The sequence below is a fragment of the Plectropomus leopardus genome, chromosome 19 (genome assembly GCF_008729295.1).
Source record: "Plectropomus leopardus isolate mb chromosome 19, YSFRI_Pleo_2.0, whole genome shotgun sequence".
Classification (NCBI taxonomy): domain Eukaryota; kingdom Metazoa; phylum Chordata; class Actinopteri; order Perciformes; family Serranidae; genus Plectropomus; species Plectropomus leopardus.
Window position 1 is genome coordinate 12,495,000 of NC_056481.1, and position 117,994 is coordinate 12,612,993.

At 38.2% G+C, this 117,994-nt stretch overlaps 3 protein-coding genes across 4 annotated transcripts; all 3 read left to right on the top strand.

Annotated features, from left to right (window-relative positions):
- Positions 1–1,902: 1,902 nt before the first annotated feature.
- LOC121958625 (ras-related protein Rab-5C-like) lies at positions 1,903–8,631 on the top strand. The gene is made up of 6 exons (XM_042507681.1): positions 1,903–2,032; positions 3,442–3,772; positions 4,471–4,622; positions 5,873–5,995; positions 6,119–6,212; positions 7,495–8,631. Exons 2-6 carry the CDS (start codon positions 3,604–3,606, stop codon positions 7,620–7,622), a joined length of 666 nt encoding a protein of 221 aa, XP_042363615.1. The 5' UTR covers positions 1,903–2,032; positions 3,442–3,603; the 3' UTR covers positions 7,623–8,631.
- A 9,503-nt stretch (positions 8,632–18,134) lies between these two features.
- Positions 18,135–100,774, top strand: LOC121958382 (zinc finger protein 385B-like). 2 transcript variants are annotated; one of them, XM_042507275.1, is made up of 9 exons: positions 18,135–18,269; positions 50,105–50,380; positions 86,408–86,562; positions 87,446–87,553; positions 93,291–93,468; positions 97,242–97,619; positions 97,708–97,910; positions 98,119–98,217; positions 99,408–100,774. In XM_042507275.1, the coding sequence occupies exons 1-9, from the start codon at positions 18,227–18,229 to the stop codon at positions 99,636–99,638; spliced, it is 1,671 nt and encodes a 556-aa protein (XP_042363209.1). In that variant the 5' UTR covers positions 18,135–18,226; the 3' UTR covers positions 99,639–100,774. The 2 variants fall into 2 exon arrangements, with proteins under 2 accessions (XP_042363209.1, XP_042363210.1); XM_042507276.1 differs by lacking the exons at positions 18,135–18,269; positions 50,105–50,380 and adding an exon at positions 65,456–65,527.
- A 2,431-nt stretch (positions 100,775–103,205) lies between these two features.
- LOC121958590 (dnaJ homolog subfamily C member 7-like) lies at positions 103,206–113,511 on the top strand. Its single transcript, XM_042507624.1, has 14 exons — positions 103,206–103,284; positions 107,797–107,885; positions 108,376–108,500; positions 108,629–108,742; positions 108,900–108,974; positions 109,361–109,479; positions 109,604–109,757; positions 110,271–110,435; positions 110,583–110,674; positions 110,768–110,841; positions 110,946–111,092; positions 111,192–111,347; positions 111,793–111,873; positions 111,987–113,511. Exons 1-14 carry the CDS (start codon positions 103,214–103,216, stop codon positions 112,022–112,024), a joined length of 1,500 nt encoding a protein of 499 aa, XP_042363558.1. The 5' UTR covers positions 103,206–103,213; the 3' UTR covers positions 112,025–113,511.
- The last annotated feature ends 4,483 nt before the right edge of the window (positions 113,512–117,994 follow it).

The window sequence follows — 117,994 nt, forward strand, 5'->3', positions numbered from 1 at the left end:
TGGCAGCTTCTTTGCCCTGTTGTGCTGTAGCAACTGTACAGCTGATACTTACGGGACATGGGAAAGCGAACGCTGGCGCAGACATTGTTTGGATCACGACAGGTCTCTGTACGGCCCGAACATGTCTTTGAGCCTCCACACCAACACGTCAAGGCTTCACCTGGAAAAAAAAGAAAAAATGTGCTCAGATATTGTAAACAAACTACAAGGCCCTACTGCATTATCACTGCAACAGCTGATTTCCCTTTAGCTCTAAAATCTTATCACAGCAGACACACTGGAAACATAATCATAATTTACATTTATTATTTATCAGCTGCAGATTCTTGCTGCTGGTTTTTAGGGTTGTTGTCTTTCCTGGACATTAACTCACCCTGACTGACAACCAGCAACACCACAAGAGCAAGAATCAAAGTCTTCATGTTTTCACTTGTCTGTTCACTGATCTCTGAATGAATAAAGAAAAGATGGAAAAGTTTTAGAAATCAAATGCAGTACGAAGCTGTGAGCACTTCCATTATACACATATGGAAACCTCTTAAAGATCTCACCTGATGAATTGTCCCTCTGGTGTGTTGACTCCTCACTGTGTTCTGCAATCTGCGAGCTTTCGTTTTTATACAGACTTGTTGTGCAATCCGGGGAAATCCAGCTTATCCACGCTGATATTTTATCTGGGTTTCACTTAAAGGAATTCACAGAGACAGACATTGATCCTGGAAAAACCCAGAATGACACCACTAATTCACTAGGAGAAAATATGCAGTATTATAGTGAAGTATTATATTAAAAAAAAAGAGACAACAACAAAAGAAAAACCTGAGTCACCGTTAATATAAGCTTTAAGTAGTCTGAGCAATTAAGCTGTAAAATTTGTTATGCACTTTTATTATAGGGTTGGCTAATAAACTTATTAAAGTCCTTCCAGTTGGATTGTGCTTTTAAAGTCATTTATATTCTTCTGTAATATGTGTATATACATTCAGTTTGAAAGACAATATTGATCCACTTGAGTAGCATTGAGTGCATTTCACTGAAATCTTTAACTGTTTTGGTCTAGTTTTGCATTTCACCCTTCACGTATTGTATTTCACTGAAATTGTATTTTGTGATTCATGGCTTTTATGCTTTTCTGACAAACCTGCGGCCGCTGCGGCTAGGACACAGCCTCTGTACATGGGGCACCTGTTCTAGCCACTGAACCGCCGAATGCCCTGAAATATTTTTTGGATACTGTGTCGATTCTCAAACTCTCAGTTTTTAAGTGATGAGAACAGGATTGGTCATCGTGCTTTTTACTTTCACTTGAACCTCTATAAATCTGCATCCTTAACCCTTTGACACATTAGCAAATCAACTTGATTTCTTTCACAAACAAAGGAACATGGGCAACAAGGAACATAACAAGAAATGGGCCCCAAAAATAGCAAGAAATAAGTAAAAAGTTACAAGAAAATGGCCTAAAAACAAATGTTTAAAAATAAAAAAAGGCAAACACACACACACAAAGGAAAGAAAAAAAAAAGCAAATAACTTCAAGAAAATGCTACAAAAATGATTTATTTATTTTTCTATATAAAATGTAATCAACAAAAATAGCAATAAGCTCAGTCACTTTTCCATCTAGATAGTTTTGGTCATCCTTTTTAAAGGATATACAGTGGTTAGAAAGCGTGGAAATTTTGTGATGAATACTGTATAAATAACAAGCTTACAGTGTAAAGTGCAATATATTAGACAGGATTTAATGCTTGTCTTTAAAAGATTAAATTTAAACGTTAAATTGAGTATAAATGTTGCAGTGACTTGGCCTCTTTGCTCAGCCTCTGACGTTTCACTATTCGACTATTTGATTGGTTGTTTTGTTGCATCACATGACGGCTGAAACCAGGAAGTATTTTAGTTACACAAGGCGGAAGCGTATTTTTTTATTGAACCCGAAAGTGTTTTAGGAGAAAACGTTGCTAAAGAGTAGCAACACGGTTATAAGTCACTATCCACAGGGTGGAGTGGATATTGTATTTCGTTGTTGGTAAGAACGACAGCGTGTTACTTCTTTCCTTTCAGTGTTTTTTCTTGTTAGCCGATGTTAGCATTGCTAACGAGCGTTAGCCTCGCAGCTAACTCACAGTAGGTTTTGTTTTTATCTGGTTATTCGGTCAAAGTTGACATCCACAGCTTTTTTGATGTAATCATGTCGTTTAGAGGCTCTTAATGTTGTTCGTTAAAGTTGAATAAATGTGTATGATTTAAATTTTGTTTACTGGACTGTGATGTGGACTCCAAAAACATGTCGAGGAAATAAAACAAAAACTGTCCAGTCAGATATAATAAACTTTTAAATCTTGTTAAGTAACTGAACTTAAAATAACAGCTTTCCCCATTTTCACTCTGTGCACAGTCAGTGTTGTGTGGGGACTTGGTCATCTAACTCTTAGTTAAATAGTGTTAAAATATTATTACTAATAGGCAGTGGTGAAAAGTGCATAAACTCAAGTGTGTACCCAAGAACACATTTGAGGTACTTATACTTTCATTGAGCGTTTCTATCATCTGCCTCCTCATACCTCTACTGACCTATATCTCAGAGACAAATTCCACTATATTTATCTGCATATCTATATTAGGCGATACAAAATATAGTCAATAAATAAATTCACCTATAAATCAGATAAGTAGTGATTTCCGATTCCAGTTTCTTAAATGTGAATATTTTCTGATTTTTTTACTCCTCTATGGCAGTAAATTGAATACATTCGGGTTGTGGACAAAACAAAACATTTGAGGATGTCATCTTGGAATTTGAAACACTGATTGGCTTTTTTTTTTTTTTTTTTTTTTAGCTTTTTCTGACATTTTCAGACGAAAAAAAGAATAGGTTATTCAAGAAAATAATCGACAGGTTAATCGTTAATAAAAATAATCAGTTGTTGCAACTCCTGAAATTAACAGTTATTTATCCGTAGTTCCATATACAACACAGAAAAGCAGCAAATCCTCACATATGAGAAACTGCGTTTCTTTTGAAATGAGTGAAATTATTAGATGTTGTGACAATTTTCTGTCAATCCACTAATTTTTTAACCAGTTAATATTTTATGCTTAAATTTTATTTAAAAATAAAATTCCAAATGAGCTTTTCTTTGTCTTATATGATCAACTGAATATCTTTCAGTTTAAAACAATTGTTCAAAACAACAAGGATTAGTCGCTTATTGAAGATAAGCAAAGAGCAGCAAAGAGGATAGTTCAAAAATATAGAAAGTATTTAGCAAATATATAAATAATGAAAAAATAAAGTTTTGGCTCAATAGTTACAAAACAGAAACTATCTGTAATGTATTTCTTTGATCTGTAACGTGAAAAACTTCATAAATGATTATTATGTATGTGTCCGCATAAGTAGATTCACTAATTTTGCTTATGCTTTTATTTTTTAAGGTAGCCCGGGTCACTACATTGCTGCCCGCCTGATCTGGTTCCTCCCAGCAGGAGTTTGGCCTCTAACCTTGCTCACCATCAGTGCCTGTGCATCCAGACTCGGCTTCCCTGTTAAGCTGTAGTTTCAGCACATCACATCTGTACCAGTCTCTGTCTCTGTCGATGGCTGGGCGCGGTGGAGGATCAACCAGGCCAAATGGTGCCGCAGCAGCAAACAAAATCTGCCAGTTCAAACTGGTGCTGCTGGGGGAGTCAGCGGTGGGCAAGTCCAGCTTAGTGCTGCGCTTTGTCAAAGGCCAGTTTCATGAGTTCCAGGAAAGTACCATCGGAGGTAAGAGAATGATTTATTTTTATTTTGATTTTATTTATTTATTTTATTTTTTTTTTCAAAAAAAGGCTCTAAGTATGTCAGTAGGTAGATTGTGTTGTTGTGCGTATGTAAGAGATGAATGTTAAATTATAAAGACATTTTCATTTACTGAAATAAGCCAAAGTTCTCAAATTTAAATACAAGCAGTGTTAGCCCAAAAAAACTATTGGAGTTTGCTAAAAAAAAAAAAAAAAATTGATTAAAATCAGAAACAGCTTCATGAAGGAAAAAGTGAAGAAGATTAACGATACACTTGATGCTTGGTGTTACACACACATTTGGTTGATACCAAAAAAGTACTGAAGTTCGAATTCTCGTTATTGTAGGTGTAGTTCACTTAACAAAGAACTGAATCCAATATTTTCCATGTTAGGGGCTTCTACTTCAACAACTTCAGCATTACACTAATACCAAAAGCAGCAGCACTGATGCTGATGGTCTGCGAAGGTTTTGGTCTTTGAATTTTCTTTTTAGAAACAGAACGGAAAAACAATAATGATTCAGTTTTCATTTCAAAATCCGAAAATAAAAAACAAACCTTAATTTCCTTTTTTTTCCTATCAAAAAATATGTAAACTACCAAGTTTCTTTGTTTTTTTTTGTTACATGATCCTAAAACATTATCATTCCACTGATCCTTGTCCTCCTGCTCTCCTCAGCCGCCTTCCTCACTCAGACTGTTTGTCTGGACGACACCACTGTGAAGTTTGAGATCTGGGACACAGCCGGTCAGGAGCGCTACCACAGCCTGGCTCCGATGTACTACAGAGGCGCTCAGGCGGCCATCGTGGTTTACGACATTACCAACACAGTAGGTTTCACCAGCAGGGCCACAATGGGGGACAGAGTCAGTGACAGTTATGATTGGGCGATATATTGAATGTACTTGATGCATTGCGGCTTGTTACACATGGGATTTATAGAATAACTGGTGTGTATATTTGTATCTTCAGGGCTTCACGCGGCGACTATCCAGTTGTATTTTGCGACCATGAAGCACCACTGTGACTTAAAAATATTATTACTATTTGACCTGAGTGAAGTTAGTTTATTTCCTGCTCACACTGAATACATTTCAACGTTTTATGTTGCCACTTTAGCAGTTTCACTTTGAATGAGCTTAACGATAGTGTGAGCAGATAAGGCGTCTGTTTTTATATCTGCAAAGCTTCGATGGTGACCATTTAGTCACATTTTGCAACCATGGAGCACCAGTGGGACTATATTAATATTTGTAATATATGAACTGGAGAGCTATCAGCTTGTTTCCCACTAACAGTGAATAAATCTTCACATTTGAAGGCACAGCAGTAGCATTTTAATTCGGTGCTAACTGCTTACTATTGACCAGAAGCTTCAAGTCCACAGCAAAAACCTTTTTTCCACATTTCTGGCTCGATACGAGCCCGGTGTTTCAAAATAATAGCAGCAGTGATTCTGCTGTGATTTATTCCATTACAACAATACTTAATTTAACTTTATTATAACAGTATGTTATTTAACCTTGTTCAAAAAAACAGTAGCTATGTTATTGAACATCTTTGTGACTGTAGTTCATTTAATCATTTTATATTTTAGTGGTCTTTAGTACTTTCGGGGAGATTTCAAAGTCTTAAGACATCTTGCCTAAAAAAAATTGCAATTTTATTTTTGAGCCATATCAACCAGCCCTCGTCCTTAAGCAGTTTTGTTGCTACTTTTAGTTTTACTTCAGTGTTTTTTCTGTCTTTTTGTTTGTCAAATGTATGGATGTCTCTATTGCTACAAAAGTGACTGTAAAAAAAAAAAACAGCTAAATTCAGAAGTTTTAAGCAAAACTATGTTGATAATCAGAAGTAAATGTGATTTTTAGAATTTCTTATGGAGGTGTATTGGGTTTAATTGGATACATATCACACAGTAGAGCAATACCGCAAGATGCAAAACACCCCAATTTTAGGTGATCTCAGTCTAAAATTAGACCTGTAGGTGTTCAGACGTCACACGTAAGTGTTCATACTGTACGTGTTATGTGAATATATTGGGTGAGAGTGACATTAATAAAGATTGTTGCTCAATCAGGACACCTTTGCACGAGCGAAGAACTGGGTGAAGGAGCTGCAGAGACAAGCAAGTCCCAACATAGTGATCGCTCTGGCTGGTAACAAGGCGGATATCGCAAACAAGAGAGCTGTAGAGCTTCAGGTATGAAGATGTACAGCAAAATGATTCCAGATACTCAGAGCTTTTCCTGTATCATATCATACAGCTACATTAAACTCATCAGTGCGGCGAATATTATCCTCATTTTATAAATGATGTTCTCAGGAGGCACAAACGTACGCTGATGACAACAGTCTACTCTTCATGGAGACCTCAGCCAAGACTGCGATGAACGTCAATGAAATTTTCATGGCTATCGGTAAGCGCATTATTCTGTTGGGTCAAATGTCCACTCCAACTTCTCCCACAGGTGAATATTTCAGCCAACACTCAAATTTATTTGTGCAGCAAAATTGAATTACACATCTCAAAACTGACACAGCTTCCCCGACCTGACTTGAATTGAATGGGTACTGGTCAGATGGATGGATTTACAGAACTCAGCACGACTTCTCTTTTCCCTCAGCATCAGTTTGAGGAGTTTGAGTCGTGCGGTGGATAATTGATCAGTCAGTTCACTCAGAGCTGATTAGATCAGTGGATGAGAGGAGCAGCTGCTGCAGAAACATTTAGACCCAGAGTAGGGTTGAAATGGTATGGTTAATATGGAACAGCTGCAGTGTGGATTTCAAAGCATATAGAACATTTACTAAATTTAATGAATTTGCTTGTGACAGTGTGACTTTGTTTTCCGTATTGATGTCTTCTTGTGTGTGTGTGTGTGTGTGTGTGTGTGTTTTTAGAGTGTTCTTTTTGTTAGATCAAGGTGTGTATGGGGAATAAGCATGTGTGTATTTAGGTATTTATATGTATGTGTATATGTTTGTGTATTTGCGTGTATGTATGTACTTGCATGGATGTGTTTGTATATATATATTTACTTCCCACCAACTCCTTTTCACAAATGAAATACTTATGTTTGTTTTCTGAATATGTTTGATGGGCATTCTGATGTTTTTTTTTTATTAATTATTTATATTTAATTTTTGTCGTATTTTATTTGCCATGGTCGACATAAAGATCTAACTAACTAACTAATTTCCACGGTACAATAACTGTCTCAGAAAATATCGCAGTTTCATGGTATTACAGAATTATTATTATTATCTGTTGGACAGACCCTTAAAGGAATGAAAACAGAAAGAATAGCTCAGCTGAACAAATATTTTAATACTTTAATGAAGACTTGAAACTTTTTTAATGCAAGAATATGGGTTAAGTCTCCCTTTTGAAAATAACTAAAATAAAGGTGAGATACTCCATCCAGTTGCAATTTTTTTAAACCTCATAGATAAAAAAAAAAAGTACAAAATAACACACACTATGCACTCCTGTAACTTTCAACAGAAAAAATAAATAAATAAATAAAGATTGCACCGTAGGTTGACTGGGGTACCGCTGCACCAGTGCAAATGACTCTTTCCCCTCTCTACTCCATATAATACTGTTTTTTCCCAGTGACCAAAGTTTTAACAAATAGATAAATGTAACTTTTTGTTTGAATTTTCTGTATTCAAACCCCTGTGATCCTGTCCCTGCAGCGAAGAAGCTACCGAAGAGCGATCCTCAAGCTGGAGCTGGACAAGGGGGGCGGACCAGGACGGGAGTGGATCTACAAGAAGCCGCTCCTCCGAGCCGCAGCAGCCAGTGCTGCGGTGCCGGCAATTAGCAAGTACAACACAATGAACTTAGTGAGCGAGCCCTGAACATCATTTTAAGGACAGCACGTAGCTAAAAACCCAGAGAGGCAGGAGAGGGCAGAGCCACTCGCCACCCCTGTGCTTAAACTGAGATTACAAATGAGATTATCTGGATCCTCTTTGATTAAAGGAGCATTTTTTTAAAGAATCATAAGCTAGAGGGAATTACCAAGAGCCCTCATTACTTCTCTGTCTTTCCCCAGTGTCTCTATCTACCTCCCTGTCCATCTTCAGCCTGTTGATTCTATCTTAAATGATTTTTCGGGGGATTTTTTTTGAAGGGTGATGTTGAGGTTGTTTGCCATTTTCCCTTTTTGTTTGAGCGTGTGTGTGTGTGTCTGTTATGTATGTGTATGTATATAGTACATACACATACATGTTCTGTTGGCAGTTTTCTACTTTCGTCATTTCCCTCTACATTGATCATCATTATGAAAGATGCAAACACCCAACTACTAATGCTGACGTTGCAAACGATAGAGCAATTAATCTTAAAGGTTTTTCTCTTATGGCAATTCAGACCACAGCATTCTCCTCTTGTTAGGGACCCGGACATGACACAGTTATGAGAAAAGCTCTAGACTTTGCTTTTTGAAGCAGGTCATGATTTAATAGGCTACACATCTGAAGATGTTTCCGAACTGTGCAACAAATGCAGTTGTTTGCATTGATCGTGTATTGATAACTGTAACACCACGGAGTTGTTAGCCTTTTTTAAAAGAAATGTGAAAATAACTTGTAAATCTAAAAAAAAAGTAATAAATAACATGCAAGATTCATTTTGTTTGGAGTGGTTTTGCAGTGGTGTTGGAGGAGGGTTTTTTGCACATTTTTTTGCATGTATGTGTGTTTGTAGTATGTTGGCAGTGCTCATACCATAATGGTCTGGTTTGGTGTAAGAACCAGTACAGCCTACCTAAACATGTTTTTTTTAGATTTGTGACACACTGAATTAGCCCAAACATATGACTTTTTTTGTGAAAACTACACGTAAAAAAGCAGAGACTATGACATGATGTGCTCAGCAGTCCTTTTCTCTCTTAAAGCTAATTCTCTTTTTGACTATAAATTGAAATCATCATCATCAAACTATATTTAAAATGATCAGTTACATATTTAAATTTAGGTCAAACAATTACAATTTTAAGCACTTTTTCCAGGTTATTTCCTTGATTTATTTATTTTTTAAATTTACTTTTGTCGCTCATTGCCTTCTTCCCATGTTTTGAAAGTAATCAAGCCACTTTGCTCAGGTTTCACAGGGTTAATAAGATCAATTGTTTTACTAAATACATATTTGATGCGATAAAATGCTCTTGATTGGCAGTAGAAATATGTCCCTCTTTGCCGTCTCCTCAAAGTTAGTCTTCAGTAACTTTCAGTAACCTTAGTCAGGTACTGTACTTAAGTACAAATTTGAAGTACTTTATTTTTACTTTTGACACACCAAGTAGGCCTACGTTTTTTTCTGATAATACTTACATTCTTTTACTTAAATAAAGGTTTTGAATGCAGAAGCTCTACTTCTAAGAATTTTCAGAATGTGGTATTTGTACTTGAGTGAGGGATCTGAATACCTTTTTTTTACCACAGCCCGTCTCACATTTTCTGAACTACCACGAACACAAAGGGCCTTTCACATTGTAGACGTTGACAAAATTTGTCACTGCTTGAAATAATTAGACAGCAGAAACAGCACCAGTAAACATTTACAACCACTAGATGGCAGCATTACACTTTGCTCTAGATTCATTTGTCACAAATGGGTCCTTTTGATGCGTTTTTGGCCTTTAACCCTTTGAAACCTGAGCAATTTGGCTTGAATTCTTAAAAAGAAAACATGGGAAGAAGGCAGTGAGCAACAAAAGAAGAAATGACCCAAACATTAGGGGACAAGTAGGGCACCCAGTAGCTCAGTTGGTAGAGCAGGCACCCCATAAACAGAGGCAATGTCCTCACTGCAGCGGCTGTGGGTTTGATTCCAGTCTTTAAAAAAAGGCAAACATTATTTGGGAAAAGTGCTTTAAAATACTATAATAATTCTGTAACATAATTTTAAATATGTAATTATTGCAATTATAAATATGGTTTTTCCCTAGCTTTTTTAAATTACAATTATAAATATGTTTTTCCCTGGCTTTTTTAAATTACTAGTATTTCTTATCTAGTTTCTCATTGCTTTTTTCCCCTTGTTTACGCAAGAAATAACACCAGTTTGCCCTGGGTTTTCAAAGGGTTCATTTAAATGTGGTCCGTATTTCCTAATAATGAAAATAAGCAAATGGTAGACATTAAAATATATAAAATGAAAATAAATAATATGTAATCAACAATTAAATAAAGTGATATAAAATTAGATGGCCACTAATTTGATAATGGATTCATTGTGTATGTGTGTGCGTGTGTGTGTTACCATGTTTAAGTGAACGAAAGGACTAACTCTTAACCACAATTCAGTAGCTTGAAGAAATTTAGCACAAAGTGAGCATTCGCATTTGTATGCACAGCCATGTGTGTTTAAGTGTGAAAGTGGACAGTATGTAGATTGGCCATACAAAAAGCCATTACTAGCAGAGTGAGAATATAAAAGCTGTCTTGCAGAGGATTGGCAGAGTAGTGGTGTGCTTCATTTATTCTCACCTGATTATACCACAGCTCATTTTAAAGCAGGGATTCTCTGGGTTAATGCAGCAGTTCACTTTGTTGTGATAAACGGTGGCCTTTTAATAGAGGTCCCTGAAGCTCTTTGAGGTTTTAAGTCTATTAGCTAAAGAAATTGTAGTATATAATAAATGGCATGCATGCAGATGAGGTGCTCTGAGTCTGTAAAGGATTTAGAAATATATGAGAATGCAAAGAACAGCTTGAACTAGTGAAAATTCAGTTAATATACACCTGCTATTGTGAGTTTATTTGGCTCAGCTTGCAAAAACTAATGCACTATGCACTAATGCAACAAATCCTCCCTGTATGGAGGTTATTATGTTCAGTTATTGTTGACACAGTTTTAGAAGTTTTTTCCTGGAAAGATGATATTTTCATAAAACTGTGCTGTAGAAAGACACAAATACTCTTAAGATTTGTGCTATATGACTGAGAAAACAGAGATAAAGGGCTGTGGCATTCACTTTTGCTCAAAAGGTAGGACACCTACAGCTACCGAAATACACTGCACAGCATGTGACCTGCCATGGAATGAGTCCTAGAATGAGGAAATGAATTTGCATTTCAGCAGTCTCGGTTACCTCATCTGGATGTAAATAGTATTTTTGATTTTAATATTTAAGACTACAGGACGAGTGTAGTATAGTTTGTTTATAGCCTAATGTTAGCTTTTTACTTTTGGTGATTGCCTTTAGGCTTCAAAAATCATAAAAGTAGTGCCCATTTGTGAAGATTATCTCCCTGAACAAATCCTGACAATATCATAAATGTTTGTTTACCACAGAGCTTATTTTCCAACAATCCAAAATCCAGTGGAAAAATCCTGTAGGCTTTTTACGAGGGGAACCATTGTGGCATTAACTTCCGCATCGACCTACAGAAAAACGTCATCCCTGGGGCATTCTATGCCATGCCTCTTTATTTCAGTTAAATAGTAAGATAAAATATGTTTCAGAAGACATTTTAGTAGAGAAAGAGGCAACACAGTAACAGAGTCTTGGTTCGTATTTTATCTGCACTACCTTTTTACAATTTCATCTCTGTTTGTCTTCATTTTTACAATAGAGGAAATATTATGGTGCCTGCTTTGTGTTCACAGCTTCTCGTATTACAGCCAAACAGTGTGCTAAAATACATTTCTGAACAACTATCAAGTTGTGGCTAACTAGTGTCTTTAATCTGTCCTGTTGGTTTCACGGTTTCCGTTTTTGATTGATAAATATAGATTACCGCCACCTGCTGGTATGGAAGGTTATTTCCTCTCATGCAGGCACAGAATTTGCGTGGTAGTTGGCCACTGGCTATAGTCTTTGCGGTATGTTCAAGAGCAACTTTTTGGCCGAGACACAAGAGTCATGGGGGGGATGCAACAGTCAGCCTTCGTTGCCACTAGTTCTTTGATGTCATTTTGGTGTGTCTGGGCTTCAAACCTAACTTATGTAACTTTGTTAACTATGTATCTTTATGTTTAGTTTGTAACTTATATGTGGGGCACTAATTTGCAAAATATCTTATGAGGATATGTTGGTCGTGTAACTGACATTACTGAGTGTATCCACTGACTTGGTGACTCTTCTCTACTTGTGCCACTTACACTTTGTCTTAAGAATTTTATCATTAAGTCCATTCTGTTGTTGTTACTCTCCATTTAAACCTGAACAAAAAAAAGATCCAATTGTGTAAAGATTTTTACACCAGAAAATTGTGTAAACTGTGTTATAGGCAGACAGGCCTGCTATTCTGGTTGTGATGCCTCAAACCTAACATTAAATCCACTTTTAAAACCATTTGAACACACACACACGCACACACACACACACACACACACACACACACACACAGTGGCACAAACTCGCCTCAGAGACAGGCACCATCTCTGCCAAAAGTAGGCAGCCGCTCTGTTCACAGTAAATGATTTCTCATTTGTTGAGCTGTCAATCAAGATGTGTTCCGTCAAAAACGAAACTCATTTCATACTTGGCCTCTGTGAATCATAATGCTGTGAGAGCTGGACTGAAATTGACTGCGTTTAGAGGAGGAAATTTGCAGAGTAAAGGAAATGTGCCCTGAAAATAAATGCAACCTTTTACGCGTTCACAGAATTTGTTGTTTCTTTTTTGTTTGTGCGAGAAATGGGACCGGTAAAACGACCAAAACGTAGTTTTAGCATGTCATGGTTGCGATAACAGTAAGGATTTTCATATTTGCTTCAGTACTGTGTTGTTATACATTTTTGCTTGAGAAGCCAGCGGCCCAATTTATAGCAAAAAGACAGAAAACAGTCAAACGTGTCCAAATGCTCGCTCTGATGGATTCCTCTATCTTCCTGGACAGAAAGAAATGTCATTAAATACCAAGGGCACAGGCACATGGTATCTCGATTGCATTCTGTGGTTTGAGATTTCTGCTGATAGCGATAGTATGTGTAACGCAGGACAATAATTGTCTCTTATCTGAAATGAAACATCTGATTGTGTTGCCCCCAGATAGGATGCTGGTGAGGAAGGAACCAGCATGAAGAACAATGAACAGTTTTAGAATGGTTAGTAATTTTTTTTAAATAGCTTACGCAGTTTTACAGCCTGGTAGAAGTTGCAACGTGATTATAGTGTGTTTCGTTTTAGCCCAGCAGTGGCTTTTTACTTCTAGCGATTATATTTAGGCTTCAAAAATCCTGAAAGCGGTGTACATTTATGAAAATTATCTGGCTGAACAAAATGTGTATATATATAAAAAATGGGTTTATCACAGAGCTTATTTTCTGCAGTTATCCAAAATCCAATGTAAAAATCCCATAGGCTTTTTGACAAGGGAACCAGGGCGAAGAAAAACATCATCCCTCAAAGTAGTATCTAGCCTGCCAAAAATGTTTCTAGCACTCTCCTGGAGTTTGAAAAGCATTCAGCCTTCGTAATAGTGACTCACAAACTTAAACCACAGAAGAAAAAACATATAAATGACTTCAGCGGTGAAATTTAATTCTTATGTTTCAGAATTGATTGTCTTCCCTTTGGCACTTTCTCTTCAAGGAATCATCTAGAGCGTTGTTTTATCACTGAGAAAAATCAAGTGGACATCAGTGCCATGGACCCTCAGTGACAGAGGGGGGTGATAGAAAAATGATGCACAGTCAAGGAGCACATCCATCCCCGGATGCATTGTGAAATCTTGTCGTTTTTATCACTTATCTGAGAAGATCAAGTTGTCATTCAATCTTGCTTTTTAGGTCTGTCGCGTAATTGTGTTGTTGCTTAAATGCTCAGATTTTTTTTTCCACTCTGAAAACGTCCTCACAAGATGCAGGTTCTTATTACTCAGTGTCCACGAGGAGTAAAGTAATGCATATTAAATGAGCACTGGGACACTTTGCCTGGCCTTGATGACTTCATGAGTGGTTTTCCAAAGTAAAGAGAAGGTCAGGCAAAGTCATGTAGATAAACAAGCTAATCTTAAAAAAACTGAATTGATGGATCATTTACATGTCAATAATGTTTATAGTAATCATCCAAAATAACCAGTAAGGCTTTAAAATATGTTGATTAATGTGCACTGTCCTAATTCAATAAAGTAATTAATTAATTCACTAAAACCAGTTAAAGCTTATAAGTTGTACTTTCACATCATAACTCAATGTCCCCTTTGATATTTTTCCAATTTTATATATTTTTACTAGAAAGCATATTGTATATGTGTCATTTACATAAATATTAAGACAAAAAACACTCTTAAGTCATAATTGTATTGTTAATTTTCATTGATACACGTAATGAGACAGAAAAACAAACCATCAATGGGTTAAAAGCAAATAAAAATTAACCTTTTTTTTTCAAAGTACAAGTAAATAATATGACAGTAAAGATTGAAACACCATTAAAATCATTCAGAAGACCTTTGACTTCTGAGAAAGGACAAAACATTTTGCAAAGGTCCATTTCATGACGTGTCGTGTCGCATTAGGCAGAAAGGATGCATTTTAAATCTATAGGCATCTTTAAAGAGTTGATAATTTGATGTAAATTCAATCAGGACCAAGATTGTCTTCTGCTGAATACATGATGAAAATACTACACGCTTCAGCCCTTATAGTGGATGAATAACTAGATGTACTGTATGTCAAATAAAGTCTGGAGTTTATTATTGTAGTCACGCTCAGATACTCTTTATTGCAGAGGGTTACGCCGTTTGATGCTGTTAACTGCAGTCATTATATGACTCCCGCTTTCCCAATGGGGCTATTCTTTTCCTCCACATTCTCGCTCCATCTTTTATTCTTTCAAAGTATCATCTCAATCAAACTTTGAAGTCAAAGAGCGTTGCCATAGAGACCATATTAAACTAAAATGTGCAGCAGGGTTTCATGATAATTTGGGGACCAGAGGAATAAAATTGTCCTTTAATGAAAGCACTCAAGATGATGATGGAGCCGAGTGTTGCTATTATCTTCGACGTTTGATTGGACCTCATGGATGTGGAGCAACCACATAAACCTTATAAATCCAACCAACCAAAGTTACATAAATCTGTTCAGTAAGACCTCCGAAACTATAACATGTCGAATAAATACATCCACCTTTAAAAATCCCACCACACAGCCCTCATGTCTGGTGAGATTATTCTTGTTACTAACTTCCTGAAACAGGTCAACTGAAAAGGCCTCCCATTTAAAGACACAGTGACACCTAGTGGAAGTTTTTAGCATAACAGACCTAAACTAAATGGTAGAGATAGCTCAGTCAGGTTCATTCATTCATTCATTCAACCTTTATTTAAATCCTGTGGAATCATTGAGGACAAGCCCACATTTTCAATTATGTCAAAAGCACAGAAAACGAAAGAACAACAGGCCAATCACCATTAAAGACAGTTACATTCAAAAGCAGAGTAATTGGTAATCATAGCTTTAAACTGGCCCACAGTAACAACTGTGTTGAGTTTGAGTGTATATTGTAAGATGTCCCAGGTAGATGCAGCAGAAAAACTAAAAGCAGTATTTTCAAATTCAATATTTGTCCGGGGAACACTGAGTATTAAGCAATTGCTTCAACGTGTAGAATAATTACTATGTGACAGTTTAATAAAGTGCTGAGGTATGGTGGCATGTTGCCTTTCAAGACCAGGTTGAGTTGAATTCAACACATTTTTCATTAATGTTTTCAGGTGCTCCGTCCATTCCAATGGACATAACTTTTCTAGGATGTCTAGTCTATGTTTACTGTCATCTGACCCCACTATATGGGATCTATAAATCATATTGTTAAAGTACATAACTAGTGTTCAGTTTCATGCCTTTTTTTTTTACTTAAACATTTCAAGGATTTTGAGCATTTCTTCAAAAATGTCTGTCCATTGGAATGGATGGTGCATCTGAGTGTCACCTGAAAACAATTAAAGAAACACTATTCTAACTTTATTTTCTCATGATACAGTAAGTTTCTAGGATATTTTGATGATGATTTTTATGATGAAAAATACAGTACAATACATGTATGCAAAGCATCACTTTAGTCATTGATATGAGCTTACCAGTCTTGAAAAATAAATAATCTCACATTTTTTGTTCAAAAAGTCTGTTTAGACCATTTATTGTCATTTTTACTGTTAAGGGACTTTTGCGTAAAGATCCTTTGTCTATTGGAATGGGCAAAAATTACGCATGATAAAGTATTTTCTTTTTTTTTAGCTGGTTGTTAAACGAATATAACAATGATAATCTGATGGTAATGAAACAACAGTGAACCATTCCTTTAACAATAGAAGGCTGGTTCTACTATTGTGGGAGCCTCCAGTTTAAACTATGTTTGTGTGTTGTTTTCTATTGTATCCACACGCACAAGCAGAGACGTCACTTGATGAGCTGTGATATCTTACACCCTCGTCTCTGCTTGTATGCGTGCACAAGCACATGTGCACCTTTATTTTTAGGGTGGTTGCTTGTGGCAGGGGTCAAGCAGGGTGCCAGAGGACTTCAATGAGAAGGACATAGCTCAAACTCCAAGTATGTTTCCACCGAGCATCCATCATTGTTCGGCTGACAGCTGACCCAGACGCACACTACCACAGCAAATTCAGGCATGTGCTTGTGTCACTGTACTCCTGAGCTCATCTGCAGGCATCTGCTTTTGAACATAGCTCAACAATGTTAATGAGGGGCTCTAAACGGGGTGAGAGTGGGGAGTGATGGCTGCTGATAGACCCCCCCCCCCCAAGCAAACCAACAGGACCCAATGTTGGAGAGGATTTGACATGTCAGAGTGAAACAACATGTTCCTTTGGCCTCTCCGCCAATTTATCTTACACTTGTGTCGTAGGTGGCTCTTGTTGTAGTAAGTTTTTAATAGACATTGGGATAGACATTAGCATTGTTACAAGGCTGTAAAAATGCCAGTAGGTGTTCAAGACATTGAGTGGTGTCATAATAAACTGTGCTTTCACTGGACAGAATTTTAAATAAATAGAATAGCTATCTTTACACTTAAAGCTCTAGCTTTTAGGACAGCAGAAAATGGAAAATTTAAAATTTCCCTTATGCTTTGGGGCCTGGGCATGTGCCTGGTAGGCCCATTGAGTAATACTTTCATTGGATGGCCATTATGTTCAGGCAACTAATCTACTTGATTAAGGTTAGGAAAAAAATCATGGTTGATATTAGTCACGTCAGTCAACGCGCATGAGACAATAACACTGGTTTCCTGGGTGAAAGTCCTGTGTTTGTTGGATCCATCCATCTAATGGCGGAGCTTCCTTTTAGCGACATAACCCAGATGGGGGCTACAAATTACAAATATTTTATTTATTTATCTCTGACATTCAAAAAATTTCACATAAGGGAAATGAGTAAGAGAAATTGAAAAGGCCACCCGGGCAAAAATCAAAACTACTACTACTACTATATTATACTACTGTATTACTACTAGTACTGTATTCCTTTACTGTTTGTTATTCATAATTGATTTTCATCAGTTATGTTGAATTAAAAAAAAATAATGATAACAACAACAACAATAATAATAACAACAATGATAATTATTATGAATATTATAATTTTGCCATGCACTTTGCACACTTTACACTTCATCATTGTCTCTGAACATCCAATAATGATATGGATGGGTTTACGTTGAGTTTACCAGTTTTTTGAAATCTGGGTGTGGCTCAAAAAGGCACTAAAGCGTGCATTTTGAATCCTTATATGACAGGATGGTGGCTGAGGGCCACAGCATTTTTTGATGACCTGGAAGTGACACCAGGCTGTACATTTTAGGTATTTAGTGGCCTTCCTATAGGTCTGACCTTAAAGATGAGCCCTGCTAATTTCCCACATCACTGAAGTGGCCAATCAGGATACCTTGGAGGTGGAGGATCTCAATGCAGGGGTGCATCCTGGGAGGTTTCTGTCAGTCAAAGCTACAACTGAGTGACTGAGTGAGCAGCCAATTGAAATGCAACAGAGGAGCTGAACATTTAGGCCATGGTGATACACTAATTCTATACCCTTTGTATTTTAAGTAATCCACATACAAGGATACAAGCTCTCTAAGTATTTTTGTTAAACATTCCATCTTATTGGTTTTCTGTCCTGCAAAATGCAAATCACAAAATAGCTTAGGCTTCTTAAAAGTAATTTAATTAATACATTTAAATAAAATACTGTCCATCTCTCTCACTCTTTTTTGTTCTTTACATTTCATACTGTGCTACCTTTGCTTCAGCTCTGTTTACTTACACCGACTGATTTCATTTGTCCTCTCCCCCTCTCTCATCCTCGCGCGCAGCGATTTGGTATCTCAGTCGCGCAGGCGGCAGTGGCACAGCGCGCGCACATTGTCCGCGTGGTTTATCTTTTCTTGACTTGCTCGCGGGACTGAAACGCCTGCAGCTGAGCTCGCGCTGCAATCTGTGAAAACTGGAAATGGACAGCAACAACGGAGGAGCCGTGAAACCGTCTTACACAGGTAGGAAAACGGTTTTAATGTGCACGTGTCGAAGCTGTTTTCTCTGTTTGCTTGGCGTTTTAGAAACGTGCGGAGTGCTCTCGTGTGTCGACTAAATGTTTCTAGAAATGTTTGCAAACGCTTCTCTGTGTCATGAGGTCAAATGCATTTTTTGGCTAAAGCTGTCAAAAACAGGATATTAGCTTTGTTTGCAACGCTACACAAGGACAACAGTGTCTCTGTAGTGTCTTACTTTTCTAACATCAACACAATATTTCCTTCCTCCACCGATACTTGTCTTGTGACAGCTGTAGCTACTTTCTTAGTTTAAATCAAGTTTCCAGCAACGTTTATTTTATTTACTTAGAAATAGTTTACATTTTCTAAAGCGGTAAGTGTTCAGAGGCACAAACATAACGTTATTTTAGTGGGGTTCTTTTAAATCCTGATTTGTGGACAGCTGAGGTCCTCCTGTTGATGGAAATGATGTGTCCCCATTTTCCCATACTGTAGCCTTTGTGTTTGTGCAGTTGCTTTTGTGTGTCATCTGGTCTAAGTATGTTCAAGAAGTTTGAAATCAGAGATTTTAAATGTAGGCACCAACAAGAAAATGCAGAATTTGTGTCCATATTAACATTTCCCCGTCTTCCCATTTGCTGGTTTGTTTTCAATGTTTCTATTATCTCTTGTGAAGCAGTGTCATCTTGGCTCTTTTGAGAATATTCGTAGTCCTTTTAAAACTTTTTTTTTGCAAACGACTAGATCATTCTAGAGCATGTTGCTCATTAATAGTGTGTTATGTTATGTGCAAAAATGCAAATAGGTCCATAATGTCAACCCAAGAAGAAAAAAGGTGAACTCAGTGATTGGTGGTTATTTATCACATAGCGCTTTGAAGTTGATCTTAACAGACAGATTCATGTTTTTCTAATAAGATTATTATCCATATCTTAGCTGACTTAAAGTGTAAACGTGATAGAGACGATACAAACTTTTATGAAGCGTATTTAAAGGTCCAGGGTGTAGGATTTTAGGGGGTATATTGGCAGAAATTGAATAACATGTCTCCTTTAGTGTATAATCACCTGAAAATAAGTATTGTTGTGTTTTTCTAATAGAATGAGCTGTTTATATCGACATAGGGAGCGGTTCCTCGCCTATTGTTGCACTGCATCATGTTTCTACAGAAGCCCAGAACAGACAAAGCAAGCACTGACTCTACAGGGGATTATTTGCATTTTCATGTTTTTGCAACAGCCAAAGATAGCGCTGAAAAAACACAATTTTTTTTTAAACGTGAAACTCCTATTCAGTGTTTTCACACGTTTAAATCACCGGTTTTGTTTGTTTTGGTAAAGGAAGGGACCTCTGTGGATAATTTTGGCCCCTGGTAAAAACCTTCCGAACAATTAACACTGAAGGAAGTCTGATTGGGAGAAGTTTCGACTGGTTGCATTCAGCAATCCACACCCATAGATGCTACTGAATTCCCCTAAATCTTAAATACTGTTCCTTTATTTACATTTTAGAGACAATATTTGGCATTTTGCAGAAAAAAATAATGATTTAAGTGCTTATTCGAATATTAAAGTAGTTGCTGATTCATTTTCTAATCAACTTATAGTCTCAAATACATCATTGACTTTGTTGAAACACCTCATGTTTCAACCTTGCTGGTCATATTTCAATCCAGTTGTGTTTCTTCCTGTGTGTCTCACACTGTCATCACTGTGAGTGTTGCCATGGCATACTCTGCGACTACTCAATTCAAGCAGGGTAGACCCACTTAAACACCCAGCACTGGCCACATCATCTTCTGCATCCTCTTTAAATGACCTTGCACTCCTCCGTCCCCCTCTGCGTCAGCTTCAAACCTAAATGGCTCCAAATGACGCCCGCCTGCCTGCCAAGCACCGCCGCATCGCTGAAGAGATGTTCTTTCCAACTGCATGCAAGCAGTCATTTTCGCAGTGAACAAAAGGTCCTTGATTCATCAAATCCCGCACCTCCTACTGCCCACTCTCCGGAGAGATGCTGTAATTTTCACTAGCACTCCTCCTGTGTGAGGCTGGGAGAGTTCATAGCGTTTTTGTCGCACCTTGTGTGATTCTGTTGGGCTTTTAGGTGTGTACACAGCTGGGCCAGGCTCACCCTCCAGGCAGTATGAAGAAATGAGCTTCCTAACATAAGACAAAGCCAACATGTGCAAGATAAACTCACTTTGTGCCTTATTATGTTAAATACACACGTTAAATTAAACATGTTAAGAAAGCAGACTGGTAACAGCTACAGTATAACTGAACTGCAGTTGTTGTGAGGCTGCTTTTAAAGGAAGTGGCAGTCTGAGCACATCTCAAGTCTTCAAAAAGGCAATTTTGGCAAAAGGAACCATAAAAAAGGCAGTTTCACAAGACCAGGACTAAATGACCAGAAAGGTTTTGAAATTGTGGTGCAAGGCCACCAGTACTTTGTGGGCAAAAAAAAAAGAGCCAACCTTACCTGCAGTACCTGTGAAAAATATATACTCTGACTTCTCCCGCCTCGCTGTACGCTTTTCTTTTGCACCTCCTGAAGAAGTAAATCTTATGATTAGGGATGTCAGTTTTAGTTAGTTTGACTTTTGATAGTCCAACACCCATTAACTTGCAACTAACCAGTTAATTTTTAAGGTGTAAAACTGGAAAATGACGTGAAATTCAAGACAAGCCTTTCCTTTTAGACCGACACTCCATTGACTCAGTGAGCTTTAGTGCTGCGTTTTAAAGTTATCCATGAAAAGGTGGTGAAATTTTAATGTTTTGTGATATAATTGTCTTGTCTTTGAAAATTTTTCTTTGACAGACAGCCGGCTAGCAGCAATAACAAAAGCATGCACCTATTGTCTTCACTAATTCGCTTGCTTTAGCTCTGTGTACCACCAGAGTTTGGTGGGATCTAGTTGAAACAAAGTCTCCGATCAGTCCCGGTTGGTGCACAGTGCAGTAAATTAAATTGAAATCTCATAGACTTATATGTGTAAATAGTCAAACATATTCTTGTTTATTAGGAAATTAATGGTTAACTGTTGACATCCATAGTCAAGAATATACAAATTGTGGGGGGTGTTTTCAGCTACAGATTTGTTGCTCTAGTGTAGTGGTTTTCAACTGGTGGATCACGGTCCAAAAGTTGGACGTGGGTCCATTCTGAATGGAATCATGTTGAGTTTGTGAAAAACACACTTTATTTTAAAGTACAGTGAATTTGCATCACCGAGCTTCAATTTTGAAGCGGTTTCCTGCTGTAGAGTGAGACAGGGTTGTTTTTTGTTTATAGCTGTTTCATTGCCCTGTTCTTGTCATTATGTGGCCTTTTTTTCTTTCAAAATAAGGGACTCTTCTTTATTTATCAGAGAAGAGGGGTGGCTGTTTGGGTTTTTTTGTTGTTTTTTTTACCCTCCCCAAAGCTACACATATTTTTCCTTGAGCCTGAATGACTTGGGACAAATTCGTGCAATGGTCCTCCTACTTGATTTGTTCAAGAAACGAAATTTGAAAATCCAATGAAAATTTAAGATTTTACAGTTTCTGGCTGTGATGTCATCTTTGGTGATTTTTATTTTGTTGGGCCCAAAGGTTTGGAAGGCATGTTTTCTTTAAAGAAATAACCAACAATTTTAAAAGAAAATTATAATATTTAGAAAAAACAAAATGTTTTTTAGAATAGAAAGCCAAAAAGTTTAAAATAAAAAAAAAAAAGAAGAAGAAAAAGAAAAAAAGTAAAGAAAACATGCCTTCCAGACCCACAGGTTTGGAAGGCATTTTCTTAGTTTCAGCTGCAGGACAGTGTATATAGAATAGACTTGATTTTCTTTGCTTTATCCTTGTTTCTACCTGCAACAACAACATTTAGCTTCACATAAAGCCAGGCGTGTACTGTTGGACCTGAGATCTAGCAGCGTCCTGCATCCCTCGCCATCCTGCACCAGGCAATAGGTCACATTCACTTATACCTTCTATCCCAAACACTGGTGATCAAGTTGAGTGACCAGCCTATCTTTATTTCTCCCTGTCTAACTTTCTCCACCACCTCAGAGCGCTCTGCTCTGCACTTTGGCATTTGGCCGCTGCCGTCTGTCTCAGTAAAAACCATCGGCTGTGAAATTGAGAATAATCATGTGGAACGAGATTGGGACGGGAGCAGCTTGAGCTCAGGCCCTTTGCTGTGAATGGACTCATGGCTCCTGCTGATAAAGTCCAGCAGGGATTGAACAATCACCCTCACTTTTTTTGTGTGAGTAAGGAATATTACTTTTTTTGATTGGTGTGATGTATTGCAAATTTTTCTGCAAGTGTCGTCACTCAAAGGCCTTAAGTCAATTACCTAGAGCTGTTTTCTTTTTCTGTTTTAAATAGACACTAAGGAGATATCCCATAAGTATATAATACTACAGCTGGATGTGTCCTTATCTGAAGAGCCTCTGGATAGTTTGCAAGATAAAATGCAATTAAACCAGGACTATACAAACCATAAAATATTGTACTGAAACCACATAAAAAAAATAAAAAAGCAGATATAAAGAGACAATAGGATAAAGTGTGAGGATCCCATTATCTGTGCTGTACTTTGTCACATAATTACATGCTAACTTAAAACATATTATAATTACACAAAATAGTTTATTATATAGATAAAAGAGTTTAATATGTAAAGATTATAAAAATATGTTGTCAAAGTCCCAGTAGGAATAATGTGTCTAGAATACTATACAAGGCTTGAAATAAAAGAATAATTAAATGCTGTGCTCAGGAATTAAAACTGTTTTTATACCCTGTCAAGTCAAATCAAACACAGCCTCTTATTTTGTCTCTGCAATAACCTTGTCTTTAATTCCTAAATAACGCAAGCCAAATTAAAGAGAGCAGACAACATGGAGGTCACAGGTCTGAATAAAATTAAAGTTTAAGCACAGTTAGTGGCACACATCTGTGCTGCCTCCTAAATACAGAACACTAACTAAATTAAATAGGACACCTCAGAGACGGAGATGCTTTTTATTGTATTGTATTTTTAATGTTCTTACAGTTGGCTTTGTTTTTATGCACTATTTAGTTTTTACATACTTTTCAACACAGCTATTATTTTTATCTAAATAAATACTGACATTGCAACTTTTACACACATGAATAGTCACATATAGGAATACATTGCAGCTCTGTTTAAAAAAAACATTTAAGTGTAATTTAACAAATTTTCTTGTATATTAACAATAAACCACAGATTAAAAATGTTAACATCCTGCTGTAAAATTACAATACTTTACAGTGTGTGTGTGTATTGGCAGATGACAAACCAGCAATTTGCATACTGCCACCTAATGTATCGGACTCATGTGCACTTGGGCACAGATCGACATTAGTAATGAGAGAGAAAGGGAAAGGGGACTAATAGCGTCTGGGCACATTATAAAACAACCGTGCTTAATGTGAAAACACTTACACGACACCCTGTGCAGTTGAAGCTGCTTTCTCAAAATATATGTGACATTAAAACATGCTTAGTTTTTGTTAGAATAATTTACGATGGTATATTTCACTGTAGATGTGTGACTTTTGGGTTTCTCAAAGGATGTGAAATATTTCATCATGTTTGAGATATTTGCCTCTTATGCAGTAAATTGTTTTTCTACAGATATTGCCTATAGTAGGTTTCCAGCCTCTTAAAGGTGCAGATGGAGTGTACCACCTGCTCTGTGGCATTTCAGACCACAGGTCTTAAATCAGTCAGGACGGTACACCAGTAGCATCATCTCACCATGGTGACCTCAGTCTGTTTGATGTAGGGGTGGGCGATACATCGAATATACTCGAGGTATCGCAGCTTGTTCCAGGTGTGATATATTAAATGACTATATCCCAAACATTGAGTGTAAATTGTTACGTCGTTTTTATAAGCCACCGGCATTTTGGTTCTCTTGCTCTCTCCTGCAGCTCTCTGCCTCTCGCAGATATACACACAAAGCAGGGCTTTTGCAGAGCTCTAGACTCTGACTATTCAGTCACATTTTGCATTTTGCAACCTTAATGAGTGATAGTGGCAGTAATGTGAGCAGGTGAGGAGGAAGACGGGGGAAGAGATGAATGAAGTACACCTCCGCCACATTATTTTGAAAATGAAATTTAAGGTTTTGCACACTGATATCCAATCACGAATCTCTTCCTATCTCTCTCCATATTGCTCTGTGTGCTCATAGACAACCCACAAACGCTGAAGTGCGATTTTATATAACTGTTTTGGCTAGCTAGTCAATCAACGTTTTTAGACTCCCCTGGATGAGTCATCAAACATTTGAAACTGTTTTAACCTGGTTTTAAAGAAAGGGAAAAGACAGGGATTTTAATTTAAAAGTACCCTTCTACTGATTTTTTTTTACTGATTTTTATTTTTAAGTGATAAATGATCAGTTGGCAAAGGGACACTGGGTTAATACAGGGAAATGTATTTTTTATTTCTTGGGGACTTTAAAAAACACCCTACCTACAAAAATAATATGTTGTATTATGCCTTTGCTTATAAATAATATTTATGTGAAAAGCACTGATTGATTTTTTTTACATGAATTATCTCTTTAATTTTCACTTAACTAATTAAGCATTTTGTCGCTTAGAATTATTAATTTCACAAACAGGGAAAAACAGAAAATTCTCGCTTTTCAGAAGCTGGAACCATAAAATGTGTCATATCTGTTAATCGAAAATTGTTTCAGTTCTATTGAATATTTCTTTATATTTACATTGGCAAAATACTAAGGACACTGATATAAAATAGGGGTAAGAAAATGGTGCAAATGATCAACACTGTCAAAGCCAAAGCCCTCCGGTCTCAAATTCACCAGAGTGCTCCACAGCAGCCATTTTCTACCCAGGATTGTATTGTTGCACCCCCTGCCTGTGTTGTCAGCACACATTTCCTCTGCAGATGTCCGATAGTAACACGTAAAAAGTGACAATTAAGACGACAAATGTTTAGACAAAATCCCTCTTTCTTCTTTCTGTGTGGCTAATCTGGGAAAAAAACATGCTATCTAGCATCAATGATGGTTTTGAACGGACTGTCGGTGAAATTACAAACCACGGTCACCCTCGGAGGAAGCAGTAAATGTGCAGCCTTATCACAACAGACCCAAAACAGATTGCTCTCCGCAACCCCCCCCCCCCTAACCCCACACACACTGAAATGGATTTCAGTTTACGTCTCCCATCAAAGATGTAATGGCTCTCGGCTTGTGTCATTACAAGTCAGATGACAGTCTCCTTCACACAGCGGCGGCTTAAACCTGCCTCTGGACTGATAACTGTGATCTTTATTTGGCTGCTCAGAAGTGAAGACAGGGTCAAGCCACCTCTCCGACTCTCCACTGACCCCCTCCTAACAAATGTCTGTCAGCTGGAGCTGAGGGTGGAAAAACAATACTTCAGGGTGCTGCGAGAATATCAAAATGCCCACAGAAGATCAATAGGATACATGTAATGACAACACAGGCGAGTCAATACTTGGCTGTAATAAAGTGAAAAGTGAAGAGAGGCAGGCTTTCTGTCAATAAGTTAAATGTTTGATCACACCTACTGTAAGTAGTTTTCACAGCTCGTATATCACTACATCGACAGTGTGAATCATCTGTGCTGAGGTCGAATCATCAGCCTTACTGTTTGGAGAAACAGAAAAAGTGTTTTTGTGGCTGCTGGACTGTTGATCCTGACAAGGCACAAACTTAACACACACAGACACTGTCTCTCCTCGGTCTCACACACAAAACTCCTCGGTGTAAAAAAAGGGCTTCTTCCTGTCATGCCTGAAATTAGGCATATCGACAAAAAATCCAGTATCGTGCATATATACACATTATATTACAGAATCTAATGATTTATCCACCTCTGTATTTTTCCAAAATGCTGGTGGTTAGGTTAGCTCAACCAAAAATGCTGTTTTGCATATTTAATTTGGGCCGATGGCAGTCAGTCATCGAGCACTGAGTCCGCTATAGTGTTTTAAAAGTCCCGTCTGTCTGTGCTTCCACACCAACACCAGGGTGCGTGTTTGCAGCAGCATTAATTAATTGCATGCTTAAAACGTAACAATTCCAATGTATCCACCATCCAAGAGGCATCTTTTTAGCAACCAAATTTGCTGCCGCTATCGTGAAGATTAGTCACTGTCACTGATCAGCAAAGGGCTGCTTGATTATGGCCAAAATCATTGTCATGTGGTGACCCACATTATAGACATTCACCAGAGACTGTTGCTTCTTTAAGGGGCAGAGTTTAGAGTTGACAGAAGGGGATTCTGGGAAATGCAGTCTTGGGGAGTGTTTTTGATGGCATGGGTTTAAAGGCAGGTGATCTGGAGCTTGTTTTGGCATGTGTTGTTGCTGTTTCGAAGTGAGAGTAACCTGCTCGATTAGTCTCTTCGTCTTGTCATTCCTGCACTCCCACAGGCATGATTATTTGTTGAATATTGAGATCACAATCATTTATTGATTTTAGGGATAAAATATTTTTGCAGTACTTTCACGTTTAAATAATCACAGCGCTGCTTTTACCTCCATGTTTTCCTACATTCCTGGTAATGTACAAATCTTTGCATCAAAATGAGGCTTCTTAGTTTAGTTTATTTAAGAAGGGACAGTGCAAATTAATAAATACACATTGTGTAAAAATGCCAGAATCAACCAGGAGGCTATTTTTCATCTGGCCAAGATTTTAACACAAGGCTCCCTAATTACAACCAAGTAAAAGAGCAAAGAAGTAGGGCATACTGTTTAAGAGGCTTCTTTAAACACATCACATTCCCGTGGACATTGCCATATGTAATTTGGATGGTATCACCAAACCCTAGTGTATGTCAGTTTTTTTCCTGCATTTACTGCATAAATGCTTTGGAATAATAAAGTCTATTTGGATGCCTACTTTGCCTTATACACAACAGCCCTGATGGATAGTTGCTCTTTGAGTCCCCGTCATTTGGACAGAGGGATGGGCAGACACCTTGAGGGCTGTGTGGGAAGCTGAATTTCCTACGGTCCATTACCCCTCCATTCCCTTGTGGCTGCATTGCAGGTGCAGATTCAACACAGCAGGCAGCAGTGGGAAAGTGTCTGTCTTTGTGTGTGTGTGTGCGTGCGTGTGTGTGTTCAGTATAAAGGTGTGTACGCCCACATATGTGTGTAATTATTTGTTGTCTGTATGTGCTACAGGGAGGATTTATGACTTTGACATAACCATAAAGAACATGACCTTTATAGGAGACACTGAAAAAACTCCTCAGAAAGAGTATTATGTAGGCTTATACGATTTTGATGCTTTTTATCTTGATTTTGACTTAAAATTTGATCGCAAGACATGATGCGTCAGGATATTAGGGACTTACTTTATCACCTCCGCTTATCAATTTTCTGCGGCAGACTGAAAACTTTAGGTGTCTTTAAGACAGAATTGTAAGTTTGAACAAAAAAGTTAACTTTCCAAGTACTACAGTATTTCCACGTTTAAAGAAAAAAACTGTCAGAGAAACAATTCATCAGCTTTTTAGGGTTGGGAATCTTTGGGAATCTCAAACTGTGCTCTTATTCCAAATCTTGGGGCATTATTCAATTCAGAATCAATTCTTATTTTAGTAAATAGAAAAGGAGGTACTATTTTTTAGTTTAGGAATTGTCTGAAAATGTATAAAGTGGTGGTGCAGTTGTGTTGGTTGGTGGGCTACTTTCCTAGTCCTGGAAATTGGCACTTCATTTCGTCTGCACTTTATAGCACACAAAGTTTTCACAAAATAGTTCATCTTGCAAAACTAATCGTTAAATTCTAAAACTGAAAATGTCCCCAAATCCCTTTTTTGTTTTGTCAACATAAAATTAGATTTTTGCTTTTTGAATCAATCCAGAATTGAAGAGGCTTTTGCTCATTTTAGGGAATTTCTCCCCATTATAGAACCATCTTTGACCATTTCTGATCTGCTACACCACTGATGGTGTCCCATGTTATCCCCCTCTATTTAAGACAACACCTCAGATACTCCTTATACCAAAAAATAAACCTAGCACAGAAATACCGGTGGCACTTTGACTGTAGTTTGCAGTCAAAGACTTTTTCCCCTCCTCTGAATACTTTTCGCCTACAGTATGCCATCATGTCCAGAAGGACAATATTTAAACAGGTGTGGTGTGTGATTTTCTGCAGTGTAAGTTGGATAATCAGCAAGTGATGAGTAGACAGCATCCAACAAAACAAAACAAAAGCTGATAAATTTGATATAGTAATGCATAACACAATCTCATCTATCTGAAATAAATAAAGGTTATAGATATCCTTAAGACATCGTGAGAAAACAGTCATCATACTCTGACTTATAGCAGAAAACCTCAACAGTTAAACTAGATGCATGTCACATAGCGGGCGACATCAGAAGTCAGATTTATTTTCAAAGAAAGGAAGCATCACAGCCATTTAGAAACAATTTCTGTCCTCCTCAGGTTTCCTCTGATCAAATAGCTTTTGTTTGCACCTGATTTGTCATGCAGACTTTTGTTCTAAAATTTTGCTCTTTGTTCCTCCATTAAATGGCGTGTTATATTCTCTCTGGTGGCCATTACTACTCAACACAAAAAAACAGTCAAGCAGGCCAAATTAAATGGTCGTTAATTGAAGGAGCCATTATAGCGTGGCCCAGCTGCTCGTCTAGTGCCGTCTGTTTTAGTCATTACTGAATCACAGGGAGCTGAAGGTGAAGCCTCTGGACTGTTATTTCCACTAACAATTATGATTATTGGTCATCTTACTGAGATGACTCAGTATGATCACTTATTGTTGTATACCCCTATTGGTGTGATTTACATTTTGTTTCTGTTAGGGCTGATTAATATACAAAAAAAAAAAAACCCGTCACATTGAAATTATTTTGATATTTGCATTTCATTTTCAATGAAAAAAGAAAGAAATTACAAAAAATGATTTTTGTTGGGGTCTTTGCCAAACAAGCATGTCTGGAATATAATTTATAGGCCAGGATGGATATTGCACGTGGCCATGTTGCAATTTTGATAATATTTCAATTAGTTGTGCAGCCCTACTACCTGTTTAGTGGAGAAAATATTTTGTTTGTATTTAGCAAGAAGTGAAGTCTCCTGCTCCTTTACTCAGACCAATTTATGTCAGTACTACACTCCACTACTCTGCTGAAGTACTTTCAGCGTCTGGTCTGTTCTTTTCTATATTATTGTAGGAACAGCCCGGTATCACTGCTGGATGGGCAGACACACACACACACACACACACACACACACACACACACACACACACACAGAAAGACAGCAGATTAGCTGTGTGTGTGTGTGTGTGTGTGTGTGTGTGTGTGTCTTAAGTGCAGGAGCAAAGGCTATTACATCAACCCTCAGTCTTTTTTTCATAACAATAGTGTTGATAGTGCGGTCTAATTGTAAAATTTGTTGTTGACGTGTAGTTTTAGCAGTTGCAATTTTAGTGTAAATTGTATCTGTATTGGTGTTTTATTTTAATGATTGCTGATAAAATGAATAAATTAAGTACAAAGAAAATGTTGGCATTGGAGGAACTTTTACTTTGTAAAACCCCAGGGAGCTATTTTTATTTATTTTTTTATTTAAATTTTCACTTGATTTTATAGACAAAGTTGCTAGGAAGTTGCTGTATTTGTTGTTGAAAGTTTAAGTTTTGATTATTTATTTGCTAAAGGCATTTTAAACAAAGTTTTGAATTGGAGTTTGTTATATTCCAAATTTGAAATATTGACAGAAAGATTTTTATTTTTAAATGCATATCGGTTATTGGTCTCATTAACTACCGATAATTGGTATCGGTATCAGCCCTGAAAAACAAATATCAGTCAACCACTAGTTCAAATGCAATGTTTCAATGTTTCTGCTACATAAAATGCAAATATAAGGCATCCATGGTTTGCAGAAACTTTTGGTTTCAAAATTTCTTCTGGCTATTGGATTGGTTTTCGAGCCTGATACATATTTGATTCAAACAGTTGACTGGCACTCAGAGTGGTTTATATGTTGAAAAAGCTATCCAGTGTTTCTCTATGTCTAACCACCTTAAGGAGCCAGTGCGATAATTCAGGTAATTAAACTCATTTTACCTGGGGAGTGCACCTAATTAAAAGTCAATCCAATTTAGCCTGTCAGGTTTCCAATACAAGTCAGCACAGATAAGAACTTGGAGGCTGAATAATTAGATCTTATCTGCAATTGTGTGGGATGATTTTCTCCAGAAATAAAACACTTTTGAATTTCTTCACCAGGTGACTAGATACCTCAGCAATTCTCACAGAAGTGAAAAGCAAAAGTCTGGCTGCATGATTACTAATTCAGATAGCCAAGAATCAGCATAATAACACAGAGATCAATCTTGCACATTGGAAGCAGTGTCACTACTGATGTCTCCTGCCACAGGGGTTGATTGGCACTGGGACTTTAGGTGCACTTTTTGTAAGCTGGTGACCACATTTGCAGCAATGATTTTTATTTACAACAGGAGATCAGTTGTGCTTAAAAAGTGCTTAAAAATTATAATAATTCTGTATCATAATTTTAATTATGTATTTAGTATATTTATGAATCTGTTTCTCTCTTTTTTTCTGTCTTTCTCTCTCTTTCTTTTTTTTTCAGTGAGACATTTTTCTTCATCTTTTTTATGTATCCTTAAAAAACAAATGCTTTTCAACGAACTATCCCTTCTGACCGGTCGCTTCAAGAACCCACCTTTCGAGCCTAAAAAGCTGATGGAAACACAGCAATGACTCACTAAAATGCAACCCTTCTTGTTATTTGTTGGTCTTGACCATTGGTCTGCAGTTTGGGAACCACCTTGGCAAGCTAAAGGAGGTTTGTTTTCTTTGATTTTTGTGTTGTGGTGGCAAAGACCTTACTAGTGGAAACACTGTGGTGCACCAGGCTGTCCTCCGTATTGCTGCTGTCCAAAATAGACGGCTCTTTTCTTCCATTGTGGCAGTTTTGGCAGTGCTTTTCCCCTTGCACTGTGCTAAGTACGATAGCACCACCTCATCTGCATAATGCCGCAGTTGCAGTTACAAATGACAGAAAACCACAAGCTTGTTAGAAAATAGTGTTTTCCATTATGACACCCATTGAAGTTTTCTGGAGAGGTGGAGGCGGGTCAAAATGGGACGGAGGCGGCTGCCCTGTAATTCTCGATGCAGGAAAAACCCTGCAACACAGGGGTCTCACTCCCAACTCCACACAATGTATATTTATCAACTGATAAAGCTAGACATGGGCTAGACAAATGACATGGAAAACCACCTTGAACACATCTCTTAGTCATCCTCATTACTCATCCTTGCCTCCATGCTTCCCTCCTCCCACCTCCTGCTATCACTTCACATGGAAATCATACGTTTCCTCTCCAAATGGAAGTATTTCTACTTGGCACGTCATCAGTTTACATAAACATATTTAGTATTTTGCTTAAGTTCTAGAGACAGTGAGAGAGTAACTTGGTGCCACAGCTGAAAAAGCACTTAAACAGGGCGGCAGGGAGACGGATTGGGATATGGTGCATGTCTCTGTGACGGAGATGTAACAAGTCCCTACTTCAGCTTGTGTTATCAGTGTCATGTAGTGACTGATCTGAGAGCTGTCAAGAGCACCAAGCCCAAAGGGAGAACAGGCAGGAAGTGGCTTAACCATGCTCTGCCCCGGGGTCCTCTACAAATGCAGACGTGTTTACACGCGTGTGTCGGTGACAAGAGAAATTAAAAGTCCTCAGCTGAAGTTTTTCAAATGGCTACCACGATTATTTATTTATATTCCAGAGTTTGAGCAGCTAAAGATATACTTGTAGGAGATAAAGTTGTTCAATCAGACATCATAGCACTTGTGAAGACAACTGAATGTTAGAAACTGAGACCTCTGACTAATGACTTCGTCGTTATAAATGGCACTTGACCCTGATTTGACATTGCCCGTCACCATGATGTCACAGCATGCACAAAGCAGCATGGCCTTCATGTTTAGGCAACAGCGTGGACTGTCACAAGGCTTAGAATTAGGCAACAAACTCATGGTTAGGTTTAAGCAAAAGAGGCACATGGTAAGGTTTAGAAAAAAAATACACATCCTCACTGGAAGCAAACTCCTCACTCCTGCACGAAAATCGGTTGTCTGTGAGACCCATACACCTCCTCACTTGCCTGCGCTGTAAGTGCAGTTGAGCTCCTTATATCACGACATCACTGGCAGCACTATTACCTGACGTTGTCCTTCTGCGTTTTGTGCACACATGACCTGTTCCGTCCGGCCGCGTTCTCACGTGACGCCGCCTGTGCGCGTTGCCTGCGGACGTGCCCAGTGCCTTCTGGCTGTCTGCCAGCATACAATAACAACATCACCGGTTCTGTCTGACCACGTTCTGATCTGACGCCGTCCAGCCGGGTTCTGGTTGGACGCGGAAGATGGCTTTTGGCGTCACACTTCAGCATCTAAAGCACTGACAAAGCAGCGCTATGTGTTGAGTTTGGAGTGAGAACAGGCTGCTTCTACATGCACGCTTTTACAGTTAATGAAAGAAATTTACTGTTCTTGGCTGAACCGCAGAAATATGATGTTAAATATAGCACATTGATGTTTCCTCTACACTATCTTCCAAAAAGTTTCTCAGCAGGATTTAAATTCAATCTTCAGCAGATAAATAATACTGAATTCTCCAAATAGCCAGTATGTTTATTTCCTTGTCATTAACAGGATGGATAGCATGGGACACATAACAGCTTGATTTTACAATTTCACACCTTTTTTTTTTGGGCAACACTTAGACATGCTAATTCTTCCAATAAACACCATTTGTTAAATGAATCTAAAACTATTAAAGAGAATTTAGGTCAATTCTTGAGTGTGGAAGGAAGGAAGAGGAGGATTACAGCTGACTTCAACAGCCCACATCTCCTGTCAGAGAGGAGAACAGCACAGTTGTCTCAACTAATCCATCTCATTATAATCAGCACTCCCGCCACATTTTTATGTCCCTCAACCTGCCTGAAAGATTTGTGAAACTCGCAATATATATTTAGTCCATTTAAAGCATATGCTGACATGTAGTGTGTTTTTAGTCCTGGGACTGAGCAGTGAAAGCTCACAGAGGTGATTTGTCAAAGTTGTTTATCAAAAGCTTAGATATGCAGCAACAAATGGCTTTGCATTCTTATCTTGGCTGTTTTTATTTATTTTGTATTCTTTCCTCGTTGAAACATCAGCCTTAATTTGTTTGTGGGGGATGTTAAAATTTTCAAAGTATGATTTAATATGTTGTAATATCCTGACTTTGTACATTAGTACAGTAGAAAAAAGAAGTGCTTCACTAGACAAGGCAATGCAGCTTTATTTGTATGCACATTTCATAAAACAAGGCAATTCAAAGTACAGAGTAATAAATATAACACATAGCTAAGTATACAGAAAAGATATTGAAAGGTAGAATTAATTACTGAATGATTTACAATTTTTTAAAAATAAAAATCATTAAAAAATAGCAAAAGTGCAGACAAGAGGTTCAAAGGTAAAACATCATTTAAAACGATTTAAAATCAAGTTTAAAAATAAGCTTGCAGTCGTTAGTGGGTGGAGAAGGAAGTGTAGAAAATAGTAGTTTTTTAGCTTTGACTTAAAAGTGGTCGGAGTCAGGGCTTCTCTAACATCGGCTGGGAAATTGTTGCAGGTTTGTGCAATTATGAAATTATGAAATTTGGTTGTCCTGATGGCTGAGAGCTTAAAAAATGCTCCACATATCTGGTACAATTTAGGTCAAGGACGTTTATCTTATGTCATTGCTCTTTCTGCCCTACTCTCTTAATCCTGTTCTGTCTCTTGCTGTCATACTATTGAGATTTATTTTTAAAGTCAAGCTGTTTTCCCAGAAGAAGTCCAGACATTGTCTGGAATTACTCTTTCACACATGTAGCACACAACAGGATATTGTCAGTGTCAGATGCATCCTCGCCTACTGGAAATACCACCTTAAGATGAGGTGTGGTCCCTGTTCAGTGTGTATTTTAATTTGTGCCTATTTTCCATATAGAGTTTGAGAGTTTGAACAGAATTTGGCAGGATGTCCAGGGTCACAGCAACATGAAATAATTTTAGTTAAGTTAAAGTTCACCCTGCAATCTAGCTTTGCAGTAGTTAATCGGTTTCAAGTATGAAAATTGACTGTTATTAAGGATGCATGATATATTTTTTTTTAAAGATTTTTTTGCCTTTTTTTGATAGGACAGGAGATTCCTAGTCCTAGCGCAAAAGGGGAAGAGAGAGGGGATGACATGCAGCAAAGGGCCACATGCTGGAATCGAACCCATGGCCGCTGTAGCAACGACACCCCCTTAATACATGGGGCGCCTGCTCTATCCACTGAGCTACCTGACACCTCAAGAGTGCGCGATAATATCGGCACATCACCAATAACCTGATGACATTGCATGCTATCATGTTTTGAACTTAACAGCTTTTGGACTGTTTGACTCACCAGATAAAATCACCAATCATCAACAAAAAAATTTATTGAATGCTGCGCTGTGATTATTTGAATGAATGAATTCTAATTTTTAAAAATTAAGGCACTTTTTTCCTCTGCTTGCATTTGACTGTGAGCACTGTTAGTTTTCCAGTACACTACTGTCATTCATGCACAGGTCACATTTGCTTTGGTCCCCACTGCAGCCTAAGGGCTCTCCCAGATGGCCGATGACAGATGCCCACAATTGCTGTTGCCCTTGGTTTGAGTGCAGTTTCTCCCTCCAGTTAAAAAAAACTGTACTTACCAATTTCCCCGAAACGCCCCAATTCTCCCATTTGTCCCAGCCTGATTTATTTTCCATCATGTTCTGTCTCTTGTGTGTAGGTCTGTATGTCTACTGCATTTGCCTCATGAAATAGCTCAGAACGGGAGAGCACCTCTATCCCATATAGGTTTTCCCAACATCCTCTCCTCTCCCACTGCACCATTCTTTGTCCTTGGCTTGATCCCATGTCCTCTGCTCCCTTTTTATCATGGAGCTGGATGCTTACCAAGGGCTTTAGTCACAACGAGGTGTCCATTCTTATATTCTTAATGTCCTAGCGCAGGCTAAAAAACATGGCAGAGACTCATCTTGTTAATTTCCCTGTCGAATGTGCAAGTGCAAATGTGGTAGTAAACGTCTGTTTACAGTAATATCTGCAGTGAAAAAAGTATACCAAATTAGCACTACAGGGTCAAAGCAGTGGTTTTGCATGTTTTTAATTTCTGTGACATTACAAAAACAACAAGGTTTTAAAGAGATACAATTGGTTTCCAATGTTTTTGTCATTTTTTTCAGCATGGTATAAAGATAAACATAGAAAATTGAAGTTAACATCTGTTCTTGTCAAAACTATCTTACTGTGGTGTAGTGTGGTCATGTAACGCAGAATTTACACATAAAACTTACTCTACAACAACATTACTCCACAATTCTAAGATTTTTTTATTATAAAATAATGTAGCTTTGACAACCCCCCCCCAAAAAAAAACAGACAAACAGGCATAATGTTCACTGTGATGAAATGCTTAAGCAAGTTTCAAATCTCACCAAGTTGATTTGAAGAAATAAATAAATGGAAACTGGGGCACCCAGTAGCCCACCTGGTAAAGCAGGCGCTCTCTTTGCAGAGGCTGCTGTCCTTGCCACACCGGCCGCGTTCACATTGGCCGTCCTTCTTTCAGTGTCCATGTTAAACCAGTGAGACTGTTCAAACTGGACACGCTGGACACGTCTGTTATGAACAGCATAAATAATATATTCGATATTATGATTATGATAACTAACAAAATAAGCCTCCCATGCTTCCACATATTTGTCCGAGAGACAAATACACACACACGCGCACACACACACACACACACACACACACACACACACACACACACACACACACACACACACACACACACACACACACACACAAGCAGACAGAGACAGGGCTCTATGTGTGATTGCAAAAGAGCAGAGGAGCAGAATCGCTTGCTGACCAGTGCAGAAAAATGCACTTCTGGTGTGAAAAGTCCGGCCACAGCTGAAGAGTGACTGAGTGAAAGTTGGCATATCGTGGCACTTCCATGTCTCTTCCTATTCCAAAATCTTTAACATTGTCATGGGCTTTTGATGAGTGATGTGCAGTGATATTCAAAGTATAGAATATATAATGTTTTATAATAAATGAGCTAAAACATGCATAAAAAGTAAAAAACACTGCAGTTAATTATAGCAGCTATCTGGTAAAACTAAAAGTGTCCGGTGCAAATTCTGCTCTTTGTGTGTGGTATTTTTTCTGCCTCTTTATGACAGTTAGTCCAGCCACATGCTAGAAGACACTTCAGTTTAAGAGACTCTACCTGCGGGAATGAGATTACATTTAGTCATTCTTGACGTTGGCCTGCCTCAGCAGTGTTTATATAGCACAAAGCACCTTTAAGTGAATGTGTCAGGGTGTGTGCTGAAAGAAGATGAAGTGCAAGGACAGGGATTTATTCTAAATACGCATAGGTTTCTCCAATTATGAAACAGTTTGTGTCGAAATGTTGCTATATTTTCATTGCTTCTAGTTTCCTCCACCCAAGAAATGACATTTAAAGGAATACTTCACCACCATAATCACCATATATATATCAGTAACCCCATGTTATGTTAAATTCAGGGACAAATTATCAGTTTTCTTCTTTTATAAAACAATTAATTAAGTTAATTAATTAAGTTTCCAGTAGCTAAAAGTCTGCAGACAATATATATAAAATAAAACATACAAAAATCATTCATAAGTATTCATTTAACATACAAAAATGTAACTAACTTAAAACTGCAATGACTACGACAGCCATAAACGACACATCGAGCAGATTGTTCTCTAAAGTCAACATCAAAGAGGGGCACTTGCTAGCTCACACTGTTCTGTCGTTAAATTTTGACACACTTTTTGTGTGACCACCACTGACAGGAAGGCATCACATAATCTTGCACATATGTCGGCAGCTGCCAGCATCTCATTTCAATCATTATATGGCAGCCTGTTAGGATCAAACATGCATGAATTCAACATAACAGGCTGATCGTGTGGTGTGTCGGTGCATGATGGTTTCTGTAGATATAGGTGTTTGTGAAACTACTACTGACACCAAGCCATCATCAAAATAACTGTTTCCCAATTACTGAACTGCTACAGTTACAGGCTGAACAGCCAGCTCCAATGAACCCGATAATGATAATTATTTGAAAGCAAAATCATACCGTTACAGTACGCAAGCGAGACTTGCGTACTGTAACTGGGCTGACAGATGCTGCAGACATAGACTAAAATAGAAATTTATTATAGGTCATGGAAAAGTTTTGAAATTTTGTCCATAAAAATGTATGGCAACCATCATTCATATATCTGGTGATGATATAATGGATTGTATAATTCGGTAAGCTTGTTGGATTGTTTGAGTAGCCTGTACTGGCAAATACTGCACAATACTTTGCCAAAGAGGTGGCATGCGGCTCTGTCTGATCCTGTGGAGCCTCCCAACACATCAGAGAAGGTGACAGCTGATTGGCTGCTTCACTTCCTGTCGGGCTGTCGCACCGTCTTACTGTGACAAACAGACACACACTTCGCTAGGGTGGGTGTGTGTGTGGTCAAAATGAACATGTTTGACACAGTGTATTTGCTTATTGTTCTTGATTCTGTAGCGCTTCTGACAGCCGCTGTGTGTGTGTGTGTGTGTGTGTGTGTGTGTTTTATCTGGTGATTGTTGTGAGGTGACTACAAGATCGATGCCAAACCGGTACAGACATGTGTTTGGAACTCAGCCAAGTTATCCCAGAGGACAGTCTTTGTGTGTGTGTGTGTACATGCCATGGTTGTGCATTTTCCCATGAATTTCCCGTGCTCCTGGTGCTCCACGACATCTTGTGTTGTCATTATTACATTAGATATTTATGTGTTTTGCTAATTATTCTGGCTTTGATCGTGAGATAGCTTAACATGAGATGCACTAAAACATTTCCTGTTACAGCACGTTTTTGTGTTATGGGAAAACAATGCTGATTTTTTTCCAGTAAAAAAAAAAAAAAAAATCAAAACGTAATTTGTAATTGCAACCATCAGTGTTTTAGGGTGTTTTTATATTGGATGCAATTGATTTGTACTCTCCACTCCCCCACCGCTCAGCTTTCACATAACATTCTGTACCTCAGTGCGCCTGCGTCATCATATGGGACATTTTTGTTGTGCTACAGTGTAGAAAAGCTCTGCAGACAGACTGCTGCCCCCGGGACCGTCATCAGTAGGGACCAGCGGAGCAGTGAGGTGAAGCTTTGCTAGGCCACAGAGCTTTCCGCCTCTTGCCCTGACACAACAAGCTGTTGGCCGCCGTCGGTCAATGGTGGCCCTTGTCGGCCCTAGTAGGCTTTTTTTCAGCTGATTCAGCATGTTGAATCAGCATCGGACTCAGCGGAGCCAGTCGGTAACTGAAATCACTTTAATTGGCGGTTCAGGTGAGCTTATGAGAAGAGAAACAGAACTAAGGAAAGCAAACAGAGATCAAAACAAAGTTGTCTGAAAAAGACTGTCTTTCTTTAGCCATTGAGACGTTAATAGAAACATTTCATGATGATTTGTGTTATTGTTCACCGGCGTCGGTAAATACGCTTTGTTCTTTTTACATTGTATTATGTTATTAATGTGCGTAATGTGCATGTAACTAGTGTCATGTCAGTTTTCTGGTTTCCCATTTTGAAGGATGATTATAGACGACTGCTGTATGCTGGTATGGAGTATTTCCTTTTAATACAGGCACAGAATGGTCATAGTAGTTGGCAGTTGGTTGTAGTCTTTGCACTGTGTTTATGTGAAACTTTTTTCTTGCCGCTACTTCATTGATGTCGGTTTGGTTTGTTTGAGCCTGTAAGGTCAATTCACAGTTTCCGTGCTTGCATATCCTCGAGAGCCTGCTTTGGTTCGTGTTACATAAATCTCTTCATTCACCTATGTCTGTAAGAGTCTACAAGCACTCCTGTGCAGACGTCTGCATGCAGCAGATTTTTTGTGACTGCATGGATTGTATAGCAAGCATATCATCGCAAGCACACCGGCGACATGCATGCTCTCATCTCTTGCTCTACACTTTAGTTGAGTCCAAAACACCTCTGTCAAGTCAGCTGAGGCTGACCAAAAAAAACAAGGTGCAGTTACTTTTAAGTTGGATATTTGAGATTTAAATGCAGCAGTAAAACTGGGTGTGTCTGTGGTGTGCCAGGCTGTCATCTGATATAGAAAAATCAGTACAATATTGAGACTTTTTTTGTTTTCAGAACCGATTTTAAAAACTCCTCGTAGTTGTGTAAAATAGCAGTCCATTTCCATGTTTTGGGACAGTTAGTGTTCACGCATGATGCATACTGTTCTGGAGTGCACATGAGCCGCATGCAAAATGATCTTTTGAAGTGGACTCAAGTAGGGATTGACGTACCAGTGGCCCGGTACAGTAATGAGTATTTAAACTAAACAAACGAACACGCCTCTCGTCTTCATTGAATCTAATTCTGTGAAGAACACTGCAAGACCCTCTCAAAGCGGTTTTAAGACCATGACTGCTCTTGAGTACAATAACACTGGTTGCCATATGTACAATTTTCGATATTATTATCACTTAACAACAGATTGAACTCAAACCAACCAAGGGCTACACCCTATTCTGCTTTATTTTTATATCTACTGCGTATCATCTGTCCAATAATTTATGCAGGCACTGAGAAACTCGTTTTTAGGTGTTCAAGCAAAAGTCTTATATGCTGTTTGATTACAACTACTTTTGGAGGTCTAATTTATGTTTTTTTTAAATCAAATTCTTTTTCACCATATAAACATTTTAACATCATAAACACATATGTTTGTTGACAAGGTCAAAAGATGGCTGCGGTCATGTTCTAGTTTCACTTACAGGGCACATTTTACATAGAGGATAGCCTACATGTGTCGCTGCCTTTATGTTACGTACATCCATACGCACATACACAGCATTGTCGTCCCATGTTCCCAGTTGAGTCCAAGGGAAATGTAGAGACTAAAAATATGCACCCTCTTAACACTCCCACTCACTTACCTAACAGAGTGAATCACTGCTTTATATGAGTGGAACATTTGCAAGTGACCTTGTCACAGAGATCTGACATGCAAAATACCACTCGCGCTGTGGGATTATGTATGCCAACACAGTTGTGACTGTACGGTATATACAGTGTGTGTGCATGCGGTGTGTGTTGTTCTGAGGGTCGTGGACTTTGTTTGTGAATGTTAATGCCTTGAATGCACCTGTGTGTCTCTGCATGTGTCTCACTTGTGTGCGTTTATACTTCATTGAGCCCTCAAGGTGAGTCATGCTTCTCCTTGGGCTCCTTTTGTGATCAAGAGCTGCGTGTCATCTTTATTCTAAACTTGCCACAGAGAGAAACATCTTTACACAGCTAAGACAGTTTTTTTTACCTTAGCATTTTCTAATAAGGTGTTTTTTAAGAGTTTATAAGGTGGTTATTAAATTGATTTATTAACCCATTTATAACTTGCAAGCACATCGAAAAAAACATTCATCGATACAAAACTAGGGAGGTACTTCGAATCAAAATATGTTGTTTGAGAATGCACAGAATACGTGGAGATGGGTAAACACAGATACTTTAAAAACATTTTGTAAGTGCTTAAGATGACCATGTACACAAAAAAAATGGACGAAAGAAAAATCTCAACTGTAGTCAGTGCTGTCTGTACAAGTTTAACACCCACAGTATGTAATTTCTGCGGTTCCTTAATCAACACAATAACAAAAGACGGACTTTGTTGATGTTGTTAAGTAACGTGGGTTCATTTTCTCCCAAAGAAAATCAATCTGACATGACTAAAGCAGAAATCGTGTTTATGGAAGATGAAATGTATGAAAGGTTTATTCAGTTACATTAGCCAATCACATTAACTTGCTTACTTACCTTTAGCATTAAATGAGTCAGCTACTGTAATGTTGTGTTGCACTGTTATCTGTGGTCAAAACAATCATACAAAAAATGACTTAATGAGCATCTTTTATCGTAACTAATGGTGACGTTACAGTTTTGTTTCCACTCTTGTCTTCTTCTCATTAATGGTGGGTGGCAACTGGCTTTTAAGGTGCATTACCGCCCCCTTCTACAGGGATATGGTGGTTTAGTTATATGAAGGATTTATTAAAAATATGTTTAAGATCTATATCAAGAAAAGTATATCGAGGTAATTATTGTTAGCGTTTTATCGCCCAGCACTAGGATGTAACTTGGTAATGTTGTATATAGCATTTGTATTTGTGTATTTGGGACAGTCAGCGACACAGTTGTAAGACGTAAGGAGGAAACTGGCTGAAAATGGTGAGCAAATGTGGAAATTGCACTATGAGCCACACCTGGCGACGTCTTGTCCTAATGTAATTCATCGTTGTTTCAGTGCAGAGATTAATATGTCCTCTGTCATCATCGGACTTAAATCTTAGAGTTCACTCACCTCCAGCTCTCTGCAGACTCCACAGTCTGTGTCGCCCACGTTTCTTCATCCAGTCTTCAGTAAAATGTGGCCCTTTTGTCCATTTCTTTGCCTTCTCTGCACAAATTACACCATAATTGAGCTGCAATTTGTGTGAAAAGGGTTCCAATTCAAGTTTTTGCTGGATGTGTGCGGTTGCCTAGCAACACAATCGTAATTGTAGTCCACCTGTCGTTCAGTTGTTCAGTATTCATTTTGACTGTCAGGACTGAAATGAAATGTATAGGTGTTGGCGTTTTGTATGGGGTGTCCGTAAATAATCTCCATCTGACTTAATTGCACCCATCATCACTCTGTAAATAGATCCTACGTCGTGATTATTAGAAACACCAATAATATTACTCATATTCCTCCACTGTCTAGTTTTTCCATGTCAGGCTTTATCTGCTGTCGTCTGCTGTCGATGTAATGGAACAGTGATGACAGGTGTTGCAACAAGGGAACTCATCTTGGCCCGAGTGTCTGGAACAATGCCATTTTTAAAAGAGCATATGCCGACACATCCCATTTACAACTGCTGTGCACATAAACGCTAAAGGCCTCGTTCCACCTCTTTAAACATCTGGATTAAACCTTGTCATTCCAGGAAGTTTCCTAGATCGCAGACCAGAAAGCCTGGAGGGGTGTTGGATTTCTCACGTCTTAATTCTTAAAAGCCAGTCTAAACAGAGGACTTGGTTCTCTGAAATGTATTCATGGGCCGCCTTGTAGCTGTGTGTGATTATTATGGATTCAGCAGGCGTTGACTGTATAGAGACAAATGGGCGTGTACAATTAACCCTTTGAAAGCTGAGCACATTGGCTTCATTTCTTTCAAAAAGGAAAGGTTAGTAACAAGTTATGAGCTGCAAGAAAGTTACCTGAAATTTAGCAGAAAAAAAGAAAAATGTTATGAAAAATGATAAAAGATAAATAAATATATGGATAAAATAAGTAATAATGATAATAATAATAATAATAATAATAATAAAAATATTGTTTTCTGGATATTTTTTTCACCTTATTCACTGAATCTTTTTTTTTCTCTTTTTCTTTTCCTAACTCATTGCAATATGCAGCACATTTCTTTTCAAGTTGCTCGTTAGCTTTTTAGCCATGTTTTAAAAAGAAATCAAACCAGTTTACTTAGGTTTCAATGGTTTAAATGCCTGTGAAAGGCACCTGAAAGCAGCACAACAAAACTGATGTTGTTCCAGGTTTCAGGTTAAGGCACAGAAAATAAATAAATAAAAATTGCAATAAGCCTTTTTACTAAAATATAAATACAGTTGCAGGAAATCAAGTGCAGCTAAATGTAGAGAAGAGCCATGCTGTACTGAGTCCCCTTGAGATAATGTAGGACAGGACAATGATCTACATGCTGACAAGTGGTTTTATCATCCAAATATTGTACTGGAACAAGATGCTTTTTACAAAATTGAACAGAGGTCAGGATGAATAGCTCTCCTGATCTCTATAGATCAGCTGTAAAGTTTGTAATAATTTTACATTTGTATCTTCCTTAAGAAAATCTGATATCTCCCCAACTCTGATAGTGTTTAATTCCAAATAATTTCTTTACACTTCACAGTGCCAAAGTTTTTCTTCCCCTAATTTGTCAGAGCTCAGTAATAAACAAATTCGCCCCCGGTGTGAAACTAGAGCACATCAAGGCGGGCAGCACATCATACAGATGGGGAGAGCAGCTTGGAGGAAACAGCCTGAACAGGCTGCCAGTTTTATAGCTGCCTGTCAGCACAGTATCCACCTGTTTGGACTGTTAACCTTTATCCACTCTGCCACATTGCCAGATTAGCAGTAAGAAGACCTTTGTGGAAACACTGATGAAGAATCATATTTAGGTATAATGGCTGTAACTTCTTATTTTATCTAATGACAATTTTACACACTATCTCAGCTATTCTAAATCAAAGCATATAAGGGTGTAAGCATACAGGCTAATAGCTTAGACTACGCGTAGGCAGCCTATACAGTTTTCTGTAGTAACAAGGTAATTGTGTACACTGTGTACTTACATGTGTAGTGCGGGAATTTTCACAAGGTCGTGTCATCTCAAAGTAAACATGGCTGTTGCATACTTGCAGGAAATGATGACGATATGATGATGATGATTTTTGGCCGCTTTTCTTCTCCTGCTTAATGAACTGCAGCAGTTATTCGCTGATATTTGATGAACAATTTTCAATCAGTACATTGCATGATATTCTTTCTTTTTTCTGTTTTTTTGCTGACTTAAAGGGATAGTTCGGGATTTTTGACGTGGTGCTGTATGAGGTACTTATGTATGGTCAGCGTGCTCCCGGTTTGTGTACCCCACAGCTCAGCATTACCATACTGTATAGAGGGGTTGACCTAATAAATACAATGTCAGTCTAAGTGGTCACTGTGTTGAGAGTGTTCTCAACATGAAGTTTTGTTTCAGTCGGCGGCGTAACAGCTTTTCTAACCCAAACAGCTGACCGGTGGCGGATGAGAAATGTAGTGCCAGAGCTGTGTGACGGCGAGGTAAAGCACTGAAAATACTCGACGTCGGCTTTCCAGCTTTTGGGTGCTTTTGCCTCCTGTCTAAACACGGGGTTCTTTGCAGATGCACTGTCAGGTACTGAAATATGGCACAGATGGATTTAGCATGAATTGGTACTCGGTAGTACCAGTGTAATTCGGTTCGAACCCTTAAAGCACTGAGTTCTGTACTCAGCCCTTAACCCCTTGCACACCAACACAGGCGATTTTACTTACTTTACATGATTGGAGCTCTCAGCTGTCAGTGTGCAGGGCATTTAAAGACAACTTTAAAATAACGTCCCTTCCTCTTTGCAAATGATGTTGTGTACTAATGTGTACTACCAAATAAATTAACACACTCTTTTTTTCAGAAAGGACACTACAACTGTGCATTACATCAAGTTTTGGCAGTCAAATCTACCACAAAAACAATGGGTTCAACCAGGGACCAGTAAAGAGCCATATACATGTCAACAAACAAAATTAATGATTCCTCATTTATGTAGGCACCCATGTGGAGACCATTTCAATGTAACTCCAAGTGAGTCCCTTGATAGAGTAGTTTATGAAGTTGACAGGTCATTTCCATGCAGCTGTCTCGGGCCATAAAGCAAAGATGTGGAGAACGCGGTTGGCAGGGAGAGTTGGAAGTGTTACACAGAGAGATGAGACTGACGGGCAGGTGAACTTTTATATGTGAGGTCTTGACTGTGGACACAAATTGTTATTTGGAATCCTTTAACAAGATGCAAATGCAGGATGTCATACCGCTGAATATTTTGGACACTTTCTACTCTGCAGAGTCGTGATAATAGCGCTAAATAGCAGTTTCAGATGCATGAGTTTTAAAAGTAATATTTCTCTCTCTTTGCATTCTGTGTATTTATAATGCCACAGTGTCAGTTTGGGTTGTAAAGAATCACAGTACTGGGTGTAATTTTTTTGTTTGTTTGTTTTTTAATGGCTCAGTGATTTTTAGCGCATTACCATGAATAAGAAGTTGTCCACTGTTTACCATGTGTCTTGCTGATTTGTTTATGATTTCAACTTTAAAAGCGGCATCAGGTCAGACAGAGAGAGAGAGAGAGAGTACATAAAGCAGTGTTTATGACCTTTGCTTTATATTCTTGTCCTTGTCTTTCCTTATCGTGGACCAGCAGCCACACAGGCTGATGAGTGCTGGTATTTAAAGAGCTGCAGAGGCTAGATAGCATCACTATTAAGAGGACAGCACAACAGATGCTGTGCTAACAGATAAAGGTAGGCTACTGAGTTTCTCTCACATAGCTTTCTGTATCATAGTTCCATGAAACACGGAGGTCGTACTGCGAGCTCACTGGGATTCATCTCCAACGTCAGAGTCTGTAGACTTAGCTAATGTCTCCCACATGGATAATACTAACAGTAAGTAACTCATTCCGCTTTACTGTATGTCAGAAATATGTTCTAGAGACGATAGTATTGCGATTTCACACCATACGTGATGATAACTCTTATCCCTTTAATGTCCTCATTAAATCCAGTTTCAGTTAACATGTATTGACATTTCAACACTGACAGAAGTGAACAGTTTCAAACTTACTCCTGCCCCCTGCTATGTGTTAGGTTGTCTGTAAAAATACTTGTGACCCACTAAATTTGTCAATGGAGGACTCAGAAATAGATACAGAACAGTGTAGTTTTTACCTCTTTTTCAGCATTGAAGTGCTGGAAATCTGCAACATACAATTTTGTATAAATGACAGTCTAATCTTGTTAGTAATAGTTGGATTTCAATTACATAATGTAACATACTTTTTATCATTTGTGAATTGGCTTGGGACTTGATGTCACTATTTTGAATGTACGTAGTGATATAATGAATTTGGTATGAGACACTAATTCATTATCAAACCTTGTGCTGATGCTTGTTAAAATCATTTTTACCTCTCAAGTTAACCTATGTTATCAATGATAACATTTCTCTTACTATAGAAAAAAAACATGTCTTTGAGCAGCATTTATCTTTCCATATTAAGATCAACCTTAAATCTCTATGTGATAACTCGACATAATAACACAATCAGAAAAAAACACAGTCTGCTATTATTTTTTGAGACAAAAAACGAGTGAGTGCTGCCAATTGCTTGCACATCGCAATCAAATCACATTACCATTTTTGTCAATTATAATGCTTGAAAGAACAAGAAAACTGCACATTGTCAATCACTTGGTCTCTCTTTATTTTTAAACATAAATGATTGGATTTTTGAATTTCAGAAAATTGCAGTCAGAGCTGAAGTAGTCATTATAAAAAACAAAATGCATCAGTTCCTTACACCTCAGCATAACATTTGGTACATTACAGATCTAAACAGGCAATTTTGAAGGATGTTATATTAAGTTAAAACGCACTACACCCTGTACTGGTCAACTGCAACACTGGTGAAAATTAAAGGTTAAAATATTACATTGAAAATAGCCGTAGTATCTTTCAGTGAAAGGGTTTTCTCACATCTAAATGTACTGTCAGCTGCAGGTGCAGCAGCTTTCTCTGTGAAGCACCAGCAACTTATGCCATTTGGTCGGCAGCAGAGGACTGGGCTTTTCCCAGCTGCCCACTCAGGTGCCAGACAGGCAGAGAGGCCCTGGCTGTGATACAGAGTACCAGCACAAACCAGCAGCTGCTGGCCAGCCGGCCCGCAACCTGTTAAAAGTCGTTTTGTAATGGGGCTGTCAGGTGCCAGCTCTAGCTGACCACATAAAGATTAGTGAATTGAGCAACTCAGGTGGCTCCAGCAAGACGGAAAGTTTTTACCAAAACTAGTAACATCGGCATGCTGCAAGGTCCTTGACTCGGAAGAAAAACATAATATTTTTTGTCCTATATTTCAAGTGTGGACATCACAAATTGTTTTTACACAAGAGCAAAGCACAAGATTCACGTAAATGTTTAATAAGGTGCTAACACTAATGTTTTAACACAACTCCTTCTCAATTAGAGTCAAACTTGTCAAACCAACACAGTGTGCATTGAAACCTTAGTCATTTGCATTTACAAGCTCCAGTATCTTCTTTGGGTGCAGTCCTTGCAAAGTGGCCTATTGAATTGTTTATTTCATATAGCTAATCTGAACATTTTACTTATCTTGTGTGGCACCTGGGATCATTGTCTTTTAAAAACTACATGGCCCCTGTACACCACAGGATCTGTAATACTATGCTTTTATAGTACATTTTAAAATGTAAATTAATATTGCCACATGCACAGAAACTTCACACCGTATGTGCTGGCAAGCTATTTTTATACCTGTTATATGGTTTCGATAAAAGTTTCACATCTAGCAGACACTAAAAGCAATGTGTTAAACATTTCATATATTTGGGGATCATGCGTTTGGTTGTTACCTTAAAGACATCATAGGATTACTTCAACAGCTAACTTGTGATAAACCCAATACACACAAAAAGAAGACAACGCCAATAAAAAATTAAAAAAGGGAAATGTCACAAGAGTGTACAGGACAGCATCAGAAGATGACTAAACTGACTCCTGGTAGTTTTACCTTCCATTTCGTCCCTGAATAGAGGGACCTTGTCGATGCAAACCACAGCCCACACCTCCCTCTGACTGACCCTGTGAGCTGTCGACACATCGATACTGTTCTGAGGTGGCAAAACATTTACTAACAAAGGACTTTGGAGAGAAAGTAAAAGTCTGAGCTCTTATTCAGCTCTATATGACACATTTTTCAGACAGTCGGAGCAGCAGCATATTTCTGCATCAGCCTGGGGCTTGTTTGGGCAGGAAATGATCAAGTTGTCTAATTGCCAACTAATCTGGTAATTTTTTAGAGAAAAAAAGTCATAATTCTCTGTTTCCAGCTTCTTTTATATGAAAACTGAACATTTTTGGATTGTGGACAAAATAATGGAATTTAATTAGTTTTTTTTAACCATTTTTCAAAAAAGTAGTTGATTTATCGAGAAAATAATTAGCACATTTGGAGCCAGTGAAAATAATTGTAAGTTACAGGCTTAGTTTATACCCAGTATTAACATGATTCGTGATCTGAAGTGGATTGACGCATCACCGTCTCCAGTTGATCACTTGTGCTCAAATTTTGTAATTGCCTATGTCACTATGTCCACACTTTCTGCAGTCAAATTAGCAGTTGTGTTGGTACAGCTGGCGAAATCGCTGACAACTGTCTTTTTACATGTACCTTTACACCTGCAGTTGGCTGTTGGCAAATTGTAAATTGACATAATTGACTCTAATAACCATAATGATATTCCTGCAATAAACATGCCTCTGGAGATGACTGCATGTAACTAAATGTGGCCAAAAAATACCTTAAAAAGGTCTTTAAAAACATTAAGTTCACATTTAAGTGTCTGATATCCATAGACACATGATTGGCTTAGAGAGAGATTTGTCTTCCTAACTGATCTGACAATCAACTGAAAATTGAATTTCTTTTTTTGAACCATTGGATGAAAAACAATAACAATTTGAAGACATCAACTTCTGTGCAGAGTGGGGCTGAAAATCTGAATTTTCAAAGAAAGTACAGCTCAGTTTTATTACTCAGTTATGTCAGTAGGAACCGTTATCCAGTCAGCATTATATTTCCCTCAAAACATATTTGCTGTTGCATATTAAAGTGGTTGTACATCAAAATAAAAGGCTTTTTTTTTCTCCTTACACCTGTCTGTGTTGAAACGCTGCTTATTCCATTGTCATCTTCACCAGCAGTCACTTATGTCTCTATCCAGACTGCCAGACTGTAGTACAACATCATTCACATAATCATGGTGATGGGCTGCCGCTTTGAAGTCCGTGTTGCTGGTCGGCAGCTGATGAATTCCAGTGAACACATTTCCCAGCCACTTTCATCTCACCGCCAGTCAAATTGAATTTTCAGAAGATTTTTACAAGCGATGGTTTCTGTTTGGTCGGGGTTGCACTTATTCAGCAAGGCGGGAGGATAAAATGTCCAAAACCACGAGGGCTTAATTGATGCTATTATCATGTGAGCGGCACCAAAACAAAGAATTCAGTTAGACTTTGGGTGACATTTCCACATTCGCAGCAGAGCTTGCGTTATAGCTGATTTATGCTGTCAGTCTGCCGCAGTTGCTCAGCCATTACAGTTATTAAGGCGGTGTGCTCACACAAGGAAACATGTCGCTTTGTGTACCCCGGGAATTGGCTTTATTATCTGGTAAATAGAGAGTAGCTGGAACAAGATACTTATCTAGACACTGTACATGTCTGTGTTGTAATGTTGTGATGTGTGTCAGAGATAGGCCATTTTCTCCAGCTAATGCATGTCTCAGAGCTGGGGTTATTCTAGAAAAGACAGGCTGTACTGTCGCCTTAATTTGAGCTGTAGAATGGGATTCCATGTAAAAAAGTGTGTATGCTGACAGTGAACACTAGTGTCAAAGAATGTAGATAAATCCAAGTGATAAGCATCCTGTCTGCTTGTAAAATTGCTCTGTTTGGTTTGCACTATAATGACGGTGCACATAAAATTGCAATTTGAATCACACTAAAGAAAAAGACTCGGCTCTGAATGGAGCCATGCTGCTCTGTTGCCCCCTTGTGGAGACTTTAAAAACATACATTTTGAATGAAATGTCTCACATGGGGACTGTACTGTATCTGCTTCACACGAATTATCAACACTTCTCATTAATGAGCTTTTTCTCTCTTCAGATTTGAAGCGTCCAAAGAGCCCCAACTGGCTGGACAGCAGCCCTCCTCCCAAGAGTCAGGAGGGACAGGGGGGGGAAGAAGAAGAGGAAGATGAGGAGGAGAAGAAGGTGGCGGCAGTGCACAAGGCGAAACGAGAACGCCGTCAAGGCAGCAGCAGTGCCACTATGTGCCAGGTGTGCAACATACAGCTGAACTCCAGCGCCCAGGCCCAGATCCACTACAGAGGGAAGACGCACCAGAGGAGGCTGCGTCGACTGGCAAAGGCTGTCAGCACAGGTAAGGAAGCACCATAGAAATAGAATGAGTAGAACAGACATTCCCATTCAAATTAATGATGCAGGACTGTCAGAGTGGCAGCTATTTTTATATGAACCATTGCCATTGCAAGTGTTGCAGCTGGCTAACTAACATACAACACCTCTTATAGCGAGTGAGTAAACTCTCACAGATGGAGTGCAAAAAATTGTCCAGATACACTATGAGGGCCACAAGGGTGTAGGTTCTGTTTAAACATACCTAACAGGGGTTTGGGGGTCCTTAACTAGACCATCTTGAGCATCAAACACTTAAATTCTTGCATTCTTGTTAATTATTTTTATGCAGCTTTGAGCCTTTTCTGCATCAATTTATAGCGCAGATGTCTCGTGGTTAAAATAAAAGTCCTCCTGTCTTTTTATGTTTTCATAGCGAAATTTCAATGAATTTGGCACACAGGCTTGATTTTGTTCATGGATGAACCGATTTGATTTTGGTGGTCAAAGATCAAGGTCATGGCGACCTTGACCTTTGTCTTATTTTTGTAAAAGGGATATCTCAGGAGCACTTTGAGGGAATTTCTTCAAATTTGACACAAACATTCACTTGGACTCAACAATGAGCTGATTAGAATTTAGAATTTGGTGTTTAAAGGTCAAGGTCACTGTGACCTTGCATCCGTCTAATTCTCGTAGAGGTAGATTCCTCAAATGAGAATGAACTGAAAAAAATTTGACAGTCCAAGATTGAAGGTGAAGGTCACTGTGACCTCATAAAAATGTTTTTGGCCATAATTCGAGAATTGTGGGTGCACACCTCAGAACTGTGCTGGTTGTATAGATCTTCTGTGCTGCCAGGGGGGCAAAATGTGTGTGAGGCATCCATGTTTTTACAGACATGGATGTTAACTCTAAGTGCAATTTCAGTGTTGCGCGGTGGCATACAACTGTGTTGTGGTATATCTTTATTATTTTTATTGCTTTTTGCCATTAAACGTGAAAGGGGGAGAGATATGGGGATGACATGCAGCAACAGACCGCAGTTTGGCATTGAACCTTAATCTGCTGCAGCCAGGAAGGAGTTCTGTACATAGGGTGTCAGCTCTATAGGGTGAGCTGCTCGGCCTAGGGTAGCACGTCTTTATTGGGAAACACTAAAACAATCTGATGATTGCTTGTTCGCATCGCATCAAATTAAGAAGAGGTGTACACCTCTGTGTAAACAGTCCGACTTGTGGCCTATCGCAAACTCACCGAGATAAGGTTTTTGAAGCAACGACCAAATGAGCAGTGGAGTTGCATGTCTTCAAATAAACAGTCTGTTACTTTTAAAATATTGCTATACTTTTTAAGACACATTAAGACAACTTACAGAGGCAGACAGAGGCCAGGTAGTCCCAAATGAATGGACATTTTGACGTTTTCTAGCAGGAAAAGGTTAAGTGCAACTAGTAACGTTAATTGCTCCATTACATTTGAGTCTCATACATTTTTCCTCTTGCCTGTAGTGCTAAACTGAATAGTTTTGGTTTGAGTCGCTGAGTGTTGGAGTAGTTTGGCAAAAATAACATTTTTTTGCACTTTGAGCACCACAAGCCGAGTGTCATCTAATTCCATTTTATATGAGACAAGACAGACATCTCTACGGCCGATAACTAACAGCTAAATAGCGTTACAGGGAAGAGGAAAATATGTATTTCTGATTTTGGGATAAACTGTCCCTTTAAATCTCATACATTGTGACCTTATGTAATATAGTGTCTGAAAATGGCAATGTACCACCTATTTCAAGAGAGGAACAACATATAGTCCCTCACCAACACTGACTGAAAGACTCATAAACTGCCTCAAAATGACCACAGTTTAATCAACAACTCTTACAGGCTGAACAAAAACAGAACATTATGAACTTCCTCAAATTGTTATTTACTGCTGGGATGTTGTGTTGTAAGAGCTTCTGTTATTTTGTCATCTGCAGTGTTTTAATAAATCTTTCCCCTACAGAGAGTCTGTTTACAAGTGCTAGAAACATATGCTGTTTTGTTGCTGAGTCTTCTCCGTTCTGGAGTTTGATATCAAGAAAAATTGCCCACAATGTGAGTGAATGTGTCAGTGCAGGTACTGAGTCTGGCTTAGCAATGGCATTTCTGTCAATAGTTTAATTTTGCTACTCTTCATTAGGGTTGCAATGGTAAGAGATTTTCACTATATGATAACCCATCTCCAAAAATATTTCAGTTTTGGGTTCCAGTCTACACGGTTATTATTGTCATTATCAGTGTGACCCTTAAGCTTTTAAAACCTGAACAACTTGGCTTGATTTCTTTCAAAACATGGAAGGAAGGCAATGAACAATGGAAAGAAAAGACCAAAACACTTGCAAGAAAAAAAAAGGAAATGACCTGGATGATTTATATATATATATAAAGTGCTTAAACATGTTTAATAATAGCCTTGAGGCAGTTTTCCCAAATTTGGCTCATGAATGAACTGGTTAGAATCTGGTAGTCGAAGGTGAAAGGTCAAGGTGATGGTGACCTCATAAAACATATTTTTGGCCATAACTCAAGAATTCATATGATCAAATTTCACACTAATGTCAAATAGGATCTAATGATGAAGTTCTGACATTTCATATCCAATAAATTAAATGTCTGCTGTGACATCATAATGTTCTGCAAAAACACTTCTCTGGACGTTACACAACGTCATAAGTCAGGAACAAAAGGGGAGATATTTGGTCAGATACTGAACTGATGACACTAATCTTGGGTCACTAACTTTTCTAGTCTGACTCTTACACTGCTATGGGTTTTCTCCTGCACCAGACACACGATTTTCTGACTAAAAGCTGCATATAAAAAACTTTAGAGCCATTGCAACCTGTCAGAAAGGAATGGACACTTTTGAAAATACAGGCTTTCCAGTAGAATTTATCTTGTTTTGTGTTTTTGTCAAAAACAAAGGTGGTGAAATAGTTCAGCAGACTTGGGAACTGTAGCATAGTACCTAATACACCTTGTTTAGTGAGGTGTTTTTACATATTATGACTTGTAGTACACTCTCTCTGTCACGATCTTGCAAATGTTCACATCTGCAAACCATGACGAGCTGTTATGCATTCAGTATTTATTTACTATTCCAGAAGAGCCCCTCGCTATTTCCAAGAATTTTCTGCACACCTGTTTTGACGAGGGCCATTAATCACCTTCACTCACCACCACCTGTGTCACTCTGCCACGCTGACCCGCTTGATCAATCAGCACTCGGAAAAAAAAAGCCTCCAATGAACAACTGGCCAATAAGATGTGACATTTTAATGTTGATTTATGAGGCTGTCTCTCTTTGTTGGCTTACTGCACATATTTAGCAGTTCCAATCTAACACAGTGCATGGATTCAAATTAATTGTATATCCATTGTTTAATATCTCCTTCACTTCAACCTCATTTTGTTATCATCAGATTGTTATTGACTTTTTCTGTGTCAGATAATAGCCTTTGCAGATCATCATTCATACTTAAAAGTGTGAGACTGATCCAGAGCAGACTCTGTGTGTGTGTGTGTGTGTGTGTGTGTGTGTGTGTGTGTGTGTGTGTGTGTGTGTGTGTGTGTGTGTGTGTGTGTGTGTGTGTGTGTGTGTGTGTGTGTGTGTGTGTGTGTGTGTGTGTGCGTGGTCCCCATTTTTTGGTTGTATGTAGCTATTGTATTTTTGACTTTGCAGTATTTTAAATGATCAAATCAATGATAGTTAGCATGCTGACTCACCGGCCCCATTTACACCTGGTATGACATGTGATCTGTACTTGACAACATTATCTGGAGATCCGATCCACAGGCCTTTGCCTTTACACCTGGTTTAAAAATCTGTTCTCGTCATCTCGTTTTGGCTCTCATGGTGATCAGATCTCAATATATTTAAGTTTTTATATCAACTCTGAGTACTGTTTCAACTTTATTTTGTCACTTTCCCCTTGTACAGTAAATGCAGTATGTACTCAAAACCTACTCAGATTTATGGAACTGGGTCACAGCTTATGTCTGATAGTGGATAGCTGTCGCCCGCCATTTAGACTGCGTTGGCATATTTATTTGACTGAAGAGATTTATTATCTAGAGAACCATATGAGTGTCTTAAAGTACCACAACAGTCTGAGAAAGTGTGAAAGTGACCCCCATTCTGCTCCAGTTTGCTGCCAAGGAGCGATTTGTTCTGTCAGATAAAATGCCGCCCTTACGAACACATTACTCTAAAAACAAGGTGAAAATTGTACAGGAAATACTTCTCTACTACAATGAACACAGGGATTTCCAACTTGGATTGTTTGCGGGCCACTTTTGCAAATTGTCAGGAGGCCGGGGGCCAATTTCAGCAGCCCAATACATGTTTCTAGGATTTTAGGACTTATCTAGAATTTTAGGACATTTCAAGGATTTTAGGATGTTTCTAGTATTTTAGGACATTTCTAGAATTTTAAGACATTTCAAGAATTTTTGGATGTTTCTAGGATTTTAGGATATTTCGATGGTAATTTAGTACATTTAGAGAATTTTAGGACATTTCTAGGAATTTAGGACATTTCTAGGATTTTAGGATATTTCTATTATTTTTTAATGTTTCTTGGATTTTAGGATGCTTCTAGTATTTCAGGATCTTTCTATGATTTCAGGACATTTCTAGGATTTTAGGACATTTCTCAGATTTTAGGACATTTCTCAGATTTTAGGACTGCATGCTTTTCATAGTGTGTACATGTTGCAGCATCAACAGCGTCAGCGCTGACAGAGTTTAAATACCCGACCTGCTGCAGGCAACCATGCTATCTCATCCAATAACTGATAGTTAAGATGAGACTCGCTCATGGGCGGCTTGTGTCTGTCCCTCAGGGTATAGGGCCACAGATTGATTTCACACCTGGCATGAACCGGTTAATGGACCCTCTAGTGTTTGACCCCTTTTGTTAGGTTGTTGTGAAATTCACAATACCACATTTAAACAACAACCCCTAAAAATACATGTGAAGACTGAAAAAAGCCTGTAAAAACTGCCTGATTTCTTGGCACTGTCCTGTGCTCCCTTTTTATATTTAAACCTGCAATTTATGTTTTTTTCAAAATTGATAATCTAACAATTTTCAGCTCGAGTAAGTGATATAGTTTGGTTCGTGAAATATCAGAAAATAATGAAAAATGTCCATCATAGGTTCCTCGGGTTCCAAGTTGACATCTTTAAACATTTTGTTATGTCTGACCAACTGACCAACACTCAAAGATGTTCAGTTTATCACAAGGTAGAGCAAAGCAAGAAATCTTTTTTCAGAAGCTGACTCTCAAACTTCTGAGAGTGTTTGTCATCACTGCTTAAAAAATGATCAATCAAGTATTTAGTTTTTATTTGATTGAGTAAGCCATCAATTTATGAATCATTTTAGTGTCTTTGCCTTTTGTAAATATCTTTTTTTATGCCACCTAGGCTGGTGGCATTATGTGTTTTGGGTTGCCCTTCTAAATGTCTCAAGAATGCCCTGAGGGAGTTTACTCAAATTTTGCAAAAACGTCCACTTGGACTCAAGAATTAACCAATTAGATTTTGGTGGTCAAAGGTCAAGGTCACTGTGACCTCACAAAACATGTTTTTGGCCAAAATTCAAAAAAATGTTGTGTTATTTATGACAAAATTTAACACAAAAGATGCCGTGATGAAGTTATGACATTTTATATCCAAAGGTCAACTTCACTGTTTTCTGGCCATTACTTAATGCCATAACACTAATCTTGGGTGAATTTTGTTGATAACTTCTGTTATCAGTGAACCTATTAACAACTTAACCAACATAAACCACCTTTGAGTTAACTTTAGGATTTCTTTTCATATGGAGCACTAAGCATCCCTTACTATGGTAAATGATACATCATTTTGAAAAAAACATCATGAGTCATCCTGAATTCAGCAACAGTTTTCAGGCAGAAAACGGCAGCCAAGCTCTGTTAAACCTTTGCAAACAGAAACGAAGATTCCTACACACAAATGCCAGGTTTGATACAATGTCTTACAAGCCATTCTCTCTATTGCCTGTTTCAAAGTAGAGAGATAAAGGAGGACGAGTCAAGTCAATTAAGGTGACTGTTAGTATAATTCAGTCTGTGCTGCGATGAAACCATCCTAATAATACCCAGTCCCTCCCCACAGCTGAACTAGCATTCCCTTTATTTAGCCGCATGAAGTGATTGCTCAAATGAAAAGAGATTTTAATAGGGTGCTTCTCACTGGGGGCCTTTTGAAAAGGGAACGGACCAAAGCAGCTTCCACTTCCTACACTCTGCACAAAGCTTCTGGACTGCTGTGGAGATGTCTCAGTTCAGTATTTTATTCAGTGTTTTTCAAATTTATTACTATAATGTGTGTTTGTGTCATGCATAGAAAACAGGGATAAACCAGTTGTGAAATTCTGAGCCGATACTGTTTAAAATAACAATTTGGCCAATGGCAGACACCGATACCAGTGTTTGTTTTTTTTTTTATTGTGATTTATTCCCCCTTTTATGCCACGAAAAAAATAAATCTTTAATATAAAATAAATCTTTATTCACTGAACTAACTGAACTGTTTTAAAGTCGCTTCGTCCTTCATATATATAATGAAGTAATGAAGGACAGAGCAACTTTCAAACAAATATATATATGTATATGTAGGGCATCCAAACTTGTACTGACCTGTTTTTGCAGAAATGGACATTTAAGCCATTTTTGAAACCCCTGTCTCTACATTATTGGGAAATGCACATCCACAAGCAAGTGAGCACTCAGGTCGTGGCTCGACCATCAGATAGCACAATTTTAGAACTTACATCATGAGCTTTGGCTATGCATCTCTGACTTACTCATACTGTGGGAATTGGAATTAAAGAACAAGATTTCATAAATGGGCTCAACACTTACAGTGTGTGCCCAGCTTTAATGATGACTTTATGTAGTAATGAATAATAGAAATGCCTTTTAAAGTTAAGGGAGGGTTCTTGAAGAAATAAGTCAAAGGCAGCTGGTTTTTCTGAGGAGTCCTGTACAGTGATTGTTTTTAATACATCTACAGAAATTGAGAACACAAAAATTTGCCCTTAATTTCTGCATTTTCCTGCAAGATCCATGAAATGGCCAACCTGAATGTCATGCTAACATATTTTAAAACACTGTCATGAAGACTGCTCCTCTCTATGCTTGCTGCTTTTGCACGCATATTTATGTTGCCTTGAAGGAGGTATAGCCTTTAAAGATAAAGATGGGGAGCAAAAGTTTCTTGTGCAGAGATAACACCACAAATTACACGAACAAGACCGTAACATCATTGCCTGCAGGCTTACTCTGCAAGACGTGCACTGATATGTATCTTTAGCTATTTGTAGGGATGTATATGCTGTATATGCACCACTACACCTCTGGCTGAAAATCCAAGTTTCAAAGTATTGTGACTGTACTTGGATTCCCATGTCTGGTTTGATTTGGTCTTCTAAATTAACATTGTTCAAATACACACCCTAAATTCAACCTTAAAAACCTTCAAAATAATGCTGCTCGGAGAGGTGACCTACATCATTTCCTGTTATAACAATCCTTTGTAACAATCTTTCCACTGAAAGATAAAATGAAGCTTATCTTCTTTCTGGAACAAAACTTCCCCTCACTAATGGAAAATCTCTAAATTTCTCAGATTGAGCTCTGCTGCAGATTGACTCAGCCTATTGCTTTTCTGAAGGTTAAATTGTTTCTTCACCTGTATACCAAAATACAGTAAATGCATCACAAAATGACCATAAAGGCGACATGTCTGCAGGCAAATATGCACACACAGACACGCACACGCATGCTGAAAAACACTGTGAGCTATGAAATAGGACATTTATCTGCTGGAGTTTTTGTGCTGCTTGGCCTCATTTCATACTGCAGAGGCTGCTTAGCAAAAGCAGCCATTTTTAAGATGTCACTTGATCTGTCATCGACGGCCATTCTGCACAGTCTGGAGGCCTGAAGGAAGGAGCGGAGCTGGAGACAGAGAGGTGGAATAACGGGGGTGATGTTGGCTCCCTCACCATTTCCAATATTTTTTTTTCTTTGGCTCAGTGGTTGGCAGATATGGCACCAAAACTCTGAGGAACTGGTAGTGTTGAAGCAGACACCTGTTTTGCAGTATTTCCAATGGTTGTCTCATCTGCAGGTCAGTGAGGTCTCAGAAATCACCCAAGGAGCTTTGGCTGGATTTTAGACCCCAGAAAACCCCAAGTAAATGACTCCTTTTTGGTATTCTAGATGGCAGTGCATTTGGGATGTGTTTGTGAAAGGTATGCATGCTAATAGCAGCATGACATCTGTATCAGTAGATATTAAGTTTAAAATGTAATATCGGAATCAGCCAGCATGCTGATTTCTGCCAATATCACAAATTTATCATTTTATTCTAATTGACAAAGTGAGTGTACAACATATCAACTCTTAAGTTTTTCTTATTTTAAACACTGAATAGCATAATATGTTAGTTCCACTACAGAAGAGATTTGATCACTAAAATTATGTGGGAAAAAGTGTATATCTAGCAGTATTGGTTATTAGCCAAACCAGTTGTTATATATCCGCATTTTGAATATCAGCCATCCAGGTGGCGAGACAGTTTCACCAGGAAAACATGGTGGCCCCTAGGTAGCCCTGTGAGTAAGTACCTTTGTTTTCAGCTGTAAAGCCCCTTTAAATTAAAGTACTGGATACCTTGAAACATACCTTAAAAATAAGACATTTTTTAACATGATCCCTGAAAAAGCATTTGAATATAACTAAGAGAAGAACAAAGAGATACATCATTTTACGACATGTCAAATGTCTTAAGTGAGGAAGCCAAGAACACCTGGGATTGCAATCATTTTCCAATGCCGTATGAGTGGTATGAGCCCAAAGCACTAATGGTTTGGTAAACACCAGCAAATAGTCAGCACCAGGATGTTTCGTTAACCTGAAAAACACTCACACCAGAGCAGTGACAGTCATTAGTATAATGCTCTGAGCTCTGTAGATTTTCCTGCTTTTTGTCCTTTTGCCAGTCACATGCCTAAACAATATTAATAACCAGTTAATTAATAATAAGTTAATTTTAGGCCCTGGTAGCATGTTTGCTCCATATACAGATTTGCACAATTCTTTTGCAACAGATGGTCATGGATACAACAATTTCATACTTGAAAATAAAAATAAGTGCTTCTAATAGTACTTCAGAGTCCTTGAATTTGACTTGCCCCTTTCTGTGCAAACCCCAATTTTTGAATAGGTCTACCCAATAAGATTTTTGCAACATAAAATAAGTACACATCAGTATTTATCTACTTTTCTTACATCTGTTAAGGAAGAACAGTTATTATAAAAGCTATACTATGTATATGCAATGAGCTAAGATATTGTGAGAAATATTTTTGCAGGATTAATTAAGTGAGACTGAAGAGGCTTTGTACTATAAGTAATTTCTGTCTCTGTGTCCCTTTACCAAGTCACTAAGGTTTTTCCAGTCATCAAGCCTACAGAGTCCATATAAATATATAGCAGTATGTATAGCCAGTGTTTAGTAGGTCCTCAGCTAGATGAAAGCATGTTGCGTGTAGCCGACACACAACTGTTATGCTCGAGGCGTTCTCCCTGCACTTTCATTTGAATGCAGCAGCCTGAAATCAAGTGTATAACTGTCAGGCCTTGTCAGTGTTGTGTTTCCACACCACACTTATTCAAGTGGACAAGGAGCCAGCAAGGAGCACACAGGGCAGACACAAGCAGCGTGCATGTGTGTGTCTGTATCTGTGTGTGTGTCTGTATTTGTGCATGTCTGTGTGTGTTGACAGCGCTTGTGTATGACATTTGAGGCCAGGGTTTCAGGGCAGAGACTGTGCGAAATAATTGTGTTTATTTGAAGTGATTATAGTGACTGTGGAATGAATAACAATGCACTGAAGGCCTGCCCTCCCCAGTGGTGTGTACACGCCTCTATAAAAGCCCTCTGGAATGAGTCAAGTTTTCAGATGCACTGAAACTCTTCAGCAACTTAATGCACAAAGCAGTGAATCTTACGGTACTTCTAATATTTAAGAACAATGTCCATTATGGAAATAGCCACTTAATCTGAGAGTCATAAGAGGTTAATAGAAATACTCAGATTTCATAAGTAAAGGCCTTTACTTTTTCCTGATTATGTATAGAGTGCGTTTAGGCCGTTGCAGACGTTAGCGTGCTAAGTTAGCTAATGTTAGGCTTTAAATCAGGCATGTCAAAAGTCTGGCCCATGGTTTGTCTTTCAAAATTTACTTTATGTGGCCCACCACATGGGTTAATAAAACAAGATAACTTTTCTTTTTTTTCAGTGAATTTTAGCGTATCATTTCAAAGCACTATCCATTTAGAGGTGACGAAATTTTTTTATGTTTTGTGAGGTAAATGGCTTGCCTTTTATTTTAGCTTCTGTTGGCTTTAATGACAGCCACCTGTTGGCCAGCGTTGCTGTGGAAACACAGTAGCCACCCTCTGTTGCTAGGTGGCCCCGTTGGGTAAGCAGCTTTATTTTGAGCTAAAAAACCCTTTTAGCAGTACAATTTCAGCATTACTAGCTGTGCTGACACTGCTAAGGATGCCAAGAGAGCTAATAGTGCATAGTAATAACGTGTAACTGATTGACGGTTAATCCTTGACATTCCTAGTCAGCACTTTAACCAGCAATCTTAATCAGCAAAATAACATTTAATTAGTTGGAATAGCTGTAAAACTGATTTTATGTTGTAAAAGTACAGTATTTATTTTCTAAATATGGTAATTAGTAAGTGTAATGCAGTATAATATAAGAATTATATTACTTGAAAGAATATAGTTGCTTAATTTCTGCTGATAATGCCAAGACCATTGCTGTGCTTAATGCATTGCAACTCAAAAAGCCATTTAAGGTAAATATCAGACAAAAAAGGAAAAACAGAGCTAGGAATCAAACTCGTCTCTGCAGTGTGTCAATACAGTAATCATCCACAGATTAGTCAGGAAAATGAGCGAGCTATTAGGTGAACAATAATCTCTCCCACCTGCTCATTAAAATAAACACTCTCCTTGAGCTGAACGCTGTCGGTTGCTTGATCTCAAATAGTTTAAATTAGCGTTGAGTGGGGAAAGAGCTGCACTATCAATATGCTAAGCTTCCATGATTTATGTAACTGGTTACAGAGTGATAACCTAACCTAACCCTCTACGGCAGGAAGACATTTGAAAACTTTTTGATAAGGCATCCATAAAATTATACATTATTCTCCTAATACTTAGTTCTATGCGTTTTTTTTCACCTTGCTCTTTGCCAAATGCTTTTCATATGATATAAATAGTAAATAGATAATATTCTTGTTTTAATACGTAACTTATTCTTCCAGGATTTTGAATTTGTGGTGTCTGTAGAGTGATGAGACCTACAATGGTGCATCTGTTCTCCCTCACTGTCAACAATGAAGCCTGTCTGTCTTAGAAAATGTAAACACACACCTTTTAACTAAATGCGCAGCATACTAAACCACATTCACTGATAAAGGCTGTCAAAGACAACAATATTTAAAACCATTACCTACTAATGCATGCACTGTGCATTAATCCACTTGGACTCAATAATGTTTTGTTTTTTACCATATTTCCATTTTTCATTGACTAATTGTAACAAAATTGAATAAAAAATTGGATATGGATATAATCATGATTACATTTTATATCCAAAAGGTCAAAGGTCAGTTTAACTGTGACATCATAATGTGTGACAAAAAAAAAAACCAACATTTTTCTGGCCATTAAGGAACATCATAACTCTGAAACAGAAGGGGAGACATTTCCTCTGATGTTGAACTGGTGACACTAATCGTGGGTGTTCACCTTGAAACTGTGATTGTATAGATCTTCTGTGTTGAGAATGTGTGTAAAGCCTCGATGTTTTCACAGACATGGATGTAAACTGTAAGTGTAACTTTACAGGTTTAAAGAGGCATACAACCTCGATGCGGTAACTTTAGGTATTACATTATATTTGTCAGATAGCCCACATGAAATTCAAAGTCATTTATGTTTATGTCCAAACCCCTTTCCCCCAACAATTAGCTCTAACTCCACCACTTTGCATGCATATGTCTGTAGGAGTAAGGTTTTTAAATTCTTGTTGGGACAGAGGGGTAAAACATGTATGAGTGTGTTGCATTTCCCCTGTATAATGTATATGTATATGATTCCCAATTTGGCTCAAGTCCAGCACTGAAGTTTCTGCATATGTTACAGCTCCTTTTATGTCAGTATAGGCTGCTAACATTAAGGACCGATCACACCTAGGTGCGTTGACAGCAAAGCGTCGCCAGCGAAGCGTCGCCAGCAACACCATTGTTTCCCTATGGTAGGTTGCGGCTGTTGGGTGCCCCTCTCTTGCTGCTGCACGTGTTATTCTAGTAGTTTTTAGGCCTGCATAAAAGTTATTATAATATTTTCAGCTTTCCAGCTCAAGGCACAGACATGTATGGATCTCCTCTGGTAGCACTGATTTAAAAAAAAAAAAAAATGATGAGTGGCCACAGTATAATAAGGCGTGGCCACAAGATAGTAAAATGTCACCAGAGGGGCTCCGTAGAGTCAGACTGCTTGTCAATGTCACATTGGGCCACATGCACGCAGTCCAGCTCTACAGGCACTCCCAGCTGTTTTTCTAGATGCGCTTCCGAGGCTTTTTTGGAGCAGTCACGGCTGGTGCAGTGCGTCTCGGTGTGATCAGCCCCATAGCCTACAGAGCACTGCTAATGGTCTGGTAATAAGGCAGTGCTCTTTTTTATTTGATGACCTAAGTTGAGAACAAATCGTGAGCAACCTGATAACGCAAAAAGCTGTTTATAGCCCATATAAGAGAAATTTAAGAGTTGTTATATAACATAGAAGTTTTCGACCTTACTCAAAGATATGAGAGGGTTAAGCTTCAAAACAACAAAACTGAGGCATATGTAGGAAAATCATGGAACACACTTAATTTAAATATTTCTCTGCTGTTTAGTCAAGCTGCTTTTTAATTATGATAGTGATTATATCAGTCACACTGAACTTGTGGTGGAAAAAATAATTACTTTGTGCTGCATGAGTGACTGATGTTTCGATTGAAACCTCTGCACACTCAGCCTATTGGAAAGGTAAATAGGCTTGTGGAAATAATGCTCTGATCAAAAAAGACCTTGCAATCATCCATCACAATCCTTGGAGAACGGCATGTGATGTAAACATATATGGTGAATTGTATAAATGTGGATTGACAGCTTTTAAATGAAGGCTTACACATTTTGGCACGATGTGATTCCAATTCTTCCATAATGGGTTAATTTTTTTTAGTCGCAGGCAATCCCAGCAGACATTCATGTCTTTAAGAGGCTGTATCGGGCTGAGTTTTACAGGTAGAGTGATGATACTGGTAACATGTGAAACTAGAAGTCTCCCACTTTACGCTAGTCCCATTAAGTTTTGGGCAAAAACCATGCAGATTTTTGCATGCATAAATGTCTTATTTTCTCCTATTTTATTTGAATATTTCTACATATTGGGGTCCCTAAACAGTCTTGAAATTGCTACCATCTACAAGCTGAGCATACAGATGCAACTAATCAGACTGATGTCAGGCAAAGCCCTATTTTGGAATGCATGAATCGCCACAGGCTGGTGGATGAAACTAAATCAAAGAAGTTAACTAAATAGGTGACAGCTGACTGCAGATGAGTCAACATCAGTCAACAATATTGTCATTTAATTCTCAATAAAGACAGCCTGGTAGGGTGCCCACTAGCTCACCTAGTAGAGCGGGCACCCCATGTAAAGGGACTGTGTCCTTGTGGCAGCTGCTGTGGCTTTGAATGTCATCCCCTGTTTTTCCCCCTTTCACACTGAATCTGTCCTGTCTAAGACAGGACAAAACAAAAAGCCCAAAGAATAGATAGAAGTTTGACGTTGCTGTAAGCGCTGCCTTGCAGTACTTGCACTGTGTAGAGTGTTTCCTTTTGTTTTATTTTCTCTGTGGTTAAGCCAGCCAAACTCGATTACAGATTAATTGGCTTTGCTTCTAAACAACTGCTTCTCTTGGTGTCGTCTTCATGGATCTGCTCCCACATGAGTGAAGTGTGGCGGGGAAAGGTGGCAGCTGTTATCTGTGACAAAAACAGCAAACTACAAATGACTTACGTCATCATCCAGTCACAGTAATTATGCCAACAAATACATCTGTTGTGGTCTCGACCGGTCCACTATGTCTGAGATCGAGACAAGACAGAGTCAACATGCATTGGATTCCGAGAAGAAAAGTCCCCCTAAAAGTGGTCTCGAGAGCAGTCTTTCACTACAGCACTATTCATTTTCAGCTATTAATCAGGATTTAAAATATAAATATTATTATAACTATTATATTAAAATATAATTGGCTGAAAGCGCTATTTTAAATGTTTCCTCTTTGTGGCCATGATGCTGATAATTTGGGGGAACAATGTAGCACAGCTGCATTTTGAGCAAATAAATGATGCCTATTGTGGTGAAGTAAAGGAAAAGGAAGGAAATTACATCTGAATGTCCTTAAGGGAGCAGGCAGGTGTGAACTCTGAATAGAAAATGGTGCTGGGAATAAGAAAAAGAAGGGGGAGAGAGGTGGGATGTTCATGTTGTTGATAGCCAGTCCTCTGCCAGCTCTCTCGCTCTCTTCCTCACTCACTCGCGCTCTCTTACATACTCATGCACACACAAGAATACACACTTGCTCCTCAGACTATCACACTCTCAGCTTCCTCTTCCCTCTCCGCTGCCTCTCAGTCCGCCTCGCTGTTTCTCTCCCCCGCCTCATAAAGGGCAGCGTGATCAGCAGAGCAAGGGGCTTTTAATTGAGGCACATATGTATCGTTCTTGAGCTGCGGCAGTTTGGATCACAGCCAAGATGTGTCGCTGACTGAGAAAGGATTTCAGTTAGAGAGCCAAAGTGGAGGAAAGATAGACACGGAGAAGGTTATCAGCGAGGAGGCACTTTGTTGGTTTTTGTTGAACTTCTCTGATGGGAGATAAACTGGCAGGAGACGCCTGAGTCAGAGAAGCAAGCAGAGAAATCACAAAACACGTGGAGATGCTGTTTGGTAAGACCATTTGTTTACTCTTACACTATGTGTCACTTATTTATGGGAATGCCTCACAAGTAGCTTAGGTTTTATTTGTCTTGAGATGTGTTGTTTTTGTGGAATCCATCTACCTAAATGCATGTAAGTTCTCCCCTGTCAAACAACAATGACTTCACATCATTGCTCAAGGGCAGGCTCAGTCTCCTGCCTACCATCTGCCCTCCTTCAGTTCCTCTGCATCTAAAATGAGTCCCTCGCCTGTTTGTTTTTCTAATTGACCCCTTTTGATGAAGCCAAGTGTGGAGTTCAGACCAATACAACACCGTCGCTCCCAGATGTGTCAAGTCATTTTAAAGCCACACAAGAACAGCGCTGATATCACTGCGCAGATTGCTGGCAATTATGTCTTTGCTTCCCGAGGGAAATATGCCCAGATTAGCTCGCATAATTGAAGCCTGTTAAAGATAAAGGCAGTGTGGGGATTTTTATTCATTTATGTTTATGTTTTTTTTTGCAGCTAAGGGAGGAAAATGCTGATTGCATTTAGGTTTTAAAATTTATAACCACTTTAGTTTTTCCAACTCTTTCATTTTACTGGCACGCATTAGTACAGCAGTACATGTAGACAGTTAACCAGTCTCAAGTGCATAGTGTGACCTCTAGATAAATGGATGCAATTCAGTGTGACTATACAGTTGAAATGAGTAATGACCATCTATTTTGATAATCTACTAATCATTTTACTTCTAAGCAAAAATGGCAAAATTATAGGAGCTTGGTGAATGCAAGAATTTTGTGTTTTATTTCTCTTTAAAGGGATAGTTCACCCACAATCAAAAATATACATTTTCCTTCCTATTTGTAGTGCTTTTTTATCAATCTAGACTGTTTTGGTGCGAGCTGTTGGAGATCAGCTGTAGAGATGTTTGCCTTCTCTCCAATATAATGGAACTAGATGGCCCCCAAAGCACCCCCCCCAAAACAAAACCATTCAAAAAATGTAACAGCAATGTCTCTTTAACCACGACCCGGTTACTCAGGATAATCCACAGACCTTGTTGTGAGCAGTGTCATGCAGGAACTATTTTCTTTCTACCTAGCTATCTGTAACATTAGCTAGCTCAGTGGTGCAAGGTGAGCTAGCGGTAGATGCACGCTTCCCTCTGCGCAGTGATACAGTTGGTGGGTGTAGTTCAGTTGAAAGAAAATAGAAAAAACAACAAATCTAGATTGATAAATAGCACTACAGGTAAGAAGCAAACATATATTTTTGATTTTTGGGTTGAACTGCCCCTTTAAATTGATTATTTTTTGCGTTTTAGACTTTTGCTTAGAAAAAAACATGGAATTAAAACATGTCACAGTGCCCAAAAAATCAGTAATGAAAGTAATTGTTAGCTGCAGCCCTAAATATCTGCTTATGTTTTAAATGTTGGATGAACACTAAGGCAACAATTGTTATAGTCTTACAGGCATAGGATGACAAAGAATGATCAGTGGTTTGATCTCATTGAGGCAATGTAAAGCACAGGTTTAAATCACATGTAAACATTTGTATTTTGTGATATACTTCAGTGTCTTAGGGACACTTAGGGACACATGCACACAGTGTCGTCTGTGCCTAGAAAGAAATACTAAGTGTCTGTGTGGCAGCTCTGGATGCTGTCTTCTTTAAATGGCAGATTAGAGAGATCAAGGGGAAACAGTTGGGGAGGAGATAACTGTAGAGTTTTGCCTGGTGGCCATGCTGCAGCTGTCCTCAACCCTCCACCCCCTTGCCAAGAGCCACGTTTTGAAGCCGCAGTGACAGCTTATGTATATAAATCTCATTGTCAGTTCAGTAGAACATGCAAGAGATGTAATGATGTGTAAAAATCCTCAAAAAAAGAACATATTTCTCAGCTTTGAGATTTATATCTTTCTATATTCCGCTCTTTTGTTGAGCAGTCGTAAACATAAAATGAAATGTAGCGCAGCAAAAACTGGAGGAGTAACAACAGCAGCAGTTGCAGCGCTTTGCCTGAATGTACTGGATAATACCTTTATAATATAGCACACCGGGATCACAATAGTGCACATTTAGAGCTCTGTTTCCTTGTATAATACCACATGACGTACAGTCAGTGATGCAAATCACAGTCTTCTACAAGATGACACAGTGACTGCTTTTGGTAATGACGTGTCCATGGTTGCTCAACTGCACCACATCTGGATATTAACTGCATTCAGTGGTGTAAGATGCCTAATGCCGGCTATATGCAAAAATTCTTTTTCTAGCAATTTCACTGTTGCATACAAATTCCCATTGTTGGAATAAAATCATGAGTTTTAGGCAGCAGACCAAGTAGACAGTAAACATGGTTGGGAGGCTCAAGTACATGAACAAGTCTTGGTTGTCTAAACTGGTGGAGTTGTTCATGTTTAATTCAGTGTGTATCTGATCCAGCAATCAGCACTTATTTTAGTGAAAAATGTTGATTTTTGAAACGGTTTGCCTCTCAATCTGACGCTTGCGACCCTGTAAAATAACGCCGCTAAACAACGTAGGCTGGTGGCAGGTTAATGTATCAAAATCCAAAATGCTAAGTTTGTACGTAAATACAACTCATCTTTATGTAAATATATATTGACCACTGAATTGACAATAATATTTTCGATGTGACGTCTTTTATCGCGTATTTCTTGAATTATGTGTTTTTGCAGTCATGAAAGGAATTGTTAATGTGTCCTATTTCTTAGAAGGAGTTTGGCGTAATATTTTCTGCCATGAGCAGGATGGGAAATAATCTCAAAAAGAATCTAGTTGTAGTCTTGAAAATAGCAACCCTGCATGATTCCAGTCTTTGCAGATGCCTGCTCTCTCAAAAGTCCTTTCAAAGTCTTCTCGTGTATATATACCTCTTTTCAAAAACGCACAATTTGAAATTGCTTTATAACACTATAGAAATAAGGTAAGCCATTTTTTAAACATAAGACACAATAAAATAAACAGGACAGTACAATAAAACGGGTTAAAATAATGAAAACCCCAAGTTTAATGTATTTATTTATTTTTTTTAACCAGGATTTAAGTTAGAAAATTAATTTGTTATGACTATGTAGAATAATTTATTCCAGTGCTTTGGGGCACATTATCTCTTTTAGTTTTGAGTTGAGTCATCATCCCCTGTTCCCCCTCCTACATCTTTTCTGTTGCCCTCTACTGTCAGCTAACAAATGCTGGAAAATGTCAACATATTTATTTAAAAAAAAAAGAAACACAGGAAATGGGTTGTGATTCAGATGAATATATTATTCAGAGGAACACAGGCTTGCTTGAGTTGTGACATCTAACCCTTCAATTTCCATTTAAAGGCACTAAAGTCTACACTTGACTAAAATCCTACTTTGCATTTTCATAATAAAACTCTGCAATGCATTCTACCACCTACACAGACACACACACACACACACACACACACACACACACACACACAAATTTTTTACTATATGTCATATATGTCAAAGGTTAAAACACCGCAGTACGTCTGTAAATTTGCAGCAAATGTGAGTTGTCTCATAAGCTTGAAGTAACCTACTGCAGCAAAGCATGAGGCTGTTGAAGTGATCTTCTTATTCGATATTACCTCAAGTTATGCATAATGTCAATTGTCAGTGTGGCAAGGTAAAACACTAGCAATTAGAGCAGGGTAAAACTTCCTTATATAGTAAAAAAAAACAAAAACAAAAACCTGTCAGTGCATAACACTTTATTGGGAATCTACAATATTTGCAAGTGTGATACTATGACCTGTCATGTTAGCTGTGAGACATCAATCTGTGTTCTTTGGGGATGGAGCAAAATAGAGAGAGCAAGTTCTTATTGTGTTATGTGAAAGTTTTTCAAAATCTTCGATGAGACAGAAGTTTATGAGTCAGTTTAGATGGGACCATTAATTTTCCTGATGGGGCTCAAATTCACCATCTAGCAGCGTTAATGACTCATTATTCTAATCATAGGGTAATGAGTATGGCGCACTATAGTTTTAATTGCAATACTGATAGTGCAGATTATCATAGAGAACAAATTTAATTAGTCTACTGTACTTCGACTCGGTGCCTTGTGTCGGTGAGAGCATTTTAATTTATTTGTGCCACAGCAGTATCTGAAAAACTGTCATCATGTAGGGAGCCAAGTTTGCAAATTCACACACAGTTAATAATCAGTTAATAATTGATAGAGGCTACGCACATGAAGTCAACACACATTAACCTTGCTGTTACACTTAAACGATTTGATAATGTACAAGAGGTCATTTTGATTGGCATGATTACTACTACTACTACTTACTACTACTCTTTGCATTTATAATCGATAATGTTTGTAAAATGAGAAATAAAACAAGTTTATCTCCAGTAAATGTTTGCTTAATTTCCTGACTTGGATCTGTACAGTTAATATGATGCCATGAACATCTCGCACTTCCTCCTGTATATGAGCTGTTTTATGTGAATCTGTAATAGGCATTTAGACTGTGAGTTTAAAAACATCAAAAGCTGGCAAAAGATGGAAGATTTATGCAATAACTTTTTTCTTGAAAGTTATATCAAACTTGTACATGTAGAGGCTCAGAGTGACTCACATCATGCATCAAAATGAGAGCAAAATTTTTCCAAATGTGCCCTGGGAATGGAGCTGCATGCCAAGACCAACGACATTAAGTCATTTTAATGGTTTAGACACATGCCATGGATTTTTATTATTTTTTGGATTTGCCAAGAGCTCATGCTGCCGCAAGATATCTGGTAACCAGGACTGTGACGGGGTGATCTCAGGGGTCTGTGGGGACCATGTGGGACCCTCTTTTGGTCACAAAGAGAGGACACTGAAGGGTTCTTTCAATACATTACAGATTACATTGCTGTGTGCCTTCTATGATTCAAGTAAAATTTGATTTCTTTATTCCCCTTAATTAACCATATGAAACCTGCTGGGATGGAGAGTTATTTCCTCTCACGCAACGCAGTTAGCGTTAGCTGTAGTCTTTGTGGAGTGTTCAGGTTTTACTTTTTGGCAAAGACACAGGCGACATGAGGAGACATAACAGTCGGCCCCCATCAGCACTAGTTCTTTTAATCAGTTTGGTGTGTCTGGACCTCAAAGTAGCAGCTGTACAGCTCCGCAGCTCATTGATTGCTATGTGAACAAACCCCTACGGTGTGCTGAAACAGAAAGCAAAGTAAATTTTCACCTTGCATCATTTACTCGAAGATCGTCCACTTGTGTCTTTTCTTTGACTTTGTATGCGATGTCTGTTTGTGTGACTTTGACTACACAATAAGTGCTTTCCATGCTTGCAACAATGTGCTCAACACACTCATTGTGGCCTTTGCCCTATTCTTTGTGGTGGTGTGCTGTGAAGCATCAGTACTGAGATGAATAAAAAAAGCATAAGCCTGCACAGTGTGGTGTTATAAACAGAGGTGAGGGAAAACTTTACTTTTAACAGTCATCACCATCAGATCATTGTGAAAGATGTTGTGTCTGAGGCGCTTTGTGTCAACAGCGGGGATACTATATAATGCTACCTGTCTGTTGTGAACACAGTCGACCCCAGATTGCTATTCACACATCTTTTGATATTTACTTGCATCGTTTCTGTCCTGTATATGTTTCTTTAAATTGTCTGCATATGCATTGGCACATATATAATTGTATCTGTGGGAGGATGCTGTGCGACATCCCCCTCACTGAGTGCACCACTGTGTAGACAGCAAGATTATATTCTTTTGAGTCTCACCGTTTGTTCTTGTGGTAGCAATCCTATAATCATAACACGTCTAATCTAATGACTTATTTGCGCATTTTGGCTCTGTTAGTAATTTTTATCTATCCAAAGTCCACTACAAACCCTACAGGCTGACAATGTAATGGAGTGTGTGGAGCGGTTGTTACCATCGGTCCAGAGGACAATATTTCCACAATGTCTGGTCAGATTGTCATGAAATGTGAAGTGAATATTCACTGTGCCCTGAATATTATTTGAGTGACATCTTGACCTTTGTATAGATTCACAATGTGTTTTCTGCAGATATTTATGGACCATTGAGGATGAATGTTTCAATGATATTTTTAGTGACCTTTTTTTTCTTGTGTCACCATCAGGCCTAACTTTGTAGTCACAAACCAACCAGCATATTGCAATGAGCAAATTAAAACAAAGGGCCGCAGGTTGGAATCAAACCTGCGCCCACTGCAGTAACGGCATAGCCTTTGTACATGGGGGTGCCCACTCTATTGGGTGAGCTGCTGGGTCCCCCAATAATTCAGGTTTTTTAGAAGTGGGGTTGTATGGGGTTCTTATCCATAGTTAGTGTGTTATACAGTAGATGATGTCTGCAGGCCCCCAGTTTGGAGAAGCAGACACGAGTCTGACACAAAAGCTAAGCAATGTACAGCTGTGGATGGCTTCAGCAACAAAATGTATTTTAGCCACCTAAAAAAAGTCCCACCAAATAAAATCAGCTTTTTCTTTAGACAGCCCATTTTGACGGGGAAGTCATCACTGTTTTTCTCAATGAAGTCTGGCTTTGAAGAGAGCGATATGATGGCTTTATTTTCAGTTGGAAATCGCTGTCGGACATTAAGGTGAAGCAGTTAAAGTACTCTCAATACAGTGTACATATAAACTGATATTGTTTTTTGTTTTTAGGTGGGACTTTATTAAGTGGCTAAAATATATTTCATTGCTGAACCCATCCACAGCAGTATATTGCTTACCTTTCATAAAAAACTAAACTGAACAAAAATCCCTGAGAATTATGTGAGCTGATTTTTTTCCCAGAACCTGTTAGTGTTAGCCTTTTTTAGTGTAGCCTTTTTATCATGTTATCATGCATGTAGCCAAGTGTGTATTCAGATCCCATCTACAGTGATCTTTCAAACATCTTTTCCTATTGACAGCTGGAAGAATGAAATCTCTGTTTACTCCTGTTTACCTCTGGACATGCTGGAAAAATGTGATCCCACTAAAGGCATCATGTTGGTTAAAACCCTCATCTTAACGAAAAGTTCAAAGGCTGCGTGGGTGAAAGAAACATCACCACTCAACTCAAACCTTACCTACTTCACTGCAGCTCACCTAATCATGCACACATCTTGACAGTGTACTGCATGAATCCTAATAGCGAGCACTTGAATTTGTAGTCAACATTTCTGGGCAATGTCATGTCTCCTGGCAGCTGCATATTTCAGCAGGTTTTGCATTTTCTGCTTGATTTTCGAGGCATGTCACCGGATTTAGAAGCACAATATTTTCATTCAAGTCAGCATTTCAGCAAATACCAAAACGTGAATGCGTTTTGCTGACACAGTGTGTAGTTTTAGTGTGTGTGTGTGTGTGTGTGTGTGTGTGTGTGTGTGTGTGTGTGTGCGCACGCTGATGTGTATCTTAAATTGAAGCATTTGAGCAGTTTAAGAGTTTTCTGTAACAATTGACCTCAATAGTTTGTCACTATTCCAAAGAGAGATTAATTCTCAAGAAAAAAGGAAATGTCCTCAGTCAGCAGCTGTTTGTGCACCGTAGCCAGCAGGAGGTAAAAATACTGCAAAACCAACTTTGTGCATGTCAAAAATGAGAAAAAGTCCTAACTGTCACACATTAGGGAAGAGTTTTTAAGTAACCATTGCACTTTCATCACAGTTAATGTTGACAGCAGGGTTTAGACAGAGGCAGAGCCACAAACTAACAGCTCCTGTTTGAAGGACATGAGAGGAGTATCAGGGCCAGTGTCCTCGAGAGTCCGCCTCCCGATGGTGCTGACAGAAAAAACTGCTTCAACAAAACAAATAGTCTTTTTGCCACAGTGTGTAGCATCCCATGCCTGTTTGGTTTTGTTGTTGAATTGAATTTCCTTTCTTTATAGACCAGACAATTCATATTCCTCCAGACATGACACTGAAGTCTTTATTTTAAACATTTTGCATGCTGTCTATTTGAGTCCTGCGTGTACTGTGAAAAGCACATTCTGGGCTTTTTTATTGATGTAACGCACATGGAGGTGTGACCAACAGAACAAATCTGTCTTTTCCTAAAGGGCGGAATTGCAAGAATATGTTTTATAGCAGTAAAAGCATATATTGTTTCTGTTCTTCATACTGATGTCGTTTATTATTATTACTTATGACAGTCTTATCTGTATGATACTAAGATTTTAGAAGTGTTTGCTAATTTAAATCCATGCCCATTTCAGGGGACAGTTGGACTTGCTTCTTCTGGTTTTCAACCATTTTCCATACTTTAGGAAAGACAAAAACACCCAGAGACAAGTAGAGGAGGACATATTCGCTCAGGAGCACTTGTCTTGTCACTTGTCTGCCTAGTGAATGCTGATAATTTGAGTTGTTTGTTGTAAACTGGCTGATTGTTTTAACTTTTTTTGTTTGTTGTTGTTTGTAAAAATCTTTATGCTGTTTGTTTATAACTTTTTGCTGTTGCGTTTTTAGTCTGTTTTTATTTTATGTGGAATTTAACATGCTGCTGTCTTGGCCAGGACTCCCCTGAGAAGGAGATTTTGAATCTCAGTGGGACTCTTCCAGGTTAAATAAAGGTTATATAATTTTTATAAAAAGAAGACATAATTGACAGAGTGTATGATACGATAATTAGGGTTCTGGTAGCCCACTGGTATTGTTATTTTTTAAAACAATACTCAGCCGCACCTGTAAGTACAAACTCAAGTAGTTCGTTCATGATAAGCTATCACTCCACCTTGGTAGTAGCACTATGTTCGTTTCTAAGAAGTAACCAACTTAGCGCAACGTGCTAACAATTGCAGCTCATGTAAAAGCAGATATAGAAACTGTTCAATTCATTTCTCACACTTTTGCTCCTGTGTTTTGTTGTGGGAAAGTCTCCGTCTGGCTGTCAGCCTGGTATCACTGCCAGATGACACACAACCAATTACTAAAATAATATAGTTAAGAAAATAGACCAGACACTGTCGCTCACTGGGAAGCTGACTGAGTGGCCCAAAAAGCGGCAGGAGGAGCTTCCTTGCTTCAAGGCTCTTCCTCTTCCCATCTGAAGTAAAAAGCGGCCACTACACCAAGCTCTGTTGCCGAGCTTCATGGCTGGCTTCCTGCATACATGACTGTACGGTGCGCCACTGCTAAATTGCCTTCTCTGTCTGTGCGCAGACTTTCACTTTGGTTGCTTTTTGTATAGAAGTCTCTGCTTGGACTGGTCCTTTCTTCTCTGTGTACGTACATGTTTAAAATATGAAAACAAACATGGTCTGTGTTCTCACAATATCTTCTTGATGTTGTCCGGGGTTTGAACAGAACTTAAAAAAAAAAAAAGCTTTTAAGTATGCTGCCCCCTCTTCTTGGAATATCTCTTACACGGGGACCTGAAATTGTCTGAGTTGATAACCATCAGGGAATTTAGGTCAGTTTTAAAGGATTGAGAAAACAACACTCTTGGTTGGTGTGATTGCCATTCAGATAATCACTTCAATTGTTTTAGACAGTTGCACATGTTTATGTATTCAACTGGCTTTTGTGTTTAATTTTGCTAATTTTAATTTACCATTTTTAATTTTACATTTTATGCTTGCTGATTTTATTTGTCTGTTTGTATTTTTACCCAGATGTACTCTCAGGTACCGACGTTTGGCATCAATGAATTAGACGTGATTTTGTACTCGGTAGTACTGCAGTAATCAGGTCTTTTCCCTTAAAAGTACTGAATAATGTAGCCAACCTTAACAATCACTGTTTCGGGGAGGGGTTTAATTTGCAGCGATTATTCCCCAGATTTTCAGGTTTGGCAAGATTTACTGTCCTTTAAGAAAACAAACTAAACTGGAGAGAGCCCTACAGGACGCTCTTTCCCTCTGTAATACGTCTGCTGATGCTAGCTTGTATTCTTCATCCTGATAAACATCTCTCCAGATGCACCAGTAAGCAGAGATGCTGTGATTCTACGATCCTTCAAACCCACTCCACCAGGCAGACAGCCAGAGAAGAGCATCCAGACAGAAAGCTGCTAATTACGGAGTTCATGGGGTGGATAAAGCTGCGACAGACTTTAAATATCAATAAGTATGTGCAGCACATCTGCTGACTGCCGTTCAGCAGGTCTGATTGGACTCAGGCTTATCTCAATTCAAGCAGATGGTGGCAGTTTATTTTAAGTGCGCTTGATAAAGACGTGCAGAGCGTTATGGAAGGGCAGAGGGTCGGTAAAGGGAACAAAACACAACAAACACGGCTCTATCTGAGCAGCACTGATAGGGCATTCATGCTCATTTCCCAGCAGATCAACGTTATCTCTCAGAGTTTGTTTATCCTTTATGGCCACAGAATCAAAATGTACATCATGTGCATTAAATTTGGATTTGGCGTTTACCTGTTTTCCTCTCAACATGAACACGATACATAAATGGAAGATCACAGTGAGAGTAAATTTAAATAGATAGATATATTAGACATGGAAAAAAAATACAGGCTGATTATTATGACAGATTTCATAAAAAATATTTTAAATTGTTGAGGATTAAAATAAAAAAAAGCCTTAGAGCTTATTTCCATTGTGGTCCTCTATTGCAAACATGCTTCCCCAGAGCATATTAAGAATATTTCTTCTTACTTGCTCCTCGAACATAAATTGGTGCCAGGATTAACATTTGACGATGATGTCTTTTGGAAACTGTGGAAATAATGTAAATAAAGAGTCCCAGCACCAGACAGCCTCCTGTGAAGTTCTGGTTACAGAGATATGCATCACATTTGCTATCTGATCTGCTTTTTCTTGCCAGCAGTGTGGGTAAAAAGACTGTGAAGACATGATGACTTTTGAATCTCTAGATAATTTGTAGTTTAACCCTTTAAAAAAAATTGGTTTGACTTCTTTGAAATAATCAGATAGAAAGCGATGAGCAACTCAACAAGACATAGCCCAAAAACGAGAAGTAAAAGTTTAAAGTTTAAAAAAACAAACAAAAAAAAGAACCCTAAGAAAATTACCTGAAAATAAGCAAAAAAAGAAAAGTAAAAAACAAAAACAAACAAATGCATACATATGTGTGTGTGTGAGTGTGTGTAGACATTTTTTTCTTTAACAAATTTTAAATGAATAGCTATTTATACATTAAGTTTTAGACCACATATAGTACCTTGAATTTTTAAATTCTCCTCCTTTTTTCTCTTTTTCATTTTCTTGTGACCCTTTACTCATTTCTTGCAATTTGTAGGACATTTATTGCCAAGTTACTCATTGCCTTTTTCCTAATGTTTTAACAGACATCAAATAAATTTGCTTAGGTTTCAAAGGTTAAATAGCTTGTGAAAGGCATATCAACACAGCAGAATATAACTGATGTCGATCCAGGTTTCAAGGGATTGATTCTCCTGTGTGGACATTAAACGCTGCTGTAGCATGTTTCCTTTGCAGAATAATCACAGTGATTTTTCTCTGACCAGAGGACACTAGTCCTGGATTTCACCTTGAACAAATTCAATAGAAGTTTATGGACCCTGGGGTGAAAATGGGCCCACAGTGCTCCAGTTGAAAGTAGGACAGATTACCGCGGGGAGCCCGATCTGGGCTGGATGGTGCCCCGCAGGTAGAAATTCACACGAAGCCACTGGCTCTGCCAGCTGCGGCTGTGTGAGTTTAAATAGACAGTGACAGCCAGCGGGAGAATTTTCCTGTTGGCCGCCAGTCGTGGCCTAAATGTACTTTGTCACAATAAAGATGATTTATTTAAAGACCACACAGTGCAAGGCGGGGGCAGCATTTTAAGCCATCATGGAAATTAGGCCTTCACTTCCACCGTTTTGTTTCCAGTGGAGGGAGCTAAGCAGAGCTGTCAATGGCAGTTTTAATGGATGCTAATTCATCCTCCAGAGCTCATCATAAATGCCGAGCTCTCTGCCTGTTGTGTAAGCAATGAATGGCATCATCATTACTGCAGAAGCGCAGTGCACTAACCACTTCTGTTTTATGACTCAGACAAGCTGTGTGCTTCATCCTATTATGAAGTGGAAAATAAAAAATACCATTCAATTTTCATCATTAGACAATGTCTTTTGCAGGCTTAACAGCAAAACCCTGTCAGAAGAGGCAACACTTTTAGGCATTTCAGTTCCACATTTCCCAGCGCTTAATCCTGACTATTTGATTAAACCGTTTGTTATGACTGAGTGTTGTTCTGCAAATAGAAAGATTACTGTTAGTTAAAGATAGAGTGAGTGGGATTTTCTGATCGGCACCTAAAAAATACACTGTGCAGTTCTGACTTACTGTTATGTCACAAAGCAGCTCAGTTATGCCAGGGGAAAAAAACTACACATTTTTTACACGGTCATTGTGATAGAATTTTAATATACTGTTGATTTAATGTTTTCTGATGCTTTGATGGTAACTATACTAAATATATTTTCAGTGGTAATAAGTCAAGTGCCCAAAATACTCATGATGTCTTTATATCATATACATTTTTATGGAATATTAACCAGAGTGAGTCGTAAAATGTAATGTCTTGTAGTAAGAAGCTCTTTCGTCAGTAATGATGTTAACCAGTTTAACATATAGTTAAAATGTCACTATGAGATTCAGATTTATGATGTGCTGATACCCTGATGTCCTCACCAGAAAATATATATATCAATGCAATACCAGATTTCTGATTTCCAAATACAGCATACAAAAACAAAAAACAAACAAAAAAAAAAACGCAGGTTGCATTTGCACTGATGTAAAATTTAGTTTTAGGTCAACACAAGTTTGAATCAGTGGAGCATTCAATGAGCTGTCAACCTTACAATCAATCAATCAATAATTCATTATATCAATCCATTATAAATGTGCCTTTTTCGTAAGTGTATTGTTTAATACTATTATTATTATTATTTAAAATGTAATGTGAATGTTTTTAGTGACACAGTATTATAGACATCTGTTAAATGTAGGCTGTATCATTTTGCTCCGACCTTAAAAACAACATCACATGGCATCACTTATGTTAATGATTTGTGTGTGTGGGCGTGGGTGCATGTGTGTTTAGGTATCTGACTTAGTGTATATTTATTCCTGTATGCTCAAGAACCTCTTGTGGTTGAAGTTATTCGTATTTTTTTTTTTAAATCTTGTTTATTGCCTCTTTTATACCGCCACTGACTGCTGATTCCTCACTCCTCGATTTTTCAGAAGTTTTGGTCTTATTTTGAATCAGAGCATCTGCAGATTAATTCCATACCTGATATATCATTATCCAGTAAATTTAGGCACGATGCGTGATGAATAAATTCTTATGTCTTTTTATGTTCGCGGCCATCTTGACTGTAAAGGAGCCAGGTGGGACAACTCCACCAGCACAGGTCTCCACCGTCCGCCTGCAACCTGGTTTTGTTCTGTCCCTGTCATATCACACAGGGAACGTTTAAGAAGTGGAAGATTTTGCCTGTCTGATTTTATAGGCTTGCAGATTGAATAGTTTGGAGTTTAAATAGTTTGTCTTTTGGAAGTGTTAGTTGTGTTTATTGTTGTTATGTCCTCTTTGTTGTGCTGCAGCCTAGAAGCAAAATTAGTACCTTTCAAAGTCAGGATGTTATTGGTTTGTTAAGTGTTTTTTTATGAGTTGAGAAAAGATTATAAGAGTTGCATAATTAATTGAACATATTTTGATGGTGACATTATAGTAAAATACGTTTCATGCGTTTCCACATTAATTTCAGTGAAATTAAGAAACTGCACTTATTCGGTTTTTAATGTCAGATTCAGTACCAGCAAACAGCCGAGGCTCATCAGGGGACGTCGGTAAGCGTCAGAAATGAGAGCTTGCCTCCACACAGCCATGTTGGTTTAGACTGAAGACAGCAAGCCTGGCTCAGACAGATGATCCCGGGAAATGCATTCACCATGAAAGGAACCAAAGCAGCCCTTCCTCTGATGCCTTTGCTCTGATTCGCAGCTATGAAAGCCTCACATCCCCCCCTTTTTTCCACCCTTCATGAAAAGATGCCATTTCCTTTCCTCTGTGATTGCTGTGATGTTGAGTCACCCAGAGACTAATCCTGGAAATAATAGAGATTAAGCTTTTCCCCCAGTTTTTTTCAAGGTGCTATAATTTCTCCAGCTCATAATCTTTTATCCCTTCTCAATACGGGAAGGTTGGCTGCTGTGACCTACACTCCCAGCCTCCACGAAGAAGCTATCTTCCTGCATAGAAAAAAGAAAGTGAATACAGATTAGAACGAGCAGGAACTGGCTCCTTTTTAAAATGTGGAATTACTTTTATAGTAGCAAGAAAGAAGAGGGAAATCAAAAGTGACTCGATCCCTGCTCAATTGACTGTTTGCTAAACCCCTGCCAAGAGCAAAAGTGTAATGGATTAAATAGTGTTTGTCTGCTCTAACCCACAGCTGTTAACAAGTCCGGCAAACTGGCTTACCCGCAGTAGTAACTGCTCGTTTCCTCTAAGCCCCAAAAAAGCACATCTATAATTAAATAAACACGACTACCCATGACAGCTGTGTATTATTTCCCCAAATGTAAAGGTCAGTCCTGGATGTTATCAGAGGTTAGGGTAACATTAGCAGCTCTGCTCAGCTCTTTATTAGATTTCAGGAAGTTAACACTCTAACAACTCCAACTAATATTACCCGAGATAATGCTACGCATGTCGTTTAGTAGTCATCATCACTAAAAGTATTTACGGTCACAGAAAAATTACAGTCTCATTTAACATTTAATTTGTGTGTGTGTGTATATATATGTCTGTGTGTGTGTATATATATAAATATATTGTTCATTTATATTTTGGCAAATAGTCAATTTCAATTACATTTACTTAGCTTCAGTGCTTTTTACCATAAAAGGCCAGATCAACTATTTGGTAGAGAATGTTTTAATGTTTAATGTTTTAAAAAAAATCGACTCTTGTTAGATTTTTATTTTTGTATAAAGTTACATAAAACCATTCAGTGAGACCTCTGAAACTATAAGATGTTGAATAAATATTCCTACCTTTGAAATTCCTGCCACACAGAGTTCTCATGTCTAGAGTGACTTTTTTAGTCACTAACTTCCTGTGTGTGTGTGTGTGTGTGTGTGTGTGTGTGTGTGTGTGTGTGTGTGTATTTTTAATAAAATACAATATTAAATGCCTCAAATGAGCATACATACATAAATGTATGGTAGTTTTGTTGTTTCCCCCCTATGTATTTGAGATTATTTTCTCTCTTTAATGGTTAACTACATCCCTCTACTCAACCTTTTTATTTTAGGTTATCGGCACTGTAATTGAGTTCACGAGTTCGAGTTCATGAAGTTCTAAAGTGATGAGTGACTATTTTTAAAAACTAATCAAGGCCTTGCTGGTTAACACATTTCCCAGCATGATTGGATGAAACTAAGATTACCACAGCTTTAGTCCAACCTGTCAAAGTCAGTGGAAAAAAGCTCCTGTGACACTTTATGGATGCAAACGAGACGGGCAACTTGAAAGGGACAGTCCTGTCAGAAACATGTTCCTCTTGTCGCCTGATGTTGTACAAATTCTCAGAGATGATGTCAGTTTGTAGTTTGTTCAGTGCAAAACGCAGTTAATTAAACGTCTCGCCCTGCTGTGTTTTGTGAATATATGCGTGGGAGATTAATGAGATCAATTTCAGATTTGTGTAGGAGAGGGAATCAGTGTCCCCAAAAGTCATACTGACAGGCAGATTAAGCACATCGGCCTAGCGGAGGGGAAAAAAAACAGTCTCTCATCTGCCCGTGGTTGTCTCTCTCTCTCTATCTCTCTTTCACTTTCTCTCATTTCTCGCTACTCTGTCATTTGCTCTCAATTCAGAGTAACGCAGTTCAATACACTTTATTGGCATTGGTGGTACATGAACAGTCCTGGTGGAGCATTTAAATGAAATTGAAATTTATCACAAACAAAATCAAATCAGCAAACATGTTACCTCTGTGTGGTTTTGTGCATGTGTGTGTTCTCCGCAGAGATCTGTGGGGCACATTACACATGCAGGTTCAAATAAACAGCACTAATCAGCTTTAATCATTTTAAATGCTAATCTACAGAGTACACAGTGTGCTTAAGTGCCTGTAAAATCACTGCGTGAACAGAATAAACTGTGCTAAAACCAGACATCAAGTGATATAATGTATATTTGATGAAGATTCTGATGTGACAACTTTACTTTGGTAAACAAAAACACCTTTATTAGATTGTTTAGGAGTTACTTTTAGCACTGGCTATCCCCCATTTTGGATGTTTTTCAGCAATATTATTCTAATTGGCTGTCTCCAAAATTGCAGAAAAATTTCTTCACACATTGAACATTTCTCACACCCCTGTCTTGGACTTCCGAACGAGTCGTTCCCCTTTTGGAAGCCAGGACTTGTTTGTCCTCTCTCGCATGTTTTGACTGAGGTGATTCTGGCTGTATTTTTGGTCACATCCTTCTCTTCTCTGTAGCGACAAAGACATAACTGCCAATTTCTATTCATGGCTTTGAATCAGATAGAAATTCACTTTTTTTGTGTGTTTGCTGTTCAGCGTTCCAGACAGACGGTTTCAGTTTGTTCAATTTTGTGTCTCTCTGATTTGAGATTGTGACGCAGCACTGCTCTGAGGTTAATCCTTCACTGGTGTGCTGGGGTTATTTGGTTGGTCAGTTTGTTGACCAGCCGAGGGAGTAAGTAAGTTAGTGGCTCATCTTTTTTAGTGGTGTAATTCCCAAAACATAAAATTTCAACTTGACAGATACATGATTTTTATGAATACAATTTGCTGACCAGTTGGTCCACCACAACTGTGTGGTCAATTGTCACAGAATTTGTACAGGTGTCCATATGAGTTGCCCCAATGACTGGTGATCCCCTGTCTTTTCCTGTGCTAAAACAAAGCAAAGCGAAAGTTTATATGATTTCAGTAAGTGTCTTGAAAGCCTGTTTGGGCTGAACATATTATTTTTGCATGATATTGTAATACAAAAAATAAGTAAACCAAATCTTATATATCACACTAGTGTGAAAATAACATATTAGACATAAGTAAACATCAATAAAACAGACACATAGTATTATATGAGTTAAAAGCCATCAAAAAAACAAAAAAGGAATAAAAAATAAAATATTTCAAACAAGCCACTGACTAGACAAAATTAGTGACACGTGAGTTAAAACCTTTAAAACAAAAATCCCTGGGATGTTGTGATGTTACAGTCGCAACAATTAACATGAATTCTGCGCAAGCTTGGAATTTTGTCCAGTCACCACAACTTTACCAAAACTTTGACTACCTAAAACTGAAAAAAGTCAGTTTTCACATGGCGAACATTACCTAATGGTTATTAGCATGTTTAATGACAAGCTGTTTTGGTGTAGGTATGAAATTTTTTGGTCCCGTTTGATGGCTCTGTGTCAGCTGACAGCCACTGCTGGTGTGTTAGCTTGCGCTAACCCAGCAAAGAGAAAGTGTCATGGCGACAGTCCTTCAACACTGAGCTAAATGACCTCACAGCAGTGGATAAGTCTGTCATTAAACCTGTGTGTCTTTGCACAGTTTAGGGAATCAGAGCACGAGGAATGTCTGTTCTGCAAGACGCAAAATAATAAAATGTATTAACAATTCCAACATAATAGCCAGCAGTGTCAGGGACAAAAATAGATGTTAGATTGCTTAGTTTTTCTTCCCACTCATGCCATGCAGCTCTCTCTCATACTTTTAACTTTTTATTTAATCACATTGTCTACAGTGTGCCATGAGGATCCAATCTAACAAATAAGAGTCTTGACAATACACAACACACAGTGCTGTCCATGTTTCTGAAATAACAGCATCATGTTTCAGAACCATGTCTTAATGTCGTTTGTGTAGCGGGAAAAGAGACTTGATCAGATAATAAGCTTATGAGTTTGACATCATCGTTTTGCAATACACAACTAAGCTCAGAGGCATATATTTCCGATGGATTGTTAAATTTTGAACCGGTCTTTAACTTGAACCAGTTCTTGATTTCCATCCCTACTGGGAGAGCAGAAAATACAACCCTGGGGTTGTAATGTATGAGTATTTAGCTCAAAGCACCACTTTGCTTAAATCATGTCTGTAGACTCTCAGTGTTGTTTAATATTCCAAAATACATTTTCATATTTCACTTCCATAAAAGGCGTCTGCTTGGATTACTTTGAATCAGATTTAAAACAAATTCTGGCAAAGCTTGGCCATATTGACTGCCAGAAAAAAGCACCCTGAGGCATTTGTAGCTGCAGGCGGTGATAAAATGAGACATGCTGTGGTTTGTTACATTCACTGCTCTATTGGTAAAGTAAACAGCAGTTCACCTGCATGGAAAAACATGTTTGATCTCTCTCTTAACCTCTTTTTATGTGACTCCTAAAATCATGTGCCAGCATTAATAGGTATTCCCTCTGCAGTGTTGTTCTTACAATTTCTTTGAGCATGTTTTGAATCTGCAAATGTTTTTCTTTTCCTTCCTCTTCCTCTGTTATGTCAGTGCTCCGCTCAGGCTTTAAGAACCACGTTGAATAAAGGGCAAGATTAGTGAAATCATGGTAATGCTCAAGGACTTTCAAACCTGCCTCATCCTTAGACAAAAAAATCAAAATCAGAGGTGACAAAAACAGAAAATTGGGGAAAATAGCATTCTCATTGCTGTGCTTTTCAGTACTATAAAAAACATAATTAGACTCCAACATTGAGACTCTTTGCAGTATTTAGAGAATAAAGACAAAGCACTTTATGATTATCTATGTTTGATGCTATTTGCTACAAGAGCCTCTTACACACCTCTTCACATATCTCCTCACATACCTCTCCTAATTCTAAAGTTAGTGAGTCATCGCTCTCCATCCTCCAGTCGTCATCTGGTATGTTAATACTTCTGGCTCCATCACTCAATTTCATTCAATTTTTCTATGCAGAGGGATCCTCCTACCAGCCAATGCTCGCTTCAGCTGTCTCATCAAACTCCTCTTGACATTTTCCATCCCGCTAAGGCCAAACCTCCCCTCCACCCTCAGTAACCACAGATTTTAAATCAAGTCAAGCGCTGTCTTTCAAAGGGAAGAAAAACATTCGATATTCTATCGTATAAGAAAAAAGAGCTGCAACTTGCACTTTGCCTGATTTCTCATCCAACATTTTTTTACTTCAAGACAGTTTAATCAAAAATATGTGATTCCTAAAATATTCACTGTCAACTCTGAGTAAAGTTTCCCTTTTGTGTGTAGATAATTGGCTGTGTAAAACGGGTTTTGAAGTCAGGTCCCCATCATTTAGACATAAAACATAATCTAACAGTCAGTAATGCTTTGTAGTGTTGCAGTCAAGACCACCTAAACTGAGGTCATGACCAAGACCAGAGTGTATCGAGACCAAGAGGAGACCAAGACCTTGAGGAGTTCAGATCAAGTCAAGGCTAGATCAGTCCCACACTACATGACAATAAAATATGCAACATGCAAACCACTGACACACCTGAAATTGATCTGTAGAATTCACATTAAAAAAACCCTGAAAACGAATGAAAATTCCTCTTGGTTAATCTCTTATCGCCATACTGTTAATATGTGCGTATGTTTAAGTCTACCATGAGAAATGTTTTGATAAGATAATCAAATCCGTTAAAAATGCTCTTCTGTAATGTCGTGTAAACGAACCACTGTACCTATCAGCTGTGTGCTCATGTATACAAACCACCTAGGGTGTCAGCTGTGCTCTTGAGATCATGGGCTTAAGACACCAGTTAATAGATGGCTGAGTACTTGCTGTCTTTGTGTCCTTTGTACTTATTAAAGCAGAAAATACACGTTTTGTATTGTGATATTTACTGTAAATGATACAGAATGTAGCAAACAGCAAGCAGGTCATTACCAGAAACATTCAGCTTCGAATTGAGAGTTTTATGGGTTTGTTGTTCAGGTTCAGGTCATTGGCTTATGTGTATGGTTGGCTCTTATAGTGGGCCAGCTTGGAAAGAGTTTTAAAAAACCCTGATCCAAGCATCACTACTTTATACTGTGTTGGCGTCAGTGATTTTTAAATAGTTTTTCTCAGCTCAAGGATAGTTTTACAAATGTGTCTTATACAGTGGTGGTCGATGAAGAAAATGTTTTTTGGCTCTTGAAGAGTTCTTTACTGCAATACCACGAGTGGCCATTCTGAAAACATTGGAAGCAAGGCGGAAAGGCGGAACAATGTTCATGACTTAGATTCCAGCATGTATAGCTTAATCTTTCTGATGTTTCCTAATGCAATGCTAGGACAGAAAGCAAAAAGCAAAACTTACCACAAGCTTATTTATTAATAAGGGAGAAAGATTAAATCCAGCCCCTTTTCCTAAACTATTTTGTGGGAAAACCAGATCAAACAAAATGTTAGTTTTAGTTTAAAATGTGTCTGGAGGGGGACTTTAAATAAAAAATTTGTAGTCTATCAGTCATCTTACGCCTTGAATCCTCCTAGCAGTCATTTTCTCTTTAAGTTGATTGACCAATTTGCAGCATCTGAGGAAGAGTGAGACCACACAATTACACTCCAGTGCTTTGTTTAAAGGCCAGAGACATTTGTCAGGATAAACTATGGACTTGTAAAGCAGGAAAAGGCCACACCAAGCCTCTCATCATTTATCTCCTGCTATTATTGAAGTCATTAAAGCTTTACTGGGTGAATCATTCACTGTGGGAACGGGTTTTGATCTAATATGCTGTGTACTAATGTCTGTCTTCATTCTTGTGAGTAGATGAGGACATGCAGCTTTGCCTCAAATGAAAAAGAGCGAAATGTTTCTCTCGAAAATGCATTTAAGATCTGAACAAGATGAGGCAAGAAAACTGTTGTCTCACTGATGTGTTTTCTCAAATGTGATCTCCCCTGCTGTAGGTGCCCTCTCCCAGAGCCAGGTCCACCCACTCCTGGGCTCCCTGCCTCTGCCAGGTCGACCCCTCCAGCCGCAGGCTCACGCCCAGCTGGAGCACTTCCTGCCGCTCAGGGTCAACAGCTCCTCTCCACTCAGCCTCTTCCCCAATTTCAGCACGGTAGGATAAAGTACCACATTTCTCATAAACACTCACATCACATATGAAACAATGACTCCAGCCCAAAACAGATTTCTATTCTCCAAATTCAAGGGAGTATTTTGGTTACATCAAACTAAACTTCATTTGGGTGCCCCTGTGACATCCTGCTCGCCTTGTTTCCTGTCATCTCTTTGCTGTCAAAATCACTAATAAAAAAGCAAAAAAGCCCAAACATATTTATATTAAAAAAGACTGGTATTAGAGTCTGAGATTAAAATATTTTAATCCTAGCCTCAATTTGTTTATAAAAAAAGAAATCTGTTAAAGGAAAGCTGTGAGGCAGAACTAGTAAACTGTTACGCATGTCTTACATAAACAGATTTATTATACTTGAAATGTGTACTTATAGCTATGTTATACGAATAAAATACTAACAGAATATTTGTATAACTGGGCTCGGATGTATGGTAAAAATATGATCAAGGCTTACCAAATTTTACACCTCTCTCTCATACTCAAATACAAATATACAAACACACACACACACACACACACACACACACACACACAGATGTTTCGTCTGGCTCTACATAATAAAGCAGCAGACTTTCATGGTCTCCATTTAGCTTTAACCCTTGATGGGAAAAGTCAGAGGAATGCGCTAAATATATCAGGCATGTGGGTGGATGGGAAATGAGTCCTGTTTTGACGCCTGATGCAAAAAATATGACTTAACTAATACAGCTGCACTGTAAGAATTGAAAAAAAATGAAATAGGCAAATGAGTTGTGTAAAAAGTGTGAATTTACTGATGTGATGTGATCTGACTGAAATTTCCTCTTCTTTAATTTTAAAAACATGTACACTGTAAATGTGTAATATATTGTGTTTCACCTTGTAGATGGACCCTGTGCAGAAGGCAGTGATCAACCACACCTTTGGCGTGGCTCCACCCAAAAAGAAACCCATCATCTCCTGTAACATCTGTCACCTGCGCTTCAACTCCACTGTAAGTCAAACACTCGTTCAGTCCTTTCCCGTGATATCGCAGAGGAAAAAGGTTTGGTTTCTTCCCTTCAGCTTTCTCTGTGCTTTTATCTGATAGAACAAAAGTCCAAAAACAGGTCTGGATTCCTTTTTAATTCACTGCAGGAAGGTGGAAAAAAACCTTTGATCTCTTGGCTCTCATCTGCCTGTCTGTTTTCTGCAGATGTAAATCACATCTACCTGTGGTGCATTTTTATATGATAAAGTGAAGGGAGTGTTAAGTCAACATTTTCTCACTTCACTCACTGTGAGACCCTCTGACCCCATACTGAAAGTCAGATTTTCTAAACAACTGCATTCTTTAAAGGCTCTGTATATAACTTTTTACCAGCATTTGTTTTTTTATTGCCAATGGGTAAACAGGTTGTAAAATAACTTAAAAACTTACTATTTTTTTGTTATCTCCAGCAGCCTATGGACTGACTTCTTTACAAACGTTTTGGGACAAATTTTCAAGCACAATTCCAAACAGTGCAACATGTATGCATGTCCCCAAGTGCTTCTCCTGTCAGCTCGCTACAGTGCAAAAAGTGTGCAACAAGAGCTAATGTTAATTTAAAAAATGGAGTCCGCTGAAGTCAACAAATGAATGGCACCAAGCACAACATTGAGTCCACGCATGCTGTTTCCGGTACATTTTGCTGCAGTGGCCCAGCAGACTTAGCACCCTGTAGCAACTCAAATTCAGCCGGTGCAAGTCTTAGCGCCCTGGTGGCTGTGATCACTGGTGTTGCTACAGCTGCCATCCGCTCTCGTCCTGGAGAAGTAGCATCCAAGCTGCGATGCAGAAGGTCTGCGAGCTGTGCTAGCTTGATAATTCCTCCCTCAATGCAGATTGTAATGTTATGCTAAATGTGGCTGAAATATATTCTCCAGGATTCAAAATGATGATGGTCAGTCTCATGTTTGTCACTGTTTTAGCCAGTGTCCATGTGCTCGCTCATAGCTGCCGAGCAACAGGATGCTGACTGCAGTTCACTTAACAGCCTCAGAGAGAAGTGTCACTAATATCAAGGATTTTCTCAAAGTTACATACAGAACCTTTAAAACACATTTTATTGTCCCATGAACTGTCATCTGAGGTTAATCTTTGAATTATTTTTTGCAGTCAAGCGTGCACATATTTGCAACACATTTGATATTTTTTGCATCCTTTTTTTCCAGAAACAATCTTGAAGCAGGCAATTCTTCTTATCAGTCACATCAGTATATCTCCACAGCTTTCATTTTTTAAATCCGCCATTGGTTTCCTAAAAGCAAACCAGTCAGCTAGTTCTGTTGCTTTTTTCCTCCTTATCACACCTCCCTATTCATATTCATTTGGCTCCCATTCCTATGGAGTTCATTTATACATATTTGCATTTATATTGTTAGGAGGAACCTGGTGGAATGACAATGACTCTTCTTTGTGTGGACTGTGAAACTTGAAGAAAGCAGGACACTGGCTCTTAACCCTGCCCGTACTTCCTAATCTGTCTCTTTCTTCTTGCTTTCTCCTTCTGTCTCTGCTCTATACTTTTGGATGTATAGTAATGCTGTGGGGAGTCTGTCTTCTAGCTAACAGGCTCTCTCCTCCTCCCCCTGTGTTACCTGCAGCTGAGCTGAGGGTGCTGGTTGACCCAGGAGTTGGATGCCAGGTTACAGGCAGGTACCAGGTCCCAACAGGGGGCTGCACTGAGCGGCTGGAGTTGGCACTTGACAAAGAAACTTGACTAAAGGAATAGTTTCAAATATTTCATGTCTTTTCATATTTTATACTCACTGCTATTGTAGTACATACAGCAGATTTCTATTTTCACAGTCATTCATATTCATTTTTTTATACTGAGTCACTGAGTAGGTTTACATGATGCTAGAAAAACTAAACAACTGAAACTGGACTTTTAAAATACATGTAAACATGTTAATTCAACTGAAATCATACCAAGTTGAATTTCTCAAAGTCAGAGATAGAAAGTGTGGTTGGGGGTCAATTTACTCCATCATGTATACAATACCAGACTTAAACTGGCTGAGGCATTCTGTGCATGCGCCATAGTCCACACACCAGGCTTTGTAGAAGAAAGCTGGGATAAACAAAAGAAGAAGGGAAGAAAACAAAACAAGACAGAGACGGAGTATGTACAAAATGTAGAGTGACAAAACGTTATCCATGTTTTCATCATTGGGCATGCAACCCGTTTCCTGCTTGCTAACTTGTTTGGTATGTGACGTAATCGAAGGACCAACAGCAACTAGCTGAATATCCAAATTTAGAGAGGGAACACAGAATGATACAAACAGGACACACACACACAAAACACATCCCTATCCCCCATCGTCAGCTTCTGCAACACATACAGATTCCTATTCTGTGGGAAACACTGGGTTGAGAGGTTATTTTAAAACATTTACCTTTTTTTTTGCTATGATGAAGAGATATGGCATTAAGGGGAGACCTTACTTTTTTTAACACAGAGACATCACCATGAAACTTCGAGAGTCAATTACTTACATTAAGATTATTTTTTTTTTGTATCACAAGTTTTTTTCTTTTAATTGTATGTTTATATATTCAAAGAGGGCATTATCTAATTTAATACACAAAAATCTAAACATTGGATAAAGCCAGGTTTCAAATTCTTGTTTCATTTGGTTGACGTATAAGAGTCAAGGTTTTTTTAATGAGGGATCTTCGCATATCTCTTTTTATCATTCTATAAATTAAAAAACCACTGTAGTTATTCTTTGCTTCAACAGTAATTTATTGTACTGAGCATGGATTAAGAAACGGAAAGCTGGAGCTGTTTGTTCAGTATGAAGACAAAGATGGCTGACTGTGAAAATGATATTTACTGTATATATTACATAACATTTGTGCATAAAAAAGGGATAGACTTTTCAAATTATTCCTTTAAGGCTGCTAGATCCACCGAAAAGCATGAAAGATTCAAGCCTTAAGGATCACTTGTGATATTAAAATTTTGCTGCCCTTTTGTGGAGGCCAGTTGTTGCTCCATGTGTTTGAAGACTTTGGGTAAAAATGCATAAAACTGCTTGAATCAAGGGCAGCAGAGGCCAAGCAGTCCTGCTGGGCTCCTTCAGGTGTCTTGAACTGAAGATATTTGACGTAATGGGACACTTACTCCACATGTTGTTCTCTATTGAAGTTCCTATGGTGGAACATAGTGAACTCATACTACACTGGCACGCCAGATAGTACGGTAGTATGCAAATGGGGGCAGATTCATGCCTCTGACTCAGTTGAAAATCACGTTGAATGGTTAGCGCGCAGTGACATTCAACGTAGCCAAAGGGGTCGTTCACCCTTTGCTCAGCCTTGTATTCCCCGCCACACACTTTGACCACAGTGGTATCCTTTCTGTTTGTGCAGCAGCCCAAGCTTTATGCAAAGTGTTGATGGGGAGACTTGTACCCCACCACGATAAGCACACAGTCACTAACAGATCACCTCTGCACACTGAGCTCAGAGGCTGTGCTGTGTACAGTTTGTGCCTGGAAACTGGATAATTTGAGCCCTGACAAATTATCTAACCTTGTGTGAAGATACTTAAAGCCTTGTTACACTGCTCCAAACTCAGACTCTCTGTTGATTTAGGGAGTTCACTTGTGTTTTTCATTATAGGAACTAGTGTTGCAAAAATGTATGCACTAAAAGGATGATGCTGGTTTTTATATCTTTCTTATTGTTGACAAATGAGCCACCTCCCTGTTGGGGCTGGTTGGCATGAATTCACAAAATGACTTCAATCACAAAATGCCTGATTTTAGAAAACATTTGTTTACATTAAGACATATCTATTAATAGCTGCAACTTTAGCCTTTCATTTGCTGAAGGTAAGAATACTCTAACATTAAGTATGCCAGAGGAATATTGCAGAGAGTGAAAGGTGAGCAAACCAACCCTGGCCTCCCCTGTTTACAGCATCTTTGTGTGTGCTGAACTGATTAAACATAAATTACGGTGCCCATGTTTATTGTAACGGAGAAAGGTGAGGCTTATTTATGCATTCTTAGTCTTTTTTGGACAACTACAAAGGCTCTATGGCACAGGAATAAGATAAATCAGGCTTTGGTTACGTTACACTACTGGTTTGTACAATCAGTTAATCGTTAATTTTGTTTTTCACATGGGATTTATTGACAATAAGAAAAATATAGAGAATCACCAGACATATTCCTTACAACTTCTGCTTCCTCTGTACATGATGTCATGAATAGTTTGATTAAGCAGTTGGTTAATTAATAGTTTTGCTGCAGTTATTTGAACTTTCATCAGAACACTTGAGACATTACAGCAAAGAAAAGGCACAGATGTCTATAATAAAATTAATGATGGCTGAATCAATTTTAGTGAGTTTAAGAGGTTGAGTGGGGTTCAATGGGATGTTCTGGGTGACAGCGACATTGTAAGATGTATTATAGTGAATAAGCCAAGTTAGTCTGAGCTAACACATGCTAACTGTGCTAACAGCAGGTCAGAAATGTGCAACAACATTTTTTGCCAATAATAAGTATCAAACAAAAGATAGAGACTATATCATACTAAATTTCAGTGAGAGGTAAATTCACCACTTCTAAGTAGAAGAAAAAAGGCCAATAGGTCCATGTACAATAGCTCATTTGGCCAATAACTGATGCAAATATCCATATATCAATTTTTTCCCATAGAACTATATTATATTTTTATAATGCATACTCTTATTTTGATGCCCCACCAGCAGATGGAGACACGAAATACAACTGTTGCTATAATATTCATTCATTGTGCAAAATAATAAAAATTCTTCAACTTAGGGTTGATTTTTTCTATATATGTTTACTTTGTCAGTAAAAAAAATAAGGTAAAATATAAGAAATACGTTTGGCATTTCAGCAGAAATGAACTTATCACGCTGGTCTGTGAATGATGATTTAAATCCTCCAACTTGCAGCCAAAGCTAAGTTATTATAGAAAATTTGATTAAAATATTAAATGTGACAGTTGTACAATATATTGTTTGAATACATATTATTGTAAAAAATGAGAAAACAATCAACATTGTGATATGGTTGTTTCCTGAAGGTAAGTCATGCATTTAAAATGTATAGATTTGCTGTTGCGTATTGAAATATTATGTATTTATGGATTACTAGATAAATGTGTTCTGCTTCAGTTGTTGTGTTTCACTGTTGGTGCACTCTTTCTGGCTGGATCTTCCTCTGTAGAGCACATCTTGCTTTGTCCAGAGCCATGTAGTCATTTTGGGATCCCATATCTGCATGCATCTGTTGTTGCAATGCCGCAAATGTGTTTTCTCTGACAGAGAAAAACGCAGAATAACGGACACGGGCCATTTTGTGTCACAACAAATCAGTGGAAAGATGAGCCGGTGAAGTCAGAGGACGGTCATGAGATGCCATGAGTCCAACTGATGCTCATTTGTGCACAAATGTGACGGCGATGATGATCAAAATGGCTGTGTGACTCTTCCTCCAAGTCAAATGCTATATTGCATAATTTTCCCCCAAGCATGTGAAGCCACAGAGATGGAACAGATGGAAAGATTACAGTTTACTGATTTCATGCTGTCCTCCATTAATTTAATCATGTCAGTAATTCTGTTCATATACTGTACACTGACTTTCTCCTCTGTTTGCTCTGATCGTGTGCATGTAATTGTGTGTGTGTTTGTGTGTGGGTTGTGTGTGATGGTCAGACCCAGGCAGAGGCACACTACAAAGGTCATAAACACGCTCGCAAGCTGAAGGCCATGGAGACCCAGAGGAACAGGCAGAAGAACGCACACAATCCATCCACAACAAGAAAAGACAGAGAGAGGGAGATGATGGGAGGAGGATCAGCACCCACAGACTCGCATCTGAAACACATAACAGGTATAAATCTTTCTTTTTTTAAAGGCGCCCCTCTCTCCATCCTCTGAGTAATTAGTGGTAATTGGAGAGACATAAGCACTAAGGCTTAGGTAGCTGCCACTCAGCTGGCTAATTACCAGCTATTACCTGTCCTGCTATCATTGGCTCTGTCAGATGAGCAATTACTCCCATCAAGCAAAGATGAGAAGCCGTGAAGCACTTAAAAAGAGATGCTATCTGAAGAAGGATGTAGCAGTGTTACTTTCTTTGAGTTTGATTTTGGTTGTAAATCAACAGTGGCTCAACACAACTCCCACTTACAGTTCCTCATTGCTTTTATGAAATATGTTGTTAATTTGCTAATGGACATTTCAAATGATGTAGAGAGTTATGGAAAAGGGCACAGAATTATGAGTTGTGTGTGCCGACATGTTTTCTTGTCAAAAACAGACTTAACAGGAGTAGATTAAAAAAGTGGAGAGGTCAAGGCAGGAAAATCAGTCAGTCAATGCCAGCAGCAAGGAATAGCACAATCGATAAATAGAAATGTAAGAAAATATTTTTCTAATTTGAAAATATCTTTCACATTAGTTTCATTACTCAATGAAACTACTCAATAGAGGGAAGTAAGCTATAAAGAGTAAGTTTTTACGTTTTCAACCTGGATCCTATTTTCCTTTTATTGTATGTGTATGAAGAAAATAACACTTTTTTGTGTTTGTTCATGTATTTATTTTAATACATTTTATTTTATTGTTTAATTTACAAGTACAAAACAGAAATATATATATGCACACACACAAGGAAAGACAAAAACAACAACATGATGTACAGATCATGACATGGTATTTATGTAAAATATAGATGGATTAAGAAAAATACATGGATAAAATAAAAAATCATAATAATTCTTATACTATCATTTTGCTGTTACTGTTTCTCAAACAGTTTCTCAAAATAATATAATTACAGACGGTTGTATGAAAGAAAAATTGTCAAATATGAAAGAAAGAAAAAGGAAATAATATTGAAGTTTTACTGAGAATAAACATCTGAGGACCAGCTCCCCTTGGGTCCAAAGAATAAACCTGAAGGCCACCAATTTTATATTGCATTTTATCCAACCTCCTGATACACTGGAATTACTCATACAAAAATAAAGATATGCTTGAATATTTCCTCACTGTCCTTGTGCAAATCACCTACCTACTTGTGACTGTAATTGTCTCAAAAAACACTATAAAACCTGCCATGTGCAACTGTGTTAATGATGTAAGCCCTTTAGTTTGTTGAAATCCTCCCAAAACTGCACTTTAGTTCCCAGACAAAACACCAAGGGCATGACTGCTCTTGCTGGTAGCCACAACCACGATTCGGTCCATATTCCAAACGTTATAGCTGTTGGTTTAACAACATTGCCTTCACAGGAACAGCTGTATAAGTAAACAACTTTGCCGTCTTTTACTCTGTCCGCTTTTTATTCTGTCTGACTAAAAATATGTCACCATCTTCCCTTCTATACTCTGTCTGGCTTTCCTTTTAATTATTGATCCTCCCCTTCCCATTTTCTGCCAGCACCTATCAATTTCCTTCAAACCACACAATGATAAGCTTGTTACATTCAGCGGTTGCCATGGTTTTTGATTGATGGTGACAGAGGGAGCGAACAATTGACAGAAAGACGGAGGAAGAATGATTGAGATGGCAGGAAAAAAAGAGGGGAAAAGATAAGAAAATTAAAGAGAGATGATGGAGTAGAAAAGTAAGCAGGAAAGGAGAAGAAAAAATATAATAACAAGGTTATATGAAAGAAATGTGACAAAGAACAGATGACGGGTCGGCTGCATAAATAAAGACTGATAAGAACAGGAAGGAAACAAAGTATCGCATTAGTCAAGAAAATATATTCACACCCTGATTGTGCGATTCATGTATTGTTTTGGTGTAATAAAACTGTTTACTCGGGAGTGATTATTCCCTTGCTCATATAGTAGATGTCACATCCAGGGTTAGTAGCTTAACCAGCAGATTATATATAAAAAACTTCACATCACAGAGAGCATAGCTCACGTCAATTGAACTTTCCCTCACCATGGAAATGGCATATTGGTATTGTTAATTTGGTGTTTACCTTTAAAAGAGTTAAACCTTCTTAAAGCAACAATAATCACGTTTAGTGTAGAACACCAGACATCAAAATATTATTTAATTCTAAAAACACACCAAGCACAGGCATCAAATCTAAAAAAAAAAAAAAAAAAATTAGACTTTTACTGAAACAAAATGGCATTTTGTTTTTACTTACCGTATTGCCTGAGATGTGTGGGTGATCCAACATATGAACACTTATTCATTTCTTATGGTAATGTCCCAAAGTACAGACTTTATAGTTTACTATTCGTGGAAATACATTGCAGCGTGACAGACCAATATATTCTTTACACACCATTGTCTAAATGTTCAGGGGGATCCATCCCTAAGCAATCTTCCTACACTTCCAGCGGATTAGATTTACACAGCAATTATGTTGGTTGGGAAGATCATTGTTTGAGTGGAAATCTGTTGAATAACCTCCAGCGCATGAATGGTTCTCTCATCTTGGAATTGTAGGAGCTTATGAGAAATTCTCTTTTAGGATTCAGGTGGATAGATACAGTCGGAAATGGAACAGATTCTCTATTCGCATTAAAAGCCCTTGAAACCTCTTAAACTCGGTTAACAGCCCTTGTAGTTGCAATTTGGGTTTTTCTTAATGCACTGAATATGCCCAATATTTTCTGTGGCCCTGAAACCCATGTACTGACATTATAATGCTTTCCTTTTTTATTTAATTATGCCTCTATGCCAGTGATATTATGTATTATTTAATATTGATATTGACCATCCATCCGCCTCTTGTGAATGTGATATCTCAAGAACACCTTGAGGGACTTTCTTCAGATTGGGCGCAAATGTCCACTTGGACTCAAGGATTAAAGATGAATAAATTTTGGTGCTTATAGGTCAAAATTCAAGGTCACTGTGACCTTGTCTGCCTCATTCTTATCAGTGTGACATCTCTTTAGGGAGTTTTGGTGTTTTTTTTTAATTTGGCACAAATGTCCACTCAAGGATGACCTGATTAGGTTTTTGTTCTCATAGATCAAAGTTCAAGGTCACCTTGACCTTGCTGCTGTCTCATTCGTGTGAACATGTGATATCTCAAGAACACCTTGAGGTGATTTTTTTTTTAAAATTTGACACAAACATCCACTTGAATCAAAGATGGACTAATAAGAATTTGGTGGTCCCATCAGTTAAAGATAGTAATCCAATGTTGAATCCCGAATCGAAATCGGCAGCATTAAAGCTAGTTAGCTAAATAAACAAGGTTACATAAGGTTTCTTTGTGATGCGTTCAAGGTCAGCTCAGCAAAATGACCTATTAGGCAAAGGTAAATAAAAAGTCATCATGATGTGATCAAACGTAAGACCAAGAAAAAAACATTTGTTTTCTCTGCAATTTAAAATGGATAGTAGTGATAGAATAAAATGTTTTCATTGCTGCTAATATATTTTTGCTATTGTTAGTTTTTTGTTGCTTCGTCTTTCCACCAAGTAATAGAAAAGTATCGATCTGGGTATCGCTTAAGACTCCGATTGTTAAGGAGTCTTGATAATTGTATCAAAATAGGAATAGAAATTAACCATCCCCATCCCTAATCCTCATCCAGATAAAATTCTAAAGAAAATATTATATTGTGAGTCTAAATGGGCTCATAGTGCATCTTTTATGCTCATCCACATGTCCACAGGTCCAAGTACTTCTTCCCAACCTGCACAGCATCAACTAGAAAACGGCCAGGAAAGCTCGCTGGCACCCACTCCGTCCTCTCAGCCTCTATCCACAGACTCCTCCTCACTCCGCTCTCCTCAGCTGTCCCCAGAAATTTCCCCTGGCTCTCAGCTTTCTGATCTGCCTTCAGACAGTCCACCTGTGGAAGGGAGCAGCCCGGCCACCGGTTCAGCCCCACTCACTGACCCTCAGGGGAGCTCCACAGGAGGTGAGGTAGAGGTGGTATTGAAGGTGGAGGAGGCTAAGGAGGCCAAGAGCAACAAAAAACAACCTCTTCACTGTCCAACGTGCAAAGTGACGGTCAACTCCAGCTCCCAGTTAGAGGCTCACTGTAGTGGTATGTTCTACACTACTACTGATATGACTTACTAAATGTTCGTTTATTATTCTGACATTCAGTCTTCCTCATTGTTTGGCTGAATCAGGCTCTAAGCACAAACAGATGCTCGATGGTCACAACAGCAGCCAGTCACAGCGCAGGGTTAAGATGACATCATTGCCTAGGCCCGCCAGCAGAATGAAGCAGCGAATGGCCAGCAAGACCAGAGCCGTGGTGGGTGTGTCCAGCCAGCCCTTTCACTGTGAAATGTGCCAGGTGTCCGTCAACTCAGAAACACAGCTGAAGCAGGTATGTGAGTTCAGCTTGATATAATAAATGTGACAATTTTTCTACTTTATGAAACTACTGAACACTGTACAAAACCTTTAAAAAATGTGGAATCTTTAATCTTTGTGTTCTACAAGGAAGACAACCCAGTCTGAAGGCTGTTGTTTAGTTTGTTAGTCAGAGCTGCCCTCACTGAGTCACTGTTCTGCGTAACCCTGTCCTCTTTTAGCACATGAGCAGCAGGAGACACAAAGAGCGTTTGGCTGGGAAGCCTGTCAAGGCGAAGTTCACCCCCTATAATAAACTACAGCCCAGTGCTATCTTAGCGGTAAGAATTTGTCACACAGACGTACAGACACACACACACACACACAACAAATACAGCAAACAAATACAATACAATACAAACAATACATACTGATGAATGCAAATGATAAGCTTTACCCGGCACCTGTCAACATATTCAAAAGTCAGATGACTGTTCAGTGGTTGATACAAATAATATTAAAAAATTACTAAGTGCCTCTATTTGCTATATCAAAGCCACTGCTATGATCCAGACTAAAATATCTTAACAACTTTATGATGGATTAGCACGAAATTTTGTACAGACATTCATTGTTCCCAGATGTTGAATCTTAATGACTTTGGTGAGCCTCTTGACTTTTTTCTAGCGCTTTTATCAGGTCAGAATTTTAAATTTGTCCAATACTTTGGGTTATGATGAAATCCAAATATCTGCAAAACTTATATTATATATTATATTTCCATGTACTGTTGTCAGACATTGATCAGGTTCTTTAACATTATAACTCTCATAAGGTTAAAAAAGCTGATGAAGGTCTGACAACAGAAACGTTTATTGAATAAGGTTTTTTTTGGAATAAATTAGACAGTGTGTTGGAATTCTGTCTGTTTTTCAAAACACTGATTCGAGATCTCATCATTGTTGATTCCCCTTTGATATGAAGATAAAGGAGTCTGGACATGCAAATGTTTTCCTGCCTCTCCTCATCAACACCCCATTCTTTAAACTGTCCCAGCATCTGATGGTTTGGCCAGGCCTGACCCAGAACCATTGTTTCTGGTGGACATTTCACCACAGATGCTGAGGCATTCAAAATAACATTGGGTGCAGCAGACACCTCAATTCATCTGTGAAATGTAGCAGTACTAAGTTGAAGTTTTAAGTAGTCGTTTGACCAAACAGTGCTAACAATAGGTAAAATAAAAAAACTAACAAAACTATAGACCACCATTACTTTAAGCAACATTTGGCATGCAGTGAGCATGTGTGAAAACACTCCATTCTACATGTCCAGTTAGATACACAGTAACTGGAGTTTTTTTTAATAAAAACAGACCTTAAACAGCATTCTAAAAAATTCTGTTTTAGTGACCTAAAACTCTGTGTGGGGAGGGGAGGCCAAAACATAGAAAACATCATTTTTAAAATTATCTCTATACGTGTAGACATGACCTTATTCATGTTCAGATTTAATATATCTTTTTGCCCAGACTAAACTGGCCCTGCAGAAGCAGCTCTCTAAGGCCCTGCCGGCAGGGTTCCTGACCAGCCCCCTCAATCCAGCTGCCTTGTGCACAATGGCGTCCGGACCCTTGGCACTACGGCTACCACCGGGTCCCACAGCTATCATCCAGGGTCCCCTGATCAGCCCAACCCTCTTCAGGCCGGCCCCAGGACCTCTAAGGGCCACACATGCACCTATCATCTTCTCTCCTTACTAGCAATGAGCCACACTAGACTGGAGGACCTACAGTAAAGTGGACCTGAACTAGCGAAAGCTGGACTAGCAGAAAAGTTTAACTTGGTCGTGAGGACAAATCATGGGACCCCCTGAGGGACACCAGGACACTATGCGAGGACCGCGATAGGATCATGTCAGCATGTCGAGTTTGGCAGGTTCAAGTCGTAAGAACAGTATGCAAAATCCCCTGGTGTGGATTGAGATTTCAGTGCTGATTGGCCCCCCCCCCCCCCCCTTTAAAAAAGGATGGACCGTCACTCAGCTGTTTCCTCTCAACAAAACTTGTGAGTGCATGTTCCCCGGGGTCTGGACCCCTCTGGAAGCCATAATGACAAGCATCCTCTAGATTTATTTATGAGACAATAATAGGATAAAACACTAGGGTGTGTAAATGTTACTACGTGTTTGTTGACAAAATTCTTTCAGTTTCAGAGAATTCTAGGTGTACTCTGGGAGAACTAGTACAGTACTTCATTCCTGCTTTAGTTCGTATAACCAAAATCAAGAAAATCCAGATTGTAATAAACTCTCATGAAAGAGGCTATTTCCACGACAAGACAACGGTAATTCATAACTCCAGATTGCTGAGGATATTTCCAGCCATTGTCTGATGTGGATGCCTTTTCTTTTTAATTTATTTAAGACAAATACATACATTAGTTTCTCCTCTGCGTCTGTGTTTCTCACGCTCTCTGTGTTATGAGGTGACAATCAACCACCACCCTTATACGATGCCAAGAATACTCACCATATGGAGACAGACATCTAATGCATATAATGAGATTATTTTATGTACAAAAATTTTAGACTTGTGTGGCCAGATAAGTTACGATATAGCAACAGCTTGATGCTGTTTGTGCAATATGAAGAGATTGACTGATGTGTGCTGTTCCCCAGGATTTAAATGAATTATCCACAATGTGTCTTTGACATCTTTATTAAACCTGTTTTTTTAGAGCTGTATTAAAAACCCCATTCATTTATTTTAGAAATCCCCTCCCAACAGACTGTGCTGAATCATCCTAAGCAATATGTATTTTTGAAGTGTCACCTAGTAAAATTAATAACTAGTGTAACTGTGCATCAATTGCAATAATGTAAATGATTATGTGCTACAAATGTCGATACTGTATTCTATATGAACTTATAAATAGTGTTTTTTTACACAGCTGTGTTAGTTTCTTTCTTCAAATGGAAAAATTACACTTCTTTACCATTCATTAGAGATTTACAGTAAATATTGGCTTATTTCATGTATGAATAAAGTTGAGTGGACAAGAACACTTAACCCTATGAAACCCGGGGCCCATCAGTGATTCCAGCTGACATTACTGTTTTTATGAGGCTGTAGCGGGTTGATTTTTAGTGCTAAAATTATATGTGAATTAGAATGGGTTCTGTGGATACCCACAAATCTCCCCTTTACAGACATGCCTGCTTTATGCTAGTCCCCTGCAGTTTTGGCATGCAGTACAAATATCTTATCCTGTTGTATTTTAATATTTCTGCATACTGGGGTCCCTAAACAGTCTTGGAGTTGCATAAATTGTGTATGACTAGAAAGCTGAAGCTGGATTCAATGAGCCCACTTTTATTCATGTGTGATGATGTTTGTCCCCATAGAAACAATTTAATCAGAATTTGTTCAATGAACATCACTGTAAAAAATGAACTATTGTGACCTCAAGGATAATCACTGCCTAATGAAACTTTACAGCAACAACTTTCATAGTTATATTGACAATGAAATTTAAAAAAAAAAAAAAAAAAAGAATTATTTTTATTTAGCAGTTTCCAAAATAGACGCGTTTGCCATCTAACCACTTAACCACTGCAAAATGCAATTCTTACAGAAATCGCCAAATGTCAAAAAGTTTTTTATGCCAAATCACAGCATGTGCTTTTTCTGTAGTGTTCCTCGAGATCTCGGTGTCTTAATGCAATATTTTTGAGAGATTTTTGACCATTTGTGTCAATTCACGAGTGGTCAAAAATGCCACAATTTACCACCAAATCTGTGGAACAAATGATGTCAACCCAAAAATTGCTGAAACCACTTATGAGACTTAATTTAGCATTGAAATGGCCCACATATACTTCCATCATCATGCTCAAAGCCCCTAAGCACCCAAAGCACATTTACTTGTGTCATATACTGTTGGCCTGCTGTCTCTGGGCAGGTCTCAGAGGGTTGTAAAGGTCTTTGATCAAGGCGCACACTGAGTAATCCTTGTATCATCAGAAGGAGACTGTTTTTATTTCAGATCACTCAGAGGCCAGTGAATATCATCAGCAAAGGAAAAAAGGAAAATTGCATTTATTTTGGAACAAAATGAATCATAAACTAAAGTGCACCATATAAATTGTACTTACATGTGTGGTGAGTCACTGAAATCCTGAAGATTTGAGAAACACTTATGTACTGATAACCACCAACATAAATATATGCAAAGTGACTCTTAACATTAATCCTTAGCTGACAGAGAGCTGTATGGTGTTTGAATAGGACAAAATATCACAAAGTCATTGCTGATATATCCACCACACATAGTATACCCTGTAGATTATGATACTTTAGTGCCCTCTAGTGGTATTTAGCAAACAAAGTAATCTCGAACAAGGGTGTGTGACAGGCAGATAGGAAGATGACAGAGCTATTTCCTGCACATATATACGTTTATATCAATCAGACAAACATCTGATCGTGAATGAAACTAGTAACCATGCTTTTCATAATAACAGTGAAATAAAAACAAATGCAAAAAAATTAATTAGGAAATATTTTGATACTGAATTTATAATTTAAATTAGGTTTCATCAAAAATGCCAAGAACCTAATATTTACAGGTGCTCAAATATGAGGATCTGCAGTTTTCCTGGTCTTACATTATACTAAATTTAATATTTTATGGTTCAGAAATGCTGGTTGGAAAACGCATCAGATGAAGTCACATTAAGCTACTGTTTTTTCTCTCTGTTTTTTTTTTTTTAAATGTTTTGTACACTAAACGATTAATGTAGAAAAAATTATAGCTTAATGGGTAAGGAACATGTGGTAAGTAGCACACTATGTAGCCAACTTTAACATAAGGCTACGGTTTTGTAAAATTTAGTTTGAAGGCAAAGTTTGAAATATTAATGCATTAATCTTACCCTCAGATTTATGTGTGTGTGTGTGTGTGTGTGTGTGTGCAATTAAATTTCTTAAATTTAGAAAATATTCATATGACACAAGTCCTGCTTTGATAAAATTGTTTACATGTTATATATTTGATGCTGCCAATTTGCCTAGGTTTAAAATGGTAAATTAAATTAAATTAGATTAAATTGGATTAAATTTAATTGAATTTCTTATATAGAGAAAAAGAAATATTCATATGATGCAAGTGCTGCTTTGGGAAAATTATGTTTACATCTTATTATGTTATTTTTGATGCTACATTTCCTTTTTCTGTCAGTGGCCTAGTTTCTTGTGACCTAAAAAAAAACTAGAAAAAAAGAAACCAATCAGTTCCCGGAAATTACGTCACTTCGTGGTCGTCCTTTCCAGAAAAAATGGCAGCTGTTGACATCGACGTGCCGGTGGACACAGACCCTCAAATCTACAGTCCAGAGGACATGGAGCGGTAAATACTTACATATATTGTCTCTTTTGTTTGTATATATTTCGTTTATAATGTGAAAATAACTCGGGATTCACTGAGTGAACTCAAACGACGATAGCTGACAAGGCTCGGAAACAACAACGCGGAGACAAGCTAACGAGGCTAGCTGTGTGGGGAAAACCGCACATTTAGCTTAATTTTACATTTTATTGGTTTCGCAAATGACAAAAAAATGGCGTTATCATACTTTCATCGGTTCTTATTACACCGAGAAAGGTCGATTCGTCAAATTCACATCGCAACTTCTTCGTTAAAGAAACTAACATAGCTAAGCTAATTAGCATGCTTTCACACATGCTCGACTCCAGCTACTCCAAAACTATTTTATTTGTGACTCGCTGGTTATTAAATGTGTTTTTACGGACACATTTTTCAGTCTGCTAGTGGACAGTAACGTTTGCAGTCTGCCTGTCCTCATTCGAGAAAGTTCCATAGAGACAGACAGATAATATTAGCTCGACCTGGTGCTCAAACCATCAGATAAGGTTACAGAAAACCTCCCGAGACATTTAAAACAGTCTAATTTATTAAACTTTTGTGTTTTGACTCAACATTGAAGATTTCAATAGGCAATTTAACGACGAAAGCATCTGGCAGACAGTCTTCCTGACGGGGCTTTTTGCATATTATTGGTGTCCTGTCACATATGTGAGCTGTGTATTTTGTTAGTGCTAAGTTTTGTTCACTCCAAACTTTCAGTAACACATGTCGTTCCAATAAAAAGAGGTTATTGTTTTAAGGAAAATGTACACACGTTATGGCCATTTGTTTATCAGTTTGTCAACGAAAACTTGATTTTTCATCCCATAAGCGACGATGTCTAACAGAAAAAGACATCAAAACATCTGTTTACAAACTCTCACGCAATACACGCATTTTCGTAAAAAAAAAAAGGCAAACAAAAAACAATCCCAAAACTGGAGTTATTCTCCGAAGACCGCTTAGATAAGTTTCACTTTCAGTTCACAGTGAGGCTGAAAATGCATGAATGGGAAATACAGAGCATTTATGACTGAGAGTTTACCACAGGAGTTGTTGGAGTAAATGGGTATTTTGATAAAATTTTATAGTTTAATATGTTCCCCAGTTAATTAATAATAATAATATATTAATATAATAATATAATATTTTTTTTTTCTTAATAAATAAATTAAAAAAAAAAACATTTTTGTTTTTCTGTATGCCTTGGAGGCATGCCAGGAAACAAAGTTTTCTCTGCAAATTTAAGGTAACCCAGCATGACCAACTGAAATACAGCTGGTCATTTTGGGGGTTAAGTATTCCTTTAAGTATCTACAAAACAATTCAATACTAGCCCTTGGAAAAAAACAGGAATGGCTGCACTCTCACATTAAAGTGTTAGAGATTGAAATAATCCAAAGCACCAGAAGGGGTGATGTAATGTTGGTGTTCCACTTAGCAACAAAGTGTTGATTTAAGGTTGGTTTGATAACAAGAAGTCAGCTTTTAAATCACCTTCATGACCAGCAACATATTAGTATTGAAAAAAACATTTAACCCTTTTACCCCTAAAAAAAAAAAAAAAAAAAAGGTAAAAATGATAAGAGTTTGGTTAAATTAAAACATTTTTTGGCATATGTCTGAAATATTTAAGGAATCCTGAACTTGAGGAATATGTTTCTGTGTGTAGTTTCCCTAATCACTATTACTTGAACCTTCAATATTTAGCTTCAGTATTTTTCATACCAGCCAATATGCTCTTCAGAATTTTAAATTTATGTACAAAACAAAATGCTACTGCTTATGAAACATGACTACTTAGTACCATAAAATGAAAGATGAGCATAGATCATAAGAAACACATTCCTCTAGTTTTTTAATTAATTAAATTTTTTTGTTAGTCAAATTATTTCAAACAACATTTCGCATACAGTATTACAATTTAAATGCTCTGCTAATTTTCTTAATGCATGTTGTTCCTATGGTCTAAGACAGTACAAAAACACGGTTAAGCATGATCAAATCTCTTCCAAATACGAAAGCTAGAGCGTTAAAACTCAAATTTGCAATGTCTTCAAGTATAAAGTCTGGAGCTGCTTGGTTGACAATGAATTGGGAAGATGTTTTATATGACACAGAGAATGTTCTGAGTATATGGGTACATTTTCAATAGATTAAAGTTGATTTGGGTATTAAAAAAACAAACAAAAACAAACATCCTGTGTGTCCATAAAATAAGGCTCCACAGTAATGACTTACTTCTCTGGTTTGTGGCTTTGAGAGAGAGTCACTCATGTTCATAAATGTTGATTGAACTTTCCAAGGCCACTGAAATAACTTATATACATTTCTTATTCATGTGCTGTTCTCTGTTTAAGAGTATATGTGCTTATTATCTACCATGACAACGGCATGTTTCATACATAACAAACTGCAGTCATGCTTTCTCATTTTTCTTAGCCTTTTTAGACTAACCAATGAGTGTGTTATTCTAAAATAGAGTGTATCTTAATCAATGATTTTGCTTGTATTTTCTTTTACAAAGCATTACTTATTTGAGCAATTATTTGTCCTAACTGCTGGAACACAGCACAAAACTGCTGCCACACTCCTTCCTAAGGGTAAAATTTGATTCTTTATCCAATCTTAATCAAAGGTGTTTGTTGGCTAAAAGACTCACCATGATGTCACTAACTGCGGTGCTGAGGTCAGAGGTTTACTCATTGTTAGGCGTCAGATAAGTTTGTTTCTCTGGAAGGAGGGAACAGGCATTTCTTGTCGTGGCAGTAATTACTGCATTGAACTGTCTCTACAGCAAATGCCTGTTCTCTGTGTCACACTGATGAAAATTATCTTCTGGTGGAAATGTTGCCTTGGAAAGAGAAAAAGCAATAATTACACTATTTACTTGGATGCAGAACAGTGCGCAGACATCCTTTATGCCCTGCAGTATATCATTTTTTGTCCAGCACCTGAATATTTTTCCGTGCATGCACATGAACTCAGTCCCTCTACTAGCTGGGGTGTGGCCTGAACGACGCTTCAACCCCACAGTGACCAACAGAGCAGTAGCCTCTTCCTTATGTGAATCCTCATTTACCCTCGAACTCTTGGCACTTTGAAAGGCCTGCAGCAGGTGAATTTCACTGCTATGTTTAGTCCAGAAGTTGTGTATCAGGACTGTGCGTGCCCTTCTCTGCTGTCCCAGTTCCAGGTGTAACACACCACAGTCCGGTCCCTTCAGGCTCTGCCTCATGTGCAAGAAATTCTCTGATAGATACAAGCTGGTCTGGGTGGCTACTTGTTATAAACATTATGTAACCACTCTGTTTGTGTGATGTTAGAAAAAGTTGAATTATGGCGTTACTCTTACTAAAACTGGACTTTTCAAACGCATATAAAGATGTTAGTGTGACTGAAATCGAACTTAATACATTTCTCAAAGTCACACCTAGATAAAGCAGTTGGAAACTGAGCTGCGCTCTGATATACACACATCAACCGGACTTGAACCGACCAAGGCGCTCTACGTGTGCTTCATAGTCCCCGTGTCGGGCTTTGACCCGCAAGTCGAACTGCATACATTTGTAGAAGACAGCCTGGAAAAACAAAAAAAAAAGAAGAATAGAAGAAACCAAAACAAGATGAAGGTAAAAAGTAAAGTATAGAGTACATACGAAATGTATAGTGCCAAAAAGTTATGTTTTCACCATTTGACATGCAGCCTGTTAGCTGCTTGCTAACTTGTTTGGTATGTGACGTAATAGGTCAACCAGGAACTAGCTGAAAGGGGGCACATTGGAAACTACCTCGGAGGAGTCCTACATATTTCCGTCAATAAATCGATTCTCCCTCTGTACTTGAATACTGGGACAAGGACAGTAGTCCAATTAAATTGCCTAATTAAGCTATAAGCATAGCTCGACCTAACCGTGCATGTAAACGTACTGAGTGCCGCTGTGTTTGTATTTGAGAACATCCTGAACACCGCAAAAAAGATGAGAACACGCAGACGGCAGAGTCTCTGCAGATAATTACAATGTAACACACTGTAATTTAATTGTTATCTACAACATCTATTGCACTTCTGTCCTTCCTGGATGGGGGATCCCTCCTCAGTCGCTCTTCCTGAGGTTTCTACCATTTTTTCCTTCATTACAGGTTTTTTTTTGGGAGCTTTTGCTTAGCCGATGTGCGGGTCTAAGGACAAAGGGATGTCGTATGCTGTAAAGCCCTCTGAGGCAAACTGTGATTTGTGATAATGGGCTTTATAAATAAAATTGACTTGACTTGACTTGTAGTGGGTCATAAGTGATAATTTGAAAGGATTACTTTTGAATCTATACAGGAACATCCTGGGTAGTATACCTTTTGCAGTCATTTTCTGTACATCTTCATTTTTGGGGGGCTTTGATTAAACAGTTTGCTTTATATTGTATTGTCTAATTATGGTTATCATCTTAAAGCACCTGTACAAGCTTGACTTTGGTTTCTGTTTTTTCCTCTCTGCAGTCAGGCTGAAGGCTTCAAAGAACAAGGAAATGCTTACTACAGCAAGAAGGATTACTCTGAGGCTTTCAACTACTATACTAAGGCCATAGGTTAGATTACCATTGACTTCATTCTACCTGTTGACACACCTTTGTTCATATTCTCCAGTTGACAAATTGTGACTATTCTCTGTCGCAGCAAATCAGCAAAACAAAAATAACAGTGAAATGTCTTTTGGCAATAGAGTCAACCCTGTGTAAAACTGTGCCTTATGCTACACTGCAGTGTATAAAAATACTATGCAAGTTAAAATATAAAAATATAAATATGTGTGCAAAGTTTCAACAATAAACAACAAAGATAAACATACGCAAAAATAGCAATAAAATCACATACAATATGTGTAACATGTTAAATACAGCCTACACTCAAGAGTTGCATATTGCACATTTGAATAATTGCACATAGGATTGCTGCAGTTGACCTCAGCGGGACCCCGGACCCCTGGTTGAGAACCCCTGCTCTAGTCAGATCTGTAATCTGTACCCTCATCTCAGTTTTCCTGTGTAACACAGATTTTTTCCCCCTGTGTATCTCAAGATGCAAGTCCCAAAACTGCCAGTTATTATGGCAACAGGGCGGCCACCCTCATGATGCTCTGTCGCTTTCGTGAGGCCCTGGAAGATTCCCAGCAGGCTGTGCGGCTGGATGACTGTTTCATGAAGGTCAGTTTGCACATCATCACTGTAAGTTTTTGACACCATGTATTCTTAAAAAAAACATCAGCTGCATTTCAGAAAAACAAGTTTTTTACAAAATCCTAAGAAGGAGGATTGATACTTCTGTCCTTTAGGGTCATTTACGTGAGGGCAAGTGCCACCTGTCGTTGGGAAATGCCATGGCTGCCAGTCGCTGCTTTCAGAAGGTTTTGGAGCTGGAGCCCAGCAACAGAGAAGCTCAGCAGGAGGTAGGAATCACCTCAACTTTTCACATTTTCTTCACTGTGCAGGAATCCATCAAATTATGTACAAAGCCGTCTTGGAGACAAAGATGAACCATGCAGCTCAAATGTATCTGTTGACATTGTAACTAAGTGTTGACAGATAATCGTTGTTATTTTTTAGAATAAGACTGCAGCGATGCTACTGGAATACGAACGAATGGCAGATTTTGGCTTTGAAAAGCGGGACTTCAGAAAGGTACATTATTCTCTTTCTTTCACCAAATTCACAAAACAGTACAACCCAATATCAGTAGTCATGTTTTTTTAATTTTATTTCTATGGCTAATGGTCATAGTGATAACTGAAAGTTCTAAGCAACATCTATTGTGATTTATGAACATTATTTATTTTGTAAAAGGCACAAGATTTCAGCATAACTAGGTTTAGTAGTTGACAACTTACATACTTTTGTTTACTCTTTCAGCAGCTTCTTTGACTGGGAATTTAACTCTTTTTTTTTTTTTTTACATTGAATGATAAAAAATATTGGCTTTTAAAAAGATCCAAATGTCCTTTCCTTTATGAGTGAATGAAATGATAGAGTGTAACAGCTGAGGTCAATTGGCTCTTGTCCTGATCCAGGTGGTGTACTGCATGGACCGAGCCTTAGCTGTGGCTTCTGCCTGCCACCGCTTTAAAATCCTCAAGGCCGAGTGTCTGGCTCTGCTGGGACGCTATCCTGAAGCCCAGTCTGTAGCAAGGTATGTTCATGGTGTATGATTGTCTAGATTTGAGTACAGGGCCTGCTTTAGTAACTTTTCATTAAGAAGAATGGATTTACCGATTCTTCATGGCGGATCTTTTGACAAACTTTTTTCCGTACAGTGATATCCTGCGAATGGATTCCACAAATGCAGATGCACTCTACGTCCGAGGCCTGTGTCTCTACTACGAGGACTGCATCGATAAAGCTGTACAGTTCTTTGTCCAGGCTCTGCGCATGGCACCTGACCACGAAAAGGCCCGGCTCGCTTGCAGGGTAAGATGGTCGTTTTGTCTGCTTTCTCCTTATTAGTGCAAAAATTTTATTGTATGCCACCAAGTGTTTTGTTTGTGTAAGAAAGAGCAAAATAACCCAAATTGCGTGACTAATCCTGCCGGGGGTGATAAGGTTAGAAATGAATGTTTGGTAACGTTGCAACATGTTTACCTGTTATAAATGAGTGTAATATGGGACCTTTAAAATACAAAAAAAAGTCAGCTTTTGAAATGTTTCATAGGAAGAAAAGGCGTTTGACATGTTTGTCAGCCCCCAAGTATGCACACGGTACGGTTTGGTAAGAAAAAACACTATGTAAACATAACTTTTGTTTACAAGAAAACTCCACAGACAGCTTTTAAGAAGGCTTTAACTAAAAAAAATGCCTCTCCAGGTAACGTGGTTAATCCATAGGTGGGGACATGCTGAAATACAGAGAACACATTTTACATGGCGTAAATTTCACTGGAAGTTTGAGTAGACTGAACATGATGACTTCTCTTCCAAAATCAGAATGCCAAAGCCTTGAAAGCCAAGAAGGAGGAGGGCAACCTGGCATTTAAGAGCTGCAACTATGAAGCCGCCTACCAGCTGTATACTGAGGCCCTGACGATAGACCCCAACAACATCAAGACCAACGCTAAACTCTACTGCAACAGAGCCACGGCAGGAGCAAAGGTGAGAGGCGATACATCGACATGTTACCAGCTGCAGGCATTTGATCAACAATGATCTCTGATTATTTGCTTTGAAAAATCAGCTTGTCACAGTGCTCAGACTCTTCTAGCGTTTTAATCAGTTCACTGTCATTAACTTCTTCAACAGCTGCAGAAACTTGAACAAGCCATTGGAGACTGCACCAGCGCAATCAAACTAGATGACACTTACATCAAGGCCTACTTAAGAAGAGCTCAGTGGTATGCTACGCAGTCAATATGAGAACATTCGTCCTAATTTGTGTGTTTTGGTGTGAATAGTTCAGTTTTGAGTGACTTTTTGTGACCGTGCAGTTACATGACCACAGAGCAGTATGAGGAGGCTGTACGGGACTATGAAAAAGTTTATCAGACAGAAAAAACATCAGGTGAGATGCTGTCTTTTTCTCTCTTTTTTTTTTGCATCTTTACTTGTTTTAATTGATTTACCAGCTGGCCACGTTTTCACACACTCATGTTTTTTTCACTTTAGATCACAAGCATCTGCTGAAGACGGCGCAGCTGGAGCTGAAGAAGAGCAAGAGGAAAGATTACTACAAGGTGCTGGGGGTCGGCAAGAACGCCACCGAGGACGAGATCAAAAAAGCCTATCGCAAACGGGCCCTTATGCACCACCCAGGTAGAACACTCACTCTTCATACAGACATACAGAAACTTTGTTAACATTTGGGCGTTATTTATTTAAGGTCTCTGTTGTAATTGTGTCATCGTTTTGCAGACCGCCACAGCGCAGCGACTCCAGAGGTGCAGAAGGAGGAGGAAAAGAAATTCAAAGAGGTGGGTGAGGCCTTCACTGTGCTCTCTGACCCAAAGAAGAAGATCCGCTATGACAATGGACACGACCTGGAAGATGACTGCTCCTTCGACGGCGGAGGTAAATGCTTTAAGTCGTCTCTTTGGCCAGATTTACATACAGCTTGAAGGTCATTAGTGGGATGAAAGAGAACATATCAGCTTTTAGCATACCACAGAGACCATCCGTCACTTCCAACAACAATGGAGGAAAAATTAATACTGCACCCACACAGACCAGAGGGTTCGTCCTCTCGCCCTACATGCTGAAGCCTTCCCCCCATCCAGAGCAAGTATTTTAACTTGTGTCGGCATTTTTATTTCTGCTGTGTCGTAGAAACAAGATGCAACCAAAGTGTCTCAGCTGAAGAAACGCTGCACTCTTTATTGCACTTCATTGCCGTTCATTGCCCCTCTTTGTTCTACATAATTTGTTTTACAGCTGTCATCTTCATCATTTACAAAGCATCATCATCAAAGCTCATCATCACAAGCTAATCCTGCTTTTCTGTCTGCTTTCTGTCTAGATTTTGATGCAAACAACATCTTCAGGGCTTTCTTTGGCGGCCACGGAGGAGGAGGAGGATTTAGTTTTGATTCGAGTCCAGGTATGTTTTATTTTCCCCACTTTAGATATCATTAAGTTTGTTATAGCATGGAAGAAACTATCAGAAAAAAAAGTGCATCCTAAAAACTCACTTTTTTTCTTTTTTTTTCCAAGACTCTGGACCTGGAAATTTCTTTTTCCAGTTTGGCTAAAGTGAAGGAGCATGAATGCAGCCCTGCAGTGGACAAATTTAAGTTGGACCCACAGTCAGCTCCTGATGCTCATACTTCTGAGTATCTGGCAAAATCTCCCCACTATTCTTGAGTTTCCTGATTATTGCATTCACTCCTAAATTGACTTCTCATATTGATGCTAAAAACAGTAGTAAAGAGAATCCAGAGACCTTAAGTTGTGAATTAACGTTGTAAATATGGAAGTGCTTAAAAGGTCTTTTTTTAAAGAGGGTTGGATCAACTGATCAGAGCATGCCCCTTTTGCCAAAATCAAAACGATTAAGCTAAAATCTTGTAAAACTGCCTCAACCCTCATAACGGTGACCAGTGGAAGAGTAAGCATCATGGTTGATTAGTTTTAGAAGACGCAACATGGCATAGGTTTTAAGGTTTCCCTGGGACAGCATGTCTCCGTAGAGCAAGAGCCAATTTACTGTGGAAGTTCAATGTTAAACTGACCTCAGGACAGTCTGTTTAGGACAACGCTGGCCTCTTGCAGGCGTGTGTCCGGGTTTTATTGGCTCACTTGCCAAATGCAGAATCGTCGTGCAGGGTTTTTCTTTCTTCTCCATGCTGCATTGTATATTTGACTCGAATGTAAAGCGTTTTGTGTCCATAAATATTTTTCTTCTGTGAACTTCTCTTCTAGCAGCAAACCTCCACAGCACATTCCTACATCTCTGGTTGTTGGTGACTCCATTGTAAGATATATTAAATCAAAAACTACAGTAACTCATTGCATACCAGGTGCTAAAGTTGCTGAGGTCATCCTAGAGCTCTCGTCACTATTCGGCAAAAACCCATAAATCCATAATGTTAATATTCATGTTTCTTATAAATGACACCGCCAAGCAGCAGTCTGAAATTTTTAAGAAAGACTTTAACCATCTGTGGAAAGTCTGTCTTCATCTCAGGCCCTCTCCTCTCGCTGGGCCGAGGCATCAGACGTTTCATTCAGCGACTGGCTCTGCATACGCGGTTGCAGTGAGTCTGTCTGTCACACAGTTTGTCTTTTATCGGCAGTTTTGATCTCTTTTGGGAAAGAGACAGTAATTACCCCAGCTTCCATGGCACTGAAGCACTTTTGGCTAATAATTTTCATGCAGTTACAACATGACCACGTCACTGACTGACTGACTGACACCAACTCCACAACACCGTCATCCGACACACTGGTCACTGATTGCTCTTCTTCGTCCCCTTTACCTCCTCTATGTACCACTAGCTCCCCCTACAGCTCAAATAATTCATGTGACATTTCAGAGAGCCACTCAACCATCCCATTTATAATAAATAATAGACCACGCAAAGACTTTTATATCCGAGTTAATTTGTCCAATCTACACCCACTGCCATACGAACTTCAGGCTGTTTTCGGCCACTCTGGTACCTTGTGAAAGCTGGCTGTTTTTAATGTGCGTTCTTTGACAAACAAGTAATTTTTAATAAATGACTTTATCACCTTATACCAACTAGATGTTATGCTTTTAACAGAGATATGGTTACATGATATCTGCAATGCAACAGTTCTCATTGAAGCAGCACCTCTGAATTTTGAAATCGTATCATTCAGCAAAGAGAGTAACATCAGTTGCACAAAAAGTTACAAATACATATTAACAACTTCAGTGTGACACAAGATAGTAGGTATGACAAAATAAAACAATTGAGATTTACAAAATTTGACAGACAAAAAGAAAAAGAAATAATACTATATGTATTAAGGGGTCAGTATTCTAAAACTGCAGTATCAGTGGTTTCCATTTTTTTATGTAGGTTAAAAAAGGTTGCCATACTGCATAAAATTTGTGAGCACGCCCTCTTGTAGAATAGCAAATTTTCTCCCAAGGCCAGGTGGTTTATAAGGTCTTTAATCCATAGCTCAAAGGTAGGAGGACATTTTTCTTTCTCTTTCAGTATAAGACATCTAGCTAAAACAGATAAAAAAAGCTAAAATATTTTTTGCCTGATGACTAAGATGTACATTTTGTGGAGTGACTCCAAATACAGCAGTAGTAGCAGTAAGGTCTACGGGTACTTCTAAAACATCTGCAAAGGTTAATTATGTGTTTAGTAAAGAATAAACTGTCCCAGTAGAGCCTTTAGAATAGGGATTAAGTTTCAAAATAGAGTCTAAAAAAGAGCTAGGTGGTTGTGATGAGAAGAAGGTGAAGAATGTTTCAAATGTTGAATGTTGAAACTGGAGGTTTTGACCATAACCAGTGTTCCCTGAGGGAGGGAAGTGGTACAACACAACCCTTTACATAACACATGTAATGTTTTCATTGATAAGGAATGCTGCCCCTCTGGACTTTGAATGAAAAAAATGGTATGGCTGCCTAGTCCATCCTCCCCTATAATTTTAAAATGATCAAAAGTTCGCAGATGTGTTCCTTGAAGTTTGGCTATCCCTATGTTTGGGTTTTTCAGATGGGAAGTGCCATTTTACGTTTAACAGGGTGATTTAGAGATTAAACGTTCCAGTTTTTTACTGGCCTTTAGTTTTCCAAAACACTGAAAGGATCCTTCAAAAAAAAAAAAAGGTTTGACTAAGACTGGTACAGTAAATTCCCAAGCCCTTCACCTGTTATAGCGACGTGACTCTCAGACCCCTCGCAAAAATATCCACACATTAAATTGCTTGTAAGAGGAAACACCTTTAGACAGGATCTTGCTGTATATAGAACAGAACTTCAAGGTACGCTGAACAGTAAGTTTAAATTTCTGAGTATTTTTAAACGGAGGCATATTGCATTCCGAAGACACAAGAAAACTGCAAGATATGAAGAAAAGAAAAAAAAAACATACTCACCGATATACTGAATTGCATGTCTAGATAGATAGAATGTCATTAGAGCACAAAAAAGGGAAACAGAGGGTCGTCAGCAATCATATTGCTGACATTTATCGCTCCCCTCTTTGACATGACTACTGAATAAGTAGTGTAACATTAATATTTTAACATGAAGAGCAAATAAGAAAAGCTAATTGGGGAGTTAAAATATCCAATCACTCCATTTGTTATTCAAGAAAGAAAAAAATCTGAATTTTGTCACAACTGACTTCCCCTAAAGATACATCTGGATTGGCATAAACACTGTTCATAGTTCTGTGGCCATGATATATGTCAGCCAAAGTAATGTGTTTAAGCAATTGTAAACACAAAGAGAAGGGGAGAAAAACCTCAGTAATAATGAATAAGAAGGCAGCCAGGGGTCGTGTGCATGTTATCCACACTTAATTTACTGCTACAATCAGAAACTTAGAGTCTAAGGAAGATTTTGAAGTTAGAAGACTACTGGAAGGCACTATTCACTGGTCTCCCCCACTAAGTCCATTTGGCAACTTCAACTTTCAAAATCACAATGCTGCTGCCAGAATACTAACAAACACCAAGAAGAGAGAACGCATTTCAGCAGTTCTCAAAGCCTTGCACTGGCTCCAGTTAAAAATAGAATTGACTTCAAAGCTGTACTTATTGTCTACAAGTCACTCAGTTGTCTGAGCCTAAAATACATTTCACATATGTTGGCTGAATACAAGCCAGGTCGGGCACTCAGATCTGCACGGACCGCTCAGTTTGTGGAGCCCCGAGTTAAAACCGAATGTAGTGGAAAGTTAACTTTTAGTCACGATGCTGCCCGCTGCTGGAATCAGTTCCTCTTGGACTTAAAATGCGCTTCAAATGTAGCCATTTTTTAAACTAAGCTTAAGACTTTCCTCTTTCATGCAACTTTTTAGTATTTTTTTCCAAATTAAACTTGTCTGTGCTGTGTCGTTAACCCTGCCTTTCCTGTTATTTTCTTATTTTATTCTTCAGTTTTCATTTTTTTATTATTATTATTATTATTATTATTATTATTATTATTATTATTATTATTATTATTATTATTATTATTTTTCCTTTATTTCTAATCTTTTGACTGTAAAGCACTTTGAATAACAGCTGTGTATGATAAGGTGCTGTACAGATAAATTTGCCTTCTTCAGTCTTCCCATGGTCTATTTATATTTATTGTACTGTATATTCAAACCTGTATACAACAAAATGCCAGTGTTCATTGTCTTCCTCTGTCAAGAGACACATTTGTAAATATTTCCATATCATCCTCTTTGATCTCAAAATTGTGCAAAGTTTTTTTTTTTCTGAAACAGGCAAACATCAGCTCACATACACCGTCAAATTTTCTTCTCTTAAAAGCACCAACCCCTCATCTGTCCAATTCAAATTCAAGTGGTGCCTTACCAGAATGATCAGCTCAGCTAACCTTCTTAGATTAAAGCCTACATCAAAAGCTGCAGAGCCAGCCGCATCCCATTTACAAAAGGCAACACTTGTATAGCATTTTGTTTTGAGCTCTTTTTCATGTCTGGCCAGTGCACGAAATAGAACTAGAAAGTGAATTCCTCAACACATCAGATACAAAAGACTTTTTTCACGTCATCGTCAGTTACACCCCGCTGTCATCCACCCATACTCGCCGTGCACGTTCTGTCAGTGCAGCCCTTCCCCTACTTGTTCCACCTGTTTTTGACGGGGCACTGGTAGCAGGATGGAAGCTTCTCCTGTTGTTAATTGTTCTGTCACTGATCTGTGTATCATTTTTAAAACTTGTTACAGTATTAATGACATCCTTTTCTTATTACCAAAAAATAAAGGCTCGTCTTTTACTGTAATGTTGGACTTGTATGTATTTTATTGTTTATTTAAAATGATCAAATCTCTTTTCTAATTAGCAAGTAACTATGTATGTGTATGTTGTAATTAAGTACACCGTATTTTAGTATTTCCATTTTACTTTCAGTACATTTCAAGATCTTGTACAACGTTTGTTTGACTAGCATGCAGAGTTGGGGGAGCTACCAATGACTCCACACTGGAAGAAATGGACTAGAGCTACCTTACTCAAGTTATTTGCAAAAAGTTCCTCACTTTTTCACAGAGGTTGTAAATCAAACTAATAAAATAGCCCATTATTCATAGGAAAGTGAAAGGAATGTCAGCTTTGCCTGCCTTCCAGAGTCCAGGTGGGTATTACACGAAGCAGGATTACTCAGTTATCCAGGTAACTTCAATAATAGTATACAACAATATTGTCAGTACAACAATAGTCATGACTAATGATGGCCTAAGGGGTTTAATTGGAGTAGAGAAGCAATTAAAAAGACAAAACCAGAACCCCACTCATTTCCTTTTATGGCCCAAATTTGTTTATAGTTTTTGTGGTTAATTACAAAAAATTGCAACAAAAAAAAAAGTAACTAACTCCTTGAATCACTGCAAATTAAATGAAGTTGAACTACAAAAAAGCTGCAAAATGTAACAAAACTTATAGTTTCATTCATATCATGACTCTCCTAGCACTGGCCATAGCTGCTAGTTACTTTAATTAAGATTATACAATTGCTAAAGAAATTTTTCATCATTATTATTGTGTATTTTAATCAAGGGTCTAGGTACAGGGGGTATGGGGATCCTCTGCCAGAAAATAATAAGAATTTGCAGCTTTCTTTTCTTTATCTTAATTATTTTAAGTCATTAAATTGATTTTCTTTTTCTCTTCTTTTCTTTTCTTTCTTTCTTTTGTATTTAGTATTTTATACAGACTATATTTTTAATGCTTAAATACATTTTTACAATTTATGATTGTACTTACTTTTATGTAACACTTTAAAATTCCTTTAAAATAATGTGAAAAAAATGTGTTGCTATCAACTGTGTTCATAATTATAGTAACAAAGTATCTGACACTTCAAAATTCCTTTTAAATGTGGAAAAATATATTTTTACACAAATTTCATCTTTATTTGTAATCAACTTAAAAATGTGTGTTCATAATTATGGTAACAATCATAACACTGTACAATTTGGTTTTCATTAATGTGAAAAACTGATTTTTTTATGAGGACTTTACTTACAGATGTGTGGCCATAAATATACCAATTAAA

Bases quoted from the DNA above. Each gene is read 5' to 3' on its own strand.
- LOC121958625 (XM_042507681.1), top strand. From the start codon at position 3,604: ATGGCTGGGCGCGGTGGAGGATCAACCAGGCCAAATGGTGCCGCAGCA. The intron at 3,773-4,470 runs GTAAGAGAATGA...TGCTCTCCTCAG, and splicing joins CCAGGAAAGTACCATCGGAG to CCGCCTTCCTCACTCAGACT. The intron at 6,213-7,494 runs GTAAGCGCATTA...CTGTCCCTGCAG, and splicing joins TGAAATTTTCATGGCTATCG to CGAAGAAGCTACCGAAGAGC.
- LOC121958382 (XM_042507275.1), top strand. From the start codon at position 18,227: ATGGACAGCAACAACGGAGGAGCCGTGAAACCGTCTTACACAG. The intron at 18,270-50,104 runs GTAGGAAAACGG...TTCTCTCTTCAG, and splicing joins CGTGAAACCGTCTTACACAG to ATTTGAAGCGTCCAAAGAGC. The intron at 93,469-97,241 runs GTATAAATCTTT...ACATGTCCACAG, and splicing joins GCATCTGAAACACATAACAG to GTCCAAGTACTTCTTCCCAA.
- LOC121958590 (XM_042507624.1), top strand. From the start codon at position 103,214: ATGGCAGCTGTTGACATCGACGTGCCGGTGGACACAGACCCTCAAATC. The intron at 103,285-107,796 runs GTAAATACTTAC...TCCTCTCTGCAG, and splicing joins AGTCCAGAGGACATGGAGCG to TCAGGCTGAAGGCTTCAAAG. The intron at 111,874-111,986 runs GTATGTTTTATT...TTTTTTTCCAAG, and splicing joins TAGTTTTGATTCGAGTCCAG to ACTCTGGACCTGGAAATTTC.